Source organism: Parasteatoda tepidariorum, chromosome 1, assembly GCF_982258835.1.
Source record: "Parasteatoda tepidariorum strain Cologne lab strain chromosome 1, Ptep-v5.0, whole genome shotgun sequence".
NCBI classification, from domain to species: Eukaryota; Metazoa; Arthropoda; class Arachnida; order Araneae; family Theridiidae; genus Parasteatoda; species Parasteatoda tepidariorum.
Genome location: NC_141755.1, coordinates 33,552,919 through 33,697,097, shown reverse-complemented (window position 1 = coordinate 33,697,097; position 144,179 = coordinate 33,552,919). Strand labels below are relative to the sequence as shown.

The 144,179-nt window shown below is 28.8% G+C and overlaps 2 protein-coding genes across 2 annotated transcripts; both read right to left on the bottom strand.

Annotated features, from left to right (window-relative positions):
* Positions 1 to 54,324: 54,324 nt before the first annotated feature.
* Positions 54,325 to 57,044, bottom strand: LOC147816374 (uncharacterized). The gene is made up of 2 exons (XM_087152384.1): positions 57,041 to 57,044; positions 54,325 to 55,148 (listed from the first exon to the last, which is right to left on the bottom strand). Exons 1-2 carry the CDS (start codon positions 57,042 to 57,044, stop codon positions 54,325 to 54,327), a joined length of 828 nt encoding a protein of 275 aa, XP_087008510.1.
* Positions 57,045 to 60,332: 3,288 nt separating this feature from the next.
* LOC107436285 (uncharacterized) lies at positions 60,333 to 111,744 on the bottom strand. Its single transcript, XM_043044996.3, has 3 exons — positions 111,561 to 111,744; positions 67,484 to 67,616; positions 60,333 to 60,579 (listed from the first exon to the last, which is right to left on the bottom strand). Exons 1-3 carry the CDS (start codon positions 111,602 to 111,604, stop codon positions 60,367 to 60,369), a joined length of 390 nt encoding a protein of 129 aa, XP_042900930.1. The 5' UTR covers positions 111,605 to 111,744; the 3' UTR covers positions 60,333 to 60,366.
* Between the last annotated feature and the right edge of the window lie 32,435 nt (positions 111,745 to 144,179).

The window sequence follows — 144,179 nt, the reverse complement described above, 5'->3', positions numbered from 1 at the left end:
TTGGTTATCACGACACAGAAAGTAAATGAAAAAGAAATGGAGGTTTTAATGAGAAATGAAATAAGTACATTATGCTAGGAATTTGAATGTATGTTTATCGATAAAAATACCATAGATATGTCTTCAGGTGAGATTTGACAATGTTCATCGAAGACAGCTAAATAAACACAATCAGATAACAATTTTTGTAGATCAACACGTATAAGTTATGAAAAAAATGTCAGATATTTCCCATCCTGATATTTATCCTCATACAGACAAAAATTCTCTTTGTTATTATCTTTATTTTTGTTATCGTTAGAAGCCATTTAACTCCAGAAAACGTGAGTTTCCCAAAGTCACCTCATCTGTTACGTAGTAACCCTATTTTAAAGTATATTAATGTCCAATGAGCGAGTGAAAGGTGATCTGCTTGGATTGTCAAGCATTTTAAAAAGCAGGTGCTTTAGCGAGCTAGGTTTGATTCCCTAGTGTCAAAATAAATCCTAAATTTAAATGAACAGTCCCAAGAAACTGAAGCAATAAAATATAACTAATTAAAAAGCTTTAATGACTTCAAAAATTTGAAAATGGAAATAAAAGTCGACGTGTTTCAAGCGTTCGAAAATGGACGCCTATTCTCAAGGCTTGTCAGTCAGACTTGAATGAGAAGAAACCACAGTGATTTGAAATATAAAACATTAAGTGGTCAATGATAAATGGAAAGTAAAAGGAATAAACAAAACTAGAAAAACCCTTTTTTAACGACATTAGTTTCTCCCCACCTTTCCATAACGCTGGAAAAATCATTTTAGCCTGACTCCCCCTCTCGGCTACAGTGGTTTTTCTTATTCTTTTTTTTCACCTTTATTTTTGTTTTACAATCAGCTTCTGTTGTTTTTCTAGTTTTGTTTCGCCCTACTATTTTACATTTATCGTTGGCAAATTTACGTTTTATATTTCAAATGACTTTTTTCTTCTACTCATTCACGTCTGGCAAGCCTTGAGAATGGGCGCCTGTTTTTGAACGCATGAAAGATGTCGACTTTAATTTCCAATATGCATATTTTTGAAGCGAATGAAGTTTTTAATCAGATAATTCATGTATATATATTAAAAATAGATAAATTTTCAAGTCCAGAAATTTTCACATTTTTAAGGAGTAAGTTTGTAACTTTTTTTTAACTCTACAAATGTTTTACATAAAATAAAGTTAATGCATTTCTCGTGTCAGTTTCGCTATGTAAAAGCAAGAAATTAAAAATTTTGTTGTGCATTATCATAATAAGTATTAATATAATGGTAAAATAGAGAATAGAGAAATCAATAATGCATAAAGGAATATTAAAACAGCTATCAATAAACTAAATTTTAAACATCATTCCATATTTTCGAAGCCAATGAAGTTTTTTAATGAATAAATCCCAAATTTGTTTTAAAGATTTTTCAGTTTAATTAGAAATAAGAAAATGTATGAACATCTTAATTTTAATCTGAGAGTCCTGTCATTTCAATTTTTTCATACATAAATATTTATTTATAACCATTCTAAAGAAGAAAAAAAAAACTAGACGAATTGTGATTTATTTACAGTTGTAGCGGAAAAGAGAAATATCCCATTTATTATTTTTAGATCATTTATTTATTTCCAAGAAGATGACAGTTTTTGACTTTCATATTGTTTGAAGACGATTTGTTTTCCTTAAGAAATTTGAAACTCAGTTGAAAAAAAAAAGAATTGTTGTACTGGATCATTTAATAAGAATTTAATAAATTATTTTAACTAACAAAGAAAGCAATACTGTCTAAAGTATTTCATTTAGTATTCTTTAAACATACTGAAATAATGCATAAATTTATTTATTTAACTCCGTTTCATTCTATTCTAATTCTTCATTTAATTTTATTTTTTATAAATACGTGAATTATACTTTCTAAACAATTTATTCACGAATTTTCAGAATTCTAAAATTAATAATAATAATAATAATAATAATAATAATAATAATAATAATAATAATAATAATAATAATAATAATAATAATAATAATAATAATAATAATAATAATAATAATAATAATAATAATAATAACATTATTATTATTATTATTAATTATTAATATTGTTAATTGTTACTTATTATTATTATTAATTATTAATATTGTTAATTGTTACTTATTATTATTATTAATATTGTTATTATTATTATTAATAATAATAATAATAAGATGAATATGAATGAGCCGTTATGGTGCAGTGGTTAAGGTATTCAGCTGCTGGCTATACTATTGGGATACTATATACAATGGATGCCAGTTTATCAGGGAAATAAAAGTAATCAGTGTACACTATTAGAAATTTCACGAAAACAATGGTTAATACCAATTTATTTAATTGTTATGTCACCATATTCAAACAAAACAGTTACCTAACCATAATAAGAAGATATTTAAACTGTTAACTGTGAGAAAAACCGTTTATTAACTGCTTTCACTTAATGCGGTTAAACAATCAGAATTTTATCGAGCCAACTAGACAAACCTAATAATGCCAACAGCTATTCCTAGCAGCTGCGTTCATACTATAATCAGAAGGCCTCATCTGTCAATTTCATGAACGAACGAACGGTAGTTCGTCTCCCAGCGTTGGAACAATATATCTTCCCTTGGTGTTGCATAGATAGCAGCACAATAAAGCAACTTGAAATCGAAAGTCAAGTACCAACTCTTACGATAGGTGAAACAATCAGACGAACTAATTAAACAACTTTCTTTGAACTATTTGAAAAGATATAACTCAACTACAATCTAACTCTAATGACCATTACCTGACGACAAGCCTAGCTCCATGTCCAGGTAAACCTCTCTTTTATAGTTTTGAAACCATGCTGGATGTGAGTGGTAAAAAAACTGTAAAATTTTGTATTTATGGTTTTTCAATCATACTTGTTAAATATGGTTTCAAAACCATAAAGGTAGAAAATGCTTTTCAATTTTTTAATTGTAAACTGTACGGTTAATTAGATGGACAGACTGCTGCCAGTTGCTTTACCATTATTTTAGAGGGAAAATTTTAACAGTGTACAATACTTACCGAATTACCATTAATTATTTAAGCAAGTTAGCATATTATTAAACTCCATAACTCTTTCGTTCCTTTATACGCAAGAAATTATGTGGGAATCTTTCACTTAATAATAATAATATTAATAACTTACTTTTTGTTTTTTTACTAGTTGAATCCTAAACGATAATTTATATAAAACTTGCATATTAACGGATGAAAACGAAAATTTAAAAGAAAACAAAATGTTAAGAACACAGTATTGTGTTAGTTTAAGTCCAAAACTTCCGACAAACCAAAAAAAAAAAAATATTCAGGTGAAACTATCGCTAATGCGTTTCTTTGAGGTAGCAATGTGAGCACATTTTTTGCCACAGCTAATACAGTTCTCAATGGATCATATTACTTTTCAAGTAAAAAAGTTTTAATAAATGATATTATAATGAAAGAAAGTAGTCGAATATCGAATAAATATAAGCTAGTAATCGAATTTTCAACCGATAGAAATATTATATTCATGATATTAACTGAATTTTCGAAGTTAAATAAAAATGTTTATTGCTTGCGAATGTCACATATATGTGAATATCAGAAAAGAAAACAAGCTTTTCCTTTGAATATCTTTCCACAATCAATTTTATTTTCTAAAGCATGAACAATCGTGGTCAAAGGATGCACTTTCAAACGTTAAAGATGCAAAAAAGGTTTTTAGTTAGTCATAATGATTTTTGCCGCGTTTTAATAATTAAAAATGAAATTAGTATACAATAAATTTGTATTTAAAATTTAACCAAAATAAGTAGAAATCCACTACAGCCTCTTTCAGTTACTTATATTTATTCTTAATTCATAAAATTATTCTAATTACTTAACTTACGATTACATTTGTTAATAGAGTATAATTAGTTTAAAGTATGTAGTATGCACTTAGCAGTAGAAATTGCTGAGACAATTTGCTGAGCACAATTTGCATAGGTTCAAATTTGTCTGCGATTCAAACGTAGTGACTCAAAGGTAGTGATAATTCGGTTTATTATAACATGTACAATTAAAAAATTTGTGTACTCAAGATTAATAACACAAGCATATTTTATGTTAAAAATTTATTTTACTTTAAGGAGAATTTCAAACAGTAAAAGGAAAAATCTGTAAAAAGGAAATGAATCCCAATACAGCTTGAAACCAAGTAGAAGTATTTACTTAGTAATTAATATTTTTTTAATACTTAATTCCAGTTAATTAAAGAAAATAATTTTAAAATATTTGAAAATCATTTCTCTTTAGTTTAAACATATAGAGACTATTCTTTTAGTTTTAGATTATAAAAGTTACTGGGCAGTAAAAACAAATCTTTGCATGTGCCAACGAAAAAATCTTAATTTGCAGCTCTTGCGGGAATTCATTTTCTGTGTCAGATTTCAGAGATAAAAAAAGGCCATTTGTCTTTCAAGGTGTGTAGAAAATTCCATTTTTTTCTTCTTTTACTCTTTCACATTTCCCAATTTATTCTCAATAACTTTTTAGTCGTTTCCCCTCCTTCGCCCTTCCCCCAAATTTTGAGGTGATAATCTGTAAATGCTGCGATTTTATCGTCCATGCTTGACAATCTGCTACCAGGATTATGAGCGTAAAAACACGTAAAAATATTTCATGCATGTATTTTTACACATAACCTTACATTTTGTATAAAATATATAAATTATATTTGTAAAGAGCTTCCTATTATTAAAAGAATATCCTACTATTATAATGAGTGCAGTTAATTTCCCACTAGCCTCCCTTGGTGACCAGCTTGGTCACCTTTCAAAATTATCTTATCTTATATCTCCTCTTCTTATCTTAACATCTTAGTTAGTTTTAAGCAATATATTAGCCAAATTTCTTACCGTCTAGCTGTTGCCCTAGCAGAAATTTTTTAAATTTAATTTTAATTATATTAAGAGATGTTATCAATCGCCAAAGTTATCAATGTACTGAATTTTAGAAATAATTTAAAATCTTCCAGAACAACCATTAAATCACTCCATCCACCATAAGTATGAGTTCGGGTCATTTTAGCATTGCATCCAGCAGAAGTATAAAAATTCTTTCCGTCTCTGTTGCGAGATTAAAAGGAAGACTCATCTCAATGCTTCATTACGTTTTAGTTTCAATCTGAGCTTTACTTTCTCACGCACCTCTCGATCTTTATCGAGTATCATATAATAAATTATATGATATTGTACTAAAAAGGAAATCTTATATGACATTATTCGGCATCAAAGCTTCGTTTATGTTTAAAATTTTTTTCAGCCATTTCAGAAAGAGCTCAAAATTAATCTAAACAATTACTTCATAACTAAGCTTTTATTTCTATAAAAATACAAAATTATTCTAAATAAATACTTAACGTGAAGTCAACTATACAACGCTTCTTAAATTATTACTTAGGGTAATCTAATAAAATAAATACTTACTTAAGGTATAACTAATTTTTTTAACACTACTTAAATTATTACTTGGGTAATCTAACAAAATAAATATTAATAAATACTTAACGAATAACAATTTTTTTTTAACACTTCTTAAATTATTACTTAAAAAAACCTAACAAAATGAATAATAACTGAAGTGTTGCCAATAATTATTTAACATAGAATCAACTGTACAACACTACTCAAATTATTATTTAGGGCAATCTAATAAAATAAATGTAAATAAATACTTAGGGCATAAAACTTTTTTTTACACTTCTTAAATTATTACTTAGTAATTAAAAACCTAAAAAATGAATAATAACTAAAGTGCTGCCAATAAATATTTAACGTGGAATCAACTATACAACACTAAGTTTATCTAAGTTAAGTTTAATTTAAGTTTATGGTGACACATAAGAGAAATATTGAAATCGTTAAATGAATTATATACCACTTCCTTTTTAATTAATAATCTCTTCATATAATTTCGATTGTCACAGTAGGTAATTTGATTACATGTATTAAAAATAAACACTAATGATTGTCAATATACGAAACAATTTTAATTTAAAGTGAACCGATAATAGAAGGAACAGAAATACCCAAAAGCGAAACTTTTCAGAAGCAATCAATCGTTTAGACCTCATTCTCTGAAAAATTACCACAATTAAGATACTTTATAACAAAGATTGTGCCTTTTGACGAAAATAATTAAACTTCGGCAGCGAAATTGTTCTGACTACTGACGTACGGCTGATCCAATTAGACATTCCAAGAAAAACGAATCGTGCGTTTGCCTGTAAATATTTAACTGCCACAAAGGAGATTGCTATCTTACATTTTTATTAAATTAGTGAATGCTTTAACTAAAGCAACTGCTTGTGCTTTCTACAAACTGAGAGAGTTTGATATTCCTCTGGGAATGTTTAAACAAGGAAACGCAAGATAGAAGTTCTTTGAAGAATGTGCGATTCTGCTTATGCCATGGGTGAGAACTGATTAAATTTTAGAAATTTCCAAGAATGTTTTGTGTTAGTATGGAAATTTTGAAATATAATTCCGTTATTCAGCTTAAAAATAAAATAATATACACACAGTAATTTATGCAAAAATCAACTTGGTTCTTCAATGTATTTTAAACACAGAATAAAAACAATATATTTACTAAAAGAAAGCATGAACGACCTAATATGAAAATATTAATTAAAGTAATTGTAATAGTTTGATTTTACAAAATTATAGTTAGGATTTATTATTTTGATGTAAATGTTAAATAATTTTTATGTTTATATACTAATAAATTTAATTATTAGTAATAATTTAGAAAGAAATATTCGATTATTTAGATACTATTAAATAAATACTACTACTAATAATAATGCTAATTAAACAAATAAGTATATTTGCTGGATTTAATTAAGAACATAATACTGGCTCTTAGCCATATTTGGTTTTATTGTGTGTATGATAAATATATTATATTGATGTAAACGCTTAGATAATTTTTATAGTTACACGCTGAGAGACGAACTTAAATATTGATTATTTTTCAGTAAAGTACTCATTGATTAAGTACATTTGTTTTCTCAGACGATAAAAATTCGATTATTCTGTAAAGAAAAAAATTTGACATGTTTTGAGTGTTCAAGCACGATTCTCTATTTTAAGACTATAACACTTTATTGATGAAAATAGAATAGGTAAGAATTAAGAAAAGGCACAATTTTCCAATGAAAACAATTGAATGAAGATTATTGGGAGATGGAACAAGTGGAAAAACCGCGGTACGCAAAAGTCCAGTAGTAATCGAAAAATATCAAGTTATCACCGAATTACTTCTAATCTGTTCTGTTGTCCTCTTTCAAGAACTGCCATCGCCTAGTAGAGAGTAACGTTTGAAAGTTATAAGCAAGTCGCACTGTTTTCCATTTTAATTATTAAGATAATGAGGCTTTTTACTATCTTATACATCTTTCGCTTCAGTCTTTGTCGGGATGTATCATTTTATTAGTCGATAGTTAATTTTATACGTGAATTAAAAGACATAGTTTTAGGAAAAAGTATTGTTCACAAAAAAAGACTTGCCTTAATTAATCTAAATCGTCAGAATTAAATCAAAATTTTAAAATTCATTCTTAACTATTATTTTTAAATATAAAAATTATCCAACAATTTAAAAAGTAGATTTTTTTGCATATAAAGTAATAACTTGATTTTGCATACTAAATTTCTAATACAGAGATCACACGAGAGAAAAATAAGAGAAACCGTAAACGTAACCTCCACTATCCTCAACTCTAAAAGCAATTTCATAGTTTGGAGTTGCCGATAGGGCTGCTCAATTGCCCAAACAGTTGCAAGTAAAAGGGTTACCAATTTTTGTTACTTAACTTTTGATTAATATTTTTATTTTCTCATGTGATGCTATTATCCATATTTTCTCAACGATGTTTGTAAAGTGAGGAAAAGTAAATAACAGACGCTCTAGAATTGATATCCGTTTAATTTAATGTATTAACTCAAAATTTCATCCGATCATCCTCTTCATCAACATCGCCGCCTGTTTATTAACATTTGTAAACGTCATCACACAGAATTGAAACGTCATAAAAAGCAAACTATCTGTTTGGTACAAGTGTGATTTTCTTTTATTAACAGGCAATTTTTATCTCAGCAGAGAGAAACAGTTGCTGATATTTCGGGCAACTGTGATTTCTATATCAGTCGAGGATTTTCGAGCATTTTTTGGAGAAAGTGGAAGATGCGATTGCGCTCACGGTTGACTTGCCGGTTTCGTAGCCGATAATTTTCATCGTGTGATATACCCATAAGTTTGAAGTATGAGGATTTTATAGTTTTCGAGTAAACTATAGCATAGTATGATGTTAAAAGCATTGGTTGTTAAAAAAAAACGCTTTGTTAAATAACATTGCGAGTCATTACTCAACTCATACTTCGCAATGCCTATTTGAGTATAACAAAATAATTTTTATTGCAAAATCACAATAAACTTACTAGTAATATATTTTCAAGGTTTCTTAACAATTCTAAGAAATTAATAAAGCTTTAAAAACAGAACAAAAAATAAATATTTTATATACATAAATATGAATTTTGGAGCTATAAGGGACGCGTTTAAATTACTCTACTATCATTTAATATCTTGAATAAAGTAAACATAAAATAACATACTTTAATGATACAAGCTCTAACTTTACATTTATAGCAATAAATTTTTTTAAAGAGTCTTGAAGGAAGCATATTTGAATCGAATTTAAATAATTCATTTAATCTAAATGTATATTTATTTTTCCCATTCGTCACATTCGAATGATTTTATGACTCTGAATTGCTTCTTCTACATCGCATAAAATTTTTGAAATTTAACTAAAGAGTTCAGCACCTCGTTAAGAATACTAAAAGTGGCAATAAACCAACATTTTAAGACTTTGAAATCGAAAATTTAGAGTCTCAGCGAAATTCATTTTACGACTTGGCCCGAGCACTCGCAGAAAAACCTATTTCGTATGCTATTTTTACGATTACAATATGATATTCTTTTATAAGGCTCAAAGTAAAAGCTTCCTATCAGAGATTTTATTTTGCTTTTGCTTATGATCATCTAGTCTTCACCTGGTTGCAGCGCCATTTTATTGAGGCGGCAAAGGAATAATTTCGCCAATAAACAACGGATAATTGATCTATACCGACAGAAAATTACTTTGTTTACCACTATAAAAAGAGAACTCATAGGCAAAAGAACATTTAAACGATAGTTTCTTGCTATGGATGATTTGGATTGGCGACAAAAAAGGAAAATAAATTTGGATTACTTTCCAAAAGGTCATGTTTAACAATTCCATTTTGAGTTCATTTAAATGGAACTACAAATCAAACGTTTAGGATTTGTATCAAATTGATGTAATAAATAAGCGTAACATATTTTAAAGTTTTAATATAATGAATGTACATTTGATTGTTACATTTATGCTTTTTTTTAACAATAATATAACTCTATAAAAAGAGAACTCATAGGCAAGAGGAAATTTAAACGATAGTTTCTTGCTATTGATGATTTGGATTGGCGAGAACGAGGGAAAATAAATCTGGATTTTTTTCAAAAAAACATCACGTTTAACAATTCTGTTTTCAGTTCATTTTAATAGTGTCAAACATTTAGGATTTGTATCAAATTAATATAGTAAATCTGCTTAACATTTTTTAAGATTTTAATATATTGAATGCTCTTTTAATCGTTATATTTATGTTTATTTGAACAGCTATAAAATATCATAACGTAATAAAGCGAGCATTAAAACGATAGTCTCTTCCAATGGATGATTTGGATTGGTTGGAAAAAGGAAAAAAAATTTGGATTTCTTTCTGAAAACATCGCTAAGTGGTGCTGAGGGTTTCTTGCTGAGAAGGGGTAGAGGGTTATAAAAGTGACGTAGTAAGAGTAATAAAATTTCTAAATTTTACTGTGTAGTTTTTAAACTAACTAAATTTATTACTGATAAAACTGTGTTTCTTAGCAATTTTAACATGAATTATTGAATCGCGACGGTAAATATTATCCTAATTTTTCGATAGAGCCATATTGTCTATAGAGCCAGAAAACATAATAAATTAGGATGAGAATCTCGCATATTGTTTTCTTTTCTCGCAATAAAAAATTATTAACGCGAGAAGTTCGCGCACTTTATTAATCAATTTCAAAATGCGCGAATTTTGGACTGCCATTTTGAATAAAATTCGTTTCACGTTTCTTCCTTGATCTTTCATTATTTTGAACATCGGTCCTTGATATCTAGCTTCCCTATTTACCAGTATTGTTCAGAACCAGTGCGAACAGCAGAACAACCCCGAACCACAGAACCCCTTTCAGAACACATTTCTCTGCAACCATGTGTTCACCGTAGGAAAGGTTTCTTCATGTAAGACGTTTACATTTTTTGTGCATGAATGTAAGATGGACAAATACCTTGTTAAGGTGACATCTTCTACTCCGTAACGGACAAATGAAAATGAAACAAATGTCGGTAGAAACGGTCAAAACGAAACAAATACGGATATTTTTCAGCCAAATAAATATAATAGCTGATGAAAAAGTAGATATGGAACATTTTCCATATGATGCAGCAAAAATATTCAATTAGATGTGAAAAATGTACTATAATTAAAGAAATAATTTTTTTCCAAGTCTATTAGTGTTTTTTTAGTTTTTAGAAATCTCACTTAACTTTTTGAAATCTCACCCTGTTTTTGAGAAAGGGTGAGAAATTCTCTTCCATTTTTTTTTCTGTAATGAAAACATTGATATTTGACATATATTTATGGTTTATAGGTCATTTTCAGGACAAATTGGGATAGCTTGTTGTAATCCATTTTTGTAATATTAAAGATGCTTTTTTATTGTATATTTAATAATAATTATAAAAATGTTTTTTTAGTAAAAGCTTTTTCGGATGTGTTAAACATTCGAATGCGCGTGTTTGTATTAACATTAGCTCAACAAATAATTTATTCATATTGAATTCATTTTTCTTAAAAAAATATTTTATTTAAACTAACAATTAGAGAAGCAAAAATGTAAGTATTATCGTAAAGTAAAGGAATTTTTAATGCGTTTTTAAAATAAAATTTCTTGTATTTTTTTCTCATGAAACTACTTATCAAAAACAAATATTTGCTTAACTGAAAGTAGAATAAAAAATGCTTACTCTTTAATGCTGATACTTATGTAATATTCAATAATTATATTTTGCAATTAAACATTAAAAGAGAACAGAAAAAAAAGTTAATTAACAGAAATATCTTAGAAAACTATTCATTAATATGCTATTTACTTAAGTAAAAGATAGAAATCATAAGAATGTTCAAGATTTGAATTTAGTATTTTATTATTTTTTTTAACAGTTTGACTGCAAGTCAAAAAGATTTCTGTATTTCAGACAAGTTTTAACTACGCATTTATCATGCGTTTATTATATTACATTTATTTCAGTCTTTTATTTATTTCGAATTTCTTCAAAATTCAGTGATAAACTTTGACTATTGCAATGAAAAATGAAATTAAACTAAGAAAGGGTGCAAAAATTATTTCATTTTTGTGCAAATAAGAATCTGTTGAGTTTAATTTTTTTGAACCAAATTTTTTTTTATCCAAATTTTAAGAAAATAATATTTTACTTATTTTGGTTTTATTTTTTTCCTTAACTTGTTTGGATAAAAAAAAATAATAATTTTTTGAGATAAATAAGTTTTTTTTGATAACCAATGACAATTTATACGAGCTGTTCTTAAAACGAGCAAATAAATAAGACAATGATAATTTTTTTTTTAGTTTATTGAAAGATTAGCACTAAGGAACATATTTTAGATTAACTTTCTAATTTGGACAAAGCTGATAACGTACATTTAAGAAAATAGGCGTAGCTTAAAACGTAAGTTTACTTTGCTCGTTTGAAAAAAATGAATATAGTTTTATATACTTTAAAAAAAATGACAATAACTTAAAATGCAAGTTAAGCAAAAATTGACGCAGATCAAAATGACTGTTTATTTAAAATAGACCGATCATGGAAATAAGATTGAATAAAATGTATAGTCAGAAGAAAAAAAAACGAATCACCCTTATAACTTTTGAACGGTTAATCGGATTTAAATTCTGTAAAGTGTTACAGCAAGATTTTGTATGAAGAAATCCCTTAATTAATAAGTAACATATAACTGTAACCAGGACGGAATATGCTGTATTTGAACGAAAAGTGCACTTTTTCTGAAGGAAGATGCCTCTTTTTCACTAAATTAATGGAATTTTTATTGCTTTTTTTAAATTAACCTTTACGACTGGTAAATTTTAAAATAAAGAATGTAAGAAATTAAATTTTCATTTATGTGATGAAGGAAACCTTTTAACGGATTCTTTATTCAACAATATTTAAGGATCATTTCTCTTTTAACATTGCTTTGGGGTAAGGCTTTTGTTAAACCATTCACATGCAACAATTATTCTTAGATTGAAAAAAATTGTTGAGCAATATTTCAAGTGTTCGGTTCATTGGATTCCTTATTTAGTAGTTTAGGTTTATTGATAAACATTGAAAAGGCAGAGTTTGAGCTATGTTCAGCTCCTTTCACAAAATTTCTGAGCTGAGCTATTTTTTTTAACCATGCTTTTTAATTTATGTTTTCTTTAAGTCGCCTTAAGCTTTTTAATTATGTATAAAATGATAGGCTAACTGAAAACATATTTAAATTTAAGGCTCCTTTGTCCCCCCTTCTGAGCTTAGTATTCCCCCGCAACGCTATCGCTTCAAAAATTGAAACAAAACGCAAATTCTTTTAAAACTTGTTTATTTTATGTTAAAAAATAATAATCAATTGCTATTAAATAACCATATTCACCAATACAAAAGATCAGAGTGAATATTCATGGAAGACCAGTTATCTCGCCCTTCGCGATGAAGGAGTTAAGAATATTTTTTCTCTGCAAATAAAAGATGGAAAGTGTAAAACAGTTTTCCTTAGAGTTTCCAATTCCAAAATAAAAAAACAACCTTAGAGCTATTGCTGTAAAATAAATGCAAACAGTTTATTTTTATAAAAATTTTTCGTTTCAGATTTCATGAAAGTTTTATATTATAATGTTACCAAAAGGGTTGACTAACAGGATTTCAAACTATTCTTAAAATAGTTCGTGTTCAACTGAGTTTGCTTATTTGGTCAAAAACTTTCAAACTTATTTGATACTTAAATACTGTTTCGTGACTAGATGAAGTCAAATATTCTTTCGCAAAAATGTTCACCAAGGCGAATGAAAATTCAAAATGAGTTATGGAGAAAATATCTAAAAATTCATTGGATTTTTCGTATTCATACTTTTCATATAAACCGGTTTCATCATTTCTGGGTATATGATAATATTATGCACTCTATATTTTCCGATAGCAAAACTATGTTTTATTCGTGATAAATCTCTCATTTTACAAATTTGAATTTTTGAAAATTTAACATTTGATACTACATTTTTTCCCTAGTTACATTATTTTCAATCTAGGACGACAATCGTATTCATGATAACATATGTGATGTCGTTTATCACAAATTATCTCCTTCTACCTCTTTTTATTTTACCCATTACTCAACTAAGTACTACTTTCATTTTAATCCTTTAAGTTTATTTCTCTATGTAAGCTATAATCTAATTCTCACTTTTTGATGTCTACTGCTTCTATGCTTTGAATGCTTCCAGAATTCGCGATCGCAACGCTCGAGTACGCCGTCTAGCGGGAGCCTGTAAATATCGGACAATAATTTATCACGTTTTCATTTAGTTCCATCAAAGTCATTGACTGAATCAGACGCCATTTTTTAGCAGCAAATAGGAAACAAAATTTCCCTAAGGAAAAGGCCGAAGAACTTGAAAAAAATCTCCAGAATATTAGTAAATCTTTCAGGAACAGAACACGCCAAGCATTTGAAGAAAAATTCTTCAATAATTTTTAATTTCTATTATCAACAAACTTGCAACTGATGACTTCCGATTTCGGATACTGTTACAGATGTGTGTATTAAGGTAAAATGCATTTCTTCTGTCTTCAATTCATTACGAATTAAAGTGAAGTCAACATTGCTTTCGTCATTCCAGTGAATAAATATGAATTCAGAACATACAGAATTGTAATAGTTATAGAATAGTATATATTTCTGTATCCATATAATTCGGAAAACAACAATAAAAAATTATCCAAGTTACTTGAAATAGTGCCATTTCTGCTGATTCTTAATTAATTTAAATCGTTTTCTTGGTAAGTTTTTTTTAATTTTGAAAGAATAAGTTCAACTAGAATTCAGCTATTCTGTTTTTAGCTACATATTCAAATTCATATCAATTATAAAATTTTGCTGTGTAGTATGTTATCTAAAAGTAATGAAGGTATAAACTATGTATCTATTATTTGAGAATAAAGTTTTCAAACAAGGAACTTATCATTTTGGAATTCTCCGGGAATCATAAATCAGGTAAGTGCAATGATTTTTACAATAAAAAATTTGCTTGTAAATATTTTTTTTTCATTTGATGATGGTTTTCTACACTACAGAATGGGTTTTTACGTCTGATTAAGAACTATAAGAATAATAAAAAAAGAAACAATATGAAAGTTTTTATTTCAATGTAAAGAATTCTTAAAATCGTTTTTTTATCCTAAGAATTCTTTATTTTCCGTTTTTTAGTTTATAATTTTTTGATAAAAATTGTTCTCAAAATACTTTTTTTGAAAAATTAAATGGTATAACATTATGTGTTTATGTATACTTCTTGTATATTCCAATGTTTGAAGTAATATGATTCAGAAAAGTATGGAATAAAAATTCGGTACTAACGTATTAACGCCACCGCCGCTACAGATTTGGCGGTTTTTAAGAGCCGCTAATCTACACTTAAAATTTTTGCGACAATTCATAAAATAAAGCACTTTATTTAAAATCAAAATAGTTAATCGGATTTCGGTGGAAAATGAGCCGATATAGAGTTTAGCATAGATTCAAAACAATCATATCGCCATATGAACTCTGATGAATAAGATTCCAAATGAAATAACATTTCCAAAGCGTACGTTTACCAAGATAAAGTTTTATGTTGTGGGAATTGGTACATTTTCGTTTTTTCGGTAAAATATTTCCCTCCTGAAAAAATAAAATTGCATCTTGTTTTGTTTTTGGCAAATCCCAAAGACGAATATTCGTAGCACTAAAAATGGCGACAAAAAAGAATTGTCTTTTTTTTTTTTGTTTTTGTTTCGTCAGCATTCTTTATTTTACGTTTCTTAGTTTCTAAATAATGATTTTTATTGAAACTTGAAATTTTTTGATAAAAATTGTTGTCAAAAAACGTTGTTTACAAAATTAAATTTCATAAAATTATGAGGCTTATGTATACTTTTTGCTCATTTTAATTTTTGAACTAATATGATTCTTAAAACTATAGAATGTAAAGTTTAAATGGGCCTTTCATGTTATATCATTAAATTTAGTAATACTATTTCTCGGGCATTAGGTTTTAACTCTTATAAGAATATACATATTTTTTTCTGTTAATGTACAAATATTTTTCCGATGTGTTTTGGATGTTCCTTCTCTATTAAAAAGAGATACCATTTTGTTTTCGGTTGTACAAGAAAGAAGATCAAGCATTTTTCTTTTTTAAATTTAATAAGCTACATTAAAGAAGGAACGTTGCAATGCTACACGCTACATTAACGACGTCTCCAGAGTAACTAAATGACGGTTCATATAGAAATCGCAGGTAAGCGTCTCATACAACAACGCCCCCTATAGTTCGTTGCGATCGCGAATATTCGAGATGTCAACAACAAAAAAAAAAAAAAAAAAAAAAAAAAAAAAAAAAAAATTGGATCATTCAGGAACTATTCGATAAATTTCGTCTAAACTCAGGATTTTAAATTTTTTATCGCACTGTGCAACTGGTATTTTAATTCGCGATCGCAACGAACTATAGGGGGCGTTGTTCTATGAGACTAATACCTGCGATTTCTATATGAACAGTCATTCAGTTACTCTGGAGACGTCTTTAATGTAGCGTGTAACATTGTAACGTTCCTTCTTTATCATAGCTTATTAAATTTAAAAAAGAAAAATTTTTGATATCCTTTCTTATGCAACCGAAAACAAGATGGCATCGCTTTTTTTAAAGAAGGAACATCCAAAACACATCTGAAAAATATTTGTAAATAAACAGAAAAAATATGTATCTTTTTAAACCTAATGCCTGAGAAATAGTTTTACTGAATTTAATGATATAACCTGAGAGGCCTATTTAAACTTTACATTCCATAGTTTTAAGAATCATATTACTTCAAACATTAAAATAAGCAAAAAGTATACATAAGCTTAATAATTTTATTTAATTTAATTTTGTAAAAAAAGTTCTTTGACAACAATTTTTATCAAAAAATAAAAATTTTTATTAATAAAAATCATTATTTAGAAACTAAAAAACGTAAAATAAAGAATGCTTACGATACAAAGCAAAAAAGAAAATACCAATTCTAAAAATTCCTTACATTAAAATAAACAACTTTCATGTTTTTTCTTTTTTGATTCATAATCGGTCGCAGAAAGCCATTCTATAGAAAACTATCATCAAATAAGAACAAAATTACTTAAAAGTAAAATTTTTTATTTTATAAAAATAAACACTTACCTGCTTTACAAATCAGAAGAATTCCAAAATGATTTGTTCTTCGATATTTGTTACCATTTTTTAGTGCTACGAAAATGCGTCTTTGGGATTTGCCAAAAATAGAACAAGATGCAATTTTATTTTTTCAGGAGCGAAATATTTTGCCCATTGTCCACCGAAATCCGATAAACTACTTTGATTTTAAATAAAGTGTTTCATTTTATGATTTGTCGCAAAAATTTTGGTGTAGATTGGTGGCACTTAAAAACCGCCAAATCTGTAGTTGTTGGTGGCGTTATTACGTAAGTACCGAATTTTTATTCCATACTTTTTTTAATCATATTACTTCAAACATTAGAATATGCAAGAAGTATACATTAACACATAATGTTATACCATTTAATTTTTCAAAACGATTATTTTAACAATTTTTATCAAAAAATTATAAACTAAAAAACGTAAAATAAAGAATTCTTAGGATGAAAAAACGATTTTAAAAATTCCTCATATTGAAATAAAAAACTTCCATAATGTTTCTCCTTTTATTCTTATAGTTCTTAATCAGACGTAAAAAAGCATTCTGTAGAGAACTATCATCAAATGAAAAAAAAATATTTACAAGCAAATTTTTTATTGTAAAAATCATTGCACTTACCTGATTTATAACTCCCGGAGAATTCCAAAATGATATTTTCCTTGTTTGAAACTTTATTCTCAAATAATAGATACATAGTTTATCCCTTCATTACTTTTAGATAACATACTACACAGCAAAATTTTTTAATTTTATATTTGAATATGTAGCTAAAAACAGAATAGCCGTATTCTAGTTGAACTTATTCTTTCAAAACTAAAAAATACTTACCAAAAAAACTATTAAAATTAATTTAGAATCAGCACAAATGGCACTATTTCAAGTAACTTGGATAATTTTTTATTGTTGTTTTCCGAATTATATGAATACAGAAATATATACTAATCTATAACGAAGAAGAATATTCTATAACTATTACAATTATGTATGTTCTGAATTCATATTTATTCACTGGAATGACGAAAGAAATGTTGACTTCACTTTAATTCGTAATGAATTGAAGACAGAAGAAATGCATTTTACCTTAATACACACATCTGTAACAGTATCCAAAATCGGAAGTCATCAGTTGCAAGTTTGTTGATAATAGAAATTAAAAATTATTGAGGAATTTTTCTTCAAATGTTTGGCGTAATCTGTTCCTGAAAGATTTACTAATATTCTGTAGATTTTTTTCAAGTTCTTCGGCCTTTTCCTTAGGGAAATTTTGTTTCTTATTTGCTGCTAAAAAATGGCGTCTGATTCTGTCAATGATTTTGATAGAACTAAATGAAAACGTGATAAATTAATGTCTGATATTTACAGGCTCCCGCTAGACGGCGTACTCGAGCGTTGCGATCGCGAATACTCTAATTAAGTGAAGTTTAATTAAATAATTAACCTCTAATGAGAAATATACCCACAATGTCGTTCGCAATCGTTCTTAATATTTATATATTAAGAGTTCTCTCCTCCTTATCCAATATATATGCAGTTTTGGAATAATTCTCAAAAATTAAGAGAAAAGTATAAAGGCTTCTTAAATCCTTATTTAAGCCAGATATAAAACAAAACTGCTTTTAAAATCTAATGAATCACAACTGAGGAAAGCAAGACTGAAAGCTTCAAATCATGTTTGAGTGTCTGAAGAAGCAGAAATGAGTTGAATCGCAAATATGAGGAACACTTTTTAAGCTTCATCAGGCAATCAAACTGGTTTTATTATCAGTAGTCATTCGTTTAAATTCAATAGACAGGAGAGTTAAAGTAGAGTGATTCAAACAAGAAATTACAGCAAATGACAATTCATAAAGTCTTTAAGAATAAAACTTTTGCTACTTAAAAAAAGCTAGAGAAATTGAAGACATCGTAAAGGGGTTTGTTGATCTGTGTACTTAAAAGACATAATACCTCTCTACCTATTACGGAACATTGCGTTTGTAAAGAGATTTAAGAACTGAGAGGGAAATATTTTTTGTTTTCTTTTTTGAGTTTGAAAGGGAAATTTTTTTTAAAAACATGCGATTCGAAGAAAAGAATTGGGATCTAATTTAAATCAGTTCGGCTAACGGATTGTTGTCGTAATCCGTTGGCCGTAAAATAGGTTTTAAGTTGTCTTTTGAAACATTTAATCAACGTAGAATAATTCTCTGTTTCAAAGGAACAAATGGCTTTCTATTTTTTTACAGCACAGGTAAAAAAAATCCTTACACTCGAAGTTGTATTGTCTTCTTCAAATTTTTTACTGGATTAGCATTGTATTTTAAAAAGATTTCACGTGACATAATTTTTTATGTAGAGTTTATTTAGGACCGAAAACTGATTAAAACTGAAACTTAACTGATTAAAAAACTAAAATTATTTTAAAAATCCAATGTAAGGGGCATATATAATCGAAACGAATTCAAAATGTTTTAATTAGTATCTACCAGGATTTTCAATATTATTTTTCATTGAAAATTGATGCAGTAGATATAGTGAATATTTTTTTAAATATTTTTTTTAAATGCTGTGTTGAGACTTTGATTCAAGTGATAGTTAAATCCGTCAAAATTTAATTTTTGTTGACTTTATTCTGATTTTTCCCAATGAAGTAGAAAATTCTTTTTATTTACTTCATACTGGAGTCAAAATTCGTTTTTAAAGTAAGAGTACGTTTGAAAAAGACTTGTTTTCACCGTTTATGAAGGAATTATTTTTTACTTTGCATTGAAGTGTTTTTGATTGTTTTAACAAACATTAAAGTGAGTAAAAGACATTATTAACAACCTCGTTTTGGGCTGAAACTGTTCTATAATGATAGTTTTATAACCGTCTTTGAACAATCGACCCTTTTCTGGGCTTACGACTACCAATGTTCAATTCCATACCATTGCAATTTTGAATATAATCCAGAAGACAAGGGAACTCCTGTTCAAGTATTGGAAGAAATGTGCTTTCGCGGAGGACTTTTTTGATGGAACTAACACGCATTTGCGTTGCATGGAGTGGAAAAGTGCGTAAACGTTCCACGGTTAGCCCGATGGCAAGAGGATTCTAACCAATTATCCTTCTACCACTGAGGATATTTTACGTCTGCACTGTGTTCGATGTGAGCCGGGGGCGGAATTCGTATCAACCAGCCAGCGCTGAGATTCGAACCCGATTTGCCTCGTTGGGAGACGAAAGCTCTATCTAAGGCCCCACGACGCTTATAATTATAATCTGTCAGTAGTGGAAATTTTGTCCACTTCTTACTAAAGCGGAAATCAATCTTTCTGGGATAAGACTGTTCAGAAAAAGAAGAAACTGCCGTCAAATTTTGAGTGAAAATTACAAATTTGGCAGGTATAATTTTAAAGAAAAAAAGAACTCTTATAACTTTCTAGTTAAAATCAAAATCCGAAATCTTATCCACTTATTGAATGGAATATTTTTTCCAATAATTGGTTTTTAGACTAAGTAATCATGCATAAAATATTGTTTAGCTTCAAGTAATTACTGAGTCATAAATTATTAAAAATAAGAACTTTTTTCTTGAGCATCAACAAGTCATACTGACAAAAAATAATGTTTCCTGCTAAAGCTAATTTTAAGACTTTTCTCCTGAATCGAAAATTTTAATAATTCCGTTTTAAAATGCTCAAACTAAAAGATGAAATTTAAAAATTCGAATGAAATTTTTTTTGTTTTGAGTGATATGTTCCTGAAAACTTTACTCAAGCTCAGGCATAAATCTGAAATTTTCAAATTTAACTACATTTTAAAAACATGAGATAATTGGTTTTGCTGATTTAGAACTCTCACGAGAAATCATTTGAAATAGGTTTTTTTAAGTATGTTAAAAGAGACTCTACCAACTATAATTATTATTAATTCTTTATGAATTTGCTTTGGATAGACTTAAATTTTCAATAACTTATACCTCCGCAACTTAAATCAAAATAGAAAACAAAATTATACTTATGTTACCAAGCAAACTTCATAAAAAATTCAATTTGAATTGTCATTTATAATTTGGGTACATTTCTCTTAAGTATACAAAGTTTCAGCTTTACATTTTCCCAGATTCACTTAGAAGCTTTTTTTCGATATTCTTTATATTTAGTTCGTAAATATCGTCTGCGAACTTAATACTCTAGAGACAACTCAAAATGTATATTTTATAGAATACGCATAGTTTGAAATACAATTTTGGTAAATGAAACCAAGTTCAAAATATGTGTTTTAAGAAAATAAACTTATTTTGCAACGTACGTTTAAGAAAATGTGCGAAGTTAATTTAACGTTTAAGAAAATGGATTGAGTTTAACATGCTCTTTTAAAAAATTAGCATCGTTAAAAATGGAAATTTGAAAAATGAGCATAGATGGATGTTTAAGGAATAGGACGTTACACTTAATTTTAAGTTATTGTTATGACTAATTTATTGCATTTCGAAAGAGTTAGTGTACAAAGATTATTAATTAGCAGTGTTTAAAAAATAAACCAATTTTAAAACGCTTTTTAAGAAGTAAGCGTATTTTTTAAGAGTAGGATAAATGTTAAATATTTGAATTCATTGTTTAACTATGAAAATGCGCTTTTTACGCTGTATTCTTTTGATTAAACAAGCATTTTACTCTCTATTCATTTAATTAAATGCACAATTAGAACTCTATTCATTTAATTAAATACGAACTATGAGTTGCATCCATTTATTTTTGATTTATTTTCTAAATTATCATCGAAAATCTCGATGTTAAAAAGTGATTTATTCAAGGAATATTTAATCTTTCTGCAATCAAAACAGCTAATTTCTTAAATGCTGTAAAGGAATATGTTCCACGAATTTTTAATTGTTAAATAACAGTATAGATTACTGTTAAAGAGAAAATATTAATTTCGTTTAAAATCTTAAGCTTATTTTAAACACAAAAACAAATGAATTGTTCAGTAGCGTCAAAAAGAATTTTTTAAAATCGTTTTACCCTCCAGAGATTGTTATTAAAGAATACTTTAATTGCCTTTAATACTTTTAAAAATGCAACGTGGTCAACCATTAATTTTGAAAATTAATGGCGTGTTTTAACTAGAAATTCGATGAACTATGCATTTAAACAAGTAATTGTGTCCACTAATGACTTTAAAATCCCAATTGGTAAAAAAAAATAATATTGGATTCTCGTTGAACACAAGAGTAAAAAAAAAGTGACTGATTATGCAACTAAACCTTTCTTTTTCCTCTTGCATAAAAAACGCTGACACAGATAAATTAATGATCATTAGTTTCAGATCTTAAAGCCATAAAATATAGCAATAATCACGAACTATATTATTATTATCAGCTACGACAGAATATATTCAAGTATTTATGATGCATAAACACTGGAATTAAGATAGAAAAAACCTAATATAGGGCTTTACATAAACAGATTTTTCAAAACATATTGGAAGATAAGAAGGTTATTTTTTGTGCTACATAAGTGCGTTTATTTCCTAAGTCGGAATATGTTAGATTTTATATTTATTTTGTTTTTACTAAAAATTAGCAATCGAGAATTTTTTCAATTTAATCTCAATCAAAAATATCAAATTTAAAATATCATTTCAGCACTCTTTTAATTCAATAACATCCTCGAATTCTCCTCCCGGATGTTTTATAAAAGTTAAGGGCCAGTGTGTGTTATTCACTTGCCCGGTATTCCGTGCATTGCCAGTTTTCCTAATTTATTCCATTGTGAATTTCATGACCAATATATCGGGGTATATAAACTTATTTTGATTCTTAAAAAAAGGAATATATATATATATATATATATATATATATATATATATATATATATATATATATATATATATATATATATATATATATATATATATATATGTTCAAAATGAAGAATAAAACAAAGAAAAATAATAGACAAATTAAAAAAAAAGGGGGGAAATAATAAGTAAAAAAATAACAAACAACAGTTTAAGAAAAAAAAAAGAAAAAAAAAGGTGAAATTTTATTTAAAAAAACCGGGGGAAAAAAAGATATAATCGTTTCTTCAGCCCACACGATTATATCCGCAAAACAGAGTGCTTTCTGATATTGTATCAATAAAGCCGAAGCAAAATATATTAATACAATAGTGTGAGGAGCACTCAAAAATTTTTTTAAAAAATAGCAGCAAATAAAATAGATCACAAAAAGTAAAAATAAGTAACACGTAAAAACAGAAAATAAAATAAAGGAAAAAAAACATTAAAAAGGGGACTATAAAGCGAGTAGCAAAATCAGATCAACTTACAAGGACAGAAAATTTTTCAAGAATGATTTAAAAATGCTTTCGCAGAAGGATTGCCAGATTACAAAATATGAAAACAAAAGATGAAAACAAAAGCGCAAATTGAGTGTAACAAGAGGGTTTTAAAGTGTCGTTCTTACTGCACTGCAGAAGTGATTTGTTATTCTGAGCTTTGATTTGTTAGTTACCAAGGATGGGCCCGAAATGGATGTGCGCAAGGTAATATTATACTGGATAATTTTAGAAATTGATCATAAATAGTATTAGAAGATAGATATTTATTTAAGAAAACATATAAAATAGAAAAGAGAAACATAAATTGCCTGCTTTTGCAAATAATTTTAGCAGTGGATTTGCACGATATAGATTAGCACATAGAAAAATTATTTAAATTATCAAAGAAAAAAATTTTGATCGGTAATTTTGACACGGATTTGCCCGAAATGGATTTGCACATGGAAAAATTAACAAAGAAAAAAATTTTAGTAGATAATTTTAGCCACGGATTTGCCAGAAATGAATTTGCACATGGAAAAATTGTATAAACTAATAAAGAAATTTTTAGCAAACAGTTTTACCCATGGATTTGCCCGAAATGGATTTGCACATGCATTATCTTTTTTCCCCCCGGTTTTTTTAAATAAAAATTTCACCTTTTTTTTCTTCTTCTTCTTAAACTGTTGTTTGTTATTTTTTTACTTATTATTCCCCCCTTTTTTTTTTTAAATTTGTCTATTATTTTTCTTTGTTTTATTCTTCATTTTGAACATATCTAATGAGTTCTGTTTACTTGCAGCTTAAGCGCATTAAATGATACTTATTGTTTTTCTTAACTTTCTTCGTGTTTTCTTGTATTTATTTATTTATTATTATTATTATTATATATATATATATATATATATATATATATATATATATATATATATATATATATATATATATATATATATATATATATATATATATATATATATATATATATATATATATATATATATATATATATATATATATATACTGCAGACATGCATCATTCTTCACCTGCAAAAGAAATGTAGAAATGTGACAATCCACTTCAAGCATAAGTTAATATTAAAATTTATCTACTTATTGGATACATGCAAGTGACGTCATAGCGAGTATGGGTCCTGATTGGCTGGTGAAAAGTGGCGTTTGCTTATGTTAGCAACTGTTGAGTAAGCCTACCTCATCAAATGAGAATTTTCTTAAGTTACACTTCTTATATTTTTTCACAAAGCAAGATTTGGTATATTTCCTGCTTAACACAAAGACATGTACGTCACCAAGTAGAAGATACACAAACTAGTTACGCTACAAAGTTGCCAGATACACAAAGAAATTAATTCTAGTTACATTAAAATATATAATGAAATAATAAATTCAGTGTGAGAAAAAGGTATAAACAAGAAAAAATCATATTCAAACAAGTTCGATGTGCAATACGAATTGTATTGAATTGAATTCACGTTAATCAACGTTTGCATGAGAGAAACTTAGCTCGAGCGTAACCAGTAATATCCAGAATTTTAATACGCCATCTTGCTTATAAACAACTAATAAGCGTAGAGGTCATAGGTCAGGTGGTTGTGTATCAGTGGTCTTCTTCTTGATTTGAGAGCAACTCATTACAAACATTTTTATTGTGACAAAACAAACTGAGTTGAAAAGGTTTACAATGTTATGATTTTCTTTAAATACAGCAAAAATTCAAAGAAGAAAGAAAAAAGATTTTTTTTCAACACTTCCTAGATTGATAACAGATTAGTAGTAAAAATACTAAATTAAAAATGCAAATAATTTATTTTTCAACGTTCTCTTTTACTTGTATTCTGTGTTTGTAATGAAAATAGAAGAAATTCAGTAAGGTAATGATCGCATTGATATTCTACTTAGTTAACTTTGAAAAAGAAAATCCGCGCAGGTACAAAAATAGTTTAACTTTAAAAGTTAAGATTAAAATCCGAGCCCGATAGGAATATTGTGGGGAAATCCGAGGAATTTTGTTCTCAATGTTTTTCGTTACTTCAGAAAATAACATCGAAACTTTTATTTAACTAAAAAATGTCCTCTATACCTAACAAAAAGAGAAGAAATGCATCGCTTTTCAATAGGATAATACATGCAACATATATCTAAATCCCATATTCAAAACTGTATTTTTAAAGTATTTATCTTAAAACTTACAACAAAAACCTATGTTTCCGGAGAACAAAAAGATAAATACGGTTTCGAAAATCTTTAAAGAATCCGTTACCCGTATTGCCGAAGACAATAGGGAAAAAAACTCTCTAAAGAAAATATTGAATTTTCAACTTAGATTTTTATCTCTAATGAAAGGCCTAGGGATATTATTATGGTATTATTATACGTTTGCCTAAACCTGAAAAAAAATCAAATAACAATGCATAGAATTTCAAAAATATTTTCTTTTATGCGCTATGTTTGATTTAGCATGGCAAATAGATTTTAATTAAACTTTTAACTGCTAATTTTAATTAGAGATAGTATTATTTTCTCAACTTTAAAGAACTATTTATAACATAACATATTTTAAAAAATATACATTAAGTGTAAAGGTGCTAGTAAAAAGAAAAAAAAAAGGGCGTTTATGTTTTAATTTCATAATATGAAAGAAAGAAAAATAAAAGGGTTAAGAAAAATTGTTGCTGTGTGTGAATTATTTCTAAACTGTAAAAATTTTGGTGTACAGTTGCCACCATTTTTTGTATTGAGAGAAACTAAAATTTATTCTCAGTGTATGTAGTTATATTTTTATTTGTTTTTTCTTTGATTTGTTTCGATATTTTATTAATTAAATTTTTAAATGTTTGTTTACGCATATTTTAATGCACATTAGAATCAATTTAGCGGATTCATTGCCAAACACATTTCGTTTCAGACACAATCATTTCCTTAGTAATATACTTGGGGGCTAAGCCGCTCATTAACGCCGATGATTGCTTCGTAATAATTGTTGTTTCTTGGAGGAGAACAGTTTTTCCAATTAAGTTAAAATTATTCACTTTTTTTTAAGAAGAAAAGATGACGAAATATTTTTATACTTTTGACGAAATTCGTTTCCTTGAAGAAGTGACGATAATTATATCGTCACTTTGACAAAATGTGTACTCAGAACATATACACTGGTTATCATAAATTAAGGAAAATTCACAAAAATCGCGATAACTCAAGAAATTACACATGGAATTTTATGAAACTTACCCACAATATACAACACATAGTAAGGTATTAAACAACATAAAAAGAAATTATCAGACATTAATAGTAGTATAGAAATTAGCACATGTATAAAATAAACAAATTGGAAGTATCGGTTTGCAATAGAAAAAGTACCTTTAATATGGAATATGATTGCCTCTAGAAGCAATACAGCACAAACAGCGATGTGTGATGCTTTCAATTATGCGGTCTATCAGTTCAATAGGAAGTGAGAGCCATTGCTCTTGTAAAGCAGTTGCAAGCGTGGCAAGGGTCTGAGGGGGCGGATTGATGGCAGATACACGCCTCCCTAGAGCATCCCAAACGTGCTCGATAGGATTCAAGTCCGGGGATCGAGCTGGCCACTCCATGCGAGTAATTGTTTCCTGTTGAAGATAATCATCAACAATGCGAGCTCTGTGTGGTCTTGCATTATCGTCCTGTAACAGGAAGCAATCACCAATTGCCCCGGCATATGGGCGCACATAAGCATCAAGGATGTTGTCTCGATAAACCTGAGCATTCACGGTTCCCCTTGGAAAGACATGGAGGTATGTGCGCCCTCCTAAGGATATGCCTCCCCAAACACAGACACTGCCTCTTCCGTATGCATCTCTTTCACGGATGTTTGATGGATGATAACGGGTCCCAGGTTCTCTCCATATCAAATAACGTCTACTGTCACTTTCTAGACTAAACCTGGACTCATCCGTAAAGAGAACAGGCCTCCATTGATCTGACGTCCAGTGGACATGTTGTCGGGCCCACTGCAAACGGTCTCTCCTATGGCGTGATGTGAGCGGCACGCAAATGGCTGGTCGTCTCGCATACAGACCACCTTCGTGGAGCCTTCTGCGCACAGTTGACGTTGACACCAACCTTCCGGTGGCTGCAGCAAGAGAGGATCTAAGATGTGTCGGAGTAGCGGTTCTATTCCTGCGTGCACTTAATGTCAAATATCGGTCATCGGCACTGGTCGTAACAGTTGGCCGTCCTTGACTGAACCTCCTAGATGCCGAATCTGTGGTTTGAAATTGCCTCCAAAGTCTATGAACCACAGATGGACTCACATTTAGCCATCTGGCCACTTCTGATTGACTCTGCCCTGCCTCTAGTCTCCCGATGGCTCTCCATCGTAGTTCTTCAGGCAAATGATGCCTAGAGGTCATTATTACGAATTGGCTATCTCAGATTTTCAATGTCGCAATCACAGTAAAATTTGTGTGCTTTCTCTCAAACTTAGACTTTTATGCTCCAGGCAGATGACGTAAGCCGAGTGCAGCGCCACTAATTTGCATATTGCAATTTTACTCAGCTACTCTTAGTGGACAACATATGCAAATTTTGCACGGTTTGGCTTACTTTTGAAAGAGTTATCGCTATTTTTGTGATTTTTCCTTAATTTATGATAACCAGTGTACTTGAAAATAATTTGGTCAAAAACGAAGAAAGTTTGCAAAATTTCAGTATCCATTTTTTACAGTGAATGAAACATTTTTAAATTATTCATTTGATATTAAGGTATCTAGCTATTTTCAGTTTTATTTTAAGGTATTTAAACTGCCAGATTTATAGTAATGCATTTATATTACTATTAGTTTCACATTGATATATTTTTGTTATATTAAATTTATTGTTCAAGCATGATGTTATTTTTATACATTTATATTATTTTCAGTTTTGCATTGTTTTTATATATTATTTTTAATTTGTATATTTACTAGCAGGCTAAACCTCCTGCTCTCTGCTATCCTCCATCCCCGATGATTGCTTCGGTATAATTGTTGTTTCTTGGTAAAAGAAAGTTTTTTTTATTAAAGTTAAAACTATTCACTTAACGTACATATAGTAAAAGGAATTCTGTTTGCTTACGCTTGTGCCTGCACTTCTCACGTCAAAATATTATTATCTATTAGTATTATAAATAGTTAGATCTATTGGTCATCAGAATTAATTTTTCTAAGCAATAATTTTTTTAATTAAAATTTATATCGTTATAAAATTATATAACATTATATTGTTCAAACAAATTTGATGAGTTCACAGCAGTAATTTAATATTTCCGCTTACCAAACGGGTGGATATATTAAATACTATTTTTGCTTGCATCTCATTGAGCGAAAAGCTGATCTTTAAAATCATTTAAAAGATCTTTTTAGCGTAATTTATAACAGCATACTAATATTATTTGCACAACAATAATAATAGTGTAACGGTTAATAAGATTAGACTACATTTTTAAATACTCTTATCTTGAAATGTAGTGCAGAATTATATTATAATTACAATAAAAAAGAACAATTATCTTAGTTTCAAATTCATCAATTGAAAGCGTAATAATAGCAGTATGTGAATATAACTTTTAAAATAGGGATAACAAAATATTTATAGAAAAACAAATTCGCCATCACAACGCTTGAATACGCCCTCTAGTGGAAACGATAATTTCAGGCTTTTATTAATTTCGCATTAAGTTCTATCAGAATCATTGGTAGAGAAGAGCGCTTTTTTAGCAGCAAATAAGAAGCAAAATTTCCCCCAGGAAAACGCAGAAGAACTTGAAAAGATGACCCAGAACATTGGTAAATTATTCGGAAGCAGAATGCGCCCAACATTTGAAGAACAATTTCTCAATTATTTTTTCCTTTTATTATCAGCAAATTTGCAACCGATAACTTACGATTTCATGATTGCATACTGTTAAAGATGTGTGCATTAAGGTAAAATACATTTGTTTTGTTTTCAATTCATTATAAATTAAAGGGAAATTATTTAACTCCACCTTGCTTACTTTATTCCAATGAATAAATGTGATTTTAGAACTCACGCAACTGTAATAGGTATAGAATATTCTTCTTCTTTATGGAATCGTATATATTTCTGCATCTATATAATACGGAGAACAACAATAATGAATCATTTAAATTACTTGAGATAGTATAATTTGTGTTGATTATTAATAAATTTTTATCGTTTTCTCGGCAAGTATTTTTAAATTTTGAATGCTTAATTTCAACTGGAATTCAGCTATTCTGTTTTTAAGTTAAATAAGCCCATTGCTTCTAAGTTATTGAAATTCATATCGAGATCTTACAATTATTAATTTTATTATGTGGTATGTTACCTTAAATTAATGAAGGGATAATCTGTGCATATAATATTTAAGAATAACATTTTTCAAACAAAGAATATTTCAATTCGGAATTCTCCGGATATATAAAGGAGGTGAGTGTTATGATTTTTACTATTGAAAATTTACTTGTAAATAATTTTTTTACTAATTTGATGATAATTCTCCTCAGAATGATTTTCTACGTCTGATTAAGAACTTTAAGATTATAAAAAACAATATGAATTTTTTTAATTTCAATATAAGGAATTTTTAGAATAGTTTTTTTCCTTAACGTAAGCATTCTTTATTTTACGATTTTCAGTTTATAAATAATGATTTTTTATTGAAATTTTAAATTTTTTGATAAAAATTTTCGTTAAAAACTTTTTTTGCGAAATTAAATGATGTAACATCATGTGTTTCTTGTACACTTTCTTCATATTTTAATGCTTGAAGTAATATGATTCTGAAAAGCATGGAATATAAAGTTTAAATAGACCTTTCATATTAGATCATTAAATTTAATAGAGTGATTTCGTAAGAATTGGGTTTTAACTCTAATAAAAGGACATTTCTTTTCTCGCGATAACACCGAATAGTTTCGAAATATGCTGAGTTGTAAGCCAGACAGAAGTGAAAAGTTATAAAGCTAAAGATTTATGCAAACGAACTTTTATTTCAATTGGATAGATGCAAGTAACGTAGGGTGAGTATTTTGATCCTGATTGGTTGTTGAAATGTGGCATTTGTTTACGTTAGGAACTATTCTTTACATTCGATTTCGAGTAAGTCAAGCTCGTCAAGTATCAATTCCCTAAAATAACACATTTTATATTCTTTAACGAAGATTTTAATTCGTTCAAAAGACTCCTTCAATATATATTTTTTATTTAACACAAAGAAGAGCACAAGGCGATGTGGAAGTTTCTTGGTACACAGAACAAAAATATAACATGGTTACAATAAAAGACATAAGCAAATAATGAATCTAAGTTGAGTAAAAGAACTAGAAGCAAAAGAATTCAAGAATTAATGGCATCATTTTTTTTATCTTATAACCTTCCTCATTACTTAATTTTGTGTAATTTTGATTTTTACATTACTCTACATATGCTTCTCATTTAGATACTTCTGAAACAATTCAGAAGACACTTCTGATTAGATGCTTCTGAAATCACTCTACAGTTGCTTCTGATTAAGACTCTTTTGAAATCACTCTGCATATGCCTCTGATTCAGATGCTTCGGAAATCATTCTACAGATGCTTCTGTTTCAATAAAAACAAACTGAATATAAAAAAAATTTTATTCATAGATTGGACTTAATTGTTCTGAAGCCTACTTTGAAAATACCCGAAAAGTAGAGAAAATATTCTCATTCTCGAAAGTTAAACAGCTAATGAGGTTTTTAACTTTCAAAAAATGTTCCCAATAACGTTCAATAAATTCAGAAAATAGGTCTTTGATGCATTCATTTAAGAAATCTCAAACACTGATGTATTTAAAGGAAATTCATTAATATATATTAAAATATTTTTCATTCATATATGTGCCTAAATTGTATTAAATTTAATCAAAATTTACATATCAGAAATGATAAATTGCATATGAAAAAGAAAAATGCAAGTTTTATAAACTTAAAGAAAGACTCTTTCATTTCTAATTTGTATATGAGTCAGGAGCTATTTAGATTTTTCCTGTCAAATAACTTGTTGGAAGTGAGTAGATGAATAAAATATTTTCGTACGTTTTTCCAACACGACGACATTTATTTGAAAACCGAAGTAAAATGAAATAAATGGACTTCATTTAAGATGCAAATAATAATCACGAGAAAAATGAATCTGCCACTCAAAATAGAGCCTATTTATTTGCTTTTAGAGACTAATTTGAAATGAGTGAAGAACTCTATAGGGAGATTTCTGCATTTAGAGTAATTTTGTTCAAATCGGCCTAAAAATTTTGGAATACTAACTAGATTTATCACCTCATTTCGGAGTAATTGTATGAAAAATGAACGAAAAGCTTTCTTAATCAATATATATTTTTTTCTTATGACAACAACAGATGCAGATATTTCCCTATCTAAATTAGCAACACTATAGTAATCTGTAACAATTCATTTTGTTAGGTTGCCTTAAGGAATAAATTAAAAGAGCGAATAGTTAGTTGAATGAAGGAATGAATAGTTTATCACTATTAGTTATACGTTAAGTATTTAGTTAGAATAGTTTTGAATTGTTATAGACATGAAAATTTAGTTACGAAGTAGTTATTTTGATTTATTTTTGATCCTTTATAAATGTAGAAAATTTAAACATAAACGGTGTTATGGCGCAGCACACTGGCATGTCAATTACTTGTGACGAAGCTTGTCTTTTTTGACCAATAACATATATACTGAGTGGCCAATTTACTAACACCTGACAGTTTTATGCAAAATGAGTTATTGTGTCACAGTGTTGCCACTAGAGGGCACGATAGCTACAAAAAGGGAATTCAAGGCAAAGGAAAAATCAATTGCACTTTGTTACGCGCGGATATATGGGCAAAAAAACATGACTTAACTGAGTTTGAATGCTGGATGATTGTAGGAACTCGAAGCGTCGGAGCCAGTATCAGCAAAGCAGCTGCTCTTGTGAAGTGTTCTAGAGCAGCAGTTATTAATGTGTTCAGAGAGTGAACCATCAAGCAGAAAACCAGGTCTCAACGTCAGGCTTGTGGTCGTCACAGGCTACTGAATGCTCGATCTGAAAGAAGACTTGCCAGAGTTATCCAGTCCCACAGAAGAACAACAGTACGTCAAAAAGCTGGGAATCTTTATGAAGGTGGAACTGCTATCGTCTCTGAACAATTTGTGCCCCGCTCATTTCCTCGTATAGGCAATGGGAGCCGACGACCTGTTTGAAAGCCTCTGCTGTCAGTCTTGAACAAGAGCAGACTCCGGTTGTAAAGGGTCTCCAGTTCGCAAAGGAGCATAAGGATTGGACTGTAGATGACTGGTAAAGGGTCATGTGGTCCGATGAATCGCGCTTTCATTTAGATCATGCAGATGGCAGGGTTTGGAAATGGCGAAAAAAGCTCAAAAGCATGGATCCCAACTGCATTGCCACAACACTTTAAGCTGGTGGAGGCAATGTTATGGTTCGCGGGATGTTTTCTTGGCATTGCATGGATCCTTTGATTCCTGTGGAGGAACGTCTTAATGCCCAAGGGTATTTAAGTGTTAGCGCAGAGCAAGTACATCTTGTTATGTTAATGGTGGATACTTTTAGCAAGACAATGCTCTTCGTCATACAGCTCGTATTCTCGTCAGATGGTCGAAGAACATGGCGGTGACTTGCTTCGTTGGGATGTCCAATCACCAGATCTCAATATGATTGAGAATTTGTAATGAGATCGAACGGGGCATCAAACAGTTGGATCAAGTGCCATCCTATCTGACGGAACTGAGAAACGCAGTTCATCGGACATGGGTTCAAATTCTTCCAACCACCTACCAACATCACATGGAATCTATGACAAGAAGAATTCGAGCAGCTTTAAGGGCTTATGGGTGGTCTAACGGTGTATTGAGGGGGTAGTCATAATAATTTAGAAACTCATTTTTTATTACACATTAGTCAAGTTATAGCTGGTGAGGTGAGCGAGGAAGTAGTGCTGCAAATAATGGAAAATTGTCATGGGTTTTCTATCTGATTTCAGAACAGAGATGAAAATAATTTCAATATTTCTATTGCCTATTATGCTGAAATTTTCTGAACTCATACTTATGGTGGGTTTCGTGATTTGATAGCTGCTGGTCAGATTTTTCTTGCATACCATAGATGGAGACGTTTCACAATATCGTAGACAACTCTTAAAAATATTTAAAATTGTAATCAAAGTACTTCTGCTTAAGAAAAGCTCCTCCCAACAGCTCTATTAGAAATAAATTTTAAATTTGTATTGAAATTTTATTTTAATAGCATTGACTTTATTTTTGCGTTCAACTTCTCTGAGGAGAAATATGTCGTCGGTTACACAACAACTTAGGCATTTGTAGGTCTCGGTCTTCAATTTTGAAATACTTACGTTAAAATTAATGTACAGTGCACAAAAAAATGTAACCATCAGAATTTTGAATGCAAGCCTGCAAATGGTCATGCATTATGTCATACAGGAGGGTATGTCATTTTGTGGGATGCCTGTTGCACTTGGTCAGTCAATACTGGGATAGTTAATGCTTGTTGTGGATGACGCTGACTAATCCAATTGTCGTCCAATGATGTCACATATTTGGGACGCGAGGAATAGTCACGAGAGTGCTCTTGCTGTCACAGGATCTGAAGCTATATAAAGATGTCTAAAACATAACAGAATAGTGGGCCTTGATAAAGAAATTTTTAATTTTCATACTAGAAACTAATTTTCTTTTTGTCTGTTGCATGAACACAAGACAGCTTATGTATATTTTTTTCATAAAAAAATTTAGAAAATTCAGGTGAGTATTAAATTACATAATTTTTTGATTTTTGATAACACTCAATAAAAACCGTCTTTTTCAAATACAAATATAATATACAGGGTCTTTATAATTAAAGTTCCACTTTGAAGAGGCTATAAAAATAAAACTACCCGACCAAATGTCATCAAACTTGGTAAATGTCTATAAGAGGTCATTGGATTTTAGTTCCCGCAACAAAAAGAGAAAAAAATAGGTCAAAAATTCACCACCAGTGGAGAATGGCGCTGTATGCAATAGTGTTAAACAAATGTGAAATATGTAAATTTGTTTTACACTGCTTTTACCGTAAATTTGCCGTAAACCTTGCGGTGTCATTGGACCTCGGGGTTTTCCTCTTACAGTACGGAACTTTTGTAAAGCCCTCCGTTCATTGCTGTCGCATTCTTAGTAACATTTCACGAGCAAAGCACGGTCTTGCCTGGTAACAGACATTGTCGACTCAGAACACTGACAGTTCAGACAAGGCGTCTCACTTTTATAACTGCAAAGTCACATGACGTGTAAAACAAATTTGCATATTTCACATTTGTTTAACACTATTGCATAAAGCGCCATTCTCCGCTGGTGGTGAATTTCTGACTTTTTTTTAATTGTTTTTTTACGGGAACTAAAATCCCATGACCTTTTATAGACATTTACCAAGTTTGATGACATTTGCTCGGGTAGTTTTATTTTTATAGCCATTTCAAAATGGAACTTTAATTATAAAGACCCTGTATATTAAATAATATATATTAAATAATTTATATTTTTCTTTGAACTTTGCTCAAAAATGTCATTCGAGAAAATGTTATAAGAAAAGATGTTTAAAGTATACAATTACAGAAAAAAATATCAAGCAAAATTTAATTGTTATTTTAGTTTTCAATTTCCGTTTTTATTTTAAATTCACTTATATAAAACGTGTAGACACATTTTTTTTCATTTGCCAATGTTAAAATATTTTTTTCGTCAGTGCTTAGGGCCAGAACAGCACTTTCTATTAACACACAGTGGGGAAAATAAATATTTTTTTTAAAATTTTTATGACAAATGTGTGCTGTTAGCAAATAATTTTTTTCTTCGGGTACGATGAAATTTAACCATATTCGATGCATTTATATATGATTAAAAATAAATAATTTTTAATTAAAAATCTACTTTTTCTTTAATTAAAAATAAATCTCCAATTTTTAATTAAAAATGACTTTTTGCTTTGATTTAGAGCTCTGTACAAAAACATTTCATTTTATTTTTTAACCGGCGTTGAAAAGACGATCTAAGTCTGAGTTTACGACTATCAATGTTCAACTCCATAGCCCTGTAATTCTGAACCCAACCGAGACGACAAGGGAAGTTCTGGATCAAAAATTGGGTAAAACTAGCCTCCGTGGAGGACTTTTTTATTGAACTAACCCTCATTTGCGAGGAAAAACGCGGAAACCTCCGACGGTTATCCTAACGATAAAAGGACTCTAGCCTATGATCTGTTTACCACTGATGGTACTTTGCTTCACTGTGGTCGGTGCGAGCTTAATGTAGAAATCGTATCAACCAGCCACCGCTGGGTATTAAACATATTAAAAGTAGCTATTTAAAAATAAAGCTCAAAATCTGATTTAGTTTAAGAAAAAATGTTATAAAAACTGTCTGGCTATCACAAGATGTGACCCCGTTTTCCTTTACAGCAACCTCAACTGAGAGCATATATTGTGATTACAAGTAAGTAGCTACTAAATGTTATGGATTATGCTATAAAAGTTTTTGTTTTATGAATTATAACATGGATAAAAATATTTTGAATTTTTAAAGTTCGATAAAAGTGTTTTTACACCAACATTGTTTCTTAAAATACATTAATATATAAAAAGGTATCTAATTTTTCCTTTAAACTGAAGAAGACGAAATGACGCGATAATGTATTAATCCCCTCACCTTCAGGGAACACTCCATAAAAAATGGAAAGACTAAAAGTATTTGGTCAACTAAGTGCCTAATATATAAGATCACCAACACTCAAATGACCGCTGTCCTTGAGAATATTTTTTATGTTGCTAAAAGTGCTTGTCCAACCAATCGGCAAAAGTGCTTTTCTATGCTCTTTTGTGGACTAAATCTCATTAGACGAGTCTTGTAAAAATAGAGGAAGCAGTTATTTGTCAAAGATCACACTTTGAACTTGTTTAATATTATAGAAATATGGGATGTATGCATTTTTTTCATGCATTAAAATTGATATGATTATTATTATTATTATTTTTTAGCAAAAGTATTTTTGGTAAAGCTTTTACTGTCATTTTTTTTAATCGAAAATAATTTGAACTCTTGTAAAAAAATGGAGGAATATTTTATTTTATTTATTTTTTATATTTACTATCGGTTCTATTTTGATTTTGTTAAAAATATAGGCCATTTTTTTGTCGACGTGGAAAGTGTAAGCTTTTACACTTTAAGCGCTTATTAATACCTTTTTAATACAATTTGAAAATATTTTTTGTTTATTTTTATTGCAAATTATGTCTAAGAATGAAAGTGTTCATTTATTACTATAATCTTTCAGTTACTAAAAATGCAACCACTTTTTTGCAAATTTTGAAACAATGGGTAATTTAGTGTTAGTGGAAAATGCTAAAAAACCTGCAAATAACTCAAAAAGTGCAAATCATTTTGGATTTTGAGCCTTAATTAGATTAGTATTGAATTTATTCAGAAAATTTGATAGACGCAGAACTTATAAAATTAAGCCAGCAAAAGAATTTTATATAAATTTTTTTTATAAGATTTTATATAAAAAAATTGAAATTCAATTGAAATAAAATAATTAAAAACCATTATTTTTATCCATAAAATTAAATTATTTTTTAAAAAACTCAAGATTTAGGTTTAAAATGTTTGTTTAAAAATTACAGTTGCCACTCTTTATAAAATCACTGGATTATAAATCAAAATTTTTTAAGAAATCAAATTTCTAACACATAGCCGGTACAATATTAAAACTTGTGAAAATCATCTTTTAATAAACTCAACACACAGATTTATAAAATCGAAATTGACGCTTTTAGAGAGCATATGTTTTAAAACTAAAAAAATATAATCGTACTTTTTCTCCTCTAAAAATTTTGAACTTTCTTCCTTTTCCAGTCTTGAAAGATGTGTAGCATGTAGATTACAAATTCTATTCTTCCCCCCCACAAACAAAAAAAAAAAAAAGATACAGTTGTTGAATGCAAATCTTTGAGGAACTAAAAAGAAAATAAGGATTATTGAGGGGTATTCATTAATAAATTCTAAAAGTATTCGAATGCAATTCGATGCAAAACTGAAAGTTATTAAAGCTTTTATAAACTTTCAAGCGATGTTGAATATTTCATTTCAAATTCTGCTAATCAAGCAAAGATGCGCTAAAATCTTAAATACCTTGGGCATTGTAAAAAATTCTGGATCAAATTATGGTATTAAGTGCCAACACTTTAAGTGCATCATCCGTAAAATCCATTTTACCGTAAAATCTATTTTTACCATGAAATATTATACAGTAATTTTTACAGTAATATTCATTTAATTAGAGTGATTCAGTGATTGAACTGTAATTATTACTTTAAAAATTCAGCATATCAGATTTTTTTGTTCCGTAGCATATTCTTGAAAAATTTTTTTTACAGTGTGTGAATGCTTAATCAAAATATCAAATATAAATTAAAACAGTTGAAATAAAATATAATGTAGTAAATGATTTAGTTTGTAGTGTATCACTCAAGTTCTTTAAAATTACCACTTTTCAATAATTGATTGGTTTGCAAATCAGCTGCTTTATAAAAAAAATATTCTCAGAACTAATGTGTTTTTAATAAACAGCAAGCAATGCAATACAAAAATCAACATATCGAACTTAAGTTCTAGGAATATTTCTTAATGAGATAACAGCAAGTGTTGTAGCGTGGGTATCACGATCCTGATTGGTTGTTGAAACGTGGCATTTATTTATATTAGCAAATGTTCTTTTCATTCTATTTTGAGTAAGCCAAACCTATCAAAACCTTCTCTTAAGTTACTCATTATATATTCTTTCACAAAGATTTCAATTTTTCCATTTCCTTTCATTCTTTTACTTAACAAAAACACAGGGACGAAGCCATGTAGAAATAAGCAAACTAATTGTATATCGAAGTTGCCAGGTACACAAAACGAAAATTTATCATGGTTACAATAAAAAACATAAGTAAATAAGAAATCTAAGTTAAGTAAAAACGTAGACGAGAACTAATTACATTACAACAAATTTGATGTTTCATACGGCGCTGTATTTAAATAATTTCCTGTTAATCAACATTTGAACTTATGTGGAGAAACTTAGCTCAACTTTAACACGCCATTTTGCTTATAAACGATCAATTGGTGCTGACGTCATAGGTCATGTGTGGGTATTTGTGATCTTCTTCTTCTAGAAGTACAAGTAACCTATTATAAGCCTTCTAGTGAAAAACCCATTTCAATTTTAAGAATGGCATTTAAAAAAACTTAAAAACTTAGTCAATGGAAGAAAAACGTACGTTTCAATAGACTTCTACCAACAAGAACTTGACTTTTTAAAGAGCGCAACAAAGTGTCAAAATGAAAAAGGTAAGCATTTCCTGTGTTAGAGGTTTTCTACATCAGCATGTTAAACTTTAGTCGTAGAAGTATTTCTTAATTATAGGCCTTTTAGTGAAAAACCCAATGCAATTTTAAGAATAGCATTTAAAAAAAATTAAAAATTCAGTCAAGAGGAGAAAATTTATATTTTACTTGACTTCTGCTAACAAGAAGTTGGATATTTTAGGAACACAACAAAGTGTCAAGATGAAAAAGGTAAGCATTTCCTGTGTTAGAGGTTTTCTACATCAACATGTTAAACTTTAGTCGTAGAAGTATTTCTTAATTATAGGCCTTTTAGTGAAAAACCCAATGCAATTTTAAGAATAGCATTTAAAAAAAATTAAAAATTCAATCAAGAGGAGAAAATTTATATTTTACTTGACTTCTGCTAACAAGAAGTTGGATATTTTAGGAACACAGCAAAGTGTCAAAATGAAAAAGGTAAGCATTTCCTGTGTTAGAGGTTTTCTACATCAACATGTTAAACTTTAGTCGTAGAAGTATTTCTTAATTATAGGCCTTTTAGTGAAAAACCCAATGCAATTTTAAGAATAGCATTTAAAAAAAGTTAAAAACTCAGTCAAGAGGAGAAAATTTATATTTTACTTGACTTCTACTAACAAGAACTTGGATATTTTAAGAACATGACGAAGTGTCAAAATGAAAAAGGTAAGCATTTCCTGTGTTAGAGGTTTTCTACATCAACATGTTAAACTTTAGTCGTAGAAGTATTTATTAATTATAGGCCTTTTAGTGAAAAACCCAATGCAATTTTAAGAATAGCATTTAAAAAAAATTAAAAACTCAGTCAAGAGGAGAAAATTTATATTTTACTTGACTTCTACTAACAAGAACTTGGATATTTTAAGAACATGACGAAGTGTCAAAATGAAAAAGGTAAGCATTTCCTGTGTTAGAGGTTTTCTACATCAACATGTTAAACTTTAGTCGTAGAAGTATTTCTTAATTATAGGCCTTTTAGTGAAAAACCCAATGCAATTTTAAGAATAGCATTTAAAAAAAATTAAAAACTCAGTCAAGAGGAGAAAATTTATATTTTACTTGACTTCTACTAACAAGAACTTGGATATTTTAAGAACATGACGAAGTGTCAAAATGAAAAAGTTAAGCATTTCCTGTGTTAGAGGTTTTCTACATCAACATGTTAAACTTTAGTCGTAGAAGTATTTCTTAATTATAGGCTTTTTAGTGAAAAAAAACATTGCAATTTTAAGAATAGCATTTAAAAAAACCTAAAAACTTAGTCAAGAGGTGAAAATTTATGTTTTACTTGACTTCTACTAACAAGAACTTGGATATTTTAAGAACACAACGAAGTGTCAAAATGAAAAAGGTAAGCATTTCACGTGTTAGAGGTTTTCTAAAGGATGGTACTACCAGAGGACTGAATAATAAAAGCCACTTTGACAGAGACAAATTGTTGTTGAGTTGTGCGGGACAGCTTGTCTCTAATTAAGATGTCTCTCTTTTAGTTAACTCGTTAGGGAAAAAGTTTTTCCCTTAATTCTTCCCTAAGTTTTATGCTTCAGTGAATTCAGGGCTGCAATTGTAAATCCAGCACCTGAAAATAACTTTTATTAATTCTTTAAGGCATTTAGTGAATAAATCTTTGAAAAAGCTAATTAGTTTAGAGCTTCACGCTCATTGCGCCATTTGGGATTGATTTATTTGTTGCTTCATCAATTAATTGAACTCGTTTTTAGAGAAAAGGAAGGAATTTGCAATTTTTTTTTTATCAACACTGTCTTCTGATAGAAAGCCGTTTCTTAATAAAAAAAAAGCCTTGGAAAATACAATATTGTAAAAGTTATTAGAATATTGTTCAAGCACTCATAATTTTAATTAAATTATATTAAACAATGTAACTTTTATCATTTAATTCTCTTTGCATCTAGTGGATTGGGGTTATTTGCCTCTTCGTTAATTAGTTAGGTTTCTCAGAGAAATTAAAAGAAATAGAATTTTTTAATCAACTTAGAGTTTCGATAAAATATAGGACTTCTAGAAACATTAAATGAATTTTTATAGAAAAAATTGAAAAATATAATACTATTAAGCGATTACAATATTATTTTAGGTTTATAAAATAATAGAAGTCGATTCATTATACATTCATTGTTTCATTTGGGATTTTCTTATATATTGCTCTGTCAACTAATTACACACTGAAAAACATGTTTATTTTGTATCAAATTTGATTTGCAAATTACGTGACATATCTCGTCTTTTTCTTATTCTAATTATTTTTAATTAGCAAAAATTAAATTTGCTCAGAAACATTTGAATTTAAATAACATTAAAATTGAACAGCAGCATTTAAAATTAAAAGTAAATTACATTTAGAATCTAAGATTTGTATTTTTTAGCAACTATTTGTATATCCTTTTAAATGGACGCTCACTTTTTACGCAAGAAAAATTAAAAAAAAATTCCTCAGTGCAAAAAATTAAAAAAATAAGAAATTCGCACAGTTCGCCTCTATGTGAGCAATGTATATGTTTTGGGGATAGCTTGTTTCGGACTAAGCAAACCTTTTTTAAAACTTTTCAATTTATATTTTTTTAGCATCTATCTGTATGTTCTTTCAAATTGACACTCACTTCTTAATATAAAACAAGTTTCAAAGGATTTCCTCTGTGCAAAAAATGATAAGAAGCTTTAAAAAATGCTTCTTTCAGACATAAAAAAACTTTTATTTTTTATTTTTTATTTTTATATCTTGGCATATATTTGTATTTTCTTTTAAATCGACTCTCTCACTTTTTAATTTAAAACTAGTTTCAAACATTTTCCTTATTGCAAAAAATTAAAAAAATTTGCACACTGTCGGCCTCTAAGTCAAAGATATATAATTACTTTGAGTGTAGCTTGCTTCAAAATTGCAAAAAATTACAAAAAATTCGCAAGGTGTCCCGTGGATAGTCTGTTTCAGACTATGCAAATCCTTTTCAAAAATGTTCTATTTATATTTTTTTTGCATCTATTTGTATTTCCTTTTAAACTGATGCTCAATTTGTAGCATAAAAATTAATTGTTTCAAACGATTTCTTTATTGCAAAAAATTATATGAAACTCTCAAACAGTCAACTTCTATGATAGCGAATTATATGCTCTGAGAGATGCTTGTTTCGGACAAAGCATTTTTTAAAAAAATGTATAGTTATATTTCTTGCTATCTGCTTGTATTTTCTTTAAATTGGTTCACGTTTTAATTTAAAACAAGTTTAAAGGGTTTCCTTATTTCAAAAAATTATAAAAAAAATTTACTAACTGTCTGTCACTGTGTTACCGATGCTTATGCTTTGATTGTAGCTTTTTTCGGACAAAATAAATGTTCTACTTATATATTTTAGAACTTATTTATATATTCTGTTAAACTAATGCTTACTTTTTAAACAAAAGCTAGTTTCAAAGAATTTTCTTATAGCAAAAATTTTAAAAAATTTACAAACTTTCCGCGTCTTATGTTAACGATATATGGGTGATTCTCAGGAAACATGACAATTCGGACCAAAACATTTCTTCAAATTTAAAGTCTTCAAAATAATCTAACATTTTTCTTTGTATACCTCTTTAGCTACACTTATTAATATCTTATAGACAGCAGTGTAGTTTATTGACATTTGCTCGAGAAGAAAAATAAAATAGAAATTCACCAAATCTTGAATGCCAGGAAAATGACATATTACCTGAGAAGTTTAAAAAACAGTCATTTTAAGTTAATAGTAAGTAACTCAACCTAAGTCTTTATGTTAGATGGACCATAAATTGCTTAAATATAATTATTTTTATCCACTGTAGAATGAAACAAAAAAATTTTTTGTTGCTGATATGTGCAGGATAAAATTGTGTATAATAATCAATCATGAAATAAATAAATAACTGTGATTACATCCAAGCATATTACAATCATACATAAACTTGGTATAAGGTTAATATTTGCTTTCCCTGTTCACAGTATTAGCAGTTAAAAAGAATTTCTGGTAACACTTCAATGTCCTGGCATTCATAAGCCAGGAAAATGACAGCCAGGATAATGACAAATTCGCCATTTTATAGCATATAACTTTATTTTAATTTAATACTTTGACCGAAGACGTTTATATTCTGCAGAAAACAACAGTATTTCTTAAAATAACTCAGATAAATCTATGTAGTTTTTGTTATTAATGATTTCAAGAAGCCAGGAAAATGACAGCATAAAAACCTACTCACCTTGAAAAATTTTTTGAAATAGAATTTGAGCCATAAAATTGATTGTTTATTCATGCAACAAAACATGTTCAGATAGGAGGGTATCTAATCAATCTATTAACATAAGATATTGATTCCTGGCACTATCTATTTTGGTTATAAATCACTAAATAAAAGTAGCCAGGAAAATGACAGATTTTCATAGGACAAACAAATTATTGACAGAAAAAATTATTTTAAACGAAGTTTTAGTAAACAACACCCTTTGCGTATATTCCAGAAATGCTTACATAGGATAAGATAGAAAAAATTAGATTTTAAAAAATGTATGGGAAGTTTTGAAGCTAGTTATTATTTGAAATATTGTTTGGGACATGCCAGGAAAATGACATTTTGATATTCAATTAAATTTTTTAATTATACAAAACAGTCAATGCTAGTGCAAAGCCATTTTAAAATGCTAACAGCAATGCTATTTATTAATTTTTTTTTATAAAAAAGTTCTTTTAGTATTATAGTATTAGATCTTGGAGCAAAGGACAGTGAATTGCCGTGTTTCGTGAAAATCACCCACCTTAGAGTGCAGCTTCTATCGGACTAAACAAGCCCTTTTTAAAAAATTTCTACTTATATTTTTTGCATCTATTTATATATTCTTTAAATATGATGCTCATATTTTAAGATAGAAAAAGTGTCAAAGGATTTCTTCATCGCAAAAAATTATAAAAAATTCGCATGCTGTCATGTGCATAGCCTGTTTTGGGGACAGAGGAAAAATTTTTTTTAAAAATTACATTTATAATAATTAACATACATTTATGTTTTCTTTAAACTTGAAACTCATTCTTAAACAATGTTTTAAAAGATTTCCTCCTTTTAAAATATTATAAAAAATTCTTAAACTGTTCATCTCTATATTAGCGATTTATTTTTACTATAGTGTTTTTCTTCGGACAAAAAAATATTAAAATTTTTTTTTAATACTCCTTGGCATTTAGATGTATTTTCTTTTAAACTGTTCCTCACTTTTCAATTTAAAACAAGGTTAGAGGTTTTTCTCATTGCAAAAAATTATGAAAAAAAAATTTCGCAAACGTCTGCCTCTATGTTAGCGATAAAATTTTTTTTATTTATAACACTTAACATATACTTATGTTTTCTTTAAAAGTGACACGTACTTTTCCTCATTTGAAATTTTTTTTTAAAAAATCGCCAACTGTCCACCCCGATTTTAGCGATATGTTTGCTCTGAGTATAGCCTGTTTCAGACTAAACAAATTTTTTTTAAAAAAAATTCACTATTTATATTTCTTGGCATATATTTGTATTTTCTTTTAAATTGCAGCTTACTTTCTAACATAAAGCAAGTTTCAAAGGATTTTCTCATTGCAAAAAATTGCAAAAAACTGTCTTCCTCTATGTTAACGACGTATGTGCTTTGAGTGTAGCTTGTTTCCGACTAAATAAAACTTTTTAAAAAATTTATATTTATATTTTTTAGTTTCAAATTTGACGAGCTCACAATCGTAATTTAATATTTTCATATGCCAAACAGACTTACTATATTAAATACAATTCTTTCGTTCATTACATTGTGCATGAAGCTGATCGTTAAGTTCTAAATCCCGTAATGAATTTTTTTTACAATACCTTATGGTATATTAAGGTAATTTACGAAAAAAAATAGTTGCTTAATGTTAATACATATTGACATCCATTCAAATAAGTTTGTTTTAAAATGTAGTGTAATAAGGTAATATCATAGATTTACTTTATAATAAAGAAACATGTTTTTTAGACTTTTATTTTAGAAAATAATAAAAATCATAAACGTAATAATAACAGAGTAAATTAATGAAAACAAATATTACATGTTATTACATTTGAATTTGGGATAAAAAAATGTTTTACAAGAAAACAATATCGGTATGCGTTTTATTAATTTTATTCTGATTTCAACAAAAAAAAAAAAGGAAATTAATGCGGAAAAATTGTTTACAACCATATGGTTTTCCGGCTGAATACAAATGTACCGACAACAATGCAAAACTGCTACCCTGTCATTAGATTTTTATGTATGGTTATAAATGGAAGGAATTTCTGTTTTCCTTTTTTATAATTTTTTAATATTTTTTATAAGCATCTGGCTATCTGATGGATTAGTGTTTACTAGAAAACTTTGAAAATAAAATAATATTTAATATTTACTAGTAATAATTAAATATTTACCTAAGTTTTATGAAATTATGAAAATTCAGTCCTTGTACGCTTTTGTTTTTTCATTTGGTTACAATCGTTGCTTCATGAATTGTGTAAGACTTTTTTTTAGAAATGTGAATTTTTTGGGACTTTTTTTTAGAAATTACAAAAATTAGTATTTAAAAAAACATATTGGCTTGATATTTTTCTAAGAAACAGTATATTAATTAAAAACTTTTAAAATTTTTAGTTAATATCTTATTTATTACCGCATGTTTCAATTGGCAACAACATTATTTAAGGTTTTTTTAAATAACGAACATTTAGTCACTAAATACTCAAACCTTTATTTGGTATTGATTTTTTTGTTGCTTCAATTTTTAATTGTATGTTTCTCACAGAAATGGGTGGAATCAGCAATTGTTAATTTTTCTAAAAAATAAACCTAATCTTCTACCAGAAATTTGCTTTAAGAAATAGAGTAGTATTTAAGGTATTACAATACTATTAAAGCTATTACATGATTGTTAAAGCGTTTTTAAACTGTTAAAAATGCAGTCGATTAACGCTCAGCTCTTCATTTGAGGGTTGATTTAATTTTTGCTTTTTTAATTAAGTTTAACAATTTCTTTCAGAGAAATTGAAAGAATTTATATATTTTTTAATCAAATAAGTTATCTGCTTGACTTTTTAATGAAAAACAGTTATGTCATCGAAACGTTTGCAAAAAAAAAAAAAAAAATACTGCTCAAGGCTATTTTCAAATCTATTTTTCTATATAATTAACAATATCAAATATTTATAGTTACATTTTTTATTAGTCAGTGCAATATATAAAAAATAAATAGTTTATCTTCAGTGTATTTGAATTATCAATGCTTTATCTTTAAAAAGACGAATTAAACCATTTGTAGGTAAGGAGAGGAAGGTAAGGTTATCAAAAAAACCAGCGAACGAATTTCATAGAATTTTACAGAACAAATATTATTCTTGAAACTTTAACAAATTTCGAAATTTATTTGACTAAGGAGTATTTTAACTAGTTTAAAGCATTTTCATTTACTCAAAACAGAGTTCGTATATCTAACCGAATGTGTGTTTGCGTAGAGTTAATTATCTTCCCGCAAGGATTAATTTGTTTAATTTAGTGAGTTCCGAGGATGTCAAGAATGGTACTATTTCATTGAGCGCATTCGTGCGTGCATATATGAGTCGAGGATTTAAGCAAAAGTCGAACATGTTTATTTTACACTAAATCTAACAATTTATTTTAAATTCTGAAATGTGTTTTTATTTTTATATAAATTGATTAGAACAGTGTAAATATGTAAGGATTTGTTTGACTGTATCTCAAGCATCCGACATTTTTAAAATTCAATTTCTCAGGAGCTACTCGATCGATTTCACTCAAATGTTGTATTTTGCCGTGTAAAATTTAATTTTTTATAAGAATGCTGAAAATTACGTACCTTACTTTTCAAAAGTTTTCGACCATTTTTGAATAATATAATGAAAATAATAAATATTCATAAATATATTTTTAAAATAATAAATAGAAATAATAAATATATTTTTTGCATATAATTATCTTTGGATAAATAAATTTTATAATTGTGTGTAAACATTTTTTCAATTCGCTTAGAAAGTTCTCGAGATATGGAGAAATACGAGAAAAGTAAAATTAATATTAAGCGGTCTAAACTTTGGAGCGCTCTCCTAACCAAACGATTGAGACCATATTTTCCAGATTGCGGATGCCCCTTATATTTTGGGGGTCAGAAATTCTAATTGGTCGAAAAATTGTTTTGTTTATTTAGAAAAAGCAAGTTTTTGTTCTGATTTCGTAACTTAAAATATCATTTGCACTTAATTAACATATTTGAAGTAACCCTCTTAAGCCATTAAGATTGAGTCCTAGAACGTGAAAATCCGATCATTAGATCAAAAGTTATTCAGTTTTTTAGCACACTGTATATTTAATTAATAATGAAAAATTTAATTATAAAAAGGAAACTTTTCGTCTTAATTTACGTTTGAAAAACGATTAAAAGTATCAGAAGAAGAAATTTAAAAAACTTGTCTTTATAACACAAAGTAACACGATTAAATCCAGTTTAAATTCGAAGGCAAAAATTAAAGTGTTTGTATTATAACACATACCAAGTATCACATTTGAAAGAAATTGTAAATTAAAAACACAAATTGAAAAAAATTGTTTTTTTAATGCAAAAAAGTTTCGTATTCGAAGGCAGACCCGAATAAAAAATCCGAATTAAATGATTAAATGAGAAAAAAAGTGTGGTCAAAACTATCAGATCATGACAAACCCTGCTTTGTTTATGGCTTCATGGGAAAACAAAAAAATCACTATAATTTTTACAGAAGCATTTTAGCTAAAATTATCAATAAAATATGGTTTTATTATCACGCTGTTATTTTGTAAATATGGTAATTTTAAATCGTTAATTTCAAAAGTACTAGTATAATTTGAGATGACGCAAAAATGTTTAATTTTATTTTGAAAACACTTAACTAGCTTTATGTCTGTAAGTAGTTTTGATTTCTATGCCATCTATAATCTAACATCTGCCGACCGTCCTGTGTAGGGGCAGGGAACTGTCCTTGCATCAGAAAGGTTCTGGGTTCGAATTCCGGGCAAGGCAAGAATGATCTTTCCTTCTCTGTCCTCACTGTGGGAGCGACGTTGGCCCACCTAATATGGTGCCCCTGAAAGAGAGGCCAACAAAAGCGACCTGTATATGCCTGAATTGACGGATGTTAACACAGGTGGGCATTGTTGTTGTTGTTGTAGTTCATTTACGTCGCACTAGAGCTGCACAATGGGCTATTGGCGACGGTCTGGGAAACATTCCTGAGGATGATCCGAAGACATGCCATCACAATTTTGATCCTCTGCAGAGGGGATGGCACCCCCGCTTCGGTAGCCCAACGACCTGCACGCAAAGTCGAGCACTTTACGGTAGAACAGTTTAACGAGGACCAATACCGCACACCCTCGGTCCCTACGCAGGCTGATCCAAGTGGTCACCCACCCGCACACTGACCGCAGCCAGTGATGCTTGACTTCGGTGATCTGCTGGGAACCGTGTCTTAACGATCAGTCCACTGCGGGACAGGTGGGCATTGGAAAACAAATATTCTAACATCTATTAACTTTCAAAAATATGAAAAATGCGCAATTGTAAATATACACATGCTGGATTAGGAACTAAATCAGAAGCTGAAATATTACGTCAGAGCTAAAGCGAAAGCATAGAGGTAGCGAGTTTAAATCACAACGCAACCCTTGAAGTAAATTTTTAATTATATTTATTTATTTATATTTATTTATGTTTATTTATATTTATTTATATTTATTTATTTATATTTATTTATTTATATTTACATATTTATATTTATTTATATTTATTTATTTATATTTATTTATGTTTATTTATATTTATTTATATTTATTTATTTATATTTATTTATTTATATTTATATATTTATATTTATTTATATTTATTTATTTATATTTATTTATTTATGTTTATTTATATATTGTTACACGTATACACTAGGATTGGGTACTCATTACAAAGTTCGGCTCATAAGTTCGCCTTGCCGGGTCGAAATACGGACAGCACAAGATGGAGAAAGTATCACAACCATAGATCCAGGGATATGGTGTGATTCGAACCCGCTACCTTCACTGTATAATTGATGCACCTTTGTAATGTCTTTCTTTAACGTATGATCTGTGTTCGTCAACTTGAAAAGGGTTTATAATAAATTGTTTTATTATTCCATTTCCATATTTTCCATTCTATTGTAACAATGAACCATGCAATCCTTAATTTGAACTCTACTCTCAATACGTGGAGCTATAAGGTTGAAAATTTGAATCAGACAATTACTACAATGAATTTTAATATCAGTGCTTTAAGTCATAGTGCAAATTTGCTCAAATAGTTGATAAAGTATATTGAAGCATGTTTTTGTTTAGGGGAATCATTCTATCTCATAATTAAGTGCAAAAAGCGTCTAATTGGCACAGCATTCAGGTTTCAGTTCTTACAATTCAGACTTTCCAAATTTAAAAAAAACAAAAAACATTTTTACCGTGTAAAATATTCAAAGATTTGTTCTGTTGTTGTTGTTTATAATGCCACGCGTCAATGGCAGAGGAAGCGTTGCTTTTTTTCAGTGGCGCCATCTATGGCTAAGAATATGACTTCAGCAATGCACATGTAAGAGTCCGGTTTAGAGGGCGGACCCATTCATGCATCCATCCATTCATTCATCCACAAATCATAGTTTTGACCTGAACCAGAGAAAGATCAATCTCCAATTCTGTACCCCCAAAGGTATTGATTTGTTATCAAAACTTGGAGGACTAAATGACCCGGCAGATTTAACGTGCACCAGTCATCATTTACTACACGGAGAGTCATCGAATGGCGGGGATCAAACTCACGACGTCTTGGACATGGGCCCAGGCTATTCCAGCCACAATATTCCTTTTAAAAAGTAGAATTAAAATATAATTTTGGCAATTAGTTAGCAGTCAATAATATATAAAATGAATAATCCTAAGAAAAAAAAGGATGAAAGATATACTTGATAATGGAGAAAAACATCATCATCTTAAAAATTTCTTAGGTGAGATGTTTCGAAAATAATTAATGTGGTTTGGGTGCTCCAAAAAAAATGGAACCATTCTCACGCCCAACTGAGCGAATGAGAAGGGAAAAAAAATTTACTTGAAGAAAAGAAAACTTGAAGTTGTAACAAAATATAGAAGATTAAAAAAAAACGGAATATGTATTTCCAAGCAGTGTGAAGAGATTACGAGTATCTCATGTTATTAAATTCTAAATCGATATTTTAGACATAGGCACAAATTTAACTTAAATAACGCCATCATTCTTTCCACCCCTGCCACAACAACTCATCTTGATGCTTTGGAATCTTGTTTCATTCACATAAATGGCAATTATCCAGTTGGCACCTCAATTTTCAAGCTATTAAAGTTAACTATCAATACCAGTCATGTTTTTCATTGTAAACATCGTTTAATTTCTAATTAATAAGAAACATAACATAAATTATTTTCCCTAAGAGAAATCATCGCATTTTCTACAGTAAAACAACACAGAGCATTCGCATTTTAATAGTCTATTAATTGTTCAATAAAAGCATTATTTAAATAAAATTAAATTTTAATTTGTGAAAAAAACGACTTTTCAGTTTTTCATGGAGTTTTATTTCTTTTCATTTAAACTTTCTAAACTTCCGTCCATCCTTAATATTTGAAAGGGATGGATAAAATTCCTTTTTCGAACTTTCTTTGATCTATACTCCAGCGTTCGTTTTTATAGCTATGACAGGAATTCCCATTTGTGCATCCCTACATACAAAAGAGCCAAATCATCATTTTTATTCTTTTCTCCGGCATCATCATTATCTTGGATGAGAAGCCTTCAAGGCATAGAAAAGGTATACGATGAATTCATAAGCATCTCAGTTATAGGGGAAAAAATACAGTTCGCAAAATAAAAAAATTTCATTGTAAACAACGAAAGTTTAAACACTGAAATATGAAAAGTGTCACTGAATATTGTAATTTTTTAAGTTTAAAAAAAAATAAATGAAATTTCCTCTTTATTCTGCTTTGTCTTTATTTTTTTAAAAATAACCTTAATGTAGAACATAGTAATCAGGATTTTAATGGGTTTCACCATATTCTTTTTTTACTTATTATTCTTACCAATGCTTCCTTTTTTAAGAAATCTGCTATCAAAAAGAATAATGTTCATGAAAAGTTTTTTTTTGCATGGAATTATCATCGGAAAAATGAATTTTATAGGAGTGCAATTTTTTTTTTCAATTCGCTTAAAAGGTTATCGATCTTTGCTGAAGTATGCAAGCATTAATTTACTTTACATAAAAAGGTACAAAAATTATTTCACATGTATTAAAATTAACATTAAGGGATCCAAATTCTGGGAAAATTCTCTTGGACAAACTGAGATTATATTTCACAGATTTTATTTTTATAACCGACGTTTAACAGCCGACTCAATTGAAGCAGACTCAGCCTTGTAATTTTGAACCCAATTCAGAAGACAAAGGAACTCCTGTATCAAGTATCGGGAGACATTTGCCTTCGTGGAGGACTTATTGACGGAACTAACCCGCATTTGCGTTACATAGAAAAGAAAAACACGAAAATCGCCCACGGTTAGCCTGATGGCAAGTTCATCAGCACTCTTAAGTCAGCACTGTGGTCGATGCAAGATGGGTGCAGAATTCGTATTGACCAGCCATCGCTGAGTCAGGGGATAGGCGAACGCTCTATCCCCTGAAACAGCACGGCTCATATTTCTCAGATTGTGGTTACCCCTTTGATTTATAGGGTTAGAAGTCTGAATTCATCGCAAAAATGGAATGTTTATTCAGAGAAAGTACGTTTTTGTGCCTGATTTCGCAACGTAAAATGTGGTCTACACTAATTAATTAGCATATTTCCAATAATATTTTTAATTATTTGCATACTTATAATGCTTATTTATTTAATAACGCATATTGACTTTAAAGTAAATAATAAATTAATATCTAGAACAAATTTTCAATATTCAGTAGCTGAAATTTTACTGAATGGCAATGGAAGATTCAGTAAAATAAATTTAAAAAAAACTTATTGAACAATAATAAAAAAATAATTCCGGCAATCCTTAATCTTTTTCTGGCAATCTTTAAACGATGACGTGCATTCCAACTCCTAAATATTAAAGCGCCGTTTCCACACAGAGGAAAAAATTCTGGTAAAATTACCGTACTGTTATGTAATGATATTTCTGGTAAGAGAAGACAACACAATTTCTGTAAAGAAATTCAGTGACTTTCGCTATTTTTATAACAGGTGGCGCTGCACATTACCACTCATTCAATAATAATTATATAACTAAAAAACAAATTTAACTGAATAAATGGTACTACCAAAAATTACCACATTATCTCCTAAACATTGAGTAAAATAACCATTAATACGGTTAAAAAAACATTTATATGGGGAAGAAACATTTTGTTGTTTTCTTTACCAAAATTGTTACCGAACCGCTACGATAAAGATTACCGTGTCCCATACAGTGAGAAACAGGGTAAATCTTGCTATATTCTGGTAGTTTCTATGTGCAGCTGCAACATCTTATTTATATCCTTATGGGTTCGCAAAATTTTATTTTTCTCATATCGGACTCAAATATTTTTTTAATGTCCTCCCGATTGACACCTGCATGACACTCGTCATTCTGGTATAAGTAGGACAGATTTGTTGTCACTCTATTAGGTGGGCCAACGTTGCTCTCACAGTAAGGACAGATAGTACAGAGAATGAAGGAACATCCATGCCTTGTCCGGGATTCAAACCTAGGTCCTATCTGATGCGAGGTCAGCTCCCTGACCACTAGACAGTCCGGTCGTCGTTTAAGTATTCAACAGGGTAGTTACGTGTGTTCTAGCAGCTTGCTTGTCCTATAACAGATTCGCTAGTACACTTTACCTTTTCGGTAACGGGTTCATTACAGCACTTTGCTTTTCCGTATTGGGTTTACTTAAACACTTTACATTTACCGTAACGTGCTAACTATAATATTTCATAATCTCTATAGTTAAGCCTGTCAGGTCTAAAAAGTCACGGTTTCCTAAGGGTCAACCATGATCTCTTGTCTCTGGGTTTACTTTTCGTTTTGTTACACCACTAAAAACTGACAATGACTCTCAAAGCTCTAAAATTTACTTTTTATGTGTAAAAATAATTTCCTTTGTCAAATTTTGATTGTTCTAGTTTTTAAAAACATGGATATTTAAGTTTTATAGAAAAACTTTTGAACGTTAAGCAATACCAAGTATCTGAAAATTTTGTAGCGTTAGGTGTTTGTGGGACTACATCTAATCACTTTTAATCTTTAGAAAGTGATTAGTCAAGATGCAATCATTGTAGTTTTTAGGATTGCAACTGAAATGCAATTGTAGCTACCAGTAACGGGAAATAATTGTTTTTCCTTCAAGATAGCGTTAATGATCATACGGAAGTGACCAAAGAGATGAGAAACATAATCGGTTGAGAAATTTTGCAATATGCTTTGTATTTCTCGAATATCACTTTAACAGATTAGTGTATGTGTTTAGTCAGGAAAAATCATTTGTATGAGAAATAACTCCTAAGTTAAAACTGAATTAAAAGTTTTAACTTAGGCTCTCGAGATAAGAATTTCTGAAAATTCTTATCTCTAGAACTAACGAGTTGTTCTAGAAATAAGAATATTTAGAAATGTAATTTGTAACTCTTTGAGAACACATTTGTTTTTATAACCGGCGTTAAACAGCTTACTCAATTCTGTGTTTACGTTTATCAATGTTCAACTCCGTAGCATTTTAATTTTGAAATCAACCCTGAAGAGAAGGGAAATCCTGAATCAAGAATTTGATATACTGGGTTTCGTGGAGGACTTGTTGATGGACATAACTCACATTTGAGTTACTTGTTTAGGAAAACCACTAAAACCTTCCATGGTTAGCACGACGGCAAGGAGATTATAGTTTATTCTTATCTCGCCCCGCCCTATTTTAGGGCATACGAGAGTTGATAAATACACAAATGATACCTTAAAAATACATAAATCTCTAAAAGTTACATCAACAGTGAATATAAAAATCTGAATATCTAAAATAATGTTCAGTACAATTCTATAAAACAAGTTAAAGCCAAATAAAATAATAAAGTAGTAAAAAGGTTAAAAAAAAAATAAAAAAAAATAAAAAAAAAAATAAAAAAACAACACAAAATCACCCGAAAACCTATAAATGTTAAAACTTTGCAGGAACATGCAAAACAGTGATAAAATATAGAAGTTAAAATTCGATAAAGAGGTTAAAAGGCAGAACAAGTTAAGAATCAAAACAATCAGTTAAAAGTTGATAAAAGCAATGCTTGTTAAATTAAAAATTTATAAAAACAATACAAGTTAAAACGTAGAGAAGTTTAAAATGAAATTAGATTGATACACAAGACACCAGCAATAGTGTTCGCAGGCTCCGAGCATAGTTAAATGTGGTTCAGCGTGTCCTCCAATGTTACCTTTATAATTTGTTTAACTATGTTTCTACAGACCAACTTAGCAAAGCATTGGTGCAAATTTTGTCCTGCAAAATGGTTTCCACGGAGTGTCTGGAAGTGTGGGCAGTTCAAGATCAAGTGTACGATTGTCTGATTGTCCCCACAGTAGGTACAATTTGGGTTTTTATTGAAAAGTCTATTTTGGTATTCTCCAAACACCCCGTGTCCAGTAAGTAATTGGTTTAGGTAAAAGTTGGCCTGTAGTCGTTTGGTGGAAGGGTCCTTAAAAAAAAATATAGGTTTGTCGACCTCTCTCGGAGCTCTGCCATTCTGTTTTCCATCTATTTAGGTTGTTGGACTTGATGATTGTTTTGATCTGGGCCTTGGAACTTGGGACCTCTAAATTGATTTGGCTGAGACTGACGGCTTCCTTGGCTGCCTGATCCGCCTCCTCGTTGCCTAGGATGCCAATGTGCGCCCTGACCCAGTTACATGTGATGTTTGGTCTCCATAGTTGTTTAGTATTTTCTGTCTCTTTGTTATTTGGAGTTGGGTCACTTAGGGCTTGCAACGATGAGAGCGAATCAGTGAAAAGAGTGGCGTCCGGGTAGTCATTTTTAGCCAGCCAATCAAATGCACTTTTAATTGCCATCAGCTCAGCCATAAAAATACTGCAATTGTTGGAGAGTCTAATGGAGTCCGCTTTAATGATTATCCCATTTCTCTTGATGATAATTCCAAAACCGGTCTTGTGCTTTATCCTACTTCCATTATCGGTCTCTTCGGCGAACTCTACTCTTGAACCATCCGTGAAAATTTCCAACCCCTCATTAGTGGGGAGTGACCTACCCCAAGGCACCGAAGCAAACTTTGAGGGGTGTTGCCTTACTGGTCGTTGTTCCAGTGCAATCGAGTCCAGAGAGTGGCCCAAAACTATTTCCAAGTCAGTCAACCCCCAGCCCCAGGTCAATCTTTTTGTGCTGATATCTTCAAGAATCTTTAAGTGAATAGGTATCACTCCCGCCAGTATCTGGAGGGCCTCCGTACTTGTAGTAGAGTAGGCTTTTGTAGTAGAGTAGGAGATTATAATCCATGATACGTCTGACACTGCGAATAATTTACGCTACCACTGTGAAGCAGGAATAGAATCGCTACCGCTTAGATTCGAACCTGGTATACCTCATTGGCCAGCCTGAGCTACTCCGGCTCCTAATTAAGAACTTGTAAATAAAGCTGATGGAGGTTATTTTGTGGAAAAAATTGGCTTTGCTCGAAATTGCTGAGTTAATTTTTTTCAGTAAAAAGAAACCACTAATTTTTTGAATGCAAGAATTTTCAATTTTAAAATTTAAAAAGCTTTTTTCTATCATGACAACTGACTATACCAAGAACTTACTAACATTCGGAACACATTTATGAAATTTTTTATTACCATGATTTAATTCGATTTTAGTGTATTCAAATCTTGCAATCAAACATTTGATCCATTTACAACTAGACAGAGTGCTCAAATTTCAACTAGAGCTATATATTATTGTAAATTTCTTGTTGTTTGACTGAACAAGTAGAAGTCAATTTCATTTTAAAGCTAAGTAGAATTTATCGCTCTTAGAAATTCTGACTTTTTTCGATTAGTTCGATTGTCAGGCTGAGTCAACCTTGCCCGGCCCGAGGATCGAACCAGGGACATGGGGCATGAAGCTAATGAAGTTTTTAATCGGGTAATACCTTATTGCTTCATTATTTACTTAACACTTCACTATTTTCTTACTTCGGATTATTTACTTAAACTAATCAATTACTCAATTAAAACTGCAAAATATGTGATTTTCCAAAATAAAAATCTTTTAATCTAAATAAAATAATTCTCAAAAAATTATAGTTCTAAAATAAAAGTCATATTTTTAAACTGCTATTAAACTTCTGAATAATGTGTCTGACAAAATATTTTTTTTCGGTAAAATATTTTGTATATCTTTCTTTATAAATATTTTAATGGGCATATTTATAACTGTTTCGATAATGGTTTTTAAACATTTGGTTAATAGGATCGAAAATTTTAATTTATTCTCATTAAATCCATTAATGTTGTTAATAATGTAAAAGTGCGCTCCTTGAAGAAAAGTTTTGGATTTAATTAGATGCAATCATTTTTATAACTTACGCCATTAAACTTCTTTTAATGGCGTCTCGCACAGTTGCTACGAAATCAGTTTAAATGAGTTTTACATTAAATGGGTCGTTTAAATTACCGAGTTAATTTAATCAACTCATTCTGACGATATTATTTAAAGAATTTCGAGGTTTCACGACTGCTTTAATAAAAATAAAAATAAAAATTAATTTGAATAATTCTGCTAAAACATTGCTTTTGAAGCATGTTTTATGCATATTTTCCATTCCGTTATAAATTATTCGCTATCGTGGTAATGGAATAGTTCTAATTAGTTTTAAAGTAACATACGGAATGATTAAAATTAAAACGTTATTTTCATTTCATTTGGAAAACAATTTTTTTTAATTCTATGAGAAATACAGTAAATTAAATATTTGAGATATCAAGCTTAATATTTAATCTTATGTTTATCACATAATTAATAAAAAACAACGCATATTTTCTTAATCGGTGAATTCCATTCTTGATGTAATGAAATTTTGAATATAAGGCTACAAAATGGCTGTTTTTATTTTATTTTTAAAAAGCCTACATAAAGCGATGCAGCTGCGAAAATAAAATCGATTTAAAGACACATTTGCTTAAATTGCTTCTTTACTTTCATAACCGTTGTTGAACAGCCGAAGTTGAATAATCGACCACCAATGTTCAAGTCCGTCACCTTGCAATTTTGAACCCAATCCAGAAGACAAGGAAACTCCTGGATCATTATTGAGAGAAATTTGACTTTTTGATGGTACTGAGGTTTTGATGGTTTGCGTTGCATGGAGAGGAAATCTACGAAAACCTCTTACGGTTAGCCTAACGGTAAGGGGACTCTAACCCATGATCTGCCTACCACTAAGGATACTTTATATCAGCACTGTTGCTGGTATGAGCCAGATGCAGATTCGTATTGACCAGGAGAAATAGTATTAATTCATTTAGGTGAAATGTAAAGAAATTAACATACTATTTTTGACGTAAATAGGACTTGATTAATTTTGGTAATATGCCGACCAGATGGCAGAGTGGTTAGCGTGTCTGACTGCGGAGCCGATGGTTGCGGGTTCGAATCCTGCTCAGGGCAGGGATGTTTCTTTCTCTCTGTGTTCCATGTCCTTTCTCTTCTGTGTGATTGTGTGGATGTGACCCGCCCTGTAAACGGGTTTGTGGTTGTGTGATGTGGGCGACGCTGCTCCACCGCCGTGGCTTCGCCACAGGTGCCCACTGGGTAACGAGAATAGAGTAGCAGTTCTGGCATTTCTGAGGCCAATGGGACAATACATTCCAAGTGCCCACCATTAAAAAAAATTTGGTAATAGATACTAATTGAAACAAAATAAAAAACTGCGTACTAAAAATCGAAATTAGTGGAGAATTGTTAAAAATTTATTTAGGAGAAGCGGGAAAGGTTTAGTAATGCTTAATTAATTCTGGTAATAAGAAAATTGAAATAAAAAATAAACTATGCATTAGGCAAAATTAATAAAAAAATGATTCAGATTTGTTAGGGAGAATCGTAAAAAATCGGAATGCCATTATTGACGATAATGATACTTACTTCCGGTTATAAGTATTAATTGAAATAAAAAAAAATCTATGCACTAAAAAGCAAAGTTAATTGAGAATCGGTACTAATTCGTTTAGGATGAAAGTAAGAAATAGCCATGTACTATTTTTGACGCCTATGATATTTAAGTTTAGTAATATGCACTATTTAAAATTTAAAAAAACGAGTGATGTTCAAAGCTAAATTAATAGGGAAATGGTATTAAATGTATTTAGGGAAGAGTAAAAAATTACCAATCTATTAATAACTCCAATTATGCCTAATTAATTTCCGTAATGTGTACTAATTGAAATAAAAAGCAAGCTAGGTACTCTATCTACTTATTAAGGCAAAATTAATGGAGAGAAAGTGCTAATTCGTTTTGGAGATTCATAAAAAATCGTTATACTATCATTGAGGACAATAATGTTTAATTCATTTTGATAATTGGCACTACTGATATTAAGGTAATTGGTCCAGTTTTAATAGGTATCAAATATACTAATAAATGTATAATGTATTTGACACCAATTAAAACAGCATCAATACTTGGAAGCTTTAATATAGATACTGTGGAAAGAGCTTGAAATAGTTTTTTAATGGACTTTCTGAAGGAATAAGTATCGAGAAAAGTGGTTGATTGTGGTAGATTTTGACTATCATGAGTTGGCGTTAAACAATTGCATCATTTAAAATGATATTGAATGCGATTACTGTTCATTCTGATTAGATAGACTACTAAAAACGTATTTTGCTTAATATAATTAACGCTAAGTCCTCAGAAAGGACAAAATATATTAAATTGTGTTTGTTTCAATTTTGTGAGTGATTTCATACTGTTGTTCAGTACTAATATATTGATTGTTCAGATTTTTCATCCCGATCGATGAATGGGCATACAGCTAGTAAAATATAAAAAATAAGACCACGACAAAAAATTAAATAATCTTATAAAACTTCAAATGAAACACTCTAAATAAGTATAATTATTTCTTTTATCATAACTAAATTAAATGTCTAATTCCAATTTATGCAATGTGAAATATTTGTTATCAATTGAGTTACAATGAATATTATTTAAATTTAGGATAAGTAGTGAAGTTAGCTTTTGGTTTTTATTTTCAAAATACTTCTCATCTGTTGCGCATTACAATTCCATTCTAATGAACAATACTTCAACATATTCCTTTTAAAATAAAATTTTAAATTAATCATGTCTTTTAATATATTTTACTATATATGTCTTCCTACGCAATAAGTGTTTCTATCTTCTAAGTTTGAAATATGTTTATTGCACTCTCAGAAATAAAACTCTCACTTTTGACGTTCCAGCAATAATTGAGCAACAATTCGTTAATTTAGAGAATTATTACATTACGAAGCCGTGCGATTTGTTATGAAATAGAAACTCTTAAATATATGACGAAAATATTTCCTCTACTCGAAACCTCATGTATTGTAGGATATTGTTAGCTAACATAACGTAACTAGGAGGAAGACTGAACGATCAAAAATAAAGTAACGAACTGAGTTGGCCGACTCCTATGGTAGTCAAGCATTTGGCATCGTACAAAGAAGATCATGAGTTCGAATCCTGCCTCGGGCATGGGTGTAATTTTTCTCCCTGTTCTATCTGTTTTTCTTGCGTTGTTAAGTTGAAATTGATACAGCTATATGTCACCCCTGATAACGTTTATAGGAAAAGTTTGTAGAGATTATTGGAAAAGTTAGGTGCAAAATTTTTTTGTGGAAAAAAATAGAATAATGAAATATTTCGTTATTCTATTCGAAATATTTCGAAGAAGTGCGGATAGCTATTTCGTCACTTTGCCGAAATGTTTCTCGGAGTAAATACCAGGAAAGAGTTTCGTCAAAAACAAAGGAAGTTTCGTGAAATTCGAGCATTTGTTTTTCGCAATGACATTTGTTTTTCACAGAATAGAATGGGTATGTTATTTTTACATATTATTTTAATGATAAATTTGCTTCGTCAATAATGCGTAAAATGCAGAGAAGCATTTTTACTGAATCTAAATAATAAATTTGCTTCGCTAATATTACGTAAAACTTACAAAAATATTTTTACCGAAATAAAATGGTAAATTTATTTTGTCAATATTAGGTACAATATACGAAATCTTTTTACCAAATTCTAAATGGTAAAATATAAGTTAATATTCTTACGTAAAACTATACAAAAACTTTCTTACTGAAATTTAAATGGTAAATTTGCTTCGTCAATATTGCATAAAGTATACGAAAGCAATCTTACCGAAGGGTTGCTGTAAAATACATTCTGTTAATATTACGTAAAATGTACCAAAGATTTTTAACCAAATATATCAATGGCTATATCATTACGGAAATACTACGTAAAATTTATGTATTGATTTGACCAATTTCCCTAAAATTTACGTTTAATTTACGTATCACGCTGCATGGGTAGCGACGTTTAGGAAGGACAGAACTATCAACTTTCTGAAATTCGCAACAGCGTGTCTCTCGGCCAAAGGTGATCACCCATCTCTAATAAGCAAGGTAGCTTTGAGCAGCGTCGTGGCATAATAAACCACACACACATATTTTTTTTTAAAAAAGAGAACTTTTTATTTACACTGTCAAACCATCGCTATTGTGGGATTTGTGCTGGAAGGTGGTTTGTGCCTTTTGAGTACAATGTGGAATATATTAAGGTTGGTGTCGGTGGTCGTGAGGAGGTGCTTGGCGACACGCTTTGTGCCTTTTTCTGATGTGGAATGATGTTTTCGAAATCTATGGCAGTTACTTCCAACAACAATAAGTATGATGGCAGCATAAAACACGGCTACAAGCTGAAAATTACGAGACATACATTAGTTCTAAAAACAAAATGAATTAGAATTAACAAAGAAACAGCTTTGTGATATACTGAAACAATTTTGATCTATTTTCTCCAAAACATTTTATTTACTGAATGTAAAAGGGAAATCAGATAAGAATTTAATGAAGAAAAGTTGACGTAGTTTTTAAATTTCATAATCAAAATAATCATTGCTCCTCTTGCTTTTTACTACGTATTAGCTATGGAATTATAATGCACACGCAAAAGAAAGTACGAAATCAGACACAAAAATGTATTTTCTCTGAATTAAACATACCTATTTTTTGGCGCATTATGATTCCTTGCCGTCAAACTATAAAGGGTAACCGCACTCTGGGAAATATGGTCCCAATAGATTGAAGTGTCGAAAGTTTGGAGAACTTAATGCTGAATTTACCTTTTGCATATTTCACAATTTCTTAAGAACTTTATAAGTTAAATAAAATTTTCTTAGACAAAATTACAAAAGTAGTTTATCGAAAGATAACTCCATACAAAAATAATTTTTTTCTAATCATTTATTATTTTTTATTATTTTATTAGACAATAATTGTAAATATTTTGAATTGCAAGGTATAAAGATTTTTACATAATTTTAAAGAATTCAATTTTAGATGATAAAATACAAAACTAGAACGAAATTGGTCGCATAGTTAGTGAAAACCATTCTACTACTTAATCTTTTGGAGCCATTTTATTTCAAATTACGACTGTCCTCTATATTTTGGAGGTCTGAAATCAGAATTCGTGAAAAAAAAGTCTGCTTACTCGGAGAAATTACGTTTTAGTGTCTGATTTCGCAATTTGAAATATCGTCTGCAAGAACTAATTAGCATATTTGAGGTCTTCCTCTCAAACCATTAAGATTGAGTTTTAGTTCGTCAAAATCCGATCAGTGGATCAAAAATATATAGGATGTTTAATTTTTTTAAGCACTAGGCACTGTTTTCTAAAAATTTGTCAGATAATTTACGAAAATTATTAGAAATTGTACTTCAGAATAAGTGCTACCTATGGAATAATTGCTAATTACTGAGATTAAATACTTTATTTCAACTTAAAAACAGAATTCAATTAAGAGTATTTGAAGAACTTCGATTTTGAGTGAAGTAGAAAATCTGCGCAAAATGAACTGCTATTAAGTTTTAACTTACTTGTACATCAGAAAAATTTTTCGATGTAAAAGTAAGCAAATGCTTCAGTTTGCAAATTTTTATGAAAAAGTATTGTTGTATAAGAAGATTAACTGTATAAAAGATTAACTGTATAAATGTAACTGTATTTTATGAGATTAACTGTATAAAATTTTCTAAAACGCATGATTTATAATTTAACAATTGAAATAAGTACTTAATTTTTCCAATTTTTTTTAAAAAAAAGGTAAGTATTTTTCAAGTAATATTTTATCCTAAAGCACAAAAATATAGTTTTTGTAATTTATAATAAAAAATTGTACATATATATATATCAGGGTTCGAAATAACTCAGAAATTTCACCCGTTCCCGAGGACGGCTTGTCCAACAATGTACCCGTCCTCCTTTGAAACTGACCCGTCGTATCTAAATAAATATAAATATAATTTTCTCTTACTTATTACAAACATTTATGTAAATTGCACAATGAATTAGTAGTTTCTAGGATTACAAATACTTGGATTACATTAAACAGTATTAAAAGAATTACTAGGTTACTGATAGTAACCTAGTATTTCTTTTATGAAATAATTTGTTTTAATGTAATTAAATTTTATGCAAAATGGCGAAGGTCAAGTTATGTGGAATGTCAATTTATCCGAGGGTATTGCGTTTTTTAAATAAATCAAATATGACGTTTGCCAGTTCCACAATCAAGCCAATGATATACAGAGGTTTCTGCACAGAAATCTGAAAGGGGTTTTCTATTTAGGTAGATGTTCATAATTGCGTTTAACGTTTCTTGTTTAAGATAAGTACGTAATGTGTTTTTTTGTAAGTTCATAGCTGAAAAGCCCCTTTCAACCGCTGCAGTACTACCAGACGGAGAAAACATCAATTCTAATAACAAAAATTGAGAATGTATCACGAACATCAACGGGAAATTGGCCGTCCGCGCGGACGTCGGATTCGAGAAATTCATTGTCTGCAGGGAATTTTTGGCCGCCGAGGGCTGGTGGTTTTTCGAGCCCTGATATATATATATATATATATATATATATATATATATATATATACAATATACAGAAAAATGTATACAAGAACAAAAATTAGTTTTATGACTAATATTATTATTATTATGATTTAAACGAATATTTTGTATCAAGAATATCAAAAAAATGGAAATCACTTCACACTTATCAATTCCTCATTGTTTAGTTGTTTTGAGGTTGATTAATTGTCTTAATTAGTAAAGGTATTTTCTGACAGAAAATCAAACAATGCACTGTCATTAAAAATGCATTAAATGAATGAAAGGTTAAATATTGAGTAACTAGCCCCAGATAATTAAATTATGTTCATTAACAAGAGTTTGTGTTTGCTAATACGTACTGAAACTCGTTTAATTACTTTAACCCCCAAACTTATTATTTTACTGTATTTTACTTGCATAGATATAAGTATTAATTGTTTTTTTTTTAAGTTTTGAAGTTTCATTTTATTTCCAAGCTTCTTATCGTTAAAAAATATTTATATAATTTAAATTTGCAATCTAAGAGTCTGCATTTATTATCAATACAATTTTAGAATAAAAAACATTAAGAAGGTGTTAGTTACATTTCAAGTTTTAAGTGATAAATCTATAACCAAGTTTAAAAACTTTTCTCAAGAGTTTTCCATTTAAATGTAAGTGAAAATTTTGCTATTGTATTAGAAATAAAATAATAAATTTTATTTTAATATTATATTTTATTGTAATTTTATTCCATTTTATTGTAAATTTATTACATCAGAATGATTTTATAAATAATTTTTTACATATAGTTACAGTTTATTTTATCTATAATAAAGACATTGTCGCACTAACTGTGCGTTTATCAGAACTATTTTTTTTTATTTTCTCATATCTTAATTAATTTATTCACAATATGTTAATGTACAGTTTCGTTAAAAAAAACGGACGACCCTGTATAACTTTTGATCTAATGATCGGATCTTCACGTAATAAGGCTCATTCTTAGTGGTTCGAAGAGGTCACTCAAAATTGGCTCATTAATTAATGCAGACGTTTTTCTAAGTTACGAAAACAGACGCAAAAACTTACTTTCCTTAAATAAACATACCTTTTTTCCCGACAGATTCAAATTTCTGACCCCCAAAATATTTGGGGTAGTCGCAATCTGGGGAATATGGTCCCCTGATTGCGGTTTTGTCCGATAGCTTGGTCAGGAGAGTGATTCAAAGTTTGAACCCCCAAATGTTAATTTTACTTTTCTCGTTATTTCACCATATCTCAAGAGATTTTAAGTCGAATATAAAAATTCTTGCAAACAATTATAAAATTTGTTTACCCAAAGATAATTTTATGCAAAGAATAAATTTCAATAAATATTTACTATTTTTTATTACTTTATAAAGTAATAGTCGGGAATATTTTGAATTGTAAGGTATAAAATTTTTCGCATAATGTTAAAGAATATAATTTTGTATAGAAAAATGCAAAATTTGAGAAAAATCAGTCGAATAGTTCCTGAGAAATTGAATTTCAAAAAAGTCAGATACTTGAAATTCGACTGATTTCGTTCAAATTTTATATTTTATTTTAAAAAAGAACATATTCATTAAAATGATACAAAAAATTGTATACCTTACAATTCAAAAATTTTTCGTCCATTCTTAGATAAAATAATAAAAAAATTATACATGTTTACTAAAAGTTATTTCTTGCAGGAAATTATCCTTGGATAAACAAATTTTATAATTGAGAGTAAAAAAAGTTTCAACTGTCATATAAAGTTTCGAGATATTCCGAAAGGCGCAAAAAGTAAAATTAATATTAAGGGGTCCAAACATTGCTGATCAAACTATCTGGACCATATTTTCCAGATAGCGGCTATCCCCTATATTTTTGGGGTCAGGTCAGAAATCTGAATCCGTCAAGAAAAAGTTGTGTTTATCCAGAAAATGTTTATTCAGTTTATAATGTTTATACATTTCTGTTCATGTTTTCATAATTAAATAATATTAATTATATTATTTTAGTATATTCATCAAACCTTTAAGATTATGCGTGGCATATTTACAACGTTAAGATTTTACTACAAGATTAATAAAATTCAGTGAGTTTGATTCATTTATTATCACAATAATAACATATGTGAGAATTAAATATTTTTTTTAAACTTGAGAAATAGGGAAATTTTCTATTTTTAAGCATTCTAAACTGAATTATTAGCATAGTGTGTTTCCTGAATCATTAAAATTGTATTTTCTATACTTATAACGTGAAAATTACATTATTAAATTAAATTTAATGCGTTTCGATTTTTATTTTTTCAATATGTAAGGCAATCGGAAACGTTTTATTCTATATTTTAAGAATGATGAACGAAATAAATACTTGTCACTGCATTTGCTACTAACTGCTTTCCTACAAATCATCATCATTGCTTTTATTCTAACTTTAGCTGAAATTCTTATTCGAATGTTTAGGAGAATAAAATAGAAGCAGTTAATTTTTTCTCTCTTTAATGAATGTGTTTTATATGTTTCAATTAGAAGCAACGATACTTTTACAAGCAGAGCAAATTAAGAATCTTTCTTACATTTTTTTTCTGAATGTTTTTATTGAAAACTATCCATGAGTCGGAAAAATATGCAGTTAAATCTCCAGAAAAGACCGATTTACGACCATTTTTTGGGATTTAAGGAATTTCTTCCATAGACTTTGTGTTGAGAAAACCTTTAGGAGAGACCATTAAAACCTCTCCTAGTGACCGGGAAAACATCTGCATCAAATGCGGAAAAGGACAAATAAAGAAACTCGAAAAAATATCAAAACAAAAAATTTAACGAAACAAATAAATGGATTAAAATACTTGTGTGTGGCTTTTATTCAAAGAGCTCTTTTTGACGATACAGTCTCATGTTGCAGTCAGAGTCCACTAAAGACGATGCTATTAATGATTTACTTTTAGAGTTGAAAGCTATTTTAGAAAAACACAAGGATCTCAAACAAACCTCTTCTCATCTTTTAAAGTTAACTAATTATTATAATATGAAATTAAATGCAAACTTAAGCAAAAAACATAATCGTTTATTTATTTAGAATAGCTTTATCAGTCATAATTACTAAATTTGTTTTAACACATAATTATATCAGTTGTGATCATTTTTAAAGACGCTAAATTTTGTTCATATAAAATTGGTATTATTCCTAATTTTATTCATTGCTAAATTTTATTCATTAAAAGTGGTATTTCCGCACCCAGAAGATGGCACTGATAAATTTAAAATCGTTTGCAAAAAATCATGCACGTTCGATAATAATTTTGAAGTCAATTGGGATAACCTCAAAGAACGACCAACCTCCATCAACGAGCATTTCACTGTGGAACAGAGAGTGGAATGACAATGTGCACCGACCGCCTTTTCTTCCCAGACAAGCTAGTACCTATCGAACACTTCATAGTGACTGCTCAGTGTTGTTGGGGCGAGTTATCGACCATGCCAACCTTCATCTATCGAAAGGTACCTCATGATTGAATCAAGTTAGCATGTCTTATATACCAGTGAATTGATGTTTAATATTCGTAGTGGTAGTTATGCCACAATACTCCCCAGCAGAATTTTATCAGGGATAGAATTCGATGAACGGATCTCACTAGTTGCTGTACTTGTTTTAATTTTATAACCGTCGTTGAACAGCCGACCCAATTTCATGGGTTTACGACTACTAACGTTCAACTCCGTAGCCTTGTAATTTTGAACCAATCCAGAAGACAAGGAAACTCCTGGATCAGTACCCCCAGAGGTATTGATTTGTTGTGGGAACATGAAGGACTTTGAGACTCGACAGATTTAGCGTGCATCAGTCCCCATTTACTACACGGGGAGTCTTCGGCCGGCGAAGATCGAACCCACGACCTCTTGGATATGGGCCCAGCGCCCTACCGACCAGGCTATCCTGGCCCAGTTGCTGTACGTGTGAAAGACCGGGAGAGAGAGTCACCAGGTTTTTTTGTTTGAGTGCTGAAAGTGAGAGGTGTATTAACTTCACGGTCGTAGTCGCTTGAGAGCTGAATATGAGAGGTGTATTAACTTCACTGTTGTGTTCGCTCCCCTGTTGCCTTTAGCAGTCGAGTGTTCACGTTGTGTATGATTGAAACCGAGCAGCAACAGCGTGAAGAGGTGAATTATGTCGCAGTCACAAGGAGCAAGTCAACTGTTCATTGTGGATCATCCAACGAAGTAGGCGCTACTGACAAGTGGGCGTTACTGCATGTTCAAATCACGTCCGGAGGTCACCAAAGTGGCTGCGGAGTTATCGACTATGCCAACCTTCATCTATCGAAAGGTACCTCGTGATTGAATCAAGATAGCATGTCTTATATACCAGTAAATTGATGTTTAATATTCGTAGTGGTAGTTACACCACAGTGTTTTGACGGCTACTACATCGCGGCTTTTTTAGATATTTGATAAGACTACATATCTCGTTTCCTTAGCACAACGCATCAAACTGTACATTTCAATGTAAATCTATTTTTCTTTAAAAGCTTTTTTAAATCATTTGTCACTTTAAGGGCACCCTATAAGCCTGTTTCTTTTAGAAAATATCCAGATTCAATTTACTATATTTGAGCACTGGTATATAACAGCTTGAATATCGAAGAAAATTAAACGAAAACGTTTTACAAAGCTTTAAAATAAAATGCAAATATTTTTCTTTTTTATCTTACCGATGCATACAAAATGGCGTCTGAAACTTGCCTTGGATACAAAATTTGTGAGTGTCGATGTGAGATGGAACCATTGAATTGTGATAAAGGGTAAGGATGAAAAGTGATGTTACAGAAGCCTCGTTGCAGTTGCCTGAAAGGAAATAAAAAATGGTTACTACCTTTTCCTATTACAAATGGATCAGTGAAAGCTGAATACTATTTCTAAATACTTAATGACGGAAAACTATTTCTTTAGTAGGAGAACACAAAAGGCGTACCTTTTTGTGAAGGATTTTCAATAGAATATTCAATTCAGTTTATGGTATGGGAGATAGAGGAAGAGAGGAGCCATTCTATTTAAAAGTTTTAATTAAAACCGCAAGCATATGTTTGAAGGAAAAAAAATAGGAAATAATTCAAAAAGTTTCTTTTTTAAAAAATGATATTAATTTGCTTTTTTTTATCATTGATTTATAAAGAAAGATGGATTTAAAATTAAGTTATTCAATCGTAAAAATATTTTAATTCAAAAATATTTAAAAATTATTCTTTTTGAAAAATATTACTATTATTTATTTATTAATTTTTTTGTAACAAAAACGCATCTTCGCATCTGTCTTTCTTTACCATATTTGCTCCATTTTTTTGTATTATTCTTTTTAAAAAAAATAATTCATCCCAGTTTATGAAAAAAGTAATATTCATGAAAGTACAACTGTATTGATTCACAAAATGCTTGAAATGAAAATTTCTACTTTTGGTAGTTCGTTGAGAAATTTAGCTATTCGTTTTACTTACTTTTTTTTTATTTAAAACACACAAGTCAGGTAATTCCTTAAATACTGATAAAAATGTCAAAGGGTGTAATTCTTTTAGTGTTTAATTATAGTACTAATAGTAGTTTTAAAATATTTAAAACGACGTTTTTATAATCATATTTAAATTAATATTAGTATAACAATAATAATAGTTTTCAGAATGGCGTTCAAATGATTTAAATGGTTAAAAAATGGCGTTATTTGTGTTTATAGAACCATGATGTTTTGACCCGGTATGTCTACGATGATTGACCGTTGCATTGCCCGTTTTTGTACCAATTGACTACTGTTTGTCGAATTTGCTGTTGAAATCAAATATAATCCTAATTCTTCTGAATATCAAGATTTTAACATTCGTTGTCCATTCAGATTACGGCATTCGTGGTTTTGCTTAGATCATGATTATGATCATTGCATTGATTCCATTAAATTTTGTTTTTGTTCTACAAAAAGCAAACTATGATATGGACCCAAACAATTCTCATCTTTCATATAAGCTTGTTATCATCCTCATTTGTGATTTGAACCCACTATCACACTTTATGATTTAAGTATACCAGCATTGTCTTTGATATGAACTTACCCATATCGTATGTGCTATTTACTCTCTACCATCACTTGTCAGTAATTTCCTTAATGGTATCTTAGAAATCAAATATAGGAACGATCATGAGCAACCATCATCCCAATGTTGAAATTTGGACTGATTTTTTGTGGTCCATTATAAGAAAAAAATTTTTGATGGTATATTTCGGAAAATCAACAAGAATTTACATTAAGCCATCATGGAAATGGATCGTCGGAACCATCATGGACCATCACAGATCTTCATTGATTGTTGGTCAATAAGAATCAAACTTCTCTTGATGGGTAACCATCATAGTATTAAAGTAGAATTTTCCATCATGGAATGATGGAAGCTTGTTGGCATATCAAATACCATGAATGCATAATGGAAAATGTTGGATGATGGTGACCGTCAAATGATGTCGGACCATCATGAATCGCATAGAAACCAACATAAACTATCACAATGTTTTGAGGGGACTATCAAGAATTTTGATTGGGGATGACTTTGGCTTTTTTGGGATGTCCGATGGTCCTCAGTCAGACCGTTGAAAGTATTAAAAATATAAAAAATAAGACTTTTGAAATCACAAAAAACTAAACCGGTTTCAGTGTACCTTTATCAGAAAAATAAAATGATGTGGAAAAAAAAACAGAAATGAAATAATAAGGCATGGTTTACGTCACACTAATTAAGGAAAATATACAGTTAATGAGAAACAATAGTAATTTGAAAGAAAGAGTTTAAAATCAATGATTTAATAATTTTCAAAGATTTTGACTGTGTTAAGATCATTAAAATTTGCAATAAATGGCTTGAAAATGTGTTAAAGTTCTTGGTCGAAATATTTTAGAATGTCGCTGTGATGCTGTTTTTTTTTAATCTGGATTTACATGATTAAGTATTTATGGTCATAAGATTTATTTTAACGTGCTAATATTTAAGAAGGAGAAAAAAAGATGGAACGAACTTAAAAACAAGGTGCACGTTATAATAATAATATTTCAAGTGTTGTGCCGTGATGGTTCAGGGGATACTCAGGTTCGAATACTAACGATGGCTAGTCGATACTAATTCTGCACACGACTAGCACCGACCTCAGTGCTGACCTTGAATATCCTCATTGGTAGACGGATCATGGGTTTGAATCCCCTTGCTGTCGAGCTATTCGATTAAGTTTTCTTTGTTCTCCTTAGTTCCGTCAAAAACTCTTCCATGAAGGCTAGTTTGTCCCAGTGTCTAAACTAGGAGTTCCCTTGTTTTCTGGGTTGGGCTTAAAATTACAAGTCTGTTGAATTTAATATTGATAGTCATAAACCGAGAATTGTGTAGGCTGTTCATCACTGTTACAAAATAAAATATTTAGGGGAATGTTAGCATAATTGTTAAATGTAATATAGAAATCTTAAATGAAAAGAATTCGCTAAAAATGTAAAACTGTAATAATTAAACTGGTTTAAAATTAATTTATAGATTTAAATGATAAATCATAATAGTTCTATCAATATTTCTTGTCCATTGCTGTAAAATTTTCTTTTTGAAATTCTCTTCCAGTTTTTCATCAATTAGTTTGATGCATAATTTCAATAGAAAAAAAGACTAGAAAAACATAAATTTTTATATTTTCCCTTTTAATGGACCGAAAATAAATGAGAAAAAAAAGCGGATAATTTATTTCTGTTGTTTTCTCGAGCCATAAAAGTAACAGAAGAAATCAAATTACCTTGATTTCAACTTCTGTAATCAATTGGGTTGCATGCTTTTTCCTTGAGAAATAAATTGGATTGCTTTTTGTTCTTAAAATAATGCGTACATCTGGCTTAGGATTGCATTCGTTGAAGAAGAAATATAGAATAATTAAAATTATTATATTTGTTTTTCAAGCTATACACATCTACCTTGCAACTAATTGAATCTATGGAGATGAAAGGTAAAGTTAAGCTAATGGTAGTGATCTTAATGAAAAAGTACATCAAAAAATTTATGTTAATTATCATAGGTAATTAATTCTTTATGTAAGTTCTTTTTTTAAAACAAATTTTTTGGTGGCTTTCTTTTTAGAAAAGAAAATTACAAATAAGTATTTATGAATTTAGGTATTTAGGTGGAGAAATAAATGAATATTAAAAGCTTTTGGCTTCAGCTTTTTTTTTAAAAAAATTAATTGTTTCATTTTTTTAATTTTTTAAAACTTATTTTTGAAAGTTCTATTTTACTGCTTCTGAGTTTTCAGTTTATTTTAAAAGAAAAGAGTTTAAAATTTAAGTGAAAATATGTATATGTATTTATATGCAAATATATATGAATATTTTATATTTACTACCATATCAAGTTTATCATTATTAAAAGTCTATTTAAAAAAAATTGTGAATTATTATAAAATACTTGATATCAATCCAATTAATAACAGGAAAGCATGAACTATTTGACTAGTATCAAAAATACAAGAAAATAAAAAATATTTACAGAATGAAAAATAAAAATGGAAATTGCAGTCACTGACAACACAGTAGCGTCGTGAACGGGGCATTGCTATGAGGTCAGTGCAGGAGCAGTTTCCGCTGTCGGTGGAAAAATATCACAAACAAGAAAGGAATACCACAGCGATTTCTCGGAAATTGAGTTAGTAAATAAGAAATAAGAGCAAGTCAGATCAAGATAATATACTAAGATTCCAAAAAATCGACGAAGCAGTAAATATATTTGACTAAAGTGAAACTCGATCTTTCGGATGAAAGATTAATGTTCCAGGTTTGAGTATTAAATTAGTTTATATTCTGTAAATTATTTCTTTTATCAAAAACATCAATTTGAGTAGTAAATTCGTCTAATTTATCTTCCGACTTCTTTGATTTCTTCATTATATTAAACTCGGCTTATTAAAGTTTCTGATAAAGGAAATAATTTTCCAGTCACTGTCAACAAATTTAAATTTCTGGAATTTTAATACTTCTATAAGTATCTACAGAAAAGCAATTTTGCATCAAATTAATCGTGTTAAGTTTATTTGTAATATTGAAATGCTTATTTTAAATAATTGTAAATGTTCACGTTAACTTCCCTTGAGTAATGACATCCAGATTGGATTTATAGAGACGAAGTAATGCTTAGCTTTATGCTATGGTTGAACCACCATTGAAGTTCGGTTGAATCTCCTTGAAGCATAATTGAGTGCCTGTCTATTTTTCCAATTTGTTAGTTTTGTTTTATTTATTTTTGTAATCTTTTGCTCTTCCCGAACTTTAGATATTTAATTCGTATTTTTATGGTTTTCCTTGTTGGTGTATAAACTAATTTAATAGTCGTACCAATTGACTTTCATCTGAAAGATGAAGCATCTCTTTAGTCACTATATTTAGTTCTACTTTGGTTTTCAAGATCTTAGTATATCTTTATCTGATTTGCTTTTGTTTCTCGTTTATTACTCTTTCTCGGGACAGTCGAGGTTTGGTTGTTTGGGATGTTTTGTTCCTCAGGGTAGAAACGCTGCTCCTGCATGACTGGTAGGTAATGCTCCCCCCACCCTGCTGATACAGCCTTGTTATTAGTGCTTTCCATTTCCATTTTATGTTCTTTACCGTGTAAATATTTTCATATATATATATATATATATATATATATATATATATATATATATATATATATATATATATATATATATATATATATATATATATATATATATATATATATATATATATATATATATATATATATAGCTTAATAGATGAAAACAAAAAGGGACAAAAAGAAAAAAAACGAGGAAATTAAGAAATATAATATAATCGTGTAAGCTGACGGAAAGATTATATCTTTTTTTATTTTCTGGATTTTCGGGAAATTTTATGTTCTTTACCGTGTAAATATTTTCATATATATATATATATATATATATATATATATATATATATATATATATATATATATATATATATATATATATATATATTCATATATATAGCTTAATAGATGAAAACAAAAAGGGACAAAAAGAAAAAAAACGAGGAAATTAAGAAATATAATATAATCGTGTAAGCTGACGGAAAGATTATATCTTTTTTTATTTTCTGGATTTTCGGGAAATTTTATGTTCTTTACCGTGTAAATATTTTCATATATATATATATATATATATATATATATATATATATATATATATATATATATATATATATATATATATATTCATATATATAGCTTAATAGATGAAAACAAAAAGGGACAAAAAGAAAAAAAACGAGGAAATTAAGAAATATAATATAATCGTGTAAGCTGACGGAAAGATTATATCTTTTTTTATTTTCTGGATTTTCGGGAAATTTTATGTTCTTTACCGTGTAAATATTTTCATATATATATATATATATATATATATATATATATATATATATATATATATATATATATATTCATATATATAGCTTAATAGATGAAAACAAAAAGGGACAAAAAGAAAAAAAACGAGGAAATTAAGAAATATAATATAATCGTGTAAGCTGACGGAAAGATTATATCTTTTTTTATTTTCTGGATTTTCGGGAAATTTTATGTTCTTTACCGTGTAAATATTTTCATATATATATATATATATATATATATATATATATATATATATATATATATATATATATATATATATATATATATATATTCATATATATAGCTTAATAGATGAAAACAAAAAGGGACAAAAAGAAAAAAAACGAGGAAATTAAGAAATATAATATAATCGTGTAAGCTGACGGAAAGATTATATCTTTTTTTATTTTCTGGATTTTCGGGAAATTTTATGTTCTTTACCGTGTAAATATTTTCATATATATATATATATATATATATATATATATATATATATATATATATATATATATATATATATATATATATATATATTCATATATATAGCTTAATAGATGAAAACAAAAAGGGACAAAAAGAAAAAAAACGAGGAAATTAAGAAATATAATATAATCGTGTAAGCTGACGGAAAGATTATATCTTTTTTTATTTTCTGGATTTTCGGGAAATTTTATGTTCTTTACCGTGTAAATATTTTCATATATATATATATATATATATATATATATATATATATATATATATATATATATATATATATATATATATTCATATATATAGCTTAATAGATGAAAACAAAAAGGGACAAAAAGAAAAAAAACGAGGAAATTAAGAAATATAATATAATCGTGTAAGCTGACGGAAAGATTATATCTTTTTTTATTTTCTGGATTTTCGGGAAATTTTATGTTCTTTACCGTGTAAATATTTTCATATATATATATATATATATATATATATATATATATATATATATATATATATATTCATATATATAGCTTAATAGATGAAAACAAAAAGGGACAAAAAGAAAAAAAACGAGGAAATTAAGAAATATAATATAATCGTGTAAGCTGACGGAAAGATTATATCTTTTTTTATTTTCTGGATTTTCGGGAAATTTTTCTTAAAATTTTTTTTTTATTATATTTTTCTATTATTTTTATTATTATTTTTTTAAAATTTTTTTTTTTATTGTTCTGTAATTTTTCCATGTTTTCTCTATATTTTGAATATATATTATATCATCTTCCTTCACAGCACATGTAGTATCTTTGACCAATAAATATGACAGATGATCTCTTCTGTCTTGTGTTTCTTTATTTCTTGTACCTGCCATAGTATTATTCTCCCATGAAGTTTCCCTACCATGAGTTTCTATGCAAATCTGAATCCTTGTGATGTCCCCTGCCTCACTTTGAAGTTTGTGTCATTGATCACTGAAAAGTTTGTCACTATAAAGTTTGGGTCATTAATCTTGGAAAGCCCTGTATACTTTTGGTTTTGTCCGCCCAGGTTTAATAAAACCAGATTCAAACAGACTTTATGATAATAATAATTATTAATATTTGCCCTCCCAAGTATAGATTTTTCTGTATTAAATAATTTTTATTTTTGTTGATGATAGACTTTTATAATTCAAACAAAAGTTCAAGCGATTAGATTATTGGAGTTTCATAGAGAAAAATATTCTTAAGGATCTGGTTTTGTCGAAATTTCCCTTATAGATTCTCATTTATGTAATTCAAATTGATAACCAAAATATGTTTTTTTAGTAATGCACTAGTATCACTATTAAAGTGCTAAACATATTATTTTTCTTAAATATGACAGAAAGTTTATTATTATGCTGTCCTTTCACACTAAAACTAAGACATAGTTAGAAAATTAATTATACTTTAATTTTAAACAATGCTTGTTAATTCACACGTTATTTTTTAGTTCGCATTCGGAAAATATTTCCTTTGAATTGAATGCTATAGTGTCCACTTTTTGCATAAAATTAACAAAATCATCAAAAAAATGAGTTCTATTTTGATATTGCAAGATGCTTTGATTTTATTATTTTAATAATAAGCGTTGTTTATGCTTAAAAAACCGCTCATTGAAAAAATATTAAATCCAGTAGGATTTAAAACAGTGGAACCAACAAATGGTTTTTTGATTTTTAAAATACATTACGTATCAATTTAAATATTTATGTTTGTTTTATCTCATGTTTAAAAATGTACTTAATATGAATTTTTTAAACTATATGTTTCATTTTAAGAAAAAAATGGAAGTTTATTTGGATCTCAAAAAGGTACTATAAAAGCTTTTTAAATCTAGTTTTATTAAGTTTAGCGAAATATACTCAAAAAGTATTATTTATTTAAAGATCAAAAGTAGTTTCGTATTACAGAAGTTGTAAGCGTGCATTTTAAAACATTGCTTTAGTAAGATTTTCTAACTGGAAATTTGCTATTTTCATGTGTCACATCTTTTATGAAAAATAAATGCTATTTCTTGGAACTTGAATATTTTATTTCAAACCTTTAAATACCACATTTTGGAACATGGTGAATTTATTATTTTGGCATGCTTGTGAGTTTGACATTGAAGACAGAAAATGCATTTTGACGACTAAATTCGTTAAATTCACTAAATATGAGGGGATTTAATTATAGACTATGTCAATCTTCATCTATCAAAAGGCACCTCAAGATGGATTCAAGTTAACATGTCTTATATACTAGTGATTTGTTATTTAACATTTGTAGTGGTAGTTACGCCACAATACTCTCCTTCCAGAATTTTATATGTGATAGAATTCGATGAACAGATTACACTAGTTGATTCATGCTGCTTTTTTCTTCATCTTTTTATTTATTTCATTTTGCTTATTATATTATTTCTTCATTTTTTATAGCATTTCGCTCATTTTTTTCTCAATTTTTGTTTTATTAACCGTAAGACTTTATTTACTTCACCGGATTTTTTTTCTGAGCAGTATATTTTTAGGCAAATCAACTGTTTTAATGTGGACCATCCATCAATGTTGGCAAGTTCATATCACGTCCGGGTCACCATTGAGGGGATTTAATTATAGACTATGTCAACCTTCATCTATCAAAAGGTACCTCCTGATAGAATCAAGTTAGCATGTTTTAAATACTAGTGCTTCGTTATTTAATATTTGTAGAGGTAGTTACGCCACAGATATACCTTCTTTCATGTCCATAAATGAAGGATAATTGAGGAAATTGAACTCTAAAATAAAATTTTCAACTGCAGAACTGTCACACACTACTTCAAGAATATTATGCAAATTGCAAGAAGTCACAAAATGACGCCTATAGCATGTCACAATGATGAGAGTGAAGGAGAACAGAATATAAAGAATGGTGTTGAAGAAGAAAAATTGTTCACAAGCTTTCTGTAAGCAGCTCAGTGCCATAACCAAATAGTAATGGCATAGAGGAGCATCTGGATGTTTCTTACGGGGTATAATTATCGATAGTTGGAAAGTTAGCTTACTTAGCTGAAGAATCAGAGGAACTTGTAATTGTCCAAAGTGTCATCTCTAGACTGTAGCAATGATTCCAAGATGATGGAAATAGAAATATTAGTGGACGCTGCAGTACAGGTTAACCCCGAATTAAATCACCGAATGAAGATATATATATATATTATATATATATATTATATATATATATATATATATATATATATATATATATATATATATATATATATATATATATATATATATATATATATATATATATATATATATATATATATATATATATATATATATATATATATATATACATAACAATATATATATAACAATAAAAAAAATACGCAACTATTACTAAAGATTTTTTTTATCCTGTTCTTTAGTATCGATTGTACTGATAAAGAGAAGACTTTGACTGTCATAAGGAAAAACCTTGATTTGAAAATCGATTTTTCTCGATGACATGATCGTCTTTCCTTTTATTCTCATGCAAGAAAAAAGAAAACTTTACTGAGACAATCCGTTTACAATCTAAAACTTCAAAAAAATTTCACGATTTTTTTCACATGAAAGTGACGATATATGAAATCGAAAAAAAAAAAAAAAAGCAAAGCAACTATCGACAAATCGATTCAGTGCACCCAGAATGAATGATATAGGTCGTTTCACGCATTAAATCGTGTTATTTCGTATTCAGGTATGGGTATCTTAAGTTTCGGTTTAACACAGATTAAAGTTACTTATGTTTTAAACTTTTTTTTGTTAGTTTTGTTAAAAGAGAAATGAAATGGTGGCTAATTTATCAAAAAGAACTTTAATAAATTCGCTTGAATCTAAAGTAGGGGATTTGGTTTCTTTAAAACTACGATTCGAATTTTTCAGCTTTATATATTAGTGCATTTTTTACTGCTAGCGATTACACTTTTCATTACTTTCATGATATCATTAATTACAAAACTGAAGTGTGAAATTCGATTTCAAATTATAAAACATTTTAAATTCAGCTAAAATGTTAATCGTATTTTCGTTTAAAAAGTGTTTACATGTTTAGAATACTTAATGTGCTTTAAATTTCCAAGACCCTAACATTTTAAACACGTTAGGTTTCCAAAATTTTTAGAATACTAAGTTTTAGAAAAACTTATCTCCAACACATATCATTTTTTTCGAAATGTGAAGTTGTTAAGCATTTCTAATAAATCTTCGAATTATAATTTTTTTCCAATGCCAATCCGATTGTAACTTGCCAGTCATTAAGGTATCATTAGGGCAAATTTGTCTTCTTCCCTTTCAGAAGCACCATATTAGGTGGGCCAGCGTTGCTCCTCCAGTAAGGACATATAGTGTAGAGAATAAAAGAACATCCAAGCCTTGCCCGGGATTCAAACTCAGGACCTTTCTGACGCGAGGTCAGCTTCCTGAGCCGTCTGGTTAGCATACTTTGAATTATTTGTTCATGTAATTGTATTTTATTGGTTTCTGAAACTTTACACAAAATATTCAATCGATTTTTTTGAATATCAATAAAATTTTAAAGAAATTTGCTCACCAAATATCTACCTGTACCTATCTCGAAATATCTACCTGTTTATATATCCTTTCTCTATTTGAAAACATTTCTGTACAAAACGTTTGGTACGTTTTCAATAAATCCATATTTAAACCGAATAATAATACTATTTTCTAAAATTTTAATATAGTTTAAGAATGTTTTACTCATAAAGTTTTGAGTCAAATAGAAAAATAAATCCTACCTTACTAGATAAACTTTTTAGCTTAACATTCAAAAAGCGTTGTTTAAAAGCAATAATTATCATGTTTTTTTTAAAGTGCTTTTTATTAAAAACAGATTTTATGATACCGATTGTATTAAATCCTTTTAGAGTTTATTACTTAAACAAACAAAATTTTAAAAATTGAAGGTATGAGCGAAAGTCTAAAATTAAGATATACTAAAAAAATAAATTCATTATTATAAATTTTATGCAGTTATAAAACACTGAACTCTTAGAAACAAAACAAATATGGAAAACGTTTTGTAAAATAACAAGCAAAAAGGTTCTTTATACTTTAAATATTTATAGCAAAATAAAAAAAAACTTTATTTGTTTTAAAGAATATGCGTTTATTAATTAATTTTTTTAAACAGTGTTTTTATTACAAAGTTGTTTTGGTTTAGAAATTAATGGCTCAGTATAAATTTATTACCATACTAAAGTACTTTTAGTCAACAACTTAATCTCGCTACAATTTTTAATTTTATTTTAATGAAAAACAGTTCATCTAAATTTCTTTATCTCGCTTTTTCCAACATTTTTTTTTTAGAAATTCGATGTTATTTTTCATCTTGTTTGTTTCACATATGAAGCAGTACTTTAGTAGAATACGTATTTATTTCGTGATATTTAAAAATTGTAGATGATTTTTTAATTAAGTAAACGTTTAAAAAAAGCTATTTTAAATATAATGTAGAAATATTCTCAACTTGGAAATTTTAATAATAATATATTTAATGCGTCAAAAAATTTAAATTATCGTTATGAAATTTTAAATAAACAGTTTTATTTCATCTAAAATTAAAGCTTAAAAACCGAAAACATCGGTAAAATCAATTAAATAAAAATAAATTTATTGCATGTCGTTCCAAATAAGCTAATGCTAATCTTTTTATATTACGAAAGATAATTGTGTTTAAAGCTTATTAATGCATATTACTTATTATAAAGATACTAGATATTTAGTTACATGTTTAATATTTTTATATTATTATTTTCATCTTAGTAGTAATTTTAAAAATTTAAAGTACGCAATATTTTTTTTTTTTACTTTTTAACTTTAATAATTTTTATGCTTGGTTTGTGGCTAATTTTCATGTGTTTAATCCAAAAATTCTAATCTAAAATAATAAAAATTAATGTTGGTGAGACTCTAAGTTCAGGATATTTCCCTTTTTTTCCAGTTTCTTTTAAATATTTCATAGGAAAAAGAAACACAGAAGAGATTTAAGTCATTTATTTGCAACATTCGTCATTCATTATGTAAATTGATGAACAACGAAATTGCTTCATGTCAGTTTTCAAAAAGTTTGTTTCGAGTAAAAGGAGTTAAATTCTTTATTTCCTTTTAATCATTTATTAATTGTTTTATTAAAATTAATTTGCAAATTAAAATATAATAAATGAATAACGAAATTGCTTCATGTCAGTTTTCGAAAAGTTTATTTCGAGTAAAAGGAGCTAAATCCATTATTTCCTTTTAATCCTTTATTAATTATTTTATTAAAATTAATTTGCAAATTGAAACACAATAAATAATTTATTTATTTAATAATATATAATATAATATTATTTTTTAGTTATTATATGCATAATTTATTATTTAATAAACAATTAAAAAGATTAAATAATTAAAAAAATATTAAAATTAAACGAAAATTGTAATTACCAAATTATAAAAAATTGCTAAACAATTGTCAAATTTTTTTGACCCATTAAATAAAACCAGTTTCACGCTTTGACAATTTTTTCTAATATTTTGCATTTTTTAAAAAAAAATTTCATAAAATTTTTAATTTTGGATTTAAAATCACATTATGAAATTGTAATTAAAGTCGAACATTTAATAATATTAGAGGGATTTTAAAGTTCCCCCGGTAAATAAATGGTTTAAATTTGTAGTTTTGTGCAAACTGTCTGTGGCTGATTTATAACTACATACACTGAATAAAATAGCTTGTACTGAAAGTATTTATCCAACTCATGAATGAATTAAAAATTTTTTTTTTAAAAAACGAAGAAAAAATTCGTTGTTTGTAACTTTTTATTCTTTTTAAAATAGAGTTGTAACCTTGTATTGAAAGTACAAGTCTAACTTATAAATGAATTCAAAGTTACAGCTTTTTTTTTAAAAAAAAAGAAAGAAAAATTCATAGCTTTTAGCTTTTTGTTCCTTTTAAAGTAGAGTTGCAAGCTTGTACTGAAAGTATCTGCCCAACTTGTGAATGAATTCAAAGTTTACAGCTTTTTTTAAAGAAAAAATGAAAAATTCATAGTTTTTAACCTTTTATTCTTTTTAAAAAATAGTTATAAGCTTGTACTGAAAGTACCTGTCCAACGTATAAATGAATTCAAAGTTACAGCTTTAAAAAAAATTCATAGTTTTTGCTATTTATAAATAAAAATTTAAGCAACTTCATAGTACAATGACAAACTGATCTCACTTTTTTAAAATTATTAGATGTTAAAAATTATTGAGGAAAAAAGGATAAATGAATAACAAAAAATAAATTTTGCCATGTGACAACTGCAAAACAACCTTAAAATATAAAACCATAAAAGTTAAAGAATTTATTGTTTTAACTAATTGAAAAGTAATAAAAAAAGTTATAATAAAATAACAAAAGATAAAAAAAATTGTGATTTAGAAATCAAAATTCAAACATCTTTATAATGTAATACCTAAAGAAACATATTTTTCTTAAAAAAAAATTTTCTTAAAATTATTAAATGTTGAAAAAAATTAAGAAAAAAGACTGATTAAATAAATGACAAAAAACAAAGCTCGTAATATTGCAACTTAAAAATCAAACAAAACCACCTTAAAATATAAAACCATAATAATGAAATAATTATTGTTATTAACTAGTTGAGAATTCGTTAGATATTAAAAGGTTTCCTACGAAAAAATATATAATAAAATAACAAAAGAAAAAACTCGTTATAAAGCAACAACTACACGAAATAAGACCTCGAAATATTTTGTTACGCATGCACAATGCATTTATATCTCATAACTCTTTCAATAAAAATACCATGCATTTATGCAACTATTAAAGAAAATAAATGTTCCCAAAATATTCATTTTAAGCTCATTACGTAAGAAATTTTATACCATTTCAGGAGAAGAAATGGAAAAGTCAATAACTTTCCATCGTTATAACATTGGGCAACAAATGCAGTCGAAGATCGGTAAAGTGCATTACGTACCGTGGAAAAGCATGTATGTTATCGATAAACAACTATTACATGTCAGTAACGATAAGATATTCGATGATTTACAACCAAAACGGAAAAGCCTTTTCTAATAATGGCTGATGAAGATAAACTTGTAACGAAATTGGTATTTTAGTACGAAGTATTATGATTTCGTAAGACTTTCAATAAGAGTTTGAAATGGGTTTTATGAGAATTTATAGATATTGTTCTAGAATACAATAAATGTGAAGTGTGCTTTTGAAATAGGTAATTACAATTTTATGCGCGGGAATTAGTTTCAAGAAACTGCAAATCAATACTAGACTAAACATTTATGAAATTGATTTTATTACTACACGAATTAAATATTCCAGTAACAGGTTTGTTGAGTAGTCGTTACAACTCTTCATTTAATAAAAAGTGTTTCATGACATGAATTCACGTTATGTAAACAACACTTTTAAAGTATAAAGATTAAAGAATTTTATTAATTTGATAAATCTCATTTCTATGTTTATTTTACATTGCATTCAGCTTTAATTATTTTAGTTTTTCTTTGCGAAAGTTTTTAGCTTTATTCCTTTAGATCCTACAATACAAAATAAATTATTTTCACTATTTATAAATTAAAATTTAAACAACTTTATAATGCAATGCTTTAAATAAATATTTACGTTGCTTTTTAAACTAATCTTACTTTTTTGAAATTATTAGATGTTAAAAATTGTTCAGTAAATTTATTAAATACATGAATTTTATTAAATATTTAATTAAATTATTTATTTATGAATAATTTAATTAAATATTTAATATTAAATACATGAATTTTGCATTGAATTTTTGAATTTTGAATTTTTTAAGTTTTGAATTTTTTAAATTTTGAATTTTTTGAATTTTGAATTTTTTAAATTTTGAATTTTTTGAATTTTGAATTTTTGAATTTTGCATACATGCATTTTATTAAATACATGAATTTTGAGTAGTACTTTCAAATCTAGCGTATATTATTTACTCTCAGAATAGCATTCCATTTATGGGATAAAAAAAGGAAGCAATAATTGGTCTTGATCAACACATAAATTTAAAAAAACATACCGATCCAGTTAATAAAGGCAAACTAATTTATTACAATTTGTCGTCCTTTTCGGTAATCTTATATTATGAGGTTTTTTATTTTATAACCATCTATGAAGCGCCAATCTAATTTTGAGTTTACGATTACCAAAAACCGTAGCTTTCGACTCCGACTAACAATAGCCGAAGTTGCAACGTAATTTTGAATACAATCCAGAAGACTTCTGGGTTGAGTATTGGAAGAAGTTTGCCTACAAGGAGGACTTTTTCATAGAACTAACCCGCATTTGCGTTACATAAAGAGATAAACCACGAAAACATCCCACAGTTAGCCTGACAACAAGGGTACTTTAAGCCAGGATCTGTCTACCACTGAGGATATTTTGACGTCAGCACTGTGGTCAGTGCAAGCCGTATGTGGAATTGGTATCGTGTATCATGGCTGGGTTTCGAACCCGGTTCACCTCATTGGAAGGCGAACGTTCTATCCCCTGAGCCATCAGGGCTCGATGTTAAATGTTTAGGTGAATCAGACTAAAAAGCTAATATATTTATAAAACTTTTAGGTGAGTTAAGTCTCTAAACTCTGCAATTTAACTAACGTTACGCATGGTTTTCATAAGAAACACCAAAACAAAACACACACAAGAAATACGTGTACATACGTAGATTGAGAAATACTTGAAAGTTACAACAAATAACATATATAATTTAGATGAGATTTAATATTAATTCGGTGACGTAATTTCACATGTCAAACATGATCATTACATGCTACAATGATATACATGCCGTAATCTTACATGACTTAAAGATTGAAAAATAGTGAAATAATGAACCTAGAAAAAATAATTCCTCTAATAAATAGGGCTATAAGTTAGAAAGTATCACTCATGTGATCTTTTAAATATTTAAGAAAGAAAGAATTGCCTACAATTTAATTTATAATAACGGCTTATGATAAATAAATGGGAAAAATATATTTTCAAGCGTCTCTCCAGAATGGATGCTTACGCTTATAGAGTTGGAAACTCGAATTTCCTCTTTCACCAATTACCCAAATTTTAGGAGTTTGAGTTAATATATATATATATATATATATATATATATATATATATATATATATATATATATATATATATATATATATATATATATATATATATATATATATATATATATATATATATATATATATATATATATATATATATATATATATACATCTCGCACTGACTACAGTACTGATGTAAATAATCTCTGTGGTAGACGGATCATGGGTTACCCTTAAAATCGAGCTAGCCGTGGCAGGTTTTCACGATTTTCCTCTCCATGTAATGCAAATAAGGGTCACAAAGTCCTCTACGAAGGCAAATATCTCCCAATATTTTATCCAGTCCTCTCCCAATATTTGATCCAATATTGAGTCCTCTTGTCTTGAATTGCTTTCAAAATTACAAAGCTATGGAGTTGAAATTGAATTTACGGAATTGGAGTTGAACATTGGTAGTCGTTAACTCAAAATTCAATCAGCTTGTAAACGACAGTTTAGAAATAAAAAAAGTACTTCTCTATCCTTTTATAAGGAAAAAAATACAATAACACAAAGAGAACGGGATCAATCAAACCGATTCTTATTCAATTTGGTCAAAATACCTTAATTTTGTGAACTTAAGAAATTTTCTAATGTATTAAGAAATTTCGGAGAACTTAGTTTACGAATTCTGCTTTTAATTACGGGTCAGAAGTTCGACTGATAACCACATAGATCAGTAATTATGACCCATTACAAAGTTAAAACTATTCTTAGAAAAAAAAACAGGTTCCAGAAGATTTTTTATTACGGTGAGAAATCAAAGAATGACGGTTTTAACTTCAGGAGAAAAAGTTTTGTATTAAACTAATATGCGTTTGGATATATTAAAATACTTAGAATTTAGGAAAATGTCAAATTTAATAAAGTAATCAAGTGACATTCAACATTTAATAAAAGCTCATAATCTGACTATTTATTTCTACTTTTCATATTTTTTTTGCAGAAATAAAAAAAAACTTTTCACATGCAAAATAAAATAGTAAATAAAATAACGTCAATAACTTCGATTGCTTTTTTCAGCATTCGTCTGAAGCTTACTACAAATATTCGGAGAGTTCGACGAATTGCATTGGAAGACCCTAGGGATGCAAGTATATTATCGATAAATAACTACTAGCTGTCAAAAACAGCAAGAAGCTCATAATTTACAACGGAGTTGAAATGCATTCTGGGAAAAAGTGAGTGATGGAGAAGAAATAACGTTTTATTAAAGTGCCATACAGCTCCATGTTCTATGCCTTCACGTTCCAGGTCATGAGCATTAAAATTTACAAAAAATGGAATAAGTTAGGAAAGTTATGTTTTCTTTTTTGCCAAGTTTTCCTTTTAATGCTTTCTTTCCAAATTGAATGTCTTATAAGTAGAAAAAGCTTATAACGAAATCAAAAAGCGTATAATAAAAAAAAAAAACAATTGTGTACGCATTCAATTCTTGCATATAGATAGATCACTGAAGTTTTAAAATGTAATTTATGTACTTTTTAATAACGTGAAAAGAAAATTACCCGACTTAGTTTTTAGAATTTTTACTGGACTAGCAAAAACACACGCGTGAACACCAGGGAAGTAATTGGGATATTTCTCATAATTTAGTCCTTTATTTATATTCATTTACAACCTTACGGCCATTGTCTTAATTTTATTAAATTTCAATCTTTGTGTCTACTCTTAAATGAAAACGTGAGTTTTGCCGGCTTCTAACTCAGGAAAAGACGTTTCGTCAACAGGATCATTTCGTCAACAGGACTTTTTCGTCGACAGGGTCATTTCGTCAACAGGACTCTTTCGTCTGTAGGGCCATTTTGACGACAGGGTCGTTAGGTCGACATGTTTGTTGTTTCGTTAACAAGGACATTTAGTCGAAATGTCGTTTCGCCGACAACGTCATTTAGTCTACCAGGTTCATTTCGGTGACAGGTCATTTTGTCGAAAAGGTCATTTCGTCGGTTAGCTCAAGTGCAATTAATTTTAAAACTATTATTTTTGAAACTATTTTACGCAGCGCCACATTTCCTACGTGATTTTGTGTATTTTTAAGTATCGAAGTTTTTTTAAACCTAGCCTGATGCAAACTTTGAATACTATGTTGTTATAAAAGAAGTGCCATAATTGCCATAAAAGAAGTGATTTTCTTTTTAAATTTGAAATTGCTTAGTCTTCTTGCTCTACATCACGCTGCAAAAGCGAAACCTTTGTACATTTGGTGTTCTAGTGATATTTTATTCGCATTTATTTCTAAGATTGTTTGTGGAATAATTAATTTTTTTAAGCGTGCCGTGATAGATTAGACAGCAAATGCAATAATTACTATGAATGTTTCTTTTTATAGAAATTGAATGAAAGGAGAGAAGAACAAGGAGGATAAAAAAAAAGACAGTGAATTTGTGAAACAGCGAAATTTGACATTGATGTATACTAAAATGGTTTTTTTAAACACATCTTAATTTCGGTTTCTTTAAATAAATTGACAGATAGCCGCAGTGACGAGCTACAGTGCAGTTTTTAGCTTCGCTTAAGTTTTGGATGAGTCCCAGTGTTGACATTACATTGTTTTCTACTCCCTTCAACACATGAAAAGTTTTCAATGTCATGCACTCCCTATTTTATGCCCTGCACTCTCTATTGCCCATTACCTAACGATTGGATAAGCTACAATGCGCAGTTAAATTTCCTTTTCCTGGTTTTGAAACAACGTTAGTCGTAAATGGCTTAAAAAAAGCAATATAGCTTTGTATTTAATGGTCTTATAACCATACTAGTTCTAAACGGTTTCAAAACCGTGGAGGTAAAAAATGTTATTTACCGTAAACTGAAAGGTTAGTCGATAGACAGACTGCTGCCAATTATGTTACCATAATTTTAGACCGAGAATTCTAACAGTTTAGAATACCACGTCTTATCATATTGTTTGCTAGTGAGCTTGCAAAGCTAGTAAAAGCCGCCAAGTGATTCTAAAGGAATTGAGAAAGCTGTAACGATAATATCAAGCAGGAGGCGGGAGATCCTTAGAACAGATATATCTATTTAAACTTCCTCCATATTGAATAGTGAGTTATTTATTTCCTATACTTAATAAAATTTTGCCTGATACAATCTTACAAGCAAAATTGAAAACTTTAATTATGACAAATAAGCAAAATCTTGAAAATATAAGCTTAATATTGAAGTAAAATGATGTCTGTCAATCAGAAGTCACAAAATCTTTTCAAAATACAAGCAAAGTCTGTTTAAGAATAGATTATGTAAATTAACACACGTAACTAAATTAATACACGTATACTTGTAAATTAATACTCGTAAATTAATTGATGTCAGTAATAGACCATACTACTTGTAAATTAAATTGAATATAGGATTTTAAAACCATTGAAAAAGCAACTTCTATCTACCATTTAATATTGATTCAAATCTTAAATGGAGAACTCACGTAAACTAGGGATCAAATAAATAAGAAGTTATAATTTTAAAATTTCATCACCCAAAATATAACGTTTACAAAAAGCATTTAATAGGCCTTTTTTTCGAGGAATTTAATGGCAAATGAATTAAGATTTGAGGAGAATATTTCTAAATACAACTATAAAAAGACTCGTCGGACTGCTGTTTTTGTTGTCGTCGGCCATTAAGGCAGAGGGAGTTCGATTGTTCTCGTTTACCAGTGGCGACATCTATGGACAAGAATTTGAATTTCTGCCACATCCATACGTCACACCAGTTTATAGGGCAGATCCATTCATTCGCAGATCGTAATTTTGACCTGAGAACGATCAATTTCCAACTTAGTACTCCCAGAGGTATTAATTTACTATAGGAACATGGAGGATTTTGCGAGTCAACAGATTTAAAGCGTAACAGTCACGATTTACTACCCGGGGAGTCTTCGGCCTGCTAGATTCGAACTCTCGTTCTCACAAACGTGAGTCCAGCGCCTTGCCAACCAGGCTATCCCGGCCTGTCAGATTCCTAAAGAAATTTATTAGAATTTTACTAGTGTAATAAATAGGAATTTATTGGAGTTTTTTTTTTGTATCAATACTTTCTAAAGAAGGGTTATTTTTCAATAGATGGCACCACTAGGATAGAATGTAAATGCAATCAAAATTATATTTTGGGAGAAATTTTTATTGATCCTTTTAAAATTGTATTTTTGGGGTAAATTGTGGATATAAATGGTATTAACATTTAAGGAGGTTTGGATTATCACTTTTATGACGTATTAGTGGGTTTGTAGCTGGTTTTTCGTGTGGATTTTTTTTGTTCTGACGTCCACTGGATGCGGGATGACTTTTGAGCGAGTAAACAGGTCAGTATGGATTATTCCGCCTTGTTGAGAAAAGTATAAGAGGCGTGAAGAGTGGCTGAAAAATTAGTACGACGGGAGTGCAGATCGTGCCCGATGGAATGTTGAGTTGAAACATCACCGCTGACAGGATCTATCATGGCTGTTAGAAGTATGTTCTGGGCCGGTATCATCGAGAATGAGTTTAGATTTAGTTGAAGTCTCGGAGTGAGTTGATCTAGGCGGAAATGCTGAAAGGTTGATATTTGGAAAGAGTCCCTGGATACCGCGACTAAGTACGCCACATTGATCGGATGAGCTGTTGCCTGGAAGAAAGTTGATCTGAAGCCTCAGAATAGTTGACGGGAAATGATAGACGGATTGTCGCTAAGTTCAAGACAGTTGGCAAGAATTGAGCATTCCTCGGCAGAAAATAGAGTGTTTCTAAAGAACTGAATGGTGGTCGGAAAGTCGAAGTTCTCCTAGTACACAAGTCTAGCTGCAGGCCCGGGGGGCGTTCCAGAAGGTGATCTGCAAGTTCCTTTTGTATTTATAAACTCCAATTTCTCACCTTTTTAGTAACTTTTTAGAAGAGCATTTTATTCCGTATTTTAAATTATTTCTATCAGGTGTTAAGATACCTATTTTAAGATGAGCCTTGGATATTTAATTTTAATTATCTGTTGTAGGAATACAAGGACTTAGAGTTTAAATGTTTTTGTAAATTTAGAATGAGCTAGGATTTTTATTTCGTAATTGTCTCTTTTAGTGTGAATTAATTAAATGTTATGCCTATGAAATATTAAAAGTGCTTTTTATCGAATAGTTTTATCTTGAGTATAACCATTTGGAAATTTAAAAGTGTATAAATTGAAATTTTTAGTGCATATGAAGGCATCTGGAAATGATCGGGATTGTGTTTGTTGATAATTTATAGTTATAATAAAATTGACTTTTTATTGTTAAAAGTTTCATGTACTTCATTAGTTAAGTGTCTATTTTTGAACCTAGGTAACCGTTACCAAAATTCAATTAAAAGTCCACAGCCAGGCCAACGTTTAAAGGGGTAACGGTACACTAGGTAACTAACTGTGATTTAATGAAGGATAATTATTTCAAAATTTTTCCTTCCAACTTTACACCTCTCTCTCTCTTTCTCATCCTTCCCACCCTCACTCTCTTTCTCTCTCTTTATAAATAAAATGTGTCTAAATTTTCATTCGAAACCAAACAACTGTAAGAGATTCGAAAATATTAACGAGATATTTTAAATACCAATGTCTCAAAAAATATATTATGCGAGAATCTCCTCTATTTAGTCTTTAAAAATTTCATTAACATTCCTTAACTTGCAAAATATTCTGAGCGAAAGTTTATTTTAACAAAAACAAAAGGAATACTCATTTAAGATTAATGATATTAAGAAATACTTTCAACTTTTTTTTTCTTTTTAATTAACGCTCTCGTTGTGTCTCATAAAAATGTTAGTGGAAGTTATACAGCTAAACCATTCGAGTACTGTTTTATTTTATATGCATTAATGTATAATATTATTGATTTTAAAAATATTGAGTAAATACTGACATCAAAGTTTTTGATAATATTGAACGTCATACTATTTAATCATTAGAATACTGTTCTATTTTATATATATTTATGTACGATATTATATTAATCTTAAAAGTAATGAGTAAATACTAACTGCAAATGTTTTGAGAACATTGAATGGCATAATGTTAAACGATTAAAATGTTGTTTAATTTAAATTTATTAATGTATGATATTATTTATCTTAAAAATATTGAGTAAATATTGACTGCAAAAGTTTTAAAAATATTAAATGACATACTGTTAAAACATAAAATGCTTTCTTATTCTATATGTTTTGATGTATTATATTATTAATCTAATAAATATTGAATTACATCGATTGAGATATTTGTGTTGTAAAGAAATGTTTTAATGTTTTACAAAGGTAAAAAGTGAAAAACACAGCAATTCAATTAACTTAAAATGTAAAATCCACTCTGTGTATTTTTATGTTTTAAAGTTTATTTCAATTTCATTGAACATGTTGTTTTGTACACTAATTGAATAATTTAAACGTTTTAAAGCCAATACGTCAAACAATTTCCACAATGACTTTAACTATTCTTCTTTATGCGTTACTTCTTATTTGTACATTGTATGAATATAATTTAAATAGCATTTTTAGTTTACAAAATGGATCATATGATCACAGATGACAGAAATATTTCTAATTCTTGCTTACTTACTTACTTTCTTGTTAATAGAAAAATAAAGAATAAATAAAAATAAATTTAGGAATAGCTAAATTTGAGTAGGTGTTTTTTATACTGTTATTGTAACTCCTAATCGGATTGACTATGATTGTGAAAGGCATCTTGTTTATTGATTGACAACATTTAAAAACACATACAGAAATACATTTATTTTAAATAAAAAACAACAAAAAAGCACACCGTTTCAGAATAATTCCAAAGTCGATCAGTTCTTTTTTATATCTGTTGCCATTCTCAGAGTAACTTAAATATCCTGACTAAGTTTGGTGGCGCTGGCGCAAATTACTTGGAGTTAGATAAATGGCGCTGCATACTTGCCTACACTGGAGTTGGTATTTGGGGCAACAGTTATAGTGCATATTCGTTATGCACAGAAATTTTCTCTACTTATTAACTCTTGCTAATGAGCAAAGAAAGCGTTTCGTGGAGCCTTACAGAATGGATATACGAAAAAAAACTTGAAATGAAAACTTGAATAACCGTAACAAGCTACTCACACACAATAGTTCATATATCTACAGAAAAAATTAAAGCATAGTAACTCTTAAAATAATAAATTATGTCCTGAAATTTGGTAATCATTACATATCATAATAGTTTCTGTACACAAGAACCGTACGTGAATAGGAAATAATATGATGACTGTACAGTTTATGTATGCTTATCACTCTGAGAAAAATAAGTATGATGGAAATTATCAGAATAATATGGTAAAAGGCTCTATGGGAACACAAAAAAAGCTCGATAATTTTTACCGAGGTGATTTTGTAATAATTTTGGTAAACTTAACAATAAACTATGGTTCATGCTTGTGTTAACAATAAAATATCTGTTAAAAAATTTGGTAATTCGATAGATATCTTAAGCCATGGCGTAAAAACGATTTATTCTGCAAAATTTGTTTTTTCAATTTTTTTACTAAGTATGTGGTAATAAGAACTATAATTATGAAAATAAGAATTTCCGGTAAACCATTACCATATGAACGAAAACATTACCAAATGAATGATTTAAATACCGTATATTTTAGCTTTTTATAACCAAATTTAAGCTTTTTTTACCAAACAATTTTATTATGTTACAGTAAGGTAATTTTACCAACATTTTTCTCAACGATTACATACTTAAGAACTTTATTTCTATCTCGAAAAATTAATGTAGTAACATTTTAAAAAAACGTTATATGGAACTAATTGGGAAAATTTGAGAAAGATAACAAAAGAAATTAAATAAAAAGTCACTTCTCTAATTTAAAAAAAAGTTCTTTCATAAGAGAACTAAATTTTTATTTTTATAGTTATGTTTGAAAATTGTTTGGACGAATATGAATTTTAGATTTTCATAATCGCATGCATTTCACATAAAAAATGCTATAAAGCATCCCAGCGAAAAAAAATAGTAAAAATTTTCTCTGATAATATGAAAATTTTAAACAGCATTATCAAATGAATAATAAGTGGTACAATAGACTGGTTTTGTAATAGTAATAGGGTTAATAATAGTTATTACGGAGAAATAGTCAGGTTTCTTAAGATATAATAAAAAGTTTTGTTAAGATTAAAAGTACTAAATATTTTGATTCAAAGTTAAGTTCCGGGCAAACATTAACTTTGAGCAAACACAGATACAGTGATTCCAAGGAAAAGCAAACGGCGAAAAACAAAACTAAGGAAGCAAAAGTTTGTAAAAAAAAATCTGAGAAAATATGAAAAGCACAAATGGGTAAAAGAAGAAGAAGAAATGTGATGGAAAAACCGATAATGAAAGGAAAGAATTGCTGTGAAGACACGAAAATTTTCTCTGGAAAGTGAGAATAGTTCTTTTTTTTCTTCTTAGAAATACTTATTTTTACATTATTTCTCATGAAGAGTTTGAAAAAAAAGGAAGAAATTGTTAATTTCAGTCATAAAATGAAATTTTTTTTTCACGCAAAGGGATTTTACGCGCAATAAATCAAATGTAAATTTTTATTGCTCTTTATTTTTATAAAAGCTGTAAATTTAAAAAGAAACATTTAAAAAATCATCATAAACGGATTTTTTTTAAATGTGACATTATATAGTGACATTCAGAATTAAATGCTTCAAATTTTATTCAAAACATTTTAAACCTACTTAACTACTAAGAAATAGTTGATTTTTATCACCCAATTGTAGAGTAAGGCATTTCAATAAAAATACAAAATTTTTCAACACAAATATGCTTTTGAAGTTTTTAAAAGGCGTGGTTCTGTTCAAGTTTTAGAATTTTTGTAACAAACAAATTGAAAAGAAAATCCCATTAAGCCTTGGAAATGCATTTAAATTAGAAGCGAAAGAAAACCAAATGAAACTTTGATCAATAAGTGTCATGACAAAGAAATAAATTAAAATTGTCAAAAAGCATTTTATTGTGCTTGTGCCCTAATTTGTATTCTTTTTTTCCGGAACTAACTTTCTGTCTCATATTCAAAACATCCTGCCATTTCGAGCTTAATTAGTGGGCTTGCATACAAAATATCGATAAAAAACTCGTTTCTCTTTCACTTGAAATTCCAAATATATAAATTATATTCCTTCCTGATTTCCGATAGATAACTAAACATTGTAATCTTGTAGGTATATTACACGTTCCTAGAATTTCCATTTGATAACAGAAACATTGTTAGCCTATTGGTATATTACATGTTTCCAGATTTCCATCAGATATCAGAAACATTCTTACCCAATAGGTATATTACACGTTTCAAGAATTCCCATTAAATTACTGGTACATTATTACCCAACAAATATATTACACGCTTCTAGAATTTTCCTTAGATAACAGAAACATAGTTACCCGATAGGTATATTACACGTGTCCAGAATTTTCGTTACATAACAGATGTATGATTTTCTGTTAGGTATATTGGAAGTTTCCAGTACTTCTATTAGATAACAGATGCATGGTTTCCCGATAGATATATTACACGTTTCTAGAACTTACTCTAGAAAAAAGAAACATTGTTTTCTGATTGGTATATTGAACGTTTCCTGAATTTCCAGTATATAGCATAAAAATTGTTACCCGATAGGTATATTACACGTATCCAGATTTTTCATCAGATAACGGAAACAATGTTACCCGATACGTATATTACAGGTTTCCAGAATTTCCATTAGATTACAGATGCGAGGTTTCCTGATCGGTAAATTACATGTTTCCAGAATTTATACTGGAAAGCAGAAACATTGTAACCCTGTAGGAATATTACACCTTCCTAGAATTTCCATTAGATACATTCCCAGGTGATAAGATTATATACATTAACGATACATTCCCTACATTGGATACAACTGTACGATACACAATCCCCTTTTATCTACATAATAATCGTGCTTTTGTATATATTTTTCTTACCAAAACGTTATCTTTAACAATTTAAAAATATTGATCTTTTCATTATATTAGTCTAAGCGTCTCAATTGTTAATCTTATATTGTTCATGGTATAGAGCAAACTAGTTAACATTGAAATTACTTCTTAATGCAAATACATTATTGATACTTTCCACACGTTATTTAATGAATACATAACTTTTTTCAACAGTAGCTATTTTATTCGCATTAAATAATTTTTTAAATATAAGCATCTAGTAAGGTAATATATAAGGTAATATCACTGAAACTATTTTTAAATCCTTCAACACTGATGTTATTTTTGAAAACATTTCTTTATAAAACGAATAATTTTCTTTTTATCGGGATATTATTAGCAGTTACACTAATCTTTATTGAATAAAGTCTTTTTTTTACCAATAATATATTTAATACTCATAATATTTTTTTTAACATCAACTATTTAACCTACCAAATAACAACTTAGTCTACCTACTTAAATACCTATCGATCTACTTAAATACAAATACTTTTATAGAAATTAAAAAGAAATTGCGCTTGTATACTACACTACCATAAATTAATCTCCAACGTTTTCGATAATTTTAATGTTCAATTTATGTGTTCGGGAAGTAATTAGCTTATTAATTAGTTAATTTTCGTCTAAAATATGGTATTTATGCTTGTAGATACTTGTGATACCAGAAAGCAAATTTATTAACGTAATTTTCTTATTTATTAAATTGATGATTTATTAGTGCAAATGATTTAGTTTTCTAAACCTTAAAGTTTTATAACGGCATATTTTGTGCAAAAAAAGTAGAACATCATTATTCAACATAAAATACCCAATACGTAAAATAATTTTTTCAAAAATACATTCATAATTTAAAACGTACATGTTAAATAATACGCATACATTATCAAAAAAAATCGGGTTTACGTTGAACCCTAATACTGGTACTTTAAACTAAACTGACGTAAAAATTTGAAATAATCTTTCTAAGGTGTTGAATTAAATCATGTTGTGTAGAAGGAATGAAGGAAATACTGTGGTGTCTACTCTGGGATTCGAACCCTCCACCTGTTCATGCGATTGGCAGATTAGTTCTCTAGGTTAAATTAGTGTTTCAGCTGCAGAAAATAAGTGGATTCATAAGGTGTTTTACCAACATTTATTGCTAAAAGAACAATTCTCATAAACTGTGTAAATGTTTGACGCGAATAAAATTCCGGTTGCCTATATGGTAAAAACAGTAAATAAACAATTTTTCTCACAGTTAAGAATTTGAGCACAATTCTCTCATAGTTACTATTCTTTTATGGCTTGATTGCTTTCTTTGAATATGGTAAATTAACAATTAAATAAACTGTTATTTAAAATAATTTTTCTGAGAAATTTCTAACAGTGTATGTTTCTATTTAACCCAAACTAAAGATGCAGCAAATATTTGCCATATTATGGTTTGAAAAATTTTAAAACTTCTAAGAGTTTATGTAAGCTGCTACAGTTCGAGTAAAAAGGTGCTTTGAAATATAGTTATTATTTTTTAATTAAAGTACGTTTAAGTTTCTAAAATTTTTTGAATCTTTAAAGGGACTGAAAATCTTTGAATTGACTCTTCTTATTTCTTATACACGAAACCTTATTTTTGGAATGTAATTCAGGCATATGCAACGTAAGTAATGCAACAGCTCTTGTGTAACAAATGTCTTATAAAAACATTCAAAATTGATGACATTATCACATAAAATATACTTTTAATTACATCTGTTTAAAAAAGTCATCTACACTACAGATCTATAGAAATGGTTCTAATTTTTTAAAAATAGGTTCGTTTTAAAAAAAGGAAGCTTAAAGCATCAAATGCTATTTGAAATGATTTCACAAGTATCTAGTTACATCTAAAAAAATAATAAAATTTTAAATTATTTTAACAACTTCGTAAGAAATGCTCTTTTTCTCAAAACTTTAGCAGTTTAAGTTTTAATAGTTGAAATGATTTCCAGCAACATTTGTGAAATTTATATTTCAACAAGAATATCGAAAATTTAAATACTTGGCAAGGAAAAAAGTGAGCTAGAAGATTTTTATTGGCAAGTAATTAAGTATTTAAATTAATTAGCAACTTCATCAATTTCAAATATTTTGAAATGAAATTTCGTATGTGAACTACTTTGGATATGTATAGTTCACACAAAATTAGTATTCTAGCATAAACACGTTAAAAAAAATATTAAAAATAAGAAAAGTTTTCGTTTAAAATTTATACATACGTTCACAGACCTTTAAACTCTCAAATACCAAGTTAAGTAATTTATAAAAAAAATATTTCAAATAAGCAACTTTTCTTAAAACTATTTAAGTATTTGCAATTTAATGTACATTTAATAAAAATAAATAAAAGACACATTTTTATCAAAAGTAGTGTTTCTGCCTGTAAAATATTGTCTATACATAAAGTTCTTTTTTACAGAGTTTTTAAAGTTGACGCCAGTTTTGCTTTTGCTCTGCAGTAAAAAATCATAAAAAAGGGACTAAAACACATTTTTGTTTTAAAGTTCGGATTTTTTACTTCTTTTCAATTTATTTTCTTTTTAATGTCACTTTACTTTTGTTTTCTTGATACTTTTTTTCCAATTTAATTTTTTTTTGTTTCGGTTCAATACGTTTAGGCAACATTTTTGTTTTTGCTGCGCTAGCAGTAAAGTTTACACCGAGTGAATAAGAAAAAGATTTGTTCGATTACTCACTTGAAAAAAAAGTCATTGTTCATTTGAAATTGAAGTTAGTGAATCGTTGTTCTAGAACGAAAACTTGAATACTTGAATTCAAGTTTGTAACTGTTTAAATAAAGTTTTTTTAAATACGCTTGATCATTTGTTGATAATTACTAAAGTTATTTTATAATACGAAACTAATTTTTATATTTTTAAGAATTTTACACTGGCTTTTCGACCTAATTGAAAGTCTATTTTGCATTTATAAATTTATTGAATGATGTTAGTATATTATGTACATTTTAATGGTATATAATATACTAACTAACTATATATATATATATATATATATATATATATATATATATATATATTAAATGATTTAATAATTTTATATATATATATATATATATATATATATATATATATATATATATATATATATATATATATATATATATATATATATATATATATATATATATATATATATATATATATGTATGTATATATGTATGTATATATATATTGCAATTATAGTTAAGCCAACTGTTAAAAATATTAGAAGTTTTTGTTTTTAGTTTAACAAACATAGCTAAGTAAAATTTAAAAAAAATTGCCTGTTTTTGCTCCCACTCAAAAAAAAGTTATATAATGAAGTTGTTTTAATTTTAATTTTCGAACTCTAACATAAATAAAGATTTTAAAATGGCTTTAATAGTTCAAAAGATCCTATAAAACTCTTTTTTTTGCAGCATTACGTAAAAATGTCCAATTTTTTAAAGTTTCAATCAAAATCTTTAATTTACATAAATGAATATGTATCAATGCTAACATCACTTACGTTTCATTTGCTGAGTTTAATCTCAGTTTAAAGAATGTGACAGCAATAACTAGTTTACAAAATCCACGATGTAGATCCCATGATATGATGAGCAGGATATCAAGAATCAAAATTTTAGGTAAGTAAAGAAAAAAAAGTTAGAAAAAGAAATTTTACGTAAGTAAAAGAAATAAAAGAAATTTGTTATTAAATTTCTTTCTACTTATTTTTGGAGTTTAGTAGCTATATCTCTAACACACTAAACCAAAAAACAAATAATGCATAATATAAGGATAATGAAAATCATAACAGTTAATAAAAATAATAATGAAATAGATAACTTTGTATTGCTATCGTCAACATGATTTAGAATTTCGGAGTTAAATTTATTCTCCTTGCATCTATTTTCGTTTTAAATTTATTGTACTTGCATCTATTTTCGTTTTAAATTTATTATCTTTCTCTCTCGTTGTCTAACATAAATATCTATCGTTTTAAAAATACTTTTATAGTTTACAAAACTAATTTCGTTTTAAATTCATTCTCCTTGCATCTATTTGCATTTTGAATTTTTTCTTCTTACATCTATTTGCGTTTTAAATTTACTTTCTTTGCATCTATTTTCGCTTTAAATTTATTCTCTTTGCATCTATTTTTGTTTCAAATTTATTCTTCTTGCATCTATTTGCGTTTTAGATTTGTTCTTGTTGCATCTATTTGTGTTTTCTTCTTGGTAAAAAAAGAGATACAAGCATTATGCAGGATTACGCTGAGCAATTAATAATGCTTCCAATTCAAAGTTTACCAGTTAAGACTGTAAACTAGTCCTCTATCAGGTGGTAAAGAATAATTCGGTTCCTTAGTATTTACATCATTCTTAGATAAGGAGTCTTTTCGATTTCTAGTAGTCATGAAGGAATGATTTCAACATTTCAAAAACAAAAATAGTCAAACCTATTAATATTCAGTTACTCATATAAACCGTTATTATTCGCTTTTAGGAATTCGAATAAAATTTCAAAATATCTTTTAAGAGCAAAATATCAATCCCTCACTATATCCCAACTCCTATATGTAAACAAATAAAAACACACTTCTGTTGTATTACAACAGGTATGTATAAATAATTTGTAAATAAAGTTTATTAAATATATTTAAATAAAGTTTTACCCATCATATCTTTATATTTAAGGCACTTGAAAGTATAACTCTTTTAGTTCCGTCCCTCACTGTAAAAATAGATTCTCAAATATCACTTAACTTTCTTCGTTTTTGACGAAACCGTTTTCTGGAATATATTCCAAGCAAATATTTCGAAATTCTATTTTTTTCCAAAAGAAAAAAAGCTTGTAGTGTCTAATGTAACAAACTTTTCTTATAACCACTTTAACATCGGCACCATAAAGGTGGTACAACACAACAAGGACAGATAGAACAGAGAGATAAATTACATCCATGCCCGAATCAAGATTCAAACTTTCCTGATAGGAAGCCAACTCCTTGACCATCATTCAACCGGTCAACTTAATTCATCACTTTTTCTTTCCAATTGTCTATAGTCTTTATTCTAGGTTCGTCCTTTTAAATAACAATCTCCCACCAGGTACTACGATGAGGTTTCGAGTTGAGGAAACAGTTTCGCCTTATATTTGAGAGTTCGCGTTTCGTCACAAATCACGTGATTTCGTGACAAAATGATTCTCAAAATTAACGAAATACTGCTGAAGGATTGCTGCATCGTCAAAAGTGAGAGTTTTATTTCTGATGATGCTGGAAGTGGCCATCATTCCCTCACAAAACAATAAGCATCTCTTGATATAATTAGTAGCTGGCAGCACGCGACCTAAACTGTTCGAATACTTGTTTGTATAGCGAAGAAACGAAGTGATTTTGTTTCCAGTTGGGCAACATTCTACAGTAAATAGAACATGAGTCTCTAGCACTTTATAAATGTAACTATTCTTATTACATGTCATACCCTCATTTAATATAAAATGAATAAAATTTTCTTTTGTTAAATTAATAGAAATGGGTTCCGCCGAAATGTAATGGTTCCTTTGCGAATGTAACTAAGCCTAATGATTTTTTAATAAAATGGTTTATGGAAGGAATTTATTCCTTATACATTCCCCGGTTTATCAAGTTTCAGAAAACATTAAAAATGGATGGATGAAATCAGAATGGACGAGTGGCTTCCTTCTCTTAAAATTTGGCAGAAATATTATGCACTCTTTTAAAATATTATTTTAAATGGATTATAGTTTTTATAGTAATTTATAATTGTTTTGTTAAAAACAATTCAGAAAATAACTAGTATTACAAGAAGCTAAATCCAAAGGAAATGTTCTAAGTATAAGAAGATAAAAGATAAAAAAAAGATTTCCATAGGTTTCATACCAAGTGAAAGGTGATTAATTGGTTTGGTTAATGGCAAAAGAAATAGTATATTATTCCTTAATGGTAAAATGGAGAGATGGTATATTGCAGAGAATTTTATTAAAGCTTCTATGCTTAAAGACGTGTGGTGTGTTTCTTTATGACCAGTAGGTCTTATAGACTACATGTGAATGCTTTTAAGCCAATTGTGATAATCTTAAAATCTACCGGATGAAACGTGACTAGCATAAAACCTTTAAGAACTTTAAAGATTTGAAATGGTAAAATTTTCCGTTATCGCTTGAAACAAGAGCTCCTCAAACGGTACTAAATCTCTAAGATATCAAGGTAAATGTTCTTCTTAAAAATCATTTTGGTTATGATATAAAAAGTTGTGAATTTTTCTAATAACGTTTCACATTTTTCATGGCCATTCGAATATTACGTCAAGTATTACCTAGTATTACTAATATAATTCAAATATTACCTAGAAATTTTGATGTTAGAAGTTTTCTAAATTCTGATATTCGAAGTTTTTGCAAAAATATGTTTTTAAATATGGAGATGCCGAATAGATTACAGAAACTTTTGATTTAATAAACACTGTAAAAAAATTACAATAAACTTCTGACCAAAAATTTCGTTTTAAATAAATACTTATAAAAGTTCACAAATGAGATTTGCCGCTCCGTGCCTTTGTTTAAAATTTTGAAATGGATTTGGATACGCTGACAAAATATCATTAGATAATATGCAAAATCTCAATTGATTAAAAAAACTATTAAAACACTAATAAAAAAATTTACATTTTCAAATAGAGTGTCTCCTTAAGATACGATTTTATTCCTTTAAGTAAAATCATTATATTGTTTAGGAATAAATTAGGCCGGGATAGCCTGGTCGGTAGGGCGCTGGGCCCATGTCCGAGAGTTCGTGGGTTCGAACCCCGCCGGTCGAAGACTCCCCGTGTAGTAAAGTGACTGATGCACTGTCGAGTCGCAAAAGTCCTCCATGTTCCCATAACAAACCAATACCTCTGGGGCTACTGGATTGGAGATCGATCGTTCTCTGATTCAGGTCAAAATTACAATCTGTGGATGAATGAATGGATGTATGAATGGATCCGGCCTTTAAAACGGGTGTGACGTTTAGTGTGGCAGAAGTCGTATTGTTGGCCATAGATGGCGCCACTGAAAAGCAAGAAAAGCACACTCTGCCTTAAATTTGCTTCGGTTTCACCAAGCAGGCTTGCCTGGGTGGCATTAGAACCAACCAACAAACCAGGAATAAATTAGTTAAAATTCCGTAATTTCACTATAATTACAAAACTTAGTTACAATATGATTAAAAAAAATTAATTACTAGGTTATGTACTACCATTTTTAGATTTTTACGTTCTCTTACGGAAAATGATGATTTTAATACAATTTAATACAATTGAATTAAAATACAATAGTCTCCGCTGAATTTAATCATTTTGTAACATAAAGATTTTAATAACATTAATCGATTGATAACAACAAAAGAATCACAAAATTTAATCATTTTTTTCTAGCTATACTAACGTATAACAAGAAACTAATATGTTCGTTTGAGTTCTTAGGTCTTTTTGAGTTTTTATTGTTGAATAAGTATACATCTTCCGGTAGTACTCTAAGCACTAAAGCGGTTTCGTCGGCATTGTACACATTTTCTGATTAATATGAGGCATCTAGCTTTAAGAATTGTTTTTGTAACTCTGTTGTTGTCTGGTCGTCATTTTTAATTCACAATAAATTCTCGTAAAAACATGTGTTCGCGTTTCTCTATCTCTGGAACCAATCATTTGTTGCAACAAAATCTTTTCAGGCCATTTACGTTGCTAAATTTCTGCTTTTTGTTGGAGCATAATTTTCCCGAATATTTTTGAGCCTCGGTGTAAAGGTTTTTCACCTTTTTCATTATTACCAGCTTTATTTCGCTTGTACTTTGCGTTTTCATTTTGTCTTTCTTTTCTATACAGATCATCATAATATTTAAAAGTAGAGGATGAATGATGCGCTGCGATATTGCATAGACAATTTTTGGTTTTATTGCAAAGACAATTTGCTATAGCGATTTAAAATGCTGATCTTCCGTTTAATGTTAAATTGGACTAGCTTTCTGTTATTGTCAAAGCGAACAGAGCAAAAAATTTTGACGCGTTCATCCTCAACATTGTTTTCGAAAGTAAAGAACAGTTTCCTGAATACGCGTGGTGAAAAAAATCTGTTAAAATTACCTTACTCTATAGAAATGACATTTCTGGTAAAAGAAACCATAATTCTTGCAATAAAAATAAAAATATACGGTATTTCAACAATTTATTTGGTACATTTGTCTTTCATATGTTAATGGTTTACCGAAAATTCTAGTTTCCAAAATTATAGTTCTTATTACCCCACATATAGTGATAAAGGGGCAAGTGAAATGTAAATTTAAGCGAATAAAAGGTTTTTATCCATATTCTAAGGTATCATGATAAAGTTACCGAGTTTTACATGTGTAAAATCATATTTTACAGTCAATTTTACCACAGTCATTCCCTAAGTGCTTCGGTAAAGAATACCTCACTTTTTGGTGTTGCCATCGATCCAGAAAAACGGTAAATTGTATCATGTTCTTGGAAGTTTCGATCATGATAATTTTACCGAGTTTTACAAAGGTAAAACCATCACATATAGTGAAACCACATTTTACAGTCAATTTTACCACAGTCATTCCCTAAGTACTTCGGTAAAAAAATGCCTCACTTTTTGGTGTTCCCATCGATCCAGAAAAACGGTAAATTGTATCATCTTCTTGGAAGCTTCGATCATGATAATTTTACCGAGTTTTACAAAGGTAAAACCATCACATATAGTGAAACCTCATTTTACAGTCAATTTTACCACAGTCATTCCCTAAGTACTTCGGTAAAAAATACCTCACTTTTTGGTGTTCCCATCGATCCAGAAAAACGGTAAATTGTATCATGTTCTTGGAAGTTTCGATCATGATAATTTTACCGAGTTTTACATATGTAAAACCATCGCACTGTGCGAAGCCATATTTTACAGTCAATTTTACCGAAGTCATTCCCTAAATGCTTCAGTAAAAAATACCTCACTTTTTGGTGTTCCCATCGATCCAGAAAAACGGTAAATTGTATCATGTTCTTGGAAGTTTCGATCATGATAATTTTACCGAGTTTTACATATGTAAAACCATCGCACTGTGCGAAGCCATATTTTACAGTCAATTTTACCGAAGTCATTCCCTAAATGCTTCAGTAAAAAATACCTCACTTTTTGGTGTTCCCATCGATCCAGAAAAACGGTAAATTGTATCATGTTCTTGGAAGTTTCGATCATGATAATTTTACCGAGTTTTACATATGTAAAACCATCGCACTGTGCGAAGCCATATTTTACAGTCAATTTTACCGAAGTCATTCCCTAAATGCTTCAGTAAAAAATACCTCACTTTTTGGTGTTCCCATCGATCCAGAAAAACAGTAAATTGTATCATGTTCTTAAAAGTTTCGACCATACTCTTTTCTCAGTGCATAGTAAATATTCCTTGGTAGTTAAGATTGTTTTTTTAAAGAAATTAATAAAATAAGCAAATAAATAAATAAATAATAAAAACGTTTATAATTTTAACATTAAACTGTGTAGAGAAAATCCAGACTGAGTGATTTTGATAATAATTAGCGATTGATAACATCAACCGCGATCATATTAAGTGGATACTACTGTATCTTTAAAATGAGTTCGTAAGTTGAGAAATTACAAATTACAGAGTATATTGATTTGCAAGGTTATTTATTTTTTTAACAAATGGTCTACTCAGCTCTCGATATATCATTTTTAATGCTTTGAAACTTGCATATCGATTCTACTTAAGATTTAAAAAAGAAAATGATAAAAACAGTTAAACTATGCACAATGTCATTCAATTCTACAAACCTTTCATATTTTCATTATTTGATATATTCAGTGAAACAATACTTCTGCTTATTTTCTGAATACGTAATGTAAATAATAAATGTTAACACGCTCTACATTCTCTTCTCGCGTTTTGCCAACATAATCCATTTCTTATATTTACGTGACTGGAATGTTATAAGTTGCCAACTGACGGTATCTTGCTTAAATATTCAAGAAAACGTCCCAGGAAAATGTACGACATCAACTTGGCATTCGATATAAAACAGTATGACGTCATACCAAGCTGTACCCGAGAATAGTAAATTCGATGTGTTGAGACTTGCGATAGGTGGAGAAATGTTTAGGATAAAAGAAAATTGCATCACTTGGGCTATATTTGCATCAAAGTATCCTGTATCGGGAGGAGTTTTGATGCCACACTTTTTTCAAATGCATGAAATCTGAATTTATAAATAAAAATTTCATATTCTAATTCTATTATTTATATATAGATTTCATGTATATAGATTTATTTTATTTTATATTAAATGTAAATGCAAAATTGAAAAGTAATGTGATATAGTTATAATATAATTTTTAGCGGGAACTAAAAGCAAGTTTTATAAATTTCTTAGCTTTTGAAAAACATTGAGTAACAATATTCAATGACAGTGTTATATTACATAGTCAAAAAATTATATATACATTTTTGAAATGTTTATTATACATTTTGAATGAATATTAAAAATGTTTTGAGCTTGAAAAACAAATTAAAATTTGAAGTTTAAATTATTTTACATAAAATATAAGGAACGTAACTTTTTTTACAAAGTTATAAATAATCTAATTTTATTACAAAATATTAAAGAGAAATAATTTTGTCGCAAGTGTGAAATAATGTAGTTAAAATGCAAAAGTATGAAAAGAAATTATATTAAAATAAAACATTACAAATACACGGGTAATGAAATTCTGCTAAAATTGCCATACTCTATGGCAATGACACTTCTGAAAACAAAATATAATTCTGGTTAATAAAACTAAATTATCTAGTATTTAAACCATTCATTCGAAAATTTTGTTCGTTCATATGGTTACGGTATAACGGAAATTCTGATTTCCCAAATTATAATTCCTATAACTGCGCATTTAGTGAAAAATACAAAACTGAAAAGAAAATTTAACGGAATAAATAGATCATAAGGCATGCTCTATGAAATGCTCTCATGTTAAAATCACCAAATTTTATCTCTTATTATAAAGCTACATTTTTTAATTAATTTTATCAAAACCATTGCCAAAGTGCTTCGGTAAAAAAGACCAAGCTTTTTGGCGTTCCAATAGAGGCAGAAGCACGGTAAAGTTTCACGTATTCTGGCAGATTGGACCACATTTTTTTCCCTGTTTAAATTTCAATACAAAATACTTCACTGAAAGTAAAGTAAGTTGAATGTTTTTACACTTTTTCTAATTCACTGGCAGAAATGTACACAATATCAAAATATATTCTTAATTACAAAAATATACACAATATCTGAAACTATTCTTCATTTATGTTCGTAACAACATTTTAATATAAATTTTTAAAATGTATTAAGCGATATAAAATTTTTTTGATAGTTTAAGTATTACAATTCAGTTTGAAAAGTAATAAAATGTTGCGAACCTTGTAGACAATATCAAAAATTCAATTTAATTATTTCCCGAAACTTCCATCCTTTAATGTCTGTTTTGACAGTGAAAGTTCCAGTCACAGGACATCGTCTAGAAATTTGATTATAGGCGAAAACTTTGTGACATCGTGAGTAACTTTTCACCTAACGTAGACACTCTATCACGAAATGTTCTAACCCTTCACTGACAAGAGCTTTAAATTTTGTCGAAGATTAACGGCCCAGAAAAAGGCGTGAGACAAATATTGCGGTCATAAAATATGTGAACAGCTTTCTGGGAGACGTATTAATATAAAAGCTGTCTTTGCAAAGGGAAAGCACTCCATTAGAGAGCTATAAGTTTAAAACAGCAATTCTTTTTCTTACTCTTACTGTCACAATTTCATCTTGACTCAAATATTACGCTTGAATAAATTTAAATGATTTCAATTTTAAAATTTTGTGTGCTTTTAAGTATGTATTGTTTGAAGCTTTTCTACGCTATCGGATGTAGCCTGTTTAAATTTTTTACATTCAATCTGATATATGCTGTTCATAGCATTTATATTGCTATCAGATACACGTTGCCTTAAACTTTCATATGCCATTGGATGTATGCTATTTTAAGTTTTCATATGCTATCGGATATATGCTGCCTACAGCACTTATATTGCTATCAGATAAACGTTTCTTCAAGCTTTTATATACCATAAGATGTAACCTGTTTGAAGTTTTTATATGCTATCGGACATAAACTGTTTACAGCACTTATATTGCTATCGGATACACGTGGCCGTAAGCTTTTATATGCCATGGGATGTATGCTATTTTAAGTTTTTATATGCTATCGAACCTATGCTGCTATAATCTTTTATATTGCCATCAGACACATGTTTCTTTTAATTTTTATATGTCACCTGGTGTATGCTATTTAAAGCTTTTATTTGCTTCAGAATGTAGGAGGTTTGAAGCTATCGAACGAGTGCAGTTAAAGATTTTCATATGCTATTGGGCATACATTGCATTGAGCTTTTATACATTATCGGATACATGCTGTTTAAAGCACTTATGCGCTGTCGGATATATGCTGCTTAACTCTATTATATGCTATAAGTTGTATATTGCTGTAAGCCTTTATCTCCTGTGGATATATGCTGTTGAAAGCTTTCATATGATACAGGATTTATGTTATTCAAAGTTTTCATATGTTATCCGAAGTATGCTATTTGTAACTTTTATATGCTTAGGTAATAGCTTGGGTGATGTGTTTTAACAATAACCTACTTAATCTGTATATCCAATTTAGCTTTTTTATAAGTGCAGAGCTTAGCGAAAGTGACTTTGAAAATGACGTTTTTTTTAAAAGCAGATTAACTTGTTTTGCTAATATAGCCATTTTCAGCATATAGGTAGTGGTAGCATATAGGTAGCAGGGATTTTTTTTCTTCTTTTGCCGTTACCAACACATCTTAATTATGGATGTAAAAATGACAATTGTCTTAAGGAAATAATAAAAATCGTTTGAACAAAATTAATTTATTGATTGTTGAAAAATGGTCCCAATTCAGAAAAATATGATCATATTAAAGAAGAGAAATCCCTTAAGAGGATCAAGATTACATTCTCAACATCGAAAGTTTGTTGGCAAGAATCATAATGATATTCAACGGTTAGGAGTGGGAGGCCCGCAAAGCCCCCCCCCCCCCAATTGCCACAAATTTGAAATTGAAAGTAAATGTATTTGTTCCCAACGGACACAGGATAGGAGATCCAAAATAGGATAGGAGATCCAAAATTGGCGAATTATCAAAATATAACATAGCCAAAACATAATCAATATTGGGTTTGAAAATACTTTGGCGATCACGAGTCGCCAACAAAACTGTGAGAATTATTATAACCATGTAACTGAAACATATTTGTGGTAAGAAATTTAAGAATAAAGAGTTATAAATAGACTTTTGTTTTCGATTAGGCGCGGCGGTGAATTAATGAGTCGACATAAGTATTGAAATAAAAAGTTAGTCGTTACATTGATCGATAAGAAAAGAATAAAATATTTTATGCTCACTTAAAATAAAAATTAACTAATTGATTTAATTTAAATGTAATTCCATTAATATGATTAGAAAAATAAGTTTAAGTATTTAAAGATATTTTAAGAGGTAGGAAATATGTAACGCCAATTGTGGCATCACAGAGAAAATCTTCCTTTTTTTCTTATTCTAAAGCTGATGATTCTAAATTCTGTAAACTGTCACTTAAAATCTTCTCCCCTCTACGCTCATCACCTGCAGACAAAAATTGTAAAATCAAATTTGGAAATCTGAGTTTCTGTTTCTTTAAAAGTATTGTGGTTTTTCGGTAGCTTGCGGATTTTAAACTAGTCAGTAACTATTTTCAACGGTAAGCCGAATGAGTTTGAAATTCCTTCTCGAATATAGTTCCCCACGGCTTTTCTAATCCTCCGGCATAATAATTATAGAAGGACGACGTTTTTAAAATAAATACTTGACATTTATTAACTTCTACAAAATTCAAGTCTTTTTTGTTGTTCTTTTCATCTCTAGTAGTTAGAGATATATGTTTTCTTATATGATATCGAATAAGTTAGAAAGCTTAGAACACAATGCCCGAAATCATTTGTACAGCCAGAATTATTTATATTAAACACTAGTGCATACATTATCTTAAAACCTAGGAAATTTCTATCATAAAATAGATGAAAAAATTACTAGAATACGGTAAAATTTACTGTGTCTTACTATATGTGAACGCCAAGAATCTTTATAGCTATATTCTTTAATCTTTATAACTATATTCTAACTTCTAACCAAGAATCTTTATAACTTATCCCGAAGCGTTTGGGTATTTGTTTTAGTAAAATTAACGATAAAATATAGTTTTATAATTCGTGATAAAATTTGGTAAATGTGGTAAACTTTGGTTTTTTTTAACATGATACCTTAGAGTAGTGTTCCCTAAACTTTTTATCGTGCCACGAACAGGTCAATGTTTGGTAATTTTATTATGACTAGCTTAGAGGGGTGGACGTTGATTGCTTATATTTTAGAAGATTTTGATGTAATAATTTTGCTTTAATTTTACTTTAAACATGATGCCTTCAAAACAAAATACAGTTCCATGAGAGGTATTGGTGCTGCTTTGGGTGACGTCACTCGGTTTCCGGTAAATCTCTCGTCCATGGAAAATCGTACGAACCCGAGAGAAATACACCACAGTAAATAATATAAAAATAGTTTAATGTTCTTTTAGCTGTCAGGACCATTTGATCCACTACTTGATCATTAACTTGTAACAGACTGTATTCCAAATCTTAGTAAGACATCGAACTTCTTTAACTATATATTACCATGCATATGAACTTCTTCAATTACCACTAACTAAGAAATGCGACGAGGTTCATGAATTCTAAACTATTTAATTGAATTTATTCTGAATTTAGAATGAAATTGGAAGAAAGTGGTAAACTTTTAGTAATAAAAGCGATCTTGAGAAATTTTAGTATTTTTATAAAAATTTTATTTTATTATATTTTTTAGAAGACGAATAAGTTTCTGAATCACCCTTAAATAATGTTTTATGTAATTTTTCATGCATTCGTAAATAAAGAATCGAAAAAAGTTTATGAATAGCAACATGAAAATATGTAGTATCTCAAACGTCTAATCAGAAAATCAGAAAATCACATCACAAATGAAAGTAGTTTACTGTTTTTTTTCAGATTGGAAGCACACTAAAATGATATAAAAAGCAGAAAATTTGTGAAAAGCAATAAATATGCTAAATGTCTTTTAATAATTATGCAAAAAAAGATAATTAATATATTATAATTGTACTAATTATTAATACATAACATATTTAGAAAAAATAAAAAAAATTTTTTATTTATGCTTAAATTAAGAAATAGCTGCAAGGACGGAAGAAAATTCTGATAAAATAACCATAGTGGTTGGTAATGACATTTCTGGTTAAAAAAGAAACAACAGAATTCTGGTTTACAAAACTAAAGTAAACAGAGTTAAAACCATTAATTTGCTAATTTTTTCCGTTCATGTAGTAGCGGTTTTTGGAAATTCTAGATTTCAAGTTTAAAATTCCCATTACCACTCATTTAGTAAAAAATACGGAACTGAAAACTAAATGTAACCGAGGAAAAAGTTTTCATGAAATACTCTAAGGTATAATGACAAAATTTTCAAATTTTACGACATTTGGAACATTTTATCACATAGTATTAAATCATAATATATTGTTAATTTTACCGAACCATTTCGGTAAAAATTGCCGAGCTTTCTGGTGTTCCCATAGAGCCAAAAACAAGGTAATGTTTTCTATATTCCTTGTGTTTTTACCATAATTGTATTTCTCCATGTACATTTTGTAACTGTTATTAAAACCTTTTTATGCATGCTTCTAAAACGTACAACAAATAACAAACTAAACAAATAATTGTAAAAACGTAACAGAACTGTTCCGTTGTTACGCCATGAAGTATTAAAAATTCTTTTAAGTTTTGGAAATCCTTACACTTCATATCTCTGAACTTTTTATTTTCAGTAAATATTTTAACTATGAGTTGATTTTCTATTTATATTTTGGAAAACATAAAAGTTCTGAGTTTTTTAAAAATTGACGTTTTAGCTTGAAAAGCATGAGGTTTTTTTTCCCTTAAGGAATCAAATTTATTTTGATAATATATTCGATAGTCCTTTGTTACGTCATCAAGCATTAAAAATTCTTTTAGGTTCTGGAAATCCTTATACTTCATATCTTTAAATTTTCAATTTTCCGTAAATATTTTTAATAAGAGTTTTTTTTTTTATTTATATTTTCGAAAATATAAAAGGTCTAAAATTTTTAAAAATTGACGTTTTAGCTTGAAAAGCATGCGGTTTTTCTTTTCTTAAGGAATCAGGTTTATTTTAATAATATATTCGTTCTTGCTTTCTTACGTCGTGAAACATTGAAAATTCTTCTAGGTTCTGGAAATCCTTATACTTCATATCTTTAAATTTTCAAGTTTCTGTAAATATTTTTAAAAAGAGTTTGTTTTAAATTTACATTTTCGAAAACATAAAAGGTCTGAATATTTGAAAATTGACGTTTTAGGTTGAAAAATCACGAGGTTTGTTTGTTAAGGATTTTTGAATCAGGTTCATTAAAAATCTTCAATAAAGAATTTTATTAAAAATCTTCAATAAAGAATTTTATTAAAAATCTTCATATAAAAAGAAAGTAAAAGTGTAAATTATTTGAGTTTTTAATGAAAAATGAACTAAAGTTAAAAATTTTTAGTAAATTGAATTTTGATGTTTTATTAATCATTGCGTTATTATCTGTTTTCTTTGTCTATATTTCTAGAAATGATACAGTTTTTTATCTTTTCAAAATGGCTTTTATCTTTTAGATGTATTTATCTAAATTGAAATTTTTGTCGAATTATGCATTCCTGAAGTAAAAAAATTTGTGGTAAAAAAACAGTCTAGCTTGATATTTCATAAATTGTAAGAATTTGGTTGCTTTCTAGTTTCAATAGTATTTTTCAATCTTAATTTATTTTTTCTTAATCAAAGAAAAGGAATCAAAAGCATTTTAAGAAGATCTATAATAGTTTTTAATTTTATCAGATATGTATATTTATACGAACATTTAAAATTAGAAAAATTGTATTTAATTCTAGTGATAGAGTTTGGTTGCATTACCAGTGATGTTATGCTCTTATATCTGATCAATGAAATGCAAAACTTTTTAATTTGTGTTTACTAACATTTTATGCTTTGGAAAAAAGGAAATTAAAAAAAATGGAAAAGGACTGCTTAACAGAATAAACAATGAAGTAATGAAGTTTAAAACATTAATTCAGTTTCGCTAACTTTGCATTTAAAATACCCAAAATTATTCAAACATAAAATGTTTTAAAATGCTATTTAGATGAGCTGCTCTATCATTTTCTTTTAAAACTATATTTTTATAGTTATTGCTCCCCATTGTTTGTAGTAGTTTTCATGTAGTTCTAGTAACTCGTGAAGTTTAACTCGTGTAGCTTTTACTTACGAATTCTGCTTCATTCAAATCTTATTAAAACGTTTAAAAACAATATTATTTTAGGAAAATCCTTGTATATTATGTAAAAAAAATTTTTTTTTGACATCATCATAAGTTTTATATCCCACAAATCAACTGTTTTGAGTTTTTATTCCGAGTTTACAAATAAATAAAGCAGCAAAAAAAAGTTCTTTTACCTCTCGCTACATATTCTTCTCCGGTGGTTGTGGGAATATAACATGATGATAAGCTAATCACGTGCTATCACTCTCCATTGACGTAAGAGAAAAATTCACGAAGGATAAGGAAGTTGTTGGATATTACTTCCGCATCCGCTTGTGACTGGAGAAACGAAAACTCTCTCCTCATCTTTTACAACATCTTCCTAAGAGGTAGATTAGATGCAGCGACATCTACCGTTGAATATGAAATTAGAGAAAGTTCCTTCCCTTATAACGATGTTTTAAGTTTTGGGAAATCAAATGTTTACTGAGAATTATAGAATTTCGCCGAGAAATATGTTTAGAAACGTTCTTGTGAATTTGAAAAAAATTCATTTCATAATGTACGCAGCGAAATTCCCGTTTCCCAGACTTTCTCCGTATATTTAACAGTTTAAAGTCGTTTTTCACAAAACAGTTTTCCTCTATTTTTCACCTTAATTATAAACGGAATAAAACTGTGAATTGAAGTTCCAATTTTACATGCAGTTTTACTGTAAGATAATTTTACTTTTCTTCGAATCCTTTTACTAGAATTTTCTATACGTCTTCTAGCATTTTAGCAATTATTTTATGGTTTTGAACATTGCATGAATAAAATTGAAATTCGACTTAAATATCAAATAAATACTTTACATAATTATTATCATCCTTAAAATGTATAGTTTTGGTAGTATAATTGCCAGACATTTTCATAAGTATATAGGCCATAATAGTTTTAAACGTTTTTCCACAGTAAAAATCTTTCTTCATAATCAAACACTAGAGCTGCCATGGCTGAGGGGGCCGAGCGCTCGCCTAACTTTAAGGGGATCCGATTTCGAATCCTACCCTTGGCTTGTCATGCAAATTCTAGTCTCAGTTCGCATTAACCACAATGCTGACATAGTTGTTTAATGGAGTTTTTTGTTAAAATAACAGCTTTTTTAGTTAGAATAAGAGAGATTTTTTTTGTTAAAATAACAGTACTTATCTGCTTAAATAACAGGTATCCGTTTTTTTGAAAAAAAGTAAGTTTCTGTGAAATTAACGGTGTTTCATTGACACATTACCTGAAAGCTTTTTTTCCTGTAAGTTTAGCAGAATTTTAACAGTGTAATGAAGTAACAAAAATATGTTCACAAAGCAGCAGTTTTTATTGAAATTTTTCATAGTGTCAAAACAACTTTTTTTTTGTTAAAATAACAGTTTTTTTTTTGTTGAAATAGCAGGGTTTTTTTGTTGTTAAAATAAGTGTACTTATCTGTTTGAACAACTCTCCGTTTTTAAAAACAGTATATTTCAGTGAAATGAGCGGTTTTTTATTAACATACCATTTGACGGAGTTTTTTTTCTGTAAATTTAACTTATTTTTTATAGAGTAATGAAGCAACAAAAAGATGTTTACAAACAACAATTTTTATTAGAATTCATTTTATTTAAAAACTTGACGCGATAACAAGTTTCTTAACATGACCTTACTCCTGTGTAGCTCTTTATTTTTAATAATAAGTAAGCTTTACGATGTGTGGAACAATGAAAAGAGTTTAAAAACATCTTTACTTATTATAATTAATTCCATTTATTGAAATAATTTAATTTTATCCTTACATATAGCCCAAACATGTTTTTAACCCCGATGATTTTTGTTTCAAAATGTCCCTCAATATGCTTTTTTTCTAAGGACTTAGTAATTTTTATAACATATAAAAGCATCAAAAGAATGTTTACAAGCACTTATTCATTTAAAATAATCACTTCATATGAAAACTACACTTACGGATAATCTAACATGCTCTTATAATCTGGAAATATGAGTTTTTTTTTAATGCAATGAAAGTGTTCTAAAATTATTCTGAATTTGTAATGACAATTAGATTCAAAAGGTATATAAATAACAAGAAAATGTTCACAAAGAAAATTTTTATTGAAATTTATTTTACTCAAAAACTTAACAGAATTAACTAGTTTTCAATGCATTTTCAATGCCTCGTATGTTCCCGAACCGGTAGATTGGAGATTTTTTTCAAGTTATGTCTTAGTTATCTATTGCATTAAGATTAATTTAATTTTATTTTATTTCCGTCGTTGAACAGCCCACCAAATTTTCAGGTTTACGGCTACTAATGTTCAACTCCGTAACCTTGTAATTTTGATCCCAACCCAGAAGACAAAGAACTTGTGTATCAATTATAGGGAGAAATTTGCCTTCGTTGATGACCTTTTTTTTTAACTAACCCGCATTTGCGTTACATGGGGAGCAAAACCACGAAAACATCACTGTTAACATTGTCGGTAGCCAAGTCACACATGGGTAATTCGCTGATGTGATCTGTACGCGCCTAACTCGACCAACATGCCTACCTGGACAGAAACGCTAATTTCGATTAGAACACGCTTTGTTCGATGGATGGTTCACAACGAACAGTTGACTTGCTAATTCTGATTACAACATTGTCCTTTTCACACTATTACTATTCAGTCTAGATCACACACAGCAGAGGCCTGTACACACTCGACTGCTAATTGCAACACAGGAGTGACTTCGTCTACAACCGTGATCTTAATACAGCTCTCCCGACCTCTCACAAAATTTCATCAGCTAGTTATACATTCGCTAATTATCTACTAGTATTATACATTCATCGAATGCTATCACAGATAAAACTTCTGGGAGTCATATAGCGTAGCTACCACGACAACTATGTATTAAATTTCAATTCTTTAGTATATAAAACATGTTAACTAGATTTTTATATTGAGCCTGTTGATGATTATACCTGTTGATGGATAACGGTTGACATTGCTGGTAACCTAGCCCCACAAGACACAAAACTACATGTACCGTAGCTGCCCTATATATTTAGAGGTTTCTACTTATTCTATGCACGATTCTGTCAAAAACTAAATCCATTTTATTCTCACGTGTAAATCAAACTATGCAACTATAATACTTTTGCAAAGCTAGTACTTTTTAGTCACAAATTAAAATTATCTGACATTGTTTTAAGCGTGTTTAAACAAGATACTTTATTATGATTAACTAATTTTGCACAATTTATAACTAGTTTTGAAATTAAGGAAATTTAAACAATTAGTAAAAATAACTACACAAGAATACTGTAATTTTACATAAATAAAACAAAATATTAAACTATGCATTTTTTAATAACAATAATTATAAAATGAAGTATTTAAATTTTACAGTGATTAATAGCATTAATAAAACAAAACATTATAATTCTGTATTATATAATAATAATAAAAGAAAGCATTAGAATTTTAGATTAATTAATAACAATAACATAGGGTATAATATTATGTAAAAATATAAAATACTTTGCCACGAAGCACATTATTATTGTTAATAATAATCATAATAATCGTAAAATTTCCAACCATGAAGTTTCTTTAATTTTTAAAATGACTTTCGGTTTGATGTTTGCAATAATATTTTATGCAATAAATTTTTAAAATTTATGCAACCAATAATATTTGCAATTAATTTTATGGTTTCAACAAGTGGAAAAACGTATATAAATAAGCATAATCATGCATAATTGCATTCAAACATTTCATTCAGAGAGGAAGTTTACGATAGTAAATTTAATTAGACAAATGCATGATATAAAATACTCCTTCATAACAATGTTCAGCGTATTGTTTTAAGTATTTTACATACACACTTAATAGCTAAATCGCGTGTTAAGGCTGTAGAAAGAGTATAATAATTTTCTTTCTAAAAATGTTCTTTCGTTCTCCCTAGCCTTGTTTTCCAAAATACCTACTTAAGTCGTAAATTTAAATCTAAATATGTAACAACCTTGTATTCTATTTTGGATTTATAAAAATAGGGTAAACGGGGAAGTAAATTGAGCATATTGTATTTAAACTAATTATTCGCGTTCCTATTAGAGCTGTGTTGCACTATTTCAAAAAAAGTATATTAAGTAGAAGTATTTTAGTTTCATTTTTAGTACGATTTATTCCAATAACTTATAAACTGTAATTTTTTTATACATTTTTTTGCAACTTTTATGGAATATAAGCCAAAATATTATGAAATATTTTATTAAACTTTTCACGTTACTTTTTGTTACAAATGTGTGTTTTTAGTAAAAGTAATTTTATTAAAAATTTTGATGGTCATTAAACGAAGGACCAATTAAAATAGGGGAGATTTCCGTATCGTGATCTGTTTCAGAATAAACGCGAAGTCTTGCCCACTTCGGGGCATCGGCCCACTGGAAACTAAAAAAAAAAAAAATCACAAAAAGAGACAAACTCGAAAGGTATAACTCGCAGCCAAACACCGGACAAACATCTATATGTTTTTTTTTAAATTTTCCCCGTTTAAAATAAATTTATTATCTTGGCGATTGTAGTTAGCGTGGCAAATCACGATACAAAATATCCCCCTAAAATATAATGTAATAATAATTAAATGCTTAATTATTAAGAAAAGAAGCCAAAATGATAAAAGCAATTAAGAACTATACTTCCAGTGAAAAAACGCGCTATGCAGCAGAAAATGCAAAAGGAATTTAAACAAAACAAACAATGAAAATTATGAAAAAATACGACAACAGAAGCTGGCGTCTTCAAGGGGTACTAGCTCCGGAAGTCATAAATGAAAAATGCAATTTGGTTATAGGATTTTTTTTCAAGTAAGTTTTTGAGCTTTTTATTCTTATGTATTAGTCTTAATTTTATACTTTTGTATTTGCTTTATGTATTTTATATTTTGTATTGTATTTTCGGTTCCTGGACTTTGGAAAAACCTTTGGGGGGTGCAGAGAGAGCAATTTAGACATTTGTCGTGCTCCCTCGATAGAAAAGGTTTTGCATTTATGACTTCCGGAGCTGGTACCCCCTGAAGACGTCAGCTTCGGTTGTCATATTTTTTCATAATTTTCATTTTTTCATTTTTCATTGTACCTTTTGTTTAAGTAAATGCCTAAGTTATCACTGCGCTGGGCTTCTTATGTCCATTTAAATTTTTTGACTGAAATTAATTGTGCTTTATATAGTGGGTTATTGAAACTCTAATATGGATTTTTTTTAATGAAATAATTAAAGTAAAAATAAAATAAATGATAAACTAATGATGGATTAATGGATACATCTGAAAAAAAATTAACAGAATATTTCATGCTGAATTTCACATTCCATTTTGAATGCGATACACGAAAGAAAAAGTTATGGTAATATTATCGTACTTGTACGATAGTGACATCGACGGTAAAAAAAACCCCATAAGATTGGTAATAAAATCTACATACCAAATTGTTTAGCATTCAAACAATTCATTTAGTAATTTTACGTTCGTTATGGTAACGGTTTGCTGGAAATTTTGGTTTCCATAATTGTAATTCTTATTACCACGCACTTGCTGTAAGGTATCATGATAAAATTACCAATTTTATCACATTTAATCTCAAATTGACATATTATAAAACCATATTTTATTGTTAATTTTACCGAAATCATTTTCAAAGCGCTTCGATAATAATTACCGAACTCGATAAAAATTACCGATTTCATCGAGCCAGAAAAACGGTAAATTGTGTCATATTCCTGTAAGTTTTGACCATACTTTTTTCTCGGTGTATAGTGAATATTCTTTGACAGTTTAGATGATTTTTCAATAAATAAATAATGAAAACGCTCATAATTTTAATATTAAAATGAGTAGAGAAAATCCAGACTGAGTGATTTAGCTGAGTTCCCATAAACCCAGGAACGCGAACAATTTTACTGCATTTCTGCCATATGTTTTGATCAGTGTGCAATCAGGAAAATCAGTTCATCTATAAAAAAGCTATATATGTAAGTATTAAAACCTATATTCATTGTTACAGGACAAAGTTTGGAGCAATCTGAGAAAATATTCTACCATCATATTAAACTGCATCAAAGTAATGTAATTTCTATTCTATGCTTTTGTAAAAAATAAAAATATTTCTTAAAATAAACAAAAAGAGAAATTTTTTAAACATTATTTTATGACATAATTACTATACTGCAAAAAAAAAAATCCGGGTTAAACTACGGTATTAAGTACTGGCAATTAGGGTGCATCATCCGTTCAGTCCATTTTTACCGTAAATTATTGAGGAGCAGTTTTTGGAGTAATATTCATTTAATTGGAGTGAGTCAGGGATTTGACAGAAATTATTATTGTATAATTACGGTATATAAGAATTTTTGTACCAGAACTTGTTCCGGTAAAAATGGATATTACGGTAAAAAGCACCAGTATCCTGAGTGCCGGTACTTTGGATTCGATTCAGAATTCTTCGCATTGCCATTTAAACGCATTCTTAATTTTTCTTTTTCTAGTACAGTATTTAAAATGTTTGCATTGCTAAAAATTTCCCATTATCATCCGAGAGTGAATATAACAAATATTTCATTTTCAGCCCTTATAGCATCGTATAAATTCCGAAAAGCATGAAATTTCTGTACATTAAGGTTCCTTTTATGTTACTTTGAAATAAAAAAAATTCCCTGTAACACTTAGATTGTTTACTATTAAATACACTGTGTCTTATATCCATGATTGGGCCAAAATTCACAAAAGTTAACTAACTAATAAATTTTTAATGCCATTGAAGTAAGGAAAATGATTTTTTAAAAAATATGTTCTCTCGTAGGAAAAAATATGTTCATGTCTTATAAGTTTGTAATGAAAATAAAATTTTCTGATAGTAATTTCTAAGTATATGTGCAGTACGCATAAGTAAAAAACAGAACTTTGCCAAAACCAAATAAGTTTTAACATATTCATTAAATTTTTAGGTTCTAGCATGCTAGAGCAATGATTTCGTAAACAAAACTTTAGTGTTGTTCTTTTTTTGACGAGTCTAGACTTTTAATTGACTTTTAAGATGTGAAATTGAAATTGTATATTTTTAAAAATTACGTAAGTGTTTGTATACCTCATTAATCAAAATTATTTCGAGCATTACACATTGTAAACCCATTAGAAAAAGAGTTTTCGCTAAATTAGTTTATATTTTTTATTATTTAATTGTAGAAATAAAAAAAAGGAATTTTATACAAAATTTTTAATTGGATTGTCACGAGTGTCTATTAAAATCACTTGATTTAATTGAAAATGATAAAATATTCACTACGTTATGGTCTTTCCTTTCTGTTCTGCCACCTTAATTCAGACATAAAAAATAATGTTTAATTAGAGAAAACAACTTATATCTGATTACGTAAATTCAAACAAAAAAATAATGTAATTAAGAATAGTATTGTTTTAAGTGCATACAATTAAAATGAAAAGCAGAAATATAGTTTTCAATTACAAAAAAGACCAAACAATTCATTCATTTCGGGTTTATTTTTCTAAAAAAAGCTTTAAATTTTTATAATGTATTATAAACTAGATAATTTACATTTTAATTTAAATACATCATTTAGGAAAAATAATATTAAAGCTTCTAAGAAAATTGCATTAATTTAACATACTTTAATATGTTCAACAGCATTTTATTAAAATTACGCATTATACAAAACATAACCCACGCCACATGATATTTTTTTTAACATTACTTCCTGTTTCGCATTATTCTGTACAATATATTTTCCTTCCAAACCATCTGTTGTTTATCTCTGTTGCTCTTCCAAATTTTCAGTTTGTGAAATATTGGTAAAAACAGCTGTGTATGAGTCAAAATAATTTTCACTGAGTTTAAACGAATCGATTTCATTCAACTTAGTTTATGTTGTCTTTTTGAGATTTAAAAAAATTTAGAGCTAATAATGAAAAGCTTGCATGATTTCATCAATAAAAGTAAATCGATGGAAAACACCTTAAAATCTCTAATGGTTTTTTCATTAATATTCTCGATAGTAGATTTTGGAAGGTAATCAGAAAATTGGCGTATTAAAACTTAAATTTTGTAGCAGTTCTTTGAGTTTTTATTTTTATTATTTGATAGTTAGCGTTGTTTTCCGAAGATTTGTGACCGAGAAAAATAAAAAAGCCATAGTTCAAGTGCCTTTCAGTTGAAGCAATGGAATGATTTTAAACTATGTATATTATCTTCCCGTGAAGAATTATCTGGGCTTTGGAAAAGACAAATGACTTAAATCTCTTAAAAGTTATTCAAAAAAATTTACAAATCGCTAATTTGGCAACATTTTTTAAAATGAAAATTATAAAAGCCACTGCCTTATTCTCAGTTTTTGCAAATTTTTATGAACCCAGCATTCAAGTAAGTTTTTAAATATTAAAAAAATGAGACTACAAACGCTTATCATTTTTACAAAACTGTGCTTTTCTCCGTATTGACGTTCTGCGCCATTTTCAAAATAAGTGCAGACAGCGCTAGCTTTGGATATGCTGAATGTAGACTAACAGTCATGAGTAGCATTTGCGAACTCATAGCAGTTATAAAAATAGCATAAAATTTGGAAAAAAGGCATCATTTAATATTACGACGGAGCCTTCGAAAAAAACAGTCTTAAAACAGACTCATTTCAAGTGTTTTTTAACCTTTGAATAATAATTCAAATTTTCCATTTAATTTGTAATTTCTCGTACGCCACTTCACGTTTATATTTCAAGTTCACGTTTTTATTCTTTTGTTTCCTCTTATTCACGTCTGACAAGTCTTAAGAATTGGTACTTGTTTTTGAGTGCTTGAAACATGTCGACTGTTGTTTCCAATTTGCACATTTTAGAAGCGAATGAAGTTTTTAACCAAGTGATATTTATTATTTGGTTTAACTAAATATGTCTGTGTACGCAATAACCATTTAGACAAAATACATACAAATTAATAACAAAATTTACCCGATTATTTTGAAGATGAATTAATAATGTTTAAAAACCTTTTTCGGTGATGAAAAAAACGTAAACAATTATTTTTTCAGCTGAGATGATGACTCTCAATTAACATAAAGTTCTACTTTTAGCTAAAATTAAAAAAAAATTGTGACGAAACTTACTAGTTTTAGATATTTTATTATAATAACAGTTCCCTTTGTGAGAACTTGGAATTATAATGGCCGCAATCAAACGTATATTTCTGCATATACAATTCCATCGAAGGGAATGAGATATGCTAATTTGGCGACAAATCACAGAATAATAGACCAGTGAGGTGAATATCTGATGCTTTGGTAAAATCACAATTGATCTGACCTCATGGATCTCTGTAATTACGTGTACATAAGGATAAATACTATCGATTTAAAAATTTACAAGCACACACGATTATGTTAATGTTAATTACTATTTATAAAAAAGAAAAGTATCGATAGTGCCACTTACCTTTCTCACTGAATTTTTTAGATAAGTACTTTTCACCATGGAATTGAATCTTGAAATAAATAGGCTATGATTATGTTAGATAATAAAGATTTTAATGCAACTCATTTTAAATTTATCACCAAGTCCTTACAAACTAAAAAATTCGCTTTTTATATGAATGAATATCTATTGAGCCGTGGTGACTCAAGGGATAGAGCTTTCACCTTCCAAACCAATCGAATCCCAGCGAGGGCTGGTCAATACGAATTCCGCATCCGGCCAGCACCGACCATGGTGCTGACGTAAAATATCCTCAGTGGTAGACAGATCATGAGTTAGAGTACCCCTGCCGTCAGGTTAACCGAGGGAGGTTTTCGCGGTTTTCCTCTCCATGTAAAGCAACTGCGGATTAGTTCCATCAAAAAGTCCTCCACGAAGGCAAATTTCCCCCGATACTTGATCCAGTAGTCCTCTCGTCTTCTGGATTGGATTCAAAATTACAATGCTATGGAGTTAAACATTAGTCGTAAACTCAAAAATTGGGTCGGTTGTTCAACGGTGGTTATAAAATGGATTTCTGGAGAGCGTATGGAATGGTGAAAAGCAAGTTTACTCTAATGAATTACAAATAAATTTGAGACCATTGGTTATTAATTCATAGATATAAATATTGTGGTATAAAAGTAAATAATATAAAAATCGAAACAGAATCAGGAAAAACACAACACTGGTCTTTATTTTATGCTAAAATTAACAACGGAAGGTGCCTTATATCCTCTATTAATTTATCTTTATGCCCTTATTAAAACTGAAGTTGAAACTATACACGTTATAAATCGCAAATTAATATTTAAAATATAAAACACATCCGAGAGCTTAAGTAATTATGACATTAATAAATTTTTAGTCTAACCATCTCCTTGTACCTAATCTTAAGTACAAAGAAATTATATTGCTTAAAAACATCAGTTCTTTATAACTCTTAATGTATTTTTTCGATAGCGTCTATGTGTTTTTTAAATCGGTATTATAATACTACCATAGGCAATCGAAATTATTTTCTTTGTATTGTAACTTCATATTTCTCAACAAAAACAATTTTGCGTACCACGTTCATTCTATTCTGTATGTTAGCAAGAATTCATAAACATAAAGGTAACTTTCATTCGTCAAAATGTTATTAATGGTTAAAATGGAAAAAGTTTCGAAAATTTTTAAAACATTATATTTTTAAATAGCATAATATTTACAACCAATAAAACAAAATTTATATGGTATTTAAAATGTTCATTTGGTACTTTTTCCATTCAATGTGATCACGCACTGCTTAATAAGTTACTGTTAACTTGAAATTCTGGTTTTTAAAATTATAATCTTTATTACCACAAAATTAGTAAAATTATAATTTTTATTACCACACATTTTGTAAATTTAACCAAATAAATGGTTTTTATGCTATGCTCTAAGGTATCATGATAAAAGTACCAAATTTTACAGCATTAGCAAATTTTATCACTTAATTAAAAACTATATTTTATTGTTAATCTCACCAAACTCCACTTCATTAAAAAACTACCGAGATTTTTAATGTTCTCATAGAGGCAGAAATATGGTAAAGTTTTCCATATTCTGGTAGTTTTAACCATGATTTTCTTCGCAGTATTCCAAAACTCAATTAACCCATGTTCGAAGATTTACATTAATTTCATGAATCAGTTATTACAATATATATAATTTTTTTCAAAATAAAAATACTTAAAATACTGTCATTAATATGTGCAACAACTGAATAATGATTTCAAACAATAAAGCATTTTCACAATTAAATAATACGAAAACCCATGAAATAGGAACAGTACTCTTAAAAGCAGTTTTTGTTATAATGATTCATAGAAGTATAATTTAAGCATAATGAAATGATGATTAATAAATGAAATTTTAACGTTTGGTTTTGCCTGTTCAATTTTCAGTTCACCGCGAAATTAATGTTTGAACGACATTTCAGGTATTGCATGCGAGCACACCTCCATATAAATCCTATCACTGACACGGTTAAAGCAAACATCATTCCAATCACCCTAGAATCTATAGATGTTGCCCTTCAAAATAATTTTAAACTCTGTTTATCTGTCACTCAATCAGCTAGGAGGAGGATAGTCGTGTCAAAACAATGTGTTCGATGCTTTTAGAAGGGTGTGTTGTGGATCCCTGGAATTGTTTGCTCGGCAAGAAGACGCATTCAGTGTCTTCTTTGAGAATTGGTGTATATCTTCCTGCTTTTGAAAGCTGGAATTGTCTTGAGAGAACTTTTATTTGAGGAACGTGCCTCAGTTTGGAATTTTCCAATTATCTAACTTGCATCACTCGGAACAACTTGTTTATAAGGCTTTGAAATAGGCCAGATAAAACGGTCGGTTGAAATAGTGCATTTTGTTGCAAAGTTTTGAGGTACTTCATATCGGAATACGAAACAGATCTATTTTAATACCAACTTTTGTAAAAATGTTATGAACTTGTTATGGCTGTGTAAAGTTACCCAATCATTGCAGTTCCTTCAATTTAATTTTTAAAATATTTAAGTGAAAAATACGAACTCTAGTTCGTTTTAAACTTTTAAAGTATTTAAATGAACAGAATACTGTTATATTTAAATAAAGTTTCTAAATGTAGGGTATAATTGAATAAAGCAATCACTGTTGTATTAAAATTTTAAGTCATACTTATTGTAAGAGCTAAATTGACCATTATGAATGAAATTAATGTTGCAAGTATATGAAAATAAAAAATTAGAACAAGCATAGCATTTAATTAATTTTTTAAACAGTACATAGAGGCAAAATATAAATGTAATGATCTTATTTATCTAGTTATTAACGTAAGAGCATAAATCTTGAAATAATTCAATGAAACCTATAATAAGTGCTTATCGGTCCAGTGATACATAATTCTCATATTTTAAATACATATAAATTGAAAAGACATATAATTTTTTATAGCAAACTGAATGCCACTTGAACCTTGCCTATTGCTCCTGCTTTATGACTTTAAAATTCTAGTAAAATTACGTTACTGTATGTTAGCGCCATTTCTTATGACTTTTGTTCTGGTAATAAAAACCAAAATACGCGGTATTTAAAAGCATTCATTTGCTAATTTTTCCAATCATATGGTAATGATTTACCGGAAATTCTGTTTTTCAAAATTATAGTCCTCATTACCACACATTTAGCAAAAAATACAAAATTGAAAAATGAATTTAATCGAATTAATGGTTTTTATGCTATACTCTAAGGTAAATAAAATGATAAAATTACCGAAATTTACCTCATTAACCAAATTTTATGACATTTTATAAAACTATATTTTATTGATAATTTTACGAAAATCATTACCAAACCGTTTGGGTAAAAATTATCGAGCTTTTTCGTGCTACTATAGAGGCAAAAATGAGGAACATTTTACTATATTCTGACAGTTTTAACGAACATGTTTTTTTTTTATCTGTTTGATGAAAGAAATATCAATTTTTAAAAAAATTAGCTTTTTAATTTTATCAAAACATTTATAACAGGCCTAATAAATTAACTTTATTAGGAGGTCCACTACATATTTTGCTGTTTATAGAACAATAATTAAATAATTTTCAGTTGATTACTGTTTATCTGTTCAGTTATGCATCTTTCACGTTACTTTTACATAATTAACTAATCCTAAACTTACTAATTAATAGAAGAACAGTATAATAATTATGTAAGACACTTGCATATAATTATTTCAGCATTATTTGATTTTACGAATCTATCTAGAAGAACGGAATTAACTAATTACACGCAAGAGATAAGAAATTTTTTACACTACACTAGCTAGCAGTAGTTTACGAATTATAATATCGTTATCAAATGAAGAAATGAATAAGAAAGTCTTGAATATCCTCATGGAGCGTCACACTCATACGTAATGAACTAATCATGTGGTTTTCTAAATTGCAATTTTATGACCATAATTAGTTTAACGGTTGAGTCTTTACCTAAATATAATTTTAATTGCTCGTAACCAAAATCTGTAATAATAAACTATCACAAATAGTTAATTTTTTATCTCTTGAACATTAATATAGTTAAAGTTTTCATAGTGATTATTGATGTTTTTTATTTAAATCTACGGAAACGTTTAACTTTTCAATTTTCATAGAAGAAATTAGATAAAAAGATAGTTTTTTTATGAAAATCGATTTTTTCTTTACACAAACATCTGTATTTTTATTATTTCAACATTCATTTTATAGCTCTGATTTTTTTTATTGATGGTTAATATTGAAGAAGTAAACCTTTAACTTTTCTATTTTCATAGAAAAAAGTAGATAAAAATAAAATTTTGCAATGAAATTAGAAAAAAATGGAAGCATTTTTTGTGCGAACATTTGTATTTAATTTATTGTTAGTGCTTTAAAATATAACCTTGATATAGATAATTAGTTTACTTAATAATGAAATAAAAATAATTCATATGAAGAATTTCCATTTTTGTATATAATTTTTTTCGATTTAGAAAAAGTAACTACTGTGCAACTGCTTTTCTATTTAAAATAACATTATCATTCATGATTGGAAAATTTGTTTTTGCACATAATTATATCAGTTGTAATAATTTTTATAGACGTTAAATTTTGTTTGTAGATCCGTCTTTTCCTGAAGCAAACACAAGTGGCATTTCGCAGCAAGAAAATGACCCTGAATGAAATTAAAATCGCTTGCGAAAAATCATGTACTTTCGATAACATTTTGAAATCAATGGCAGTAAATCTCTAAGAACGACCAACCTCCATTAACGAACATTCTACTGTGGAACAGAGTGTGGTAGCTCCCAAGAGGTTATACTGTATATTCATTTTTATTTTACAACAAACAATTATAAATCTAAAAGCAGCATTAAATATATAGTCTTCTATTTCTTTTGTATTAATGTTGTATTAATTTATTATTACCGAATTATAAAAGATTATAGAAGACCATGAGTTTCGTTTTTAAAGTTTTTTACCAAAATTTGAAAAAAATGTAATTATTTGAGACAAGGCGTTTCCTAACATCCTGGATTAACTGGTTAATAAAAGAGTTTACTCCATTGGTAATATTAAGTAAGAATGTTGGAAGTGATTTAATGTTCACATATTTAGAGATTCCATCAAGATATAAGCTACTAAGATTAACAAGATCATATGATATGTATCTCATACATAAGAATTAGAACTTAAGTAGCATTTCGTATGCGCCAGGGAATGCGTATTTTACTGAGTTCGGTAACATTGAAATTGTCACTAAATGGGTAATACTCTCTAGTAAAATAGTTTTCTGTCTACTCAATAGGTGGCGGCACAAACTTGAGAAAGGCATCTTTATTGCTAATAATCTTCTTAAATTTAAATAAGAAAGTTACGAATTATGATTCGGAAAAATAGTCATTTCTAGACTTTGGAAGAAAGAAAATAAAAACTTTTCAGAAGAAAAATGCTGAAAAATAAAGGGACAACTTTATTCTGATACTACCTTCAAAAATATTTTTTAACTTTACAAATGCTACAACTTATATTCAGCTGTCGATTTTCTGAGAACATTTATGCAGTTAACCTTTTATTTGACTCGTTCAAAAAAATTAGCTTTTCTATTCAAAAGCATTTTGAAAGTCTCGAAAAAGGCTCAAAATCAATAAAATTCAATGCTTTCACTACCGTCTTACATTCTTTTGACTTTTCATGCTCACTCTAAGTGTTTCCAAGTGAGGAAGTGGATGTATTCCTTGAAAGCCTGTGGAATCATTTGTATGAAACTTTAAGATTCGATCGCCGTTTCAACAAAATTTTTATTCGCACAACCTACTTTTGCACAGAATAATCGAAGGGTATGATTGTATTCCACACAATTTCTTTTCAAATGTTCTAGCTAGTTTTGAAACATAACATATATTATACCATTTTTTGCTTTTCTTAATAAAAATATAAATAAGTTTGAACTTAAATATATACTTTTTAACTACTGAATATTTATTACATGCAGAAATCTGTAGAACTAATGAGATGTATAATTGAAAAATAAATTCAGAAAAGAACAATATAATTTGTATTAGATTCAATTATTTTTACTTGCATTGAAATAAATTACTCTTTAGAATAGAACTGGAATCAGATAAATAATGAAGCAATAATTCTTATCAATGCTTGATATTTTGTAATTAAATAAAGACTGACATTATAATAAAGAAATTCCAGATCAAATTACTGCTCGTCATCCGTAAAATTCATTTTTACCATAAAATATTGTATTGTAAGTAATATTTATTTAATTAGAGTGATTTAAAGACTTTACTATATAATTTACTTTAAAAATTTTCGTTTTTCAAGTAGTTTGTTTCGTAACATATTCCGATAGAAATGGATTTCGCGGTAAAAAGTACTGACTTCCTGAGTGCCGGTACTTTTCACAGTAATTCGATCCGAAATTTTTTACAGTGTAGTGTTACTGTAAAATATTTTGAGAAGCATATAACTAGTATTAACAATGCACAGACATTAACATTTATAATAAACATTAATAAATTTAATCCGAGATGATATTAATGAAGGGAATTATTGCTTTGGAAAATTACTTATCACAAATAAAATTAAAAATACTACGAACTCTTCTATTAAACGCAATTAATGAATTTAATATATAATAACAAAAGAAGAAAGAATTATTCCAAAATTATTTGAGAAAATATTTACAAAAATTATGAAGGCTAGTAATAAATTTATTGTCGTGCTAATGATAAGAAGCAATTATCAGTGCAAAATTAACAGTGATGCACAGCGAAAAAAAGTAAAATTATAGAGTAAAATTGCTGTACTCTATGATAATGACATTTCTGGTATAAAAAAAAAGAAAAAGTCGTAATTTTGATATTAAAAACCAAAAATATGGTAGATAAAAAATTCATTTGGCACTTTTTCTATTCATATGGTAAAGGTTTACCGAAAATTCTGGTCCTCAAAATTATAGTTCTTTTTTTTTGCAAATTTAGCAAAAAAAAAAAATACAAATTTTGAAAGTAAATTTAACCGACAAAAATGACTCTTATGCCATGCTTTAAGGTATAACGGTAAGACTATTACATTTTCCAAATTTTATCACATACTGTAGAACCATGTTTTACTGTCAATTTTACCAAACTCATTACAAAAGCCATTGATAAAAATGACTGAGCTTTAGTTAGTTCCATAGAGCCCGAAACACTGCAAATTTTACCATATTCTAATAATTTTAAGAACACTTTTTTTCTCAGTATACAATCATTACACCGTATTATTAAAATACACACATTATCATAAACCGTAACAATATGCTTAATATAATATATATGAAATAAACTATTATATGCAAAATATTTTGAGAAACATTTAACTATTAACTTAATCTAAGCATATAGCAGTAACTCATACGTTAGTTAACCCTAGTATACCAGTTCTATCAAGTAACTATAATAAATTTAATACGACATGACACTGTAAAATGCCTAAACGTTTTGTGCTTCGTAGCGCTATTAATAAATCAAGATCCTGTTCAGATTACAGAAATTATCAAGCATATATATTACACTCATTAGTTCCTCTATGCTCTAAGGACTCCCAAGTTGTTCATGACCAAAAGTTATACATATGATTTTGTTCGTTAAGTTATGATGCGTCTTCTATTCACCCAAGCGGGAAAATTATTTTCCTGTTCATTAGGGACTGACGGCAGGAAAAATGTCTTATCAATTCATTCTTATCAGATTTGTTAGACAATTTGAAAGTAATGTTTCATTCCTAATTTATAATTGTAATCGATATCATGCATTTAATTGATTTGCTTTTAAGATATTTTATATTGTGTATTCTATTATCAGTTTATATGTTAGGGTATGTATTTAAGTTCCCTGCACAAAAACATGCATTTGTAGTATAAAACTAATAATTAGGGTTGATAATTTCTTTTAAAAATCGAATGAATCGTTATCAAGGTTGATGAAAGTAGCGGAAAAGGGATTAAAATAATCAAGTACTGTTACAACTCAGAAATATTTTCCAGTTCAGAGACATTATATGGGTTTTTCATATAAGAGACAAAATAAACAAGCGGTTTTTGATGATTTTAATACCTAATTCTGTTCTCAATTAGAAGCATGATTCCCGGTTTTCTTCAAATTTTAAATGTCTAGCTTTCCTGTTTCCTAAATTCATTTTTTATGCTATTAAGAGAAAAATAGGGCCTAGCTGGGAAATTTCAGTGAAAGTTTCCCCAGAAACTTAGTATTCGGGGTACAACATCAACTTAATATTGTTGTTTAGAGCAGTATAAAATATTTTTACCTTAATATTAGTACTTCAGTTTTAGAGTTTAATTATTCAGTTCTTCAGATTTAGAACTTCAAAAAAATATTTACTAAAGCAATTTTTGTAGAAAATATTTTGGGATACATTTACTGTTTTTTAATGAAAAATAATGAATATTGAAACATTTTCTGATGACTGAATTGAAATTTTATTAATTCTTTTGAAAAGCCTCAGTATGTAACAAAAGCTACATCATTGATAGAGAAATATAAAAGTTGTTTGAATTTTAGGGAATGCGTATAAAAACGGATAGACCTGATATAAACAAATTAGCTTAAAGATGAGTCATCGAGTCATGTGTTATTTATTGCAGATGAGTTGAGTTTATGTATTTTACTTTAAAATCACATTAAATATTATAGCTTACAGTGCTTTGAATAATAGAACAATGAAAGGTTGCGCTTTTGTATGTTATGCGATCAAAACTACTTTAATGAATGTTAAGATATAATAAGGCTAATAATTTTCTTTAATACCATGGAAAAAAATTATTTTTATTTTCCAGCAACACTTGGGGATATATTTGACGTGTTTACGAAAAGAAGAGTGAGACTGCAACGTGGAGTATATATTTAAGTTTTAAAAAGAGAAATTTAAATAATATATTTTTAAAGGATTTTTTTACTTCACAAAAGGAGAAATATACTCCTCTAAAAATTATTTTACGGAATATTTTACGTAATAAAACGAGAAATCCACTCCTTTAAAATGAATTTTATGCGATTTTTTTGCAAAGAGAAATCTACTCTAAAAACAATTTTAAAGATTTTTTTGGATAATAATAGGAAAAATGTATCAGTCTAAAATGAGTTTCAAGGAATTTCTTACACAATGAAAGAAGAACTTATTCCCCTAAAATTAATTTACAAAGATTCTTTATATTATAAAAGAAATCTACCCCTCAAAAGGACTTTTTCTTTCTACTATAGTTCATATTTTTATTCTAGATTTCGTAATTTCGAAGATTTTTGAGTTTATGACTACCAATGTTCAACTCCATAGCCTTGTAATTTTAAACCCAATCTAGAAGACAAGGGAACTCCTGGATCAAGCATTTGGAAAGATTTGCTTTTGTGGAGGACTTTTTTAATGAAACTAATCCACATTTGCGTTACATGGAGAAGAAAATCACGAAAACCTCTAGCCTGACGACCGGAAGACTCTAATCCATGATTCGCCTTCCACTGAGGATATTTCACGTCAATTTTGTGGTCGATGCGAGATATGTGCGGAATTCATTTCGACCAGCCAACGCGGGGATTCGAACCCGAATCACATCACTGGGAGACGAGCTCTCTATCCAATGACCCACCACAGTTACAATAGCTCGCATTTTATAAATTTAAAATTCTCTTAGAAATTTAACGGATAAAATAATTTTCCCTCTCTCCCTACTAATCAAATAAAGGGCCTTGAAATTATTGATAAGTGATAAACATGAGAAGATGATCACAGAAATCGGTGGGGGTGGAAACAGGTTTATATTCGGATTGAAGGTGGGATTCATCAGAAATGGTGTTGAGGTTTTTTTTCCTTTCATGCTACTCAATGTATTACTGTTGAAGAAAAGAAAAATTCAGTTATTTTATATTTTAAAAAGCTCATAATTTATTTGCATTTAAAAAATTCCTTTTAAAGCTTAGAGTCGAAAATAATACAACTAAACTTTGCTTTAGCGTAACTACTCAACATTATGGGAGGTACAGTCTGAAAAATTTTAGCTGAACATTTCTGTCAAGTTGACATATTTGACATAATGTAATATAATAAATTGTTATTCCTGCGTGAATAAATATTTGATCAAAATTTTTTTGCATTTGAAAGAAAAAAGAATTTTAATGCAAAACTTTCCTATAAAATAAATAGGAGTATGTAAAATATCTTGGAAAAATAATTTCGAGCTTCATGCATATTTTTCGCATTGAGTCTTGCCTCAAATCTAAAATTTTCAATCCACTTATCATTAAACGTTGGCGATGAAATCATTTCCTACAACGGGGGACCACAGAAAACGCGTATTTTCAAACATTTATTTTTTGGAAATATTATAGTATTCATTTTGAAAAGGTTTGCCTAGTAGAATAGTTTGATTTATGGCTTTTGTAGACATAAGAGAAAACTGTTATTTACATAAAACAACGAAAGATATTTGCTTTGAGCAGTTTATTGGTATAAGAATTTGTTGTTGTGTCACAAATGATTCTAAAAGTAAATTTTTTGCATTGCACATGCAGAAATAATTCTGGTAAAATTACCGTAATGTATTATAATGACATTTCCGGTAAATGACACCAAAATATACGATATTTAAAGCATTTATTTGATTTTTTTTTGTTTACATGGTAACGATTTAGTGGAAATTCTGATTTTCAAAATTATTTCATCATTTAGTAAAACAGACGGAACTGAAAACTAAAATTGACCAAAAAAAAAATTATTTTCATAGTCTAAAGCACCATGATAAAATTATCAAATTTAGTATATTAACCAAATTTTATTACTTTTTATAAAACCATATTTTATTGTTAATTTTACTAAAATCATAGCCAAAGAGCTTCGGTAAAAATTGCCTATCCTTTTGTTGTTCCCATAGAGCCAGAAACACAATGAATTTTACCACATACTGGTATTTTGTCCATACTTTTTTCCAGAGCATATTAAAAAAACGGTGAAAGTTTAAATAATTTATAATTATCTGTATTTTTTTTTCAAAAGAAACTTTATTTGTATTTTGTTACAGGATACAAAAAAGAAGAAAAAAAACTCATTATGTATCAAGCATTATGAAAACTTTAAAATAATAATTATCACTAGAAAAACTTTAAAAAAACATTTAATTTAATATTTTTAATTAATAATTAGATAAGATCAGAAAAGATAAATCTATGTTTTTTAAATTTTGTACTAAAATTTTATGGAATAATGCAAATAAGATTCTTTTGCCAAATTACTTTATTTCTAACAATGCTCTAGTATCTATAACTTTGTTTAATAATTTCTTTGTAAACAACTTACTTCAATGTTAGTTTATAAAAATTTTAGTTTATTTTTTTAATTAGCTCTTTTTAATTGAATTTAAATATTAGATGGGGGGTGGACCACGCATGTAGGTTCATTCCTATGTTAATTTAAAGATATTCATCAAACTCTTTCATCAAATGAAATGACACTACTTAGCGAATAATATGCTATTTTGTAACTCTTTTGCTCTTTTTGTAACTTTTGTCTCTTTTGTAACTGTTGTATAACCAGTTTTTTTAGGTTAATCATCAGCTAGCGCCCTCTATACTAATTACGAAAAGATAAAAAAATAACTTCGAAATATTAATTTTCATCGCAGTTAGTAAATACAATACGATTAATATAAAATTTTGAGATGCAATTTTTAAAAATTGTTTAATATATTTACTACATAATCCTTTATTAACCTATTTTCTGAATTAAAGTTTAGCTACATCATATAAATCTTGTTTTAAAGTCTTTAAGCCCTTGTAATTCATGGGGAATCTATTCATTAAGGATTAAGTTTTCTTCAAGACAAAAGTATGTATCTGCATTAATTTCCACATGATTGCGTAATATACGCTTGCTAATAAACCTGCATGGAAAGCTTCATTACTTCCTTTAATCACTGCTAACACAACGTGCATGAATAAACATGTTTGAGGTTGAAGAATATTAATGGGCTAGTTTTAAAATTCATTTGCCTCTCTTGATTGCGAAATCAGGGACATTATTAAGGAGGAACAAAAATGATAGTATTTTATAAAATCATTTTAAATTTCTATAACTTTTGATAGCGAAAGATTCGAAAGAAATGAAAGATCATGAAAACTTTTGGGTTTGTTCAGAATATAAGCTGGTTTTACAAACTTGTTGACTGTGAAAATTTAATTACATACAGCTGTTTCTAATATACAGCTGGTTTAAATTATATACAGCTGTTATTTTAAAAAATACAATAAATTAATGAACAAGTCAAAAATATTAACTTTAATGCAATTAAGATACACGTTATATGCTTCATAAACGTTGTTTTGCATGTAATATGTTTATACTATCTTTGATTTCGTTATCTAACGAAACTAGGTAGGTAGGAACGTTACTTTTACGCACAAGAGCTGCACAATGGGCTACTGGCGACGGTCTGGGAAACATCCCTGAGGATGATCCGAAGACATGCCAACGCAATTTTGATCCTCTGCAGAGAGGATTACTCCCCTGCTTTGGTAGCCGGCCGACCTGCGAGTGAAGTCGAGCACTTTACGGTAGAACAATTTAACGAGGATCGATACCGCTCACCCTCGGTCCCTACACAGACTGATCAAAGTGGTCAGCTATTTGCTTACTGACAGCAGACAGTGATGCTTGGCTTCGGTGCTCCACTATGAACCGTGTCTTTACGAGAAGTCCACTGCGGAACTTAACGAAATTAAATGATCAACTTAGCCATAACGCACGCATAACTGATGCTCCTTTTGTCGATGACGAAAAAACTTTGCCTCACGGCGAACTCTACTTCTTCAATTTTTAACAGCTTTTTTTAAAATTTTTCAATATGTAAGTGATAAGCCGCGATGGTTCAGGGGATAGAGCATTCGCCTTGCAATGAAGCGAACCGGGTTCGAATCCCAATCGGTACGAATTCCGCATCTGACTTGCACCAACCACAGTGCTGACGAGAAATATCCTCAGTGGTTGACGGATCATAGATTAGAGTCCCCTTGTCGTCAGGCTAACCATGGGAGGTACTCTTGGTCTTCCGCTCTATGTAACGCAAATGCGGGTTAGCTCCATCAAAAAAAAGTCCTCCATAAAGACAAATTTCTCCCAATACTCGATCCAGGAGTTCCTTTGGGTTCTGGATTGGGTTCAAAATTACATGGTTACGGAGTTGAACGTAAAAACCTCTAAATGTCATCAGGTAATCACGCTAATTTTAATGTTTCCTCGCCTTCCTCATTAATGATTTGATAGATTTCGATAGCATTTTTGTTTTTACATTGCTAAAATATTTTGCATTATCTTGTATGCTTATACTTCAAATTTTCTTTTCGAGAAAGATTCCAGAAATTCATATTGAGGGTGTCTATTACTGAATATCCTGTATCTTCTGCTCATATGCGGAATGAAATTCGTATCTTTGTCATTTTTATGCACATAACATTTATTTATTTTAACTTTAACCGGGCATGCGGTTGATGTCTTTTAATTTTTTTAAAAAAATTTTGTACAATTTTCACCATTGATTTCTATCAATAATCTCTATTCTTATTCCCGCCCTAAGGTTATCTAAAGAAGTGTCTAATCGAAAAATAAAGGTCGAATTATTATCCACTAATAATTATTGTGAAAGCTTAAATATTATAAGTAACGAGTAGGTTTATATTTCATTGTTCTGAGAAATCATATACACGATGCCACAGAATTACTGGGACAAACTTTAAGAGAAGGTAGGGGACATCACATGGACTCAAAGCTTCATAGTAACTTACGATCGGAAACGTCATTAGAAAGTAGCATGGAAGGTACAAGAAACAAAGAGACACAAGACTAAGATCATCTGAAATATTTAATGGTCAAATAATACTACATGCGCTGTGGTAGATGATATGTAAAAATATCACAAAAGATATTCATACTTTCCACCATTGCTTGCAATGTATGGTTTCCACTATCGAGCCATGGATTGGCGGACTTGCTCAAATATACCTGGACTTTGTTGGGCAACCGTAACAGCACAGACAATTCTTCCAACCAGATCCATTTCGGAATCCTCAGCAGTTATTGCTCACACAGCACTTTTCAGTGCATCCTAAAGGGAAAAAATCCATGCTGCTTAAATCAGGAGTGCGTGGTGGCCGAAAAACTGGTTCATTGCACTAAATTCATCTTGCCAAAAACACCAGCAGAGAACGAAAATGTTTCTAATCATGAACTGCACTGTAAATCTGACCCCTTTGACTGTCCCCTACTTCCTGTTTAAGTTTATCCTAATAATTCCAGGAGAGCCGCGACGGCTCAGAGGATGGAGTGTTCGCGTTTTAATGAGGGGAACCGGGTTCGAATCAAAGCGATGGCTGGTAGATACGATTCTCGCATCCAGCTTGCATCAACCGCAGTGCTGACGTGAGGCATCTTCAGGATATATGGGTTAGAGTCCTTTTGTCGTAAGGCAAACCACTGGAGGTTCTCGTGGTTTTCCTCTCCATGTAACGCAAATGCGGGTTAGTTCCATCAAAAAGTCCTCCATGAAGGCAAAATTTCTCCCAGTACTTGATCCAGAAGTTACCTTGTCTTCTGGATAGGTTTCAAAATTACAAGGCTACGTCGTTGAGCATTAGCAGTCATAAACCCAAAAATTGGGTCGGCTGTTCATCGATGGTTATAAATTAAAATAAAATGATTCTTGAAGAGCAGCGACGGCTCAGGGGATAGAGTGTTCGCCTTCCAATCAGGTGTACCGGGTTCGAATCAAAGCGATGGCTGGTCGAAACGATTTCCGCAACTGGCTTGTACCAACCTCAGTGCTGACGTTAGATATCCTCAGTGGTAGACGGATCATGGGTTAGAGTCCCGTTGCTGTCAGGCTAACCATGGGAGGTTCTCGTGGTCTAACGCGGATGCGGGTTAGATCCATTGAAAATTCCTTCACGAAGACAAAAATTTCTCCCAATACTTGATTCAGGAGTTTCCTTGTCTTCTGTATTGGGTTCAAAATCGCAAGGATACGGAGTTGAAAATTAGTTGTCGTAAACTCAAAAATTGGGTCGGCTGTTCAACGACGGTCATAAAATAAAATAATTCTGGGATACCCTGTATAAAATTTGGGAGAATAAAATACTTAATGTGATATTTTAGTGTTATCCTATAAATAAATATAAATTTAAATATTTTTCTGCTTAAAACTAGTTTGTTTTCCTTCTGGAAACATATTAGACCTAATAATACAGGATGTAACCCATTTAAATAATAAATTTTTTTTTCAAAAATCATTATAACAAACATAAACAAACTTTTTCAAAATTTATTTGTTTCTAAAAGACGTTAGAGAACAATGATAAGGTGATACAATGTTACTTTAGAAAATAAGCATCTCATGAGATTTAAGAACAGTATAATTAGTTCTACATTTCGCCTGTGAAATTCCATTTGTGTCACTTTTATTGTCAAAACTCGCAGAAGAAGAATTTAGATATGCGTCTAAGCAAAGACAGGAGTTGTTGCATAGTTAAACAAAATTATGTCGCAGTTGTTGAAGCGAGATTCAAATGGTTTGTTAGCTCTGAGAAAATTTAAAAGTTTCCGGCCTTTTTTTTTTCTTTACCTCTGGGGTAATAAAAAATGATTTTTGAGGTTTAACAGTATATTTTTCATGATTACAGGGAATTCGGATCTATATCTTGCATTTACTAAAACATCTAATGATACGCTTTTTTTACAAATTTTAAGTGAAATAATTTCATCAGTAGTTTTGTTTTCGAAAGAATGCATTGTATTGTTTTTCAAACATTCATGCACATATTAATCGTTTAAAAAATTGTAAAAATTATTAAAAACTGTAATCATAATATTGTATTATTTTAAAACTATAAAAGAGAGAGTTGTGAAAGTGAAGATGTGCAAAATCGGGTACTAACTTTTAGATTTTGAGGGATTTGGCTTTAGAGAATTTAGAACTAATTTCATAATCCTTCACAATGTATTTATTATAAAATTTCTTCACGTGTATTGCATTTTTTTAAAAATTAAAATTAGATCAGTTTCACTTGTAGAACTTCAAAGTTTTTTATGCTACTACTTCAATAGCAGTTAAGTGAGTGTGATAAAATTTGGTAGTTTTATCATGATACCCTAGATCATGTCATAAAAACCACTTATTCGTTTGAATTTACTTTTCAGTTTTGTGTAAATAAAAACTAAAATTTTGAAAACAAGAATTTCCGATGAACCCTTAGAGTAGGATCGTGAAAATAATTAAATGAATGGTTAAAATACCACATCATTTGCTTTTTCTTTACCAAAAATATGTTTTTTTATTTACTTATAAATGTCATTCCCATGCAGTGCCGTAATATTACCAGTTTTTTCTACGTGTGTCAAGTGGAATTACATGTTGTTCCTGTCAATAGTAGTTTTGCAAATAAATTAAGGACTATAACACACGTGAATTATCATGAGGAATTCGCATCGGGCATCATTGTGAGAAAAATAATTTTTTTTGCAAGTTTTTTTAAAAACATTTACAGGAAAATGTTTTTAATTTTTTAATTTGATGTGCTAAAGTTCGTAAACTCATCATTTATTTTCTTTTTTTAAAATTTTTTTTTTACGAAATGATTATTGAGTGAGATTTCACGATTATTTACCCATCTTACTAAATCAAGTTTATAAGCATCTAAATTTTCTAAAGCGAAGCATGACAAAGAAGACAAAAGTAATTCAGAGCGATACAAAAAATCATACAAAAAGTGAATAATAGACTTGTTTGAAGATAGTTAAGCAGACGGATTTAAACTTAATTCTTTTAAAAATTTCAGATTAAGTTTGTTATGTTTCTTCATTAACTAAATACTTAATATTGATTCAGATACACAACTAATTCTGCTGTCAACATTTCCTTAAATATTTACTTATTTTCGTTGCGGTTTTAATAACTCTTTTATTTCTCGTTAGTATTTTTCCGTCATAACTAATAAAGCCACTTCTTTATCAGTTACTAACATTTCTTTAAACATTTACTTATTTCAGTTGAAGTTTTATATTTCTGGTTAGTATTATCTCCGTCGTAACTGATAAAGTCATTTCTTTATTAGTTATTAACACTTCTTTAAACATTTACTTATTTGTGTTGAAGTTTCAATAACTCTTTTAGTTCACGTTATTATTATCTCCTTCATAACTGATAAAGCAAAATCTTTATCAGTTACCAACATTTCTTTAAACGTTTACTTATTTCTGTTGAAGTTTTAATAACTCGTTTATTTCAGGTTAGTATTATCTCCGTCATAAATGATAAAGTCACTTCTTTATCAGTTATTAACATTTCTTGAAAGCTTGAAACATTTGCTTACTTATGTTGAGATTTTAATCTTTTATTTCATGTTAGTATTATTTCCATCATAACAGATAAAGTCACTCTCAAGAAAGACACTCGTGAAAAATCATTAATGAAATATGAAGTTTATTATTTTTGTTAAGTATAATAATATGAACAAATATAAACCTCAGTCATTATAAAAATTATTATAACCAATCGAATCATGAACTTAGAATTTTATAATGTTAACAAAAGTTAAAAAAAAATTTGCATATTCTAAAATTTCCATGTTTCTTCAATATATCATAAATTATTATCAACTTGAATAAATCTAAGTTTTTTAATATATTTTTTTTTCCAAAATTATTTTCCAAATAGAATTTTGTAAAACTAATTTATATGTTCCACTTTTACCATAAGAAATAGATTTAAATAGTATTGCTTCAAAAATTATTTACTGTAAACTGCAGACTTAAAAATTCATAGATAACTATTTAATGCTGAAAAGTATTTTCATAACATAAATAAATCTCAAAATTTTTAAAACTGAATTTAAGCATTAAAAAGAAATCTTGGAAATACAAAATATAATCTTCCTCGTAACATAATAAAATCGCATCCAAAAATGCATGCCAGCAAAAAATAAATATATAAATAAAATAGAAAATATATACAAGAAACAATGAAGTGAATCAAATAAGTTTTCAAAATACTCTTTAAAAAATAAAATAAACTACTTTTTACTGAAACAAAATTTTGAAAGGTTCATTTATTATGCTTCGTAGAAAGTTATTTGCTATCTTTTTTCGATAATAGTTTGCGCTATTCATTAATTTTAAAGAAAACTTTATGTATATAAAAAAGTGAAATTATTTTCACTATACGTTTTTCAAAAAGGAAAATTAATTAATTTTTCTATCATCTTTATATGTTTAAACAAAAACAACGTATGCATTAGAAACATTTTTTATTTTATAACATTAATATAACACTAACCTTTTAATAGGCTTCTTCCTGGAAAACATTTAATAAGTTAAAAAAATTGCTAATTAATGCAAATTAAAAACAGAATATATTTTTGAATTTCCTTTGCTTATTTTAAACAAATTAGAGTAACAGATAAGAATTATTTTTATTATTAAAATTTAACAAAATAGTTTGAATTTTTGACGAATATTAAAAAGTTAAATTTTATCAGCGCATATTTATTCATCCTTTTGCAAAACTAGTATCGTAATTCCGTTACACACATTACACATGGAGAGAAAAAGTCTGATAAAATTTATGCACTCTATAGTAATAACAGTTCCTGCAAATAAAATTATAATTCTGCTTATTAAAAATAAAATATACATTATTTAAACCATTAATTTGGTAATTTTTCCGTTAATATTGTAACGGTTTAAGGGAAATTAAGGTACCGTCATGTGGGGCTACTTTGTGTAGGATTTCGCAGTTTTTGTACTTTGACATGTAAAAAAACTATGTTAATTCGAACTTTAGTAAAATTTATCGATATTATATTCATAATTGGACTCAGACGAGTGAATTTGATCAATATTGGCATTATTTGTATATCATATTTGAAAATAATAAGTCAAAAAATACCTTGCACAAAGTAGCACCCAAGTGGGGCTACTTTGTGCAGCGATAGGAATTCAGTTTAATAATCATGTTCTTAGTAAAATATTGATATAAAACTGTTAAAAAAGTTAATTGTTGACATTTTTAATAACAAAAACATCAAGATATGTAAAAATATTAGTTTAAAAATAATTTTCAGCGTTAAAAAATCATTTTTTATAAACAATTTTTTCTTAAAAAGAATATTTATTTCAAAAAATTTGAGTTTAAACAAGAGAAAACCATATACATTTTTGAACATTGAAATAGATGAAATTTCAAAAATAATAATTATTACATATTCATTAACGTTTATAATATTGATAAATTTGAACATAACATGCTTGAATGAACACGACAGAACTTGCTTTTCAGTTTCTGTCAAAATCACCTGATGTCCTATAAAAAATATTTTTATGTGTTAAATAGTTTGAATTACCTTACCATTAGAAATGACCTGACCATTAGAAATGATATGAATTACCTTACCATTGAATTACCATTAGAAAACCTTTGTAGAAGAAAAATAATAGTTTACCAGCACGTTTCACGTGTTTCTTGTGAATTTTATTAGAGATAGTATTTCTGTGGATTTTGTACTTCCGAGAAGCTTTTGCAATCGACAAACCACCAGCAACTGCTTGCAAACATTGTGTCAGCTTTTCTAAAGTGTAATCACGGTAATTTCTCGTTCGAGGTATTTTTTTTATAACGTCTGACAATTTTTCTGTCGAAAAAAATATGAATGAAACTTTGCACAAAGTAGCCCCACAGTGCATTTTTTGTCATTTTCCGTTTATTTGTTATTAATTTTCAAATTTTTTTAACGCTAACATGATATGATTGCTCATAAATATATAAATAAAAAATTTTGAACTTACGACAATTGTTTAATCAACATTTTTACATTTCACAGCTAAAGTTTCCACGCACACTTTTCAACGTCCGACACTCTTGGAAAGTTGTTGACATTGGATAAACAAAACACACTATGAGATTGTTTTAAAATTCGAAAAAATGTTTGCAGTAATAGAGGAGACTTCTATCTTCAAATTCCATACATTTTTAACTTGAGAAAAAACATAATACTGAACAGCAGCACTTGAAAAGTGCCAAATTCGAATTTGCCCAAAGTAGCCTCCGCTGCACAAAGTAGCCCCACATGACGGTAATCAAAATTACAGTTCTCGTTTCCACACATTTAATAAAAAATACAAAACTGGAAAGTAAATTTAACTGCATAAATGATTTTATATCATGCTTTTAGATATCATAATAAACTTACCAAATTCTAACAAATTTACCAAATCTTATCACTTGTTATGAAACACTATATTTCATTGTAACTTTTTCAGAAATCACTACCGAAGTGCTTAGATTAACATTACTAACCTTTCCGCTTCTCCCATAGAGCCAGAACCATATCAAAATGTTTCATAATCTGGTAGTATATATATATATATATATACAGAAGGCAAGGGAACTCCTGGATCAAGTATCGGGGGAAATTCGCATTCGTGGAGGAGTTTTTGATGGAACTAACCAGCATTTGCTTTACATGAAGAGGAAAACCTCCCACGGTCAGCCTGACGGCAAGGGAACTCTAACCCATGTCTCGTCTTCCACTGAGGATATTTTACGTCAGCACTGTGGTCGTTGCTAGAGGGATGAGGAATTCGTATAGACCAACCATCGCCGAGATCCGAATTCGGTTCACCTCATTTGAAAGCAAACGCCTCTATCCCCTGAGCTACCACGGCTCTATGCAATGTTAAAGAGACTTTTCGGAATTATGACTATCCATTTTAAATTGTAGTTGCAAAAAAATTATTTTTCTAGGTTTCTCGGGCGTTAAGAAACGCTGTTGTAAAGTACAAAAAATGGCAAAATAGTTTATTCTTTAGTTTTTCCATAATACTATTACTATTACAAAATACTGCTACTATTAACCATAATACTATTACAAATACACGATGGTGTGTAGAAAATTACACTCGATGCACGAATGAATAAAAAACTTACGTTTTGTAATGGAGTTTTTAATAAATTTATTTGTTGTAAAAAATAACATTTATGTCACTCAGTATCTCGTGAAAATGCGACTGCAGAGTTGAAATTTGACGTGTTGAAAGGGTCATATTTATGCTATAGGAACTTAACTCATGTTTATTTTAATAAAATTTAAAAAAAAAATTACAACTAGGTTCAAAAGTTCTGCAATTTTAAGTTCTTTTTTTTCTTGAGTTTCTCCTAGCGAATGTGTGAGTTTCTTCTGTCTGAATTAATCTTCATTTTACAAGCTAAAGCTTGAATCAAAAGTAACAAAAGAAAGAAGAAAACTGAAAACAAAGAAAAAGCTTCAATGTTGTCAAATATAAAACTTAACACTCATATTGAAATGTTTCAAAACGTAACAAATCTTCATTGAAGGGGAGTAAAAATGGTAAAAGTGATAAAAATGGTAAAGGAATTAAAAGTGAAAGATTTTCCATTTCAATTTAAGAGTTTCAGTCGTGTTACATTGATTTGCTTACTATTGGACCTACTAACAGAATATTTCGATTAAATTTCAATATTCAATTTAGTATTTCCTTGCTGAATCGTGGTGGCTCAGGAGGTAAAGCACCCCAGGTTCAAATCCCAGAGATGGCTTCGCCATATGAATTCTGCCTCCAGCTCGCCATTGACCATAGTGCTGATATTAAATATCCTTGACGATAGACAGATCATGGGTTAGAGTCCTTTGCCAGCAGATTAATCGAGGGGGATTTTCGTAGTTTTTTTCCCCGTGTAACGCAAATGCCGATTAGTTCCATGAAAAAGTCCTTCCCAAAGACAAATTTTTTTACTATACTTGTTCCATGAGCTCTGCTGTTTTCTACATTGGATTCGAAGTTACAAAGCTGTGGAGTTGAACATTGCTTGTAGTAAAATCAAAATTGGGTCGGTTGTTTACTAAAAGTTACAAAATAAAATATTTCATCAAAAGCCGTGGTGGCTCAGAGGATAGAGTACTCGCCTCCCAATGAGATGCCCCAGGTTCGAATCCCAGCAATGGCTGGTCGAAACGAATTTCGTACACGGCTACCACCGACCAGAGTGCTGACGTAAAATATTCTCAGTGGTAGACGGATCATGGGTTAGAGTGCCCTTGCTACGAGGCTCATCCTGGAAGGCTTTCGTGGTTTTCCTCTCCATGTAACGCAAATAGTTCCATCAAAATGTCCTCCTCGAAGACAAATTTCTTCCAATATTTCATCCAGGACATCCCTTGTCTTCTGGATTGGATTAAAAATGGCAGAGCTACGGAGTTGAACATTGGTAGTCGTAAACTCAAAATTTGGTCTTCTGTTCAACGACAGTTATAAAATAAAATATTTCCTTTCTGATAAAGTTTTAAGATTCGATAAATTTAATAAAATATTTAATTTCATCATTTAATAGCATTAATAACGATTTTAAATTTCATCAGACATTAATGAAAAATTCCAGACATTTTATCAGACATTCATCAGAAACTTTCATAACTGCATTTTGCACAAACTTTTGGTCTTCGCTCAATGTAATATACAGAATAAAAGTATATTTAACGCTTTTTTATTCTATAAACAAATAAAATGTGCTTGACTTTAATTTTATAAGAATCAGGCTCTTTAACAAATAAAAACTACGATGTTCATCTATACGCAAACATAATAAATGATTTAATTTCATTAGCTTTATTATCATTCGAAAGACATTTTACTAACAGCTTTAAAACAAACAGAATTTAGACTAGAAGATTAAACAAACAGTTTTAGAGAATTAGAAGTTTAGCACTAAAGTTATTTCGAAAAAGTTTCGTAAGTCTTGGGAAATCTCCTGCACCGAATCTTAATGTTTCTCTTTAAGGAATAGCAAAGTTAAGTTTCTTTGTTGAAAAATAAGATTAAGGCAATTATTTCCTTAAGTTTTCTTTTCTTTTTTTTGTCATCTCGGAAAAGAATGTGAATATTCTTTATTTTAAGAGAAAAATATTTTTAATTTTTACATTAAAACTTAAACTATTCCTAATTGCAATGAAAGTTTATGCATATTTTTATCACGTAAAAAATGCCGTGAGAAAATTTAAATTACTAAGGGGAATTTACTAAGAAAAAATTTGTTTGTTTATTTGTTTGAGACATATATGTTTAACTCGTTTATTAACTAATAAAAAAATAAATTTTTTATATTTAATATGATAATTTAAATCAATTTTCATCCTTAAAAATACTGCAGGTTGTTTTCTTTTATTTC

Bases quoted from the DNA above. Each gene is read 5' to 3' on its own strand.
- LOC107436285 (XM_043044996.3), bottom strand. From the start codon at position 111,604: ATGTTATATTCCCACAACCACCGGAGAAGAATATGTAGCGAGAG. The intron at 67,617-111,560 runs GTAAAAGAACTT...ATTTCCTTTCAG, and splicing joins AGAAGAATATGTAGCGAGAG to GCAACTGCAACGAGGCTTCT. The intron at 60,580-67,483 runs GTAAGATAAAAA...CGTAATTTTCAG, and splicing joins ACGCCATTTTGTATGCATCG to CTTGTAGCCGTGTTTTATGC.